Raw genomic sequence first — 126,642 nt, 5'->3', positions numbered from 1 at the left:
GCGCAGAAAGGCTCACTGATATTTTTTCTTCTTTTTATATGGAGGAACGTTGGATCGTGCGGTAACATATATAAATTTATTATCATTAAAATTCGTCAGCTTTGTAAAAAATAAAATGTCCTCTTTTGTAATATTTGTTAAGCTTAATGGGTATATTGCTCCCAAATTAATAATTGCGGGCCAGTGTTTTTTGCGGAAAAAGTAAACAGGAAAAAGTAAAAAAAACGTAATGATGACTGCCTAAAGCCTAAAAATCAAAGGTGTAAATGCCGAATATTCAAAGGTGCACGCGCAACACCGCGGTGCCTGAAATTCTCTTTGAAGCTTTTGTTAAAATTTCAAAAAAGGATAAAACAGTCAATAGGATATCGAGGCTTCTTTCTTCCACGGACATGCGCACGCTTTCTGGCCGTCCGTGCTGGTGTTTCCACATGTTCCCTTTGTGTGATAGTGTCCTTCTACGGTGCGCCACCCATGACCTTCAGAGGTGCACACCGTCTCCGTTGTTATTCGTGAGCTATATAACTAGTCATTTGTAATGTAGGTAGCGAATTGGGCGAGTTGGCATACGTTATACATGATGAAAACCGCTCAAACGACGACTACGGAGTGACGACAACAAACACGACACGACGAAGCTGTTCTCGCAACTAAAGTTTTGTTAGTGAAATTAACAGAAAGAAAACAGCGCAGCGGACACTGATTACAACAACAAACACCTACTTATCTATTAGGCAGTACACAATATTTGGACCTCAAGCGATTCACACACCGCTATTCATATTAGCTCGCAAAAAAAACAAACCTCTTTATCTGACAGAGCTCCCGACGGCGCACCCTCAGCTGTCAATAAATTGTTGCCTTTTTTGCTGGTGTACGATGTTCTGATTTTATACTTGCGCCTTCATTAATTTACAGAATGGGTGATTACTAATTTCTGAGGAATTAGTAAATATGCCCAATGAACCTCAATAATATTACAAAAACGAGGACATATTTTTAATGAAGTGACGAATGCGAATTGTGTTAAATTGCCACGTTTTACGCAGAATCAAGTTAAGCTAAAAAAATATCGGTGAGCTTTTCTCCGCATCTGCCGGTTTTACGGTGAGCTTTTCTCCGGTGAGCTTATCTCCGGTGAGCTTTTCTCCGGTGAGCTTTTCTCCGGTGAGCTTTTCTCCGCCACCCGAAAGTCTGATATCACCAGCTAAATTAGTCACACACGAAAAGAAGCGCACCGTTCGCCGCGCATTGACTGCGCTTACTCGGTGACAGAAAATGCACAAAGGTGATGATGAACGCCGTGACAATTAAATAAAACAAAATCAAAAAATCAAGTTTAACTTAAATACGAAAATTGACCATGTTGAATATACCTGAGACTGGGGTAGAAAAACATAAAAGTCGAAGAAACAGAACGGGACAGGACGACGTCTCAAGACGTCGTCCTGTCCCGTTCTGTTTCTTCGACTTTTATGTTTTTCAAAGACGTCGTCCTGTCCCGTTCTGTTTCTTCGACTTTTATGTTTTTCTACCCCAGTCTCAGGTATATTCAACATGGTTAACATCCACCAGCTCGCCTGCACCCTTACTATTGTATCTACGAAAATTGAGTTTACTCTGCTTCCGATTTCGTTTGGAAGCGTATAGCTACTAAAATCATTAAAACATTCAAAAAAAAAAAAAAAAATCCGTCTCCAGCCAGGTTGTAGACTGACACTAGCACCCCTATGTTCTGCACTGGGGAGTTTCCGGGGATGCGTTGAGTCGACCAGCAAAAAATGCTTCGCTTCAAAATGAACCCCAGCTTCGAAACATACACTGCGGGGGTTTACAATGAATGCACTGCAAGTGGTATACCGTATACAGATAGCACTATCAACATGGTTCAGTAGAACAATCAACAAGCAGGGAACAGAACTCGGTCCTCGTCATCACCAGACAGAAACAGAACAAAACACATCAACGTCTGGGAATGCAAAAGAAAGAGAGAAAAAAAAGGTTGCAGTGCTATACAGTGTTAGTGCAACAGACCCTTCATCAAAAGTTCATCGAGCAACATTGGCGGTCGCCATTTTTGGGGCCCGAAACGTGTGATTGGATCCGAGTCCTCGCCGAACGCAACGCGAATGCTGACGTAGCCCTCGTGTCCAATACGCGATCAGAGTGCGTGTCCCAACAATGGCGAACTGGGATAATTGAGTCAGCCGCTACCAGATGGCGCGCACTTTTGAAAAAGGGTCTACTGTTTAATGAATATCATGTGCACCACACATAACGAGTGAAACAGTTCCCATCGACGATAATTTTAGCCAAAGTGTAACACGGTGTAACAGGCAGTGTTGGCACATGCTTTATTCAAGCAGCAATTAGTGTTGGCACGGTTTTCATATACATATATATTTATATAATTATATCCTATCACTTGCCGCGGCTTGAGCATTCCGAAATATGGTTCCATACCACCCCCCCCCCCCAAAAAAAAAGAAACTTTATTAAAGCATTGAAATATTTCCAAAACGCAAACGCTGCAAAAAAAAACAAAAAAAAACGTGATTGGAGAAATTTGAAGCACTGTAAAGAAAATTTAGGGGGACTTTTGTGTGTCTACAGGACATAGAGCATTGCGCTTCCTTTGGCTTGGAAAACATAACATACTAAGATATTGAGGTGGGCTAGTTGGATATGCATGATGTAAAAATTAAATAGCGCAAAGGTTAGACAAAGGACAAAGGACAGAACATGTAGACAGGACAAGCGCTTGTCCTGTCTACATGTTCTGTCCTTTGTCCTTTGTCTAACCTTTGCGCTATTTAATTTTTTACATAAAACATAACATACTGCCCAAGAAGGTTCTACTGATGTAGCCGATAACAAACAATATATGAAAAAAACTCTCCCTCTCTCTCTCTCTCTCAGAAAAAAAAAAAGTTAGACATTGAGGAAATTGATGTGAAATGTTGAGAACAATCCATGATGCTGTTTAGTAAATTCACAACACCCACAGAGAAAGCAGAATTAAGGCTCAAACTCTAAACAACAAGTAATGACAGTGATGCAGCTCCTTTTGCAGTCCATGTCATCAACATCGAAGAAACTATTATCCCACGGTCTGTTGCAAAATGAAGTTGAGTAGAATTCCTGTCTTCAAAAGGCATCACTCCGCTCAATGCCCAAACCGCTTTAAAAATTGGGCGAAGTTTTGTTTTCTGGTGTACAAATAATGCGGACATTCGGTAGCAGTGTAAAGTGGGCGGTCCGGTGTATTTTCTATTTCTCTCGCGCGTCATCCCTTCTTTCTTGGCTCGAAAAAACTTTTGTCAACGTTATTAACGAGCCTTTCTCATAGGTATTACGCACATTTGACCTCAGAAATCCCGCAAAACCTTTGTTCTTGTGAAATGCAGTTGCAGGGTCACCGCATAGATGGCGCCAGCGAGTTCTCTCGTCCTAAGAAGTTTTAAGAGGTCTCGGTCGTACTCGGTTGCAAGTGTGTGAACGGGCCTTCAGGTGCCCTCGTTCAGACACCCTTCTTATTACACCGTGGTGAAGCCAACTCTCCGTGGGAATTCGGGGTGAAGTTTCTCCTGCAGTTCTTTTATTATAAATTGTTTGCCATAGAGTCCCTTTGTTAATTCATTACAAAATTTAAGGAACATATTTCTTCACTATTCTAAGTAACAACCGACAACATGAAATTGACCAAGCCGTGAACCTATGACTCGCAAATTATCTTGTATCCATCGTTTTGTGGAAACTGGGAAGTTCAATCTGTTCACAAGCAAACAAAACTTAATTGGTGAACAATATTTCAGTAGATTGAGCGAAACGGCTAGTAACTTTATAATCTGGTAAATATTAAGGGCTTGCATGATAACTTTGCGAAAGTTGAACGACTTTAGTTTACTAGCATTCTAGTTTAATAGCATAACAGAAATCATACAAGACCGTTCCCTCGTCATGTTTGTTTATTATATGTCAAATGAGTCGTCTATGCGACTTTTGCTCTGAGAAATGGTTGTGTCTACTTTCCGGCAAAGCACGGGGTCGACCAATCACAGCGATTTATGCAGCGGGTCTCAGCGAATGACGAGACAAAGGAGCTTTCCCGCGAAAACGCGATTCACCGCAGGGACAATCCGCGAATACAGCTTCATGGTCATTGTCACTGCGTAGATTGTGCTGCGCCATCCTTCACTGGAGGCGCTTCGTAAATCACAGCTGTTGATTCACTACGTGCTGTGTGAAGTAGACGTGCATTATCGATTCATTTAACAAGATTAAATAACTGATGCGATTCATTGATAAGCGTTCAGGTGCCTCTTAGATCCTGACTACCGATTACCCCTTCCAAGTTTTCTTTAATAGTGGGAAAACATTTTTGCTCTACCAATGCGCAGCGCAAGTTCGGGTCTGCTTCTTTTTCAGGGGCTGTGGTGGCGTCAGAGAGCCAAGCTCTGATTGAAGGATAGTGGATAGCCCTCAAGGCAGCTTGCTTTGAGGTCTACCCACTATTTCAGTCAGAGCCAATCAGAGTTTGGCGTTCTGACGCCACCACGACCCATGCAAAAGAAGTAGACCCGAACTTGTTCTCCCCATACGCAAATTCAATAGGGGAAAAAAGATATGTCACACACTCCAGACAGCGCCTTTTTTTCTTCCCCGCGAGAAAAATGTGCAAGTTACGAAATTAAACATTGGCTAAATCGTATTTGTGGAGCTCCCAAACAAGATATGTACTTTGCAGAGGATTACTCCACAGCTCTAACACAGCCCAATATGCAAACAAATCATTGGCCAGATCCGCCTTTACCCCCCCCCCCCCCCCCCCAAAAAAAAAGAAATAAGATTAAAAATTAATATCTTCATAGGTGCAGGAGAAAGTAGCTAACCAGCTATTAACTTTCCTCCTCACACATATTCGAACGTAGAAACGTCGTTCTATCTAGATAAACAAAATTCTTCTTATCCTTACCCGATACGCTTTGAGTCCTGAAACTAACTTTGACCAAACTAACCATACAAATAAAAAGCAAAAAAAAAAAAGCTAATTATTTTAAGATTTTTTTTATTTTATTCGTATTTGTTTTGTAAGACTGCTAAAATTTGGTTTCGAACACACAATATTTGTTCAGCGCTGCTCGATGTTTTGAAGCCCGATTTTTCGGAAACAATCGCCAGACAACAATAAGTCGTGTTTACGAATCGAAATTATGAGTTCGGACGTAAATTTAAATACTTCTCATCGATTTAGTAAGCCCTGCAAAATACCGTTCTCAGATCATAGGTATCATGACAACGAGTACTGCAAAGCCACCAATAAGTGACAACAAAAGCCAAGTTAAGAAAGTGCAATGCTTTGAAGCTTAATTTAGGAAAAGTAATAACTGATTTCACGTAAAGAATGAAGGGAGTGTCACATCTAACATGCATATGCCATGCATATACCACATGCTATGAGCAGAAGTCAACATACATTATTAAGGCAATAAGATTCAGTCATGAGAGCTAGTATTACCTTACCCATAGCTTACACCCATTTTCAACAACAAAAACTGCAATCTTGGCACACCGCAGGGACATAAAAACTCTGCTTGATCACGGAACTGGTTTTCTTGGGATAAGTGCATTAAAAACAAAATCGGTTTGAGCTCAAGTTTCACGTCTTTACTTCCGTTGACTTGCTAACTAATAAGTATGCTGGAACTGATTCTCTCTACATTGCGAAGCTATAGCTAAAAGGTATAAACACGTCAGAAACATCCTTTCATCTTCAAACAATAACTTACAATCTGATCCAACACCAGTGTTATAACATGTTGAAGAAAAAAAACCTTGAAAATTAGGTAAGTTTCTGGTAAGCAATGTGTCAAAGTTAATTTGGAGAAAATACTCTTGCAAATGAACACGAGTCATCAGAATACACACAATATATGTTTCCAACAATGTGCTGGAACCAACAACAGTAAAAGATTTTTCCTCTGACGATTAACCATGTGATGCTAACATTCTTCCCCTGAATCAAGCTTCAAAACCGTGACAGAATTCAAAATCCCTTCTAGACACACATCTGTACCACAGTTCTAAGCCATTCCAACACAGAACTCGACCACCATAATTTCAAACAGAAACCTGCTACAATGGTGTCAAACCATTCCTCAACTAACCACAACCCTGCTGCGGCACCTGCCTTTTTTGTGATTCTGCGGTCAGCCTGCCTTGAAGCCACCTCAGCAGCGTGGCAATGTTAAGTCAAGCTTACAATCTAAATTCAGCTTAACCAGCCACAGTCCATAACACCGTAAAAAGGCAGTGGCCCCTTCTACACAAAAGCCGTCATTTATGTTTTTGTACACACGTTCAGTAATTAGAAAAGCTGCCTAACCCCATTGGCAGTGATGCACTGATCATGCACAAGGTCCCCAAATGATCAGTGTAAACACCACAGAGTGACAAGTCTGTCCACTGCACAACAGCAGAAACTGGGAAGTGCTGCATCCTTGCAAGAAGTTGCATTACTATTTCCAGGGGCCCTAGAGTCGTCAAACACAAGGTTGGGGCCAAAGTTAAAGGGGAACTCTGGTCGAAAATGAAACCAAAATAAATTACTGGTATTGCTTTAGTGGCACGCAATATGATCACAGCTGAAATATTACGTCAAAGTGAAGCCACAAACTCCACTAAAACCATTTTAAAGATGTGACCAGCTGTGTTTTAGCGGGCGGCAAGTGGGCTAACCTTTAGTCAAGGAACACTGGCACAGCACCCTTGCGACGTTTCGTTGCAGTGCAACAGCAGTCGATTGGTTGTACCGTGCATCGCAGCACCCTTGTGATGTCATGTCACGGCAGTACGGCTGATGATCAGTGTTGCCATCCCTGTAGCAGGTAGTTTCTGTTTTGTTGTAGACGCCCGAAACCAAACTTTGAGCCCATGATATCTATAAAAAAACACACAATATTGAAAAAAAAAAAAATTATACCTTGTAGTTTAGGGACACTGCTTTAGCTAAAAACAGTCGTAATCCCAAATTTAAAAATATTGATGGGAGTTGCCCTTTAACGCAGCGCGCCGATTGGACTCTCGCGACATTCGCGCTGCGCTTTTGTCATCAAAGTCAAATTGGCGTGCACCACAAACCTTCGACTCTAACTTTGTGTTTGACAATTCTACCTAGAGCCCCAACAAACACAGCCACCATGCACATCATGTAAAATTCAAAGCAGAAACATCAGTACATTGAGATGTTTAGAAGAGGATAGACCCATGAGCTGACGTAAAGATGGCACCTTTCAAAAGTGACAAAATAGAAAGCAGAGAACAAAAATTTGATGGTATAACTCATGACTCGCAGGCGGCAGTCGTGGTGCCATCTTTTCTTTTGTGTGCAGACTCAGTACAAATCATTCCAGTTTGAAATAGGCAGGACTCTTGCCAAGTCATGTCAAAATAAAACCTTGTCATCTCACTTCATGCATATGCATTTGTATATGGGCTACAGATTTAAATGCAGGTGATGATTTCATTCAGCCTTGCCAGTCTACATAAGGCTGAAATGTTTCTGGATACAGAACGGCTCTGGTTCCCTAGCTCTCGAAGAGTACCGAAACTGAAGATTCAAACTAGTGGCTTCTAGGCCATATACAGTAGGATGAAGCTAATGGCTGACATTTTCATCACATACCTGGTGATTAGTCTAACTTACTGATGGATAATGATGCATTTTTGTACTGCATTGTGTTGCACACAGCATCAATAAAAATCTTCCTCAGCAATGATTCTCGAAATGTGCTTACACGTTTATGAAATCAGCAGTAATCCACCAGGAAGAGGTATGCCTTAGTCTCTTGCCATAAATGGCAGACTGAAATAAATCACAACAGACACATAATATATTGACCAAATGTTTCTAACATTGCCCTCCTATTACACCAAGGTTGTACCTTACCCACTGCTAAGTCTTTATCATCTCTTGCTACAACATGTAGCTAAATGCCCACATACAATTTAGCAACCAGCTATAAAGTCACAACACAGTTTATATGTTTTATGAGCATACCCTATAATGAATGCCACATTAAAGAGCTCATGAAAATTGCCTTACAAGCTGCTGCCCCCAACGTTCAATTGTACAAGCACTATTTATCAAGTGTTGCATTCCTGCTACACCAAGTTCATGCCATCAAAAATGCTTACAGTTTAGCCTGCTCACCTCTTAGTATACAGACACAGTTTTGAGGCCTTCAACTAGCCCTTATAAATATGCAAAAATTGACAGTGCATCAGTGTAAATGTAAAAAGTGCAATGTGTCAATGTAGGAGTGAACATCATCATGTTTCTGTGACATTACATGGTGCAAACGAGACACACTGGTCAGCCGCCATACAAGCTGTTGCAATGCTATCGCTACAGTTTCGTCGCAACGGCATTGCAACAGTCCAATTGTGACAGTACCACAACACTCTAAACACAACGGCGGTGCAGCAGTCTCACTCAACATAGCTGCAATATTTTGATGCAACATTGCCCTTTCCAGAATGCCTGCAACCACAGAGCAGGAAGTCGACACTACAGTGAACAAACGGGACAGGCAGTGTTAATTTCCCTGAAACTGTTCCGGTACTGTAGCAATTTGGCTGATGCAAAACATTGCGGAAATGCAGGTGAACAATTGTGATTACATGAAAAAGGGAAGGCATGATGAATATCGAAACCAATCAAGAGTATGGATTCCTGGTAACCTCCTCACACATGTAAACTTCAGAACCAGCCTTCTGTAAGTCATTACGTAAGAGACAGCAACCTCAGAGTGGCAAAAAGGTGTCCACTGCCACTCTTAGCCGTCAAGGTTTTTTTGTTTTTTTCCAAGTTGTCTTTTATGGGCTTTGACTACCCCTGGGATTTGTTCGGATTTCCAATACCATAAACCGTTCAATGTATTATTAGAATGTAAATGGCCAAATCCTTTTCTTTTGAGTCCCACATACCGTCGGGACGCGCACCGGATCCAAATCGGAGTCTCACGAAAGGCCCCCCAAGCAGGCAACAAACGTAAACACAAGCGCGCCCGCTTCTGTACCACACGGAAAGCACTCCACTGTTTCAATCAGCTGCTTCAAAAGATGTTCTGCACCTTCTACGACAAACATGTCGTGAACGTCTTTCTCGCAAATAGGGAGTAATCCAACTACTGACACCGCCCAGAATACCGAGAATGCACTCAAGCGCGACGTTGGGCTAACCGGCTCAGACAAGCGAACACCGTGAGAAGCGTGCACGTGAGCGACGCCGGCTCCGTCGGTGCTGGTTCATTCTGGTGGCGGGATTAGCGCGCACGTCGCTCTGGTCTGTCTCCCTTTGAGCGTTCGGGGACGATGACAGCATTGGCGACGGTGCCCTTGGTGGTGCTGCAGATGCCTTTGGTGGCGCCGATGACCTCGGCAATGCCGCAGGCACCTTCGATGATGCTGTGGGCACCTCCCGCGATGCTGCGGATGGATTTGGTGGTGCTGCAGGCTCCCTCTCGTCAACGGCGATGCTTTCGACAGTGCCTGTCGAAGTCACCACTGTGATCGTCGGAGTGAGCGCCGGACTGCCCGTAGGGCTGACCACAGTGGCGGCTGGAGGAGTGGAAACCGTGGGGACGACCTCTTGCTGATGCGTGGGACCCCCGGCAGACCGGGGTCATCAGAAGGACATCTCGGGTCGCGGGGATGAGTGGTCCTCTTCGGGGTGTGGTTCAGCATCTTGGGTGCCGATGTTAAGAATGGACACCACCTAGATGCGATTGCGGAAGAAAGAAATGCCGGTATTTAGTAGAGAGCAAAAAGTGCACACCCGCACACACTCATCCCTCGAGGCTTCTTTATAGGTACTTCAACTTAATGTGAGCTTGCAGCATGGCAACGTCACGTCTGTAAGAACCAAACCCCCTGCAGCCCGGCGTCCCGACGCAACCGATAATGTTCCTGCGCCGACGCAGAGGTAAAACATGTTCTATCTCTGCACCCACTGTGCTTGGTGCACTGTCCTGTGCTGTGATGCACTGTGCTTGACACCTACTCACCGGAGAAGCACCTAGGCCACCAAGGTGGCACGGGCACAGCTTCATAAAGTTAACAAAGGTCACAACGATTGTAGCAGAACCTCCTGCATGTACGTCTAGTGTGCGACAATGTACAGCGTGAGACGAGACAGCATAGAGAAAGGTTGAATTTCCAAGTGGCATGACGTAGACAACATCACGTGTCTGATACTGACCACCATGCGCCGGTGGGCTGAAAACGTCGACCTTGTGGGGATTGTGATCCCTCAACATTCTGTCGCGTCAGCGTTTTGGCGCGCCGTGGCGGCCGCGCTGGCGTAGCGAGAGGTGGCGCTGCTTACCACTGTGAGTGGCTTCCTCCTCTCCCCCCCTTGGGGCGATTTTCCGTAACGGACCCCCGCACAAAGGAGATCGACGTGTCGCTCCTTGATTGGCCACTTCGCCCCCGCCGTTATCTTAAAACCAGCGGACAGCAGTCTCGCTCCCCTCGTCTTCCTGGGATTCGGCGGCGGCGACAACGGGGAACCTTCCGGCGCACCGGTGAGCGTTTACCCCGTCCTTTGTACATTTGTGAACGACCGTTCGGCCGTGGGCGATCTCCACACCGACGGCGTTCACCAGCTTATAGCCGCTGTTTTGTTGTTATTTTGTTTCATTGTAAATAAACAGTTTATCACCGTTACCAACGTGACTGGTGTCTGTTTGCGCTCAACGAGCAGCATGCCACGCGAGTACGAACCCGCTTTGGGAGTACCACGTTCGCGGCGAGACGCTCTACCGCGAAGCGGGTTCGTACTCGCGTGGCATGCTGCTCGTTGAGCGCAAACAGACACCAGTCACGTTGGTAACGGTGATAAACTGTTTATTTACAATGAAACAAAATAACAACAAAACAGCGGCTATAAGCTGGTGAACGCCGTCGGTGTGGAGATCGCCCACGGCCGAACGGTCGTTCACAAATGTACAAAGTACGGGGTAAACGCTCACCGCTGCGCCGGAAGGTTCCCCGTTGTCGCCGCCACCGAATCCCAGGAAGAAGACGCAGCGAGACTCCTGTCCGCTGGTTTTAAGATCACGGCGGGGGCGAAGTGGCCAATCAAGGAGCGACACGTCGATCTCCTTTGTGCGGGAGTCCGTTACGGAAATCGCCCCAAGGGGGAGAGGAGGAAGCCGCTCACAGTAGAGTTCCTGCATAGCTACCTACGGTAGCAGAGTTGCGCATTCAGCCTCGGCGCGTGGCCGTAGCGCCGGCTTTCCCGCACGAGCTGGATGCTTTGCTCCTCACGTGACTAAATTTGGCGAATAGCGGCGCCGCGCGCGCCGCCGCGCATGGAAAACAGGAGAGGAGGAAAAGGAGGCGGAGAGCAGGGAAACATACGCCGGGCAAGAGAAACGTCGGCGGAGCGACCGTAAAGGTGGCTTTCTTGCACGCCAACGGATGCTTTGCTCCTCACGTGATGGATCTCGGCGAATAGCGGCGTGGCGGCGCGGGGAAAACAAATGCGCAACTCTGGCTCCCGTAGGGAGCCTATACAGGAACTCTAGCTCACAGTGGTAAGCAGCGCCACCTCTCGCTACGTCGGCGCGGCCGCCACGGCGCGCCAAAACGCTGACGCGACAGAATGTTGAGGGATCACAATCCCCACAACCTTTAGTGTATATTTTGACGTTTTGCCGCCACAAAATAGGCGCAGCCTCGTATTCATCTAATCTATTTTGTTTAACACATAGTACTTCCATACATAACTACTGCAATTCTGAACTTTGTCTTGCCTTTACGTAGGCTGACCGCCAGGGTTACAAGAGCGAGCTCCTCAAGTTCGATAGTGCCTTGGCTGCACAAACGCTCGTGCGGCAGCAGCCCCCCCCCCGTCAAAGCTACCCGTTCATGCTCGTCGTCTTTGCAGTTAGTCTATTTTTGGGCGAGATGAAGTATGGGATACCTCATTAAACCACAACATGAAGATATGGTCCATCCACAAAATTTAGCCATTTATATAGTTACAAATATCAAGTGCGCCTCTGGTATACGAACTGAAAAAGAGTTCTACTTGAGCACAAGTTGAAGCCGTCTTAAAAATCCAAGCTTCTTGCGCTAACACCTTACACAGCGAGCCAGAGACACTATTTCTCAGAATAAAGTTAAACCCTTTACAAAACCTATTTTGAAATTACCTGTCTGTTTACTTACCTGCTTAAACTTTGCCCTAATTTTGTGCAGTTTTTCAAACATGTCGTCGTCTGCGATGTTGACCTTGGGAAAGTTCTTCGTCATCTCCAGCAGCGCTTTTAGGGCCACCATTTTCCTGGAGAGGAGATGCAAACATCAATTTAGGTAGTTAAAAGAATAAAAGCTTAGGCTCGCACCAAACTCCTGCAAACGAAAAAATTTGTCTCTGTCAACTTTCGGGATTTAACTTAAGCCCCAACAAAAGCATTGCTTGCTTTAGTACGAAAACCCAGAGAAACACAGAAGCCTTTCCCTAAGTAGGGCGGATTTTCTTTTCTATTTAAGTTCATTGCTTCATCGATACGGCGGAAATTGCAAATAAACAGGAGAGCTAAACACCTGCACATACGAAATGCGAGAAGCACCCACCTCTGCTTTGCAATTTCTTCTCGTTCCAGCACTGTTATCCAGGCATGGACAAAGCCTTGGTAGAAGCCAAGCTGGAAGAAAGTATGCCGCACAAAAAATGTATCGAGCTTGTTGAAGACAAAAGCCCACTCCCTATCAAGAGTGGCCTCACACATGACGAATGCATACGAGTTTTCACAGAATGCCTACCACGCAAGACAGAACTGATATGTAAGCGACCGACACCCACGGTTACACGTTTCCCAGAACCTAAGCATTGCACAAATCGCTCTTCCACCTCATCTACAACTCCAGCACAGCTAACAGCTAACGGCTCCAATAACCGAGTAATCAACACGATTGAAACAACTGGCGCAGTTAGCTACGGGCACAACTGTAATTATCTTTGAGGAAAGTCATAACGAGCTGCGAGACGGGTTGGAATAAGAACTTCCACCGCACTGGTTCTCAAAACAGGTTCATGAAGACCCCCCCCCCCCTTTACCCTCGGAGACTTTCAGAGCCCCTAACATTCCTCGGCCATACATAAAAAAAATTTTCTTCCAATCCAAGTGCCATATTCGAAGATCTGAGCTCTCCACTGACGCATAACAACGTGCCGAACACTCCCCCGCCAGGATGAGAACGGCAGAGAGGTCTTTCGGTTGTCCCGCCTAATCCAGTGTGAGCTCTCTGCCTTTGACAACATCTTAGCGACTTGCGAGCCTCAGGCGTGCACGCCCAGCCAAAGCACGATAGAAGGCAATGAGCGCATGTTTGAAGCCAGGCATCCGAGAGAAAGGCCCTGCCGTCCTCATCCTGTCTGTGACCATAACGAGTATGGTATTGTTTACAAGGTCTGTAGACTTCTGCGCCACTTCATGGCATCAATGCCAGCGGCTAAAGGGGATCATTGGCTATCCATTGAAAAAGATAGGCGTTCCTCAAGACCAAAAAGCTTGAGAAACCCGGCCTTAAAGGCCGACGAACAGGCAGAAAGGGGAAAACTCTCCCTCGATTCCCCCTTTCCATTCGAGAAAGACGGAAACTGGGAACCGGTTTTCTTTCCAACAGAAGAGGATTCTGCAGGTCAGCCTTTAAGGCCAGTTCAGACGCACAGTGCGACCCAAATTAGGTGCCAATTCAACTCCGAAAACAGCTTGACCTTAGCATTGATGCATCACTTGCTAACACAGTGCCGATGTGGCAGAGGTGGGTGGTTTCAGCAGCACCATCTCATGTTTCGTACTGGAAACATTGCAAGGGTGCTTTACGGCGCTTACAATTCCAGTGACTAATTCTGGTTTAAGATCGGCATGCTTTATGACATGTGCAAAGTACACCGACGAAGCACCAGTTTTCTCCCAATACCACAAATATTGTCTTTTTCGTTAAGAAGCTACCGTGCTGCGACAACCGATGGAATTAGGCTCGTCACCAACCTGCTTCTATTGCCAGCAAGGAATCTTATAAAACTGATCTCGCTGTGACGAGCTGCCTCAAGGTATTGGAAGTCGTCGGAAGGAAACCTTAGCGGCGAGAGGAGGAAACAGCGCTAAATCGGAGTTAAATTTGGCACCAATTAAGGCACCACTTGTACAAAACCCTGCACAAGACCAAACAAGGCCGAGAGAAGACAGTACCTCGGTGGCGATCTGTGCGCCTCTCTGCAGTCCCAGCTGGTAGCCGTCCCTCCAGCCCACCTCCTCTCCGAGGCTGAAACCCCGCGTGAAGCCCATCTGTCGGTACCTGACCGGGACAAGGCACCCACACATGCAGCACACGCTTCACACACTCGGGGCTCTCAAAGCCGGATGCTAGGGCATCCAAACATATGAACCAATTAAAACTCTAACCGAAAGTCGTCCATGTGCACAATCAAGAGACATATGCACAGGTTTGCAACCACAACCCATACCGAGCTTTGGAATACTAATGTTTAACTAAGAGACAATGAAAAAAAAGTCATGCAGGGGATGAGAAATGGAGCTTTGGGAACATTTTCTCCTCCTCATTCGATGACTAATCTCTCAGTTTCACTGCAATTTTTTTTTTTCTTCTTAATGTTACATAAACATTTCATCATTCTCCATGTGTGGCGATGGGGAGGCTCTTGGTGCTAATAGACCTATTTCAAAAGTGAGCACCCTCCAGGAACTCCTTTGAGGTAGTCATATTTTGGGCCCACATTTACGCATGTGCACGAATGCGGCATCAACATTTGGCGCATACTCGAGTGCAGAGCTATTCGACACGAGTGCTGCGCCAGCGATCGGCATGAACTCGGATCCAATCACACGCTCCAAGGAAGCGATGACCGAGATGTGCTGGCCGTTAGTGTTGTGCTGCTCCATGAACTTTTGAAAAGGGACTATTATGCATGCATAAAATGTCCGGCCTCTATAATCCACATCTGTCATCACAAGATTGTTACGGCATTTTCATGGGACTTGCATGACAACGCTGAAACGTCCCAACTGTAAAGCGACAATGGGCAATGCATAGTAGAAACATTCAAAGCACAATCAGCGTGGGCACTTTGCCCACGCTGCAGCTGTCGGCGTGCATAAGACTAAGCTAATATAACTGAACCTACTCGTTACCGCGTCTTAGAGTTCAACAAATTCAAGGGCTACACAAAGTGTTTACTTCAAACAAAATTCAGAGTTTATCCCAGTAAAACGAGCTAGCATTCCGATTCATGTTGTCTTTCAGTCTCCCGGCTGTTCAATTTGTGCAGCTAGTAGCAGTGGCAACTGATGTAAATTATGACTCCATGACTAAAAGATGATCAACAGATGGCAGTGCATAACCCCATACTAAGGCAGTGTGGACTGCCTACTGTGCACGCTCCCGATTCGATTGACATTACATCTAAAAACAGAGGTAAGCGGTGCACTCCAGTCATAAAAACTATTCAGCTGCCCATTTGGAACGGAAAAAAATTTATGACCACCAAAAGAAAGGCACCAGTCTTTTTCTCGCAGCAAAACCAATCTGCATTCCTTCCACTCCAGAAAACTAAACACAACTAAGAAATTTTTCGGAACCTCAACACTCCAAACACAAAATTAAAGTCGAGGCTGTGGAGGACGGCTGCACACCAAATGGCCCCCTGCGTCGCTCAGTCTCCATGAGATGCGTAATGCAGCTTCTCATTAGGCAAAGGTGCAATACGCAGAGCGATGCATAAACACATTCAGAGACGGCCCGGCGGGGGCTGAGCAGGACGAGTGCACTGACTGACGACCCCAGTCGTACCTCTGATCTCCAGGTGCAGGTCCTTCCTCCGAGTTGCTGTGTCGGGGTTTGGGATAGACCCTAGGTCTGGGCTCAGGGTTAGGGTAAGTCAGAGGAGGGTCATGAGGATCAGGATTTGGAGTTCGAGTGAGCGCGATTTGGAGATAGGGTTAGCAGGAGTTGAAGTTAAGGTTTGTGTTTGGGGCAAGGGTTAAGGGGTTAGATTTTCAAGGTTCGAAGTTAGGGTTAGAGCCAGGATACAGGGGGGTAAATGTTGAAGGTTTGGAGTTAGGGTAAGCATACAGGGGTAAAGTTCAGGGTTTAAAGTTGGGGTTAGTGTTCAGGAGAAAGGTTACAGGGGGTAGATGTTCAGGGGTAAGAGTTAGTTTTAGCAGTCAGGGTAATGTTCAGGGTTTGAAGTTAGGGTTAGCGTTCAGGGGTAAATGTCAAGTGTTTGGAGTTGAGGATAAAAAGGTAGATGTTCAGGGTTTGGGGTTGGGGTCAGTGTTCAGGAGCAAAGATATAGGTGGCAAACATTCAGGGTTTGGTGTTAGAGTTGGTGTTCAGAGGTTAATGATCAGGATTTCAAGTCGGGATTTGTGTGTTGGGAGCAAATATACAGAGGGTAAATATTCAGGGTTTGGAGTTAGGGATTAGGAATCGAGCAGAGTTGGGCCACGTAGGGACATGAGGGCCACAGATGTTGAAGCACAACCAAAATGGTAAGGACGAGTGGAACCAAGGAAACACAGAATAAAAATAAGTGGAAACAAAGTCACAAAAAAGGCAAGGTTTGTCCGTTTTATAATAAATAAGGGGCAGTAAGATAAAAATGAAGGTAATAAAAAATCATAAACAGAAATTAGGAAAAGTAAACAATTAATATGAAAATGGGAAGTTGAGATAACCCATCAAAGGGGTTAGTGGAGAGTCAGACAACGGGACAAAAAAGTTTTAAAGTTGGGGTCAAATAAATGTGAGGTTTAACAGAGACGGTACACAAAGGATATGTTAAAAGGGATGTGATTAATAAATGCAAAGAGGATTAGTATGGTATTATTAGATGGAGGCAAAGGTTTCATTAGATGGAGGCAAAGGTTTCATTAGATGGCACAAGGTGGAGGTTCGAAGACGCAGGACCAGATGGCATCAGCAGGAGACAGGCGAGTCATGTTTCAATATTTCAATATATTTGGGATTGGAATCACGTTTTAATATATATGGGATTGGAATTGACAGATTTGGCACAGAGATAATGGTGTACAAGTGATGTGTTAGCAAAGTGGGGTTAGGGACAGTGAGAACAGGCCAGATAAATGGAGCGAATGTTGTGGAGGGTGAGGGAAGAAGGCAAAGGTTGGAAGGTGAGGTGCAGAGAGAGAAAGCGTGAAGAGAGATAGACAACTGAGTGAGAAACATGCACCAGTGTGATAGAAAGCAAAATTAAGACTATGAGGGCAGCGTAGCTGCCGCAAAACGGGTGGCAGTACAAAAATTGTACCCAAAAAAATGTCCGGCAAGCCCCAAAAAATGTGGGTGTCAAAAAGTAGTTATTAAATTTTGTTTCACCATCAAAAAAGAAAAGAATACTGGCTTAGAATACTTAATTTTGAATCAACAAGACATTACGAATAGAAGCCCATAAGGCTATATAATGGAGAGAAATTGTGTTGGAGAAAAAAAGTTGTCAGTGACGAGTCTGCCAAAAATGCAGAGGATAAGATTTTCACAAAATAACAAAAAGGAATTGTGCAGAAACATGTTCTACATACAAAAAATACACAAGCAGTGCACACACGTCTGCATGCACAGTTAGACCACCAGGCACAGCAAGGCAAAAAATGTAAGGGTATGGTGTTTTAAGAACACAGAATAGCCCTCCAAAGCTGAATTGAGTGACATATGATCAAAGTTTTTAAAACAAGCAAAATAATGTCTTTTTGTTCCATCACCCTTTATGCTACAGCTAGAACAAAGCTCTAGCGCTTTTGGGAAGTGACAGTCCAACTGCAGAGCACAGCTTAGCCTAAGTTGTGTGCCCTGTAAGACGTACAAAGTGCCAAGCAGTTCAAAGCATTGTCTTAAACACTTCCATTAGATGCGTGAAAAAAGAACAAAGCTGCACTTCCTATATTTGACCCATGAGCATGCACTCAATTGTTGGGACTTAGAACAAATGTGGAATAACTGTTTCAGCAATATGCCAAAAAGGTCCTTTTTCTTTTTTTTTTCTTTTTTAAGCAGAGGTTTTTGAATTTGTCAACTCAATGGTAGTTTAGAACTTTCAAGGGGTCAGTGATATGGTTAATAATAATTCTTATAAAACAGATGTTACTGTGGTATCTGAAAATAGTACAAGCATAAACTATGAATAAGAAACAACAGAACAGAATAAAATTAAAAATATATATATTGCATTTATTGACTTTAACCAATCTGATCTGGTAGCACATTTAATTTTCACTAGTTCATCAAATAAATGCAAAAAAAAAACTTAATGGTGAAATGAAAGAGCATAGGAAAAGCTATTTATGCAACTAAATTACCACCAAATCTACCAAAGTCACAAAGAAACAGCAACACAGAAATACACAAGCAAAAAAAAAAAAAATTGTCAAAGGTTCAAGTAATTGAACAACAAATCAAACATACACATGCATAACCCCATAGATATATTGCAAACAGAAACAGGAATAGCAATTAAAGAGCTAGATTAACAAACAAAGTGAACACGCAAATGTGCAACCCCTGCAAACTTAACATAATGTAGAAAAACAATATCAAAGCCAAACATCAAACAAAGCAAATATACAAATGTGGGACTTTTAATATAACTTCCCAATGACAACAATATCCACAAACTAAGCGCAAAGAATGTGCATATATTTCATTCTGAATAAAAAGTAAGTGCAATGTTATATTGTGAAAAAGTGAAACAAAAAAAAATATTGCTATTCTTCCTATATTATATAGTGAAATGAAAGTACAACCACTGGACATAAATGGTAAAGTACAATAAAACCAAGAGCATTACAAAGCAATGTTTGGAATGCCCCACTCAAAAGGATAAAGACCAGGGCCTAACATAGCCTTTCAAAACAACACAATCTCCCTGCAGCAGAGAAACCCGAATGACTACTTTCATAATCCAGCAATACTAGCAGACAACATGTTATGGAGCATCAGCTGCCGCTGTGACCATTATTATTCCAGCCTTTTCCATCTCGTTTCTCAATTACAAATCCAAAATTTCATCTCTAAGAAAGCTGGTTGCAAAACTAGCTTAAAATGCAGTGCAAACAACACCAAAGCTGTCACCGAAACTCTAGAAGAGAGAGTGAACACCACTGCCACATATGCTTGTGTGCTCTAGTGGAAATTCTCATTTTGTTCCAGACTCATTCACAGAAGTTTTCACGGCTCACTTTGACCAGAACATACTACCACGACAACTGCACAAGAACTGATTAAAGGTCAAACATTTCACAGGTGACCAAAAAAGTGTTCCCACCAATGCATTAACATTTGTTTTTTGTTTTTTTTAAAAGCAGGTTGGATTTAGCAATTTTTTACAGCATCCAGAGTTTTGACTGCTCTTGAGTTTCCCCAAAGCTTTCCTTTACAAATCAAAGGGGTCATGGGGTAAAAGGCTTATATTTGCGACCACAGTAGATCATGCAGGATACAGCCACAGGCAGAAATGTTTACATGCGTCAGAAACACCGTCACTATCTAGCTAGGGACGAAACGAAATGAAAGGCACGGGCGACATTCATCTGGCACGTTGGCATCCCTTCATGATTCTTAAAGTTATTATGTTTGAGTTACATTCACATATGCAATGCTGCCTGACAGCCCTTTACAAAACTAGAGTGACATCCACAAACCACATACCAAACCAAGCCACAAACCAAAACTATGTTCTCCATTGAGATGTCAAAACACCTAGACTATTGATGCACCCTCACAACTTGAATTGCAACTCAACACGGCATAGTCAGGAGTAATACTCAGTCAAACACAGCTACAGAACAAGAAGAGGCAATGCCTCTTCATAGCAGCGGCAATGCCTAAAGTCTCGAATGACAGAAAGCTTGAGGTAGTGCCAGAGTGCCAGAGGGCCAGCCAATGTGCATTTCAGTCCAATTCGTGTGCCATGGTAACATTACACGGTGCAAAACCCGACACCACGAAAGTAGCCAAGTACGGTTAGACAATTACCTGGCCTCAATGGGTGGCCCTTCCTCCGAATAGCTGTGCTTTGGTTTTGGGTGACGTGCCCTGGTTTATTGCATTCGAAGAAAAATGACAGGCTCATACACAACCCTTAGATTTATATCGGCTACTTCAATAATACTCTCACAATTTTTCCCCATTCATGTGATAGTTCACTCACGTCAAGAGGCTACCAAAAGAGCTACAAAAGCATTATAGAAGGAATCTGAGAACGTTTTGTCCATTATATTTATAAAAAAAAAAACAAAAAAAACAAGTGATATTAAGCATGAATTTTTTTTGTAGAACTGATTCGATTTTTGTGTGTGTGGGTGTTTGTTTGCTATTGTGCCCCCCCCCCCCCCCCCCCCCCAAACCCCTTTTTTTTTTCTTTGTCAATTTTCAAATTTTGTTTAACTTGATTCAATAAATCTGATTGAAGATAAATGTTACCATAAAATCCACTGCGGTTTTAGTTTCTATGCCGAGTTTTGTCGGACGCAATGCTGAGCAAATAAGATAAAATTTTCAAAAACAGTAAATTCCTCAAAAGTAAAATTCAGTAATTTTTTCCATAAAAGTATAATTAAAAAAAAAAGTCAGTTACACACACACAACACTTGCAGCTCATGGAAACTGCATTCGAAAATTGCAAGCTTAAAATTTTCTTAAGTCTTCTTTTTTCTTCTAATTATTATTTGCATGCTTGTTGAAGGGTGTCAAAAACATATAAACACTTTTCTTTTCTCTCTCTTTCTCTCTATCCGTTTGTGAGCGTTTAAGGAGGAATCAACCCACCTCGGGAATTCCATCGTATCCTGCCGATCAGACGTCTAGCACTGAAAACTTTTAGATCAGAAAAACTTTTAGGAAAACGGTCAAAAGAAAAAGAAAACGCAAAAGAAAACACCACCTTTGCAACGTATACATCAAAACACGACTCAAAGCATACAACGAACAGGGAGTGGAAGGAATGTCCCTTTTTTAATCACAATATTTTTTTGAACGAGAAATATTCGTTTTTCGTATTCGAAATTCCATGAAACTGCTCCGGTGTTCGAGCCAGCATAGCGTTTATTAATTTTCTCATTCATATTTTTGCAAGGTTCCATAATACTGTGGGCCTCCGAAATGCAAGGCGTTAGTCCAGTTTATCATTAATCAAACTACTTCGTTCATAGCACGCACTAAAACGAAATCTTCTGTCGCGGCCCAAACATACTTCCGACTGAACGAATACAAATCTGGGGTATGATTCGCGCTGGACGTGCACATATTTGAGCCCACAAAATATAAAAACGGCCTCTTAAAATGTTCAGCACTCTCCTAAAGAAGAAGCAAGAGGTCAATAACTGAGAAATACGGGGGAAAAAAAACTGTACTTACTTATTTTCCGAGAGCACAATATCATCCAACACATCGTTAAAATCCATCGCCATGTTTTTCAGTGCGAGCGTGCAATACGGAAACCGGCCATCAACACAGCAATAAAACAACAGTTACGCATTTCACCTGACTCATAAACGCAGTCATACGCTTAATAATTAAAACATAAAATTATTATACTCATTATGTAGTTTAGCTCCACTCGCATTTTTTTAACTACTGCAGCATACTACCAAAAAATATCATACGAAGTTAGTGCTTATACCGCTCATACGAACACGGCTGTAACAGTCACAGCGGGTGAATCCACATCGTTTCGTCGATGTCGGTAAGCAATTTCTCGCGTAAAACTTTCTAATCTCGATAATTTTTGGTGACGCTTTAAAGAATAATAGACCGATAATTAACGTAACCACATTGTCAAGTACAATCCACAGTCGTATCAAGCGCCAGGTAATCTCGAACACCGCACCAAACTACCTCTACTTTGAGAAACCGAAATCGGCGGCTCTTGACGTAATGCCATCTTGCGTCTACGTTGTTTCCCATCAATGCCACCTTTAAACAATCTTGTTCCCTAACTTTAAAATCGGTAGAAGATACAACTCATCCAATGTGACCAGCTAACAACTCTTCATCTCTGCTGTAATCAGTCAATGTGCTCATCAATCAAGACCCTCCTCTTGATTGATGAGCACATTTTGGGATGTCCTACAGGAGTCCCTTTGGTTTTTTGTAGGGAACGATTTTCCGCTCTCTAGGCGCGCACGCAAAGCGGATTAACGTTCGGGTGCGAGCCCTTTTTGCGTTCCTGTGGGGCGCGAAATCGTTCTCGGCAAGAGTCGTGGAGAGTCGTGTCGAGGATACGCCCCTGGCGTTATTACAACTTCAATAGAGCTCTGTGTTGAAGTTCTGTTAAGACACCGTTCTAGCCTTGTTACAGCTCCAAGAGAAATCTATGTTGAAGTTCTGCGAGGGGACACCCCTCCAGCGTTACTCCTCGTCTTAGGAGGAAAATGGGGACACCTCCTTAGCTTAGCCACAACTTCAACAAAGTGACCTGTTTGAAATCTTTTTTTTTTTCTTCCTTTCCTGAACTTTCAGTGGTTCACCCGTGGCACCCGGCCAGCATGAAATCGTCGTGCAGTCCACGGAGCAGCCTGACAGGTGTCCTCAACGCTGGATCCGTGCTCACGTTTGCGTTGCTCCTCGTCTTGGGAGGTGGCGCCGCCTTCTTCTTGCTCCTCCCCTGGCGGACTCCGAAGTTGGAGACAGAGTTTGTGCCCAGGTTGCTCGAGTCCTCCCCCCGCGTGGTGGTGCCGTCGGATAGCCCCGGGTCGGAGCCGAGGGACGAGTCGTGCACCTACTACACCTGCTTTGACGTATACCAGTGCGGCCACGAGAGCGGGCGGATCGGGGTCTATATCTACCCCATTTTCAAGTGAGTGTAACCACCCTTGCATTGTGGTCTCGTCTTCAATATCATCATCATCCGTAGCACTACCAATATATAGCTTGCAAGCGCCGCCATTGCTGGGTACTAACGGTTAGTTCTACTTACTGGGTTCTTTGAACTACAACTTCTACGGTGTGAAACTAACGCGGTGAACTGAACGCTCTCGGCGCATAAAATACTGTCATGGCCGTGAATGACGTGACATGCAAGCTATGTATACTCACTGATATAGTGAGAATGGCAGCACACTTCTTTCAGATTGTGGATACACTATCTGAAAAGGTGTGAAACAACCATTTGCAAAAGTCATAAAGGTTGCATGCAAAGCGCACAACAAATTATGGGAACTTCCTGTGTGCTCCAGCAGCGTCTGCTATGTGACACTGAAGAGTGAGAAAGTGGGAAAGAATAATGGCCAAATTTACCACACTGCATGTTGCACCACACTGCATGGTTGTAGTTGCTTTGGCGTCTCTGTAAGTGGCTGGCGAGTTAAGCATTAAAAAAGACATACTGTGCTATTGACGGCATAGTTGCTATCCTGCCCCTGTGTTGCCTCCGTCGCCTGCCACTGCATTGGTTTCAGGGGCTACAGCCAGTTCCCAGAATTTCTTTCGGCACCGTGAAGGGCACTGCACGTTTTGCAAGAGGTTCAGTTGAATCGTTTACACCGCAAGCGCAGCAATTGAACCTGGAATCTTAGGCATGCAAAATGCCTTCTGTGCTTGTCTGAGCATCAAAGTTTCCCCGCAGCTATGTGGACGAGCACGGGAAGCAGCTGGTGCGGCAGGCCTCCAGAGAGTTCATGGAGCTCTTGGAGGCGATTCAGCATTCCCCATACTACACCAAGGACGCAGCCAGGGCCTGCGTCTTTGTGCCTTCCATCGACACCCTCAACCAGCGAAACCTGAATCGCAAGGCACTCTCCCGGGTACTGCAGTCTCTGCCGCAGTGAGTGTCACCACCTGCTATGTCTGCCTAATAATAACGGACAAACCTGGTCGACAGTGAAAGGTATAAAGGTTTCTCGAAGGCACATATTTTTTATTATGGATGAAATAAGTAACTGAGTGGATAGTCGTGCAGATTGACTCCTTGCGACTTTCGTACGCTTCAGCGTTACATTGCATTGCACTGATCCTCTGGTGCCAATTCCTACATCGTTTCGTTTCGTTTCGTTGTTTCTATCTGTCTGTCTATCTGTCGTTTCGTCTTTCGACTTTCTGTCGTTTCGTTGTTTCTATCTGTCTGTCTAGTTCCATCTACTGTTTCTACCTGTCTCTTTACTGTTTCTATCTCTAGTGTTTCTATCAGTTTCTGTTTACTGTTTTCATCTGTCTATCTAGTGTTTCCAGTTATATATCCAGTGTTTCTACTGTGTATTTGGTGTTTCTATCTATCTAGTTTTTCTATCTATCCATTTAGTGTTCCTGTCCAACTAGGTATCTAGTTTTTCTCTCGATCTGTTTAGTGTTTTCATCTTTCTATTGGTGTTTCTGTCTATCGGTATAGTGTTTTCTGTGAAAAAATAGCTCCTTTTCTCGAGGCATCAGCGTCCCTTCCACAAAAGCATGAATGCATGAATGGAAGCATCTCAGCTGTAAGTTGGGGCTAGTTGGTGATCGGTGAAAAACAATGCTCAAAGGGACAGGACAGGAGGAAGCAATTCGAGACAAATGCGCTTTGTTTTTCGTTTCGGAAACATCTCATTCCGATTGATTGGCCTGTGCAGCTGGAACAACGGCTCCAACCACCTCCTGTTCAACATGCTCCCCGGGTCGCTGCCAGAGTACGCCACCTCCCTGGAGGTGAACACTGGCCGTGCCCTCGTGGCGGGGGGTGGCTTCGACTCCTGGACCTTCCGGAGGTCCCACGACCTTGGCATCCCGGTCTTCAACCCAGCAAGGCCCAGCTTGGACGAAGCGTCACAGAGAAGGTGACCTCTCGTGTCTCTTTGAGGACACCCTTGGAACTGCATTTCACTCTAGTGACATGTAGTTCCAGGGTCATCTCTTAGATAATGCCAGCATGCTCTCGTCATTAGAGATCGCAAGAGCTCGGTTGAAAGCGAACGCAATTGTGTGAACGGGCCTTCATACTCGTGGGAGTGTCGGCCACGGAATCACATGATTGTGATACTAATTACAATGTAATTATAAAGCTTAAAGTTTACCGTTTATTAATTTCAACCATTTCAAACAATATCCCGTTAGTCTGCAAGTGCACAGGAACAAGGTGGTGCCTATGCATGATCTCGTGAGCCGTATGCAGCACTGCCAATAGCTCATATGGAAGGACGTAGTAGTGTTAGGTGTCCTTATCCTCAAATATTTTTGTAGGCATGTCTCGAGAAGCAAGCTACATTTTGGAAAGTTCTGGCAACGTAAACCTCGAGTGCTGAGGAATAGCTAATGCGCATTTACTGTGTCTCGATTGGTTGAATGAGTAACCGTAGTGAGTATTCCGTTCATCACTAAGGCGACAGCGGTGAAAGCTCAGTTCTCGCCAAACCAATCACTCTCCTGCCTTTTGTTGCCCGACTCTCTCATCTATCCTTTCTCTTGCACAATAATTTGTGCAGAAAGCGCGATCGCGTAGTGCAAGACTGACGGTCGACTGGTCTAACAAGCACGTACCTTCCGCCTCCCTGTCTGCTTATCGGTGGATGGAGCATTATATAGTTCCCCTTCTGGCGTTCCAGGGTCGAGCGTCCCTGGCTGGTGGTGTCGTCCCAGACACGCATCCATTTCGAGTTCCGCTCAGAGGTGGCGTCGCTTGCGGCCGTCCACCCGGGCGTCCTGAACCTCAGCACTTGCGGGCGCCCGTGGGACGGCGAGAACACCGGGGTGCGGTGCCGCGGCGACACCTTGTACAAGTACCCCCGACATACTCGCTGTGAGTGCTTAGTTCTCTTGGCAAGTTGGCTTGCATAACGAACAGATATGCAACAGACACATCACTGTTCACACACTACTCCCAGCTGACATAAGAAACATAACCTCTGAAAACATTGTCCCATTGGCATTCATGTAAAGTGGCCTTAGGGCAGTGGTTCTCAAGTTTGTATCTGCAGATCCTCTAGAGTCCCTGAAGGCCTTCTTGGGGTCCCAAAAGCGCTAGACTGTCAATACTTTTTTTTTTTTTTTTACCGATGCTGACTGTCTCACAAGGCTAAATAGACCAAATTATGTGCCTTGAGCAAGTAGGGTTGATTATTTTCCGTTTCAGGGTTTCAAGGCCGGTTTGCCCACATTTAGCTGTCTTCATTTACCTCTTTGTCATTGTAATAATTGTCCAATTCTCCCCTCCCACCCTGTCCAGAAGGGTTCTCCGATAAGTGTTTCAGAACCACTACCTCAGGGTTTGGTTATTAGTCACGTTTACAAGTTCAATCAGTCCCACTTCTGTGCCATCGGCGTGAACTCAAACTTAATCTCGACCCAATGCATTCAGGAACCCACATGCTCCCAGAGTTGCTTTACCCATGCTGTCACGTCGCGACTTCCCCGAGTGAATGGAATCTATGCAAGATTCACAAACAAAGCATGAAGGTGGTCAGAACTGGTATCAAGAATCGGAAAAGAAACCAGGAAGCCTCGTATCGGTAGCCAACATCACCGGAAGACCTAGCTTTTCAGGTCACCAGATCATCAGTATATCATCTTGATTTGCAATACATCCATTGCTATTACCTTCGTTGCCGTCGGACGAATCGGGCTTGACGATTAGTCAATCCATGTCTTCTCGATTGGCCCAACCACCACCATAAATATTGTCTTCGGGTTGTAATTACGTACAGCTGCTGCCGCTATCGGATATATCACATACTGCCTTCTTGAATTTCCCAGGCACTAGCTCAAGCAATGTACTAGGAGCTATGTGACATGCTTGGTGAGCTTCTAACTTTGCTACTACATGCTTGCAGTTGTTGCGTAGCAGCATTAACATTATTGAAGTTATCCAATGAATGGCTTAATAAACAAATTCCAGGAAGGCAAGTTTTGCCTCGTGGTTCGAGCTGCCCGGCTCGGGCAAAGCGTGCTGTCCGACGCTCTCATGGCTGGCTGTGTTCCAGTCATCGTGGCAGACGAGTACATCCTGCCTTTCTCCGAAGTACTGGATTGGAAGCGGTAAGACAGCTTGCTACTTAGGCTTTTGTTTATGCCAGTTTACGCCCTTCGTATTGTTAAACTTTGTCTGTACATTGCGTTTCGTAATCCCCATTTGTTTTCGTTTTATGATGCGTCATACTTGCGACTCCGGTTTTTATCAGAGAGCCAGTATTACGTCTGAGTAAAAGACGTGTCAACGGCTTTAAAAATGACAGCTATCTGTGACAGAAGGCAAAATGTATCTATTGGGAGCAGAAATGAGATGCAGATACACTGCGAGACAATGCAGAAATGTTCCGACGGCATAGAAACAAAGGATGCCTGGCAACATGTTCCGATTGTCGGAGAGGAAATTTTACCTCGATTTGAACGTGTTGACAGTTAGTCTTCACTCGCCTATTGAAGAATCGTGCTGAGGACTCTAAAATTACCACGGTGCAAAGAAGAGTTGAACTTGCATTCCCCTTGTGCAGGGCTGCTATACAGATCCGCGAAGATGACCTCGAGGACTTGGTGACGGTCCTCAAGGGTGTCTCTAAGGCAAGGCTTTTTGAGATGAGGAGCCAGGCTCTTCTGCTGTGGGACCGCTACTTCCGCAGCATGGCGAAAATTGCCCTCACCACTCTGGATGTCATCAACGACCGCGTCTTCCCGCACATCGCAAAGACTTATGAGGACTGGAACGACCTGCCGCCTGGAGTGAGCTTCTTTTATAGTGTATTTCTGGAATAGTCTATGTATAAAATGCCATTTGGAGTTTTGGAAATTCGAAGCTGCATGTTGGGTGAAGTCTCCTGTGCTTCTCCTTATTGCAGCTGTGCAATGCAAAGAAAGCACTGTTCCTTGTTGGTTGTCGCTTCCCCTCCGTCCATGTTTCGTGCACCGTTTAAACCATATCACGCATAACGAATACTAACTAGCCCAGTTCTCGAGCTTAATTTACTTCTCTGCATTGCAGAGCGACAGTGCAGAGAAAACTCAATGACTCGTGAGATTCTGCCCAATATGCAGCTAATCGATTGTGAACCGTGTTTTGTGTCCTAATTAACTGCACTAATTGGGATAATTATCTGAGTATTTGTCGACGCAATTTCTGTGCCCTTCACATGTGCAGCTTTTGCCACCTGCACCCTTTGCCTTTCCCTTTGTGGCACCTCGGAGTCGGGGTTTCACCGCGGTGGTGCTTACCTACGACAGGGTCAACAGTCTGTTCAAGGTGGTCCAGCAGCTCACTCAGGTGAGACATTTCTAATCAATGTATCTCAGTCGACTAAATGTGATTTGTACATGGAGCGGTTATAATGCTTAAGGTATCTTATTTCTGGTGACTCGTGATATCTTATTTCTGGTATTTTGTATAGGTTGCTGCTACCTCGTACGACATCTTATTTCTGGTATCTTGTACGATACCTTACTTCTAGCGTCTCCTGCGATACCTCATTTTTAATATCAATTGCCTTTCTCGTATCTCGCGCGATACACGGAAATTTGGTCCGGCTTCTGTAAAGCCGTAGCAACCCTGCGCAGGTCCCCAGCTTAGTCAAGGTGGTCGTCGTCTGGAACAACCAGCGCAAGTCCCCACCGCCATGTAAGCATTTCCTTGTAACAGCACTTTGTTATTGCTTTAATTTGAAGGGTGCGTACCCATTCTTATTAATAAGGTTCTACCGCATAAACACTATTGGGTAGCTGGACCACGATGCCTGAAATGCATATTCGACTGGCGTGATTACGAGCGTCTGCCACATCCGCTTCCGCCGTCGTGCCTCTTGCCAGGATTGCAGTAGGCGGCGACGTGACACTTCTGCGAAGTCGTCGGGCAGCCATCAAAGGATCAAAGACGAGGATGCGTTAAATGCACCATTCGGGCACGTGTTCTGGGCGCCGTGGCTAGACGCATCTTTCGTAAAACGTTTATGGTCTCTCGTTGTCCCTGCGCTTTGTCACGTCCGTTGTTTCTGCGCTTTGTCACGTCACAGCGTCTGCTTGGCCCAAGCTGAACAAACCCCTCAAGGTGATCCGCACCAAGGCCAACAAGCTGAGCAATCGGTTCTACCCGTACAAGGACATCGAGACCGAGGCGGTGCTGGCAATCGACGACGACATCCTCATGCTCACGTCAGACGAGCTCGAGTTTGGGTTTGAGGTTGGTTTTGACACTGATCGTGTAAAGGCTGGTTCGCGCACTTGCGACTGCCTTATAACCTCTTATGATGAGAGAGCACGCTGGGAATTTCATGTATTTCCCGTTTTTTCTTTTTGTGCGCACCATTCTTTTTTTTTTTTTTTTTGGCAGGGAAATGTTTTTGACAATGTTATAAACAACAATTTTTTGTACATCATTGACCAAAACCCCGGGACGAGAGGGGGCCGACAAACGGAGTGTTAGTGGATGACGTTCAACCATCAACAGCTCATTTGCACCCTAACCTTCTGTTTGTTAATTTCTCATGAGTAGTAGTATACATTTGATCACGCGAATACCGCAAAACCTTTGCTCTAGTGAAACACAGTTCCGAGGTGCGTGAACAGTCCTCGACCGTATAACCTCGTTACGACAGGTCTGGTTACAGCGGATGTTTGGTTATGATATGCTGATTTGTGAAGTTTGGTTGGTCTTCCTATTTATGCCATTGATCCAACTTTGCTTATTATGAATTCCATTATAAGATACGTTAGGATATAATGGACAAATATTATGAAGTTTGTAAGTAGTTAACCTTTTCGTTAAAGCAGACTCTTCGACGGCGGCAATTATTTTGGACATTGTGCGGCTATGGTTCGGTGGCGGCGGCACCCATCTTGCGGAACCACGTCGTGCTTGGCACCTTTGGAGCCTCACACGACCCAAAATGCGCGTCATAAACGACCGTCGGTATGGCCCGAGAAAAACAATTGCTACCTTTGAAAGTTTGCAAGCTTCAGTAAACCGGTTCTTTTATTTAATATCCATTCTCATTTTGTCAGTCTCGTCGGTTAGAACAGACTTTGGTCGTAATCTACTTTAGAGTCTGTGGTAAGAGCATCCGTGCTCCGAATACTCCTTTTACGACTGACCAAAATCTTTGTCTTTATCGAGGTCTGTTATAATGGGTTTATGCTGTATATGGCTGGCTACTGTAATCGCCGACAAGGTGAGAACAGCGGGGAGGGGCTTTGGCTGTCCCGCCCCCGGTGCAGGCTTCCTACCTCTGATGACGTTTTGAAGTCTCGAGTGTACGCAGCGAAAGCACGTTGGAAGGCACGAAGCATACGCCGGGGGTCAGGCATTCGAAGGACGCGTCCTGCCATTCTCCCTTGTCGGCAACCATACCCGCTTCTCATTACGCACCACTGCGACGGACGAGAGCTCGAATGGTGCATCGGCTTCGGGCCGAAACACCTCAGTATCGGCCAAGTGCTGACACGGCGCTCGCGTCCAATCGAGCGTTTTTGTACGTACAGTGGGAAATGGCGCAGAAGGGAAGAGAACGAGAGTGTGCATCAGAGAAAAAGGGGAAGACGCAAAATAGCAGGGTCAAAGAAGTTTGGATCGCAGGTTTTGATTCTAAGAGAGAAATCGAGGGAATCAGCCATTCGTGCTAACAGCGTGTTTTTGTACATACTCCGGTTGCTTGAATGATTGAAAATATTCGTATGCATTTGCAACAATTGACGAAAGTGTAGGTAAGCATTCACTAAAGTGAATGATAACGTCAGCATACCTTCACTAAAGTTAATTAAAGCATCAGTGGACATTCACCAGAGTAAATGAAAACATGGAAACACTCTCTATAGTGATTGAAGACATTGGTTAACAATCACTAGTGTAATTGAAGACATTACCGTATTAATTAGAAAATATAGGTCAACATCTTTATGAACGATGCCTGTGCGTACGTTTTTCTGCAACGCTCGAGAAGAGCCAATCATTGCGATTTACTGAAGAGGCCCGTCGAATGACGGGGCACCAATAACGTCGGAACACAGAAATGAGTTTTGTGTGGATCACATATTTTAAAATTCCAAACGTTATCTCTGCTTGGCCATTCAATAACTGCCTTCATTAGTTTTAATGATTGGTCTCCGTGAGTTCTGCAGAAAGGTGGATACACGGGCTTGTTCATAAAAGGGTCTACTTATTTTTGAATAAATATGGTAGTTAACATTCACTAAAGTGATTGAAGACAGTTGTTAACATTCATTAGAGTGATTGAAGACATTAGTTAACATTCACTAGGATGATTTAAGATACTAGTTAACATTCATTAGAGTGATTGAGTAGATTAGGTAACATTCGCTAGACTGATTGAAGACATTAGTTATCATTCACTAGAGTGATTGAAGACATTGGTAAGCATCGTTGTTGCTAATTTGGGGGTTGGCACGCTGCAGGTATGGCGAGAGTTCCCAGACCGCATCGTTGGCTTCCCCTCCCGTGTCCACCTTTGGGACAATGGGACACAGCAATGGAAATATGAATCGGAATGGACTAATGATGTGTCTATGGTGCTCACGGGAGCGGCATTCTACCATAAGGTAGGTAAAGTTTGTAGCTCATTCCTGTTATTTTCTAAGGGTATGGATGGATGGATACAAACGACTGAAACTTTTCAATTGGGTGGCGGCTTCGGCCATCTAGCCAATGTCGGTAACGCTGGCTAGGAGGTGCAAGCTGCCTCCCAATTTAAAGGATTCAGCTGTGTGCATGTGCCATCTATTGTTACCTACTGTCAACACCGGTTATAACGAAGTCGGTTATAACGTAATAGCGGCTACAGCGAAGCGATCACTATTTCCCATTCCCTTTTGCACTTCGTTAACCCAAGTCGGTTATAACGAAATAGCGGATATAACGAAGTGATTTCCGATTCCCGTTGGCTTCGTTATAACCGGTCTCGACAGTATATGTTATTTAAATATAAACATGTTAATTAAATATCTAAAGGGCAAAAGGCAGACGACAAAAAGACAGGACAGTGATATCCATGTCCTCCCATTTATGTCCTTGTCTGCCTTTTGCACTTTCAATAGTTAGTATGTTGAACCAACTAGCCACCTTAATATTTTAGTATACAGTCGCCAAACAATTTTTCGGACTTCGGAGGGACCAAAAAAACGTCCGGAGAATAAAGCAGTCCGAAAAATCAGCAGGTTAAAAAACTTGCCTTGATCAAGTCTATGCGGGCTTAAAAAAGCAGTAAATAGTGTCTCGCTTCAGGTTACACCTGTGTGCCTTGTTTCAGGCTACGCCTCTGTTTCCGTTCGGCAACTTCCTATTAGCTTGAGAATCGCTGCATTCTTTTGTAGCGTTATGGTCGAGTACGTTCTGTGCTTCTTAGCGACACATCACGGCGGCGGAAGAGCAGATGAAGCAATGACGTCCAAGTCAGCGTAGTCTGAAAACACGATTCACCGCGACAAAATTGAAATAAGAGGCGCAAGTCCACGGCTCCAATGGTGAATGAACAAAGCAAGATTGTAACAATGATGATGATAATGACGTGCAGCTAGAGAAAAAAAAAAAGCCGTACAGTGTCACCTAGCGGTAGGACTTAGCAGTACTCGAGTAGCACTGCCAAACGAAGCCAATCCATGTGCAACCAACGTAGAATCCAAAATGGCCACTTCTTGGTGGTGTTTCCCTCTGATCGCTCGCAACAGTTCTGCCCCAAAAATTGAACTTTCGGACTTCTAGCTGTAAATATCAAACAAGTCAGAATTATTGGCGTCCAAAAAATCGGTCAGCGACTGTATATGTTTGATACGGTTCTTCTGAAACATATTATACATAAGATTTCTGGCGAGAAAACCAAAGAGTGTTTTTGACGCCGCATAAATGAACCATGCATTGTCAAAAGCTCCAACTCTGTCAGAATTTAGGCTTAGCGGATGGGACAAGAAAACACTGTTTCGGTTACCAGAGTAAAACGTTGAAAAGGTGAAAATGAGGTTTTGCTGATGAATAACATTATCGACGGTGACAACTGGTAACGAGCAGTTGTCTGCTTTTCTATTCAATTCTGCTTTCCAACAAGTTTATTTCTGCTTCCGTATTCACGTCAGCTTGCCATCATGTTTGTTTTTTGCCTTCGGCATCAAACACAAATACACCAGTGAATTGCACATTTTGCAAAGCAAGATGTAGTTTGAGAGAAGAAGAGGCGGCAAAAGCCGTCGCCATTTTAAAGGAGGCGACCGCAGCAGGAACGAGCCAAATTAAAGCAACAACGCGAACGAGATGGTTCTTGCGTGCAAAAAGGTCACGCTTCCTGCGACGTTTTCCAGCACTACAGCTACGAATATTTTGAGCGCCTGCCAACGTCCATCCGCCGCTGGGTGGACGAGCGCATGAACTGCGAGGACATTGCCATGAACTTCCTGGTCGCCAACATCACGGGCAAGGCGCCGATCAAGGTGGCTCCCCGGAAGAAATTCAAGTGTCCCGAGTGTGCACGCCTGGACAACCTGTCCAACGACCTCCAGCACATGGCCGCACGCACCGAGTGTGTCAACGTGTTTGCACGTGCCTTCGGGGGCATGCCGCTGAAGACCATAGAGTTCAGGGCCGACCCCGTGCTCTTCAAAGACAACTTTCCCGAGAAACTCAAGAGGTTTCCGAACCTCGGTAGTCTCTGAGGCGACGTCCTCTCTCCGGTCCTTGTGGGGGAGTTCCCAGATTTGGCCTTGTGGCCGACTCGAAAAACGACTTCATCGCGTGACCCTTGTGCGAATGCATATCATTACAGGGTGGTCCTGGCGGTGTGTTGGCACTTTGAGGGGACCGCGTAAATTGGTTTCTTGACGTATCTCAATTCGACCTGCTAAAAGAGGGGCCTGCACTATTATTTGAGAGTATGGAAATATGAGCTTGGCCTGATCAAAAGAAAGACGAAAATAACTTTTTTTTTTTTTACGGCGATAGCTGTTATGGGTTTTTCCCACCACTGGAATTGACGTCCATTGTAGATGTTGTAGTTGTTGATGTTGTAGCTGGCGTTGTAGGGTGTCCGTCATCGATGTTTCAAAATCCTCGAAAAAGATTGACGAAATTGAACATGGGTCGGCTGCGTGCGAAGCGGAGGAGTTTACACTGAGCTACACCACAGTATCAACAACCCGCTTTAAACTTGGGGGAGGGGGTGGGGTTTGTAGCACACAATCCCCACTGCACGCACTCTGGAAAAAGAAATAGCCAATAACAAAGTATTGTTGTAGCACTGTTAGTGCCAAAAGCTTGTGCCAAGAGACGAGCTTTCATGTACTCCGTAAAAGAAAAAAAAAAAAAAAAGAGCAGTTCTGCGTTAACTTACAGTACAGCGACAGCTGCGTACACATCACGGCAACGTCGTTGGGCATCTGCGTCATGTTCATCCACCGTGGGGCAACGTTACTTGGTCGGTCATTTGACAAGCTTCCTAAAATGCCTGGCGCCTTTTCGTAGCACGTGCGCTTGGTGGCATTCGCTACACTGCCAGCCCGCCCAATGGACAGAAGCTGGGGAACCGGTGGAACGGTGGATGCACATTACATGCGAAGGAAAAGGATACTGTTTGGGGTTTTTGTGGTAAACGTAAAGTTTCCACAAAAGTTGGTGCAAAAATGGCGTCGTTCAAAGATTCTTTTTTTTTTTTTTGTTCAGGGAGGCATTGACGTTGGTGGTGCTAGGAGCACTATCCACCCGCAGGGAGCCTAGATTGTAGAGAGGGTCCATCTGACACCATAGGGAGCGTTTGCAGTTTAATGGTGGTTGCCTGCCGTGCACATGCCAGTGCATATGCACTTGCGACCACGCGCTTGTGCATTGTCGCGTGGTGAAGAGGAAAGCGGGCAGAAAGACGGAGATGCTCGCAGGCGATCAACGTGTTTGTTGCCTCCTTGTAGCTCGCATTGCAAACGCGGTCCACGAACTACGTGACCCCAAGCGAGCAGTTCCGCTTGCACCTGCTCGCGGGCAGGAAACTGAGAACCGACTTCGAATGCCATTCTTTTGTGGAGCCTGTCAACTGATAGATCCAAGAATGTAGCCGTGAGGTACGTGAACGAAAGCGTTAAAGCGAAGTAAAGACTTTTTTTGGCGGGGGGGGGGGGCGCATTTTTAGCACAAGTTTTGGGGATTGACAGTGCTATGGCAACATTTTGTGTTTGGCTATTTCTTTGCGTTTTTCCAGAGAGCGCGTGCAGTGGGCATCACGCACTACAAAAGTTATATGTAAGACAGGCTATTAACGCTCTGGCGTGGCCCTGTGGTAAGGCCTCCGCTTCGCATGCAGCGGAACCAGGTTCGATTCTTGCGGACGGCGTTTTTCGAGGATTCGAGAAGAGCGACAATGGACGCCCTACGCCCTATTACGACGACCACAACATCAACTACAACAACATCATTAACTACATCATCGATGGATGTAATTTCCAGTAGTGGCAAGAGCCCATAATACCTATCGCTGTAGAAGACACAAAAGCGTTCGGAATAAAATAGTCAGACGTCTATTTTGTTCCGAATGGCGTGAACATGACGCCGATGCCTAATGACTTCGCAGTGACTTGTCTCGGCTGTCGCTATGACTGTACTGTGGATTACCATGGGACTGCTCACTTTTAATAAATAAATGCCAAGCTTTTTTTTTTTTGCGAATGTATTAATGAACATTGGGGGCCATTGTGGCATTTATTATGTTGAAACTAGTGGAAGGAAAAGGAAACAAAAAATGGCTTAAAATTTATCTTCTACATTTTGCCGTAATAAATGCCACTGTGGCCCTCCATATCATTTTATGGTTTCATGCGAGCTAGGCTTAGCGTGTAGGAAAAATTTTTTCTGTCGCATTTTACTCTGGTGAACTCATCCTGTCATATTTCTACTAAAAAAAGTGCATTTTATTCCACAATCTCTCAAGAAACCAGTTTATGAAGTCTCTATGAAGGCCAACACACCATTGAGTCCATGCTATGTGCCTCGTTCCACATTCAATGTACTGGAACAGACACTACGAGTTCAGGTGAAGTCACATCGCACGTTGGATCGGTTAACATGCCTCATGATGTCCGTTCCGGTACACCTCTAAAATGGAGCGGAATATAGCTCTCTCAGTGTGACTGGTCACTGAAGTGCACTAATTATGATGATATCAATGTGGCTGCTTGGTCATTGTACATAGTTATGCTGAGCTAATGTAAGATGGTGCCACTTTAATTGCACGATCATGCAAGTAATCACTGGCTTGTAAGCAGTTCCTTGCCAGGGTTTCTACCAGAAATATTGTAATCTTGATTGTACTGTACGTAGATCGCTCGACCTGAATGTTGAATGATCGCACTGATGGTTACAAAGATGCAGATATGATTATGCGGTGATCACAACTGGTCATGTTATTGCAGGAATAATGCTCTACATAATCACCGAAATTGTTAAGTTATAGGAGAAGGCCAGGAACGCTGATGTGATCGTGAAATTCTCGTAATGATGTGTGCTGATGAAACTAACGCCGATTACACTATGATGTAAAGCGATAGTGATTGCACAACTGTAAGTGTCGAATTATCGCGCAACAATGCTGATGAAATCACGGTGATAGTAAAGAGTTGTGCCCTTGAATAAGAAGCTTCATGATGTTGGTCGTGCGACGTCATGGGTCGGGCATGAACTGGCACTTTCAATAATTGCACATCAATGTGTGGCCTGTGAACAAGAATCTATTATTATAGTACAGTTGTTTTCATACTGTGAACATTCTTATCATTATTACGATAGTTGTCATCATAGGTGTTGAGTGATTTTGGCAGAGCTAAAAGATCAGCTAATGTGTTATGACCACACGCAATAGTCGTGCATATAAAGCAGTCTTTGCTGTGGCTTAGAAAAGACGCCAATCATATGCGGAGGGTCACACAGTGCAATAGAGAGTTTGTTGCTTTAGTCGTTGGTGAGAGACGGGAAACATAATCAGCATTGAAATGTAGCTAGGACGAATTTGGCTGGGTCTGTTTGGCGCTTTGCAGAAAATGCGAATCGGCATGCACGTGACTGCCAAAGTTGTGAATCTCTCAAAGTGCAACCTACTGCACAGTTTGCTATCGACTAGTAGCTCTTGATTTTGAGTCAGGTCCAACTGCTTTTTGTAAACTAAAAAAAAAAGTTGTCCAACAAAACTCTCTCTTAACTAGCCTTGGATGCCTTTTACACAGTATATATGGAGGTATGTCTTTATCAGAATATAGAAGGACTGTGCAATACTTCGAAGACAAATACAAATAAAACAATAATTTAAAATTTTTTTTTTTTGTTAAAGTAGGTATGTTTATAGTGGGGGTTCTTTGTGAATAACCATAAGTCACAACTTCTTTCTATTCTTTTGCATTTAGAGCACATGCTCAGTTGTTGGTGTTCACTGTTTTGTTGGTTAGCTAAATGTGCTTTGTGTTAAATTTTACTCATGAGAGTGCATTTTTACGCTTTCGAATGTTATGCTGAGAAATTCCCCTTTTTATCCATTCCAGGAAAAGCTTGCCTTGTCTTTTGTGCTTTGATGGAAACGCATCTTTTATATACTTTTATTGAAGTTACAAAAATGGGGCAGCTAAATAGTTCTACCTTTTTGATCCAATATTGCATTATATACTTTGGGGCAATAAGGGAGTGCTTGTTGGTACTTCTGTGCTGTTGACTAAAGTGCCCATACAGCCCTCAGTACATATCACAGGTGTAAATGCTAGTTAATGAGTTAATTGCCCCTTTCCAACTGTTCAGAGGTGAATGTTAATGGTACTATTGTACAACCAAAGATTGCATATTGTAGAAGGCGGTAAATTGTTGAGAGCCTGCCAAGACGAATAAAGTGGTTTTTTGCTAAGCACTGTTTACATTTCTGATTCTGAAGGTTTTATTGAGATCCACATTATAACTCAGTGTACTATTTTCCGAAGTGCAAAACAAATCGGTCCTGTTTTTGTTAGTTCTCTATACACCCAATATATTTCTCTAAATAATTAAAACCTGGAATCTACAAGTTAAAGGAATTAACCACAAAATCTTGGGGCAGCATTTTTTTTGCCATACACCGCAGTTTCAGCTTTACAATGTCACAAGACAAAACAGTCGGATTTAAATGTATAGCATGCACCATCTCCGTGTTTAGTACTACTAATACGCCTTACAAAGTGAGCAAATTAACAAAAAAAAAGTAAATCATACGAGCATTTCTAATCAAACGAAAGTTTACACAGAAATCTATGGTCGGAAGCATATAGTCACCTAAAGCTAAATTGCAAAAAAATGTCCTTCTGCCCCAGTCTCGGTTAATATCATCATGGTAACCTAAAACTAGTTAGAAACAAAAAAAATAGAGTATTTGAACACTTCTGTTGAAACATTGCGTAAGTTCCAAATCTATTTTGTGACGAAAATCTCGAGACTAAGCTAATGTCATCTGCTCATAAATAAAGGCAATAGAACATAGTTAACAGCACAAAGAAAGAAAAAGACCAACCATATACAAATTCTTTGGAATTTACTGACAGCACCTGAAAGCAGAATGCAATAGGTACCAGTGGAATTGTGTGGTACTTGCTCTAGTGCCGTCCACACTGACTTCTTTCGCATCTCGGTACAAGAGTCGCAATGAAAAAATGTGACTTGCACCATGTTGGTACTACAACTGCATCAAAACATCTCTTTGGTGCAAAGGACATAATGCCATTCTCTGCATACCTACTGCTAGTTTTCATATTGGTCCTAACTGCATTGTAGGAAAATGCAGTATAGTAGGCAATACTGTATATACTTAATACTTTACACAAAAATATACTAGCATCAAATGGTCATTAGCAGTAAGGCATTCAAACATCAAAGGACATCTTTCCAACATTGAGGAAAAACAGCAATGGAATTCTTACAAAAAAAAAGTGTTTGGTCATATAGCATTTGGCAAGACAACAAAAACAAAGCAAGTATATTTAAATAAAATCTGATTTCATTCATTTTTAACACTGATTGCCAGCTAGCTTTGACTGAAACTGCCCCAAAACTTGACACTTCCGTTATGAACTGCATCATGTGAATAGTCAAGGGCAACCAACAATCTCAGTATAGTATACAGACAGTTTTTACCACAACATAGTCCATGAGCATTTTCTCTCTGGCAAAATATGACACATCACATTGATGGAAATGTTGCTGAAGAAATGGCCTGCTATCTTAAGACTGCCAGGGTATTATACAAAATATTTATACAAAAAATCTTAACATAAGCGTCTGAACGGCAAGCTGGAATGTCACCAGCTCGACTAGCTCCCTAAAATTAAGTACATGCTGCTTACTCAAAAAAATTAGAGCACATATCATAAAGCAAACTAGGCGAAAATCAGGGCTGCAATGAAAAAGTATGCAGCTCTTAAGCACTGGAAACAACCCAGCAAATTCAACAACCACAACTCATAAATAGTAGTGTGCCTTGCTGTACCACTTCCCCGCGGTGCACTGCTACATTGAGGAGAAGCTGTTTTGCAGGGCAGTATAAGTGCCAATGTCCATTGGCTCTGCTAAGGTAGTTGCAAGTTTGTTACAGGTAGAAAGCTGTGCACATCACTACACAAAGTATACTATATAGCACTTATGTAAAAATTCTATAATGTATTTCCACCAGATGGGTCTCTCACTTCGGTGACTGCTTTTAGGAACATACGTCACGATGGAGCATTTAGAACAAAAATACAGCATTCCGTTTAACATACAAGCATGTTATTATCATGTACACTTATTAATGGTCATATTTAACATAATCTTGAACATGCGGTATAAATTCCTTTTCTTTTCAGTATCCCTTTGAGAAAACTTTATGCTTTTACCGTTTCATTGTCTCCGCTGCTTTGTGCGTGGCCTCGTCGGTATAAACCGGCCGACACCCATACGTGTATCTTAAAAATTGCCGTATGTACAGTTGGCACCCAAGTACCAAATTCCAAAATAAGTCTTGTACTCAAATGCCAAAGGTACCATTCGGCTCCTTGTACCAAGGGGTACCAGCAGGCATTGTCTGTACCAAGCACTATCACACAAACCAGAAAGCACCAAACATACCGGCGGGTGTCACGTGTATCAAGGTTTAACACAAGTGCCAGTCAGTATCACATGTCCTTGCATGTACCAGATGCAGCAATGTACCTACAACCCCTCCACAATCAGCAAAGCAGTGTTATGTTTCCGTTGTCAGCACCAAGTAGTAGCAGCCTGTTAAGTGGAAGTACCGCCATTGAAGCAAGGACGCCGCGGAATGCGTCTGAGCGGAGCTTGGTGCTCGTGATGGAGGCCTGTCGAGACAGAAACACCAAAGCCGCGGCTTAGACTTTGGCGGGGCTCGCTCGTAATAAACCCCAAACGGCTGGATGTCGACCGCGTGCCGCTCAAAAAGATTGTTCCGCAAAACGAAGAGATTGCCGAGACGAAAAGTTTCAGCACAAAGTTTTCTCCGAGGCAGTGTTCAAGAAAGGGCTCGTAACATTTGATCTTACCCATAGATAGTGTAATATCCTAAGAGAGCCCCGCCCTCGAAAGAAAACCCACCAAAATTTTTGGCATGATGTGCTTTTTTTAATTGCAGGACTGTGACAAATGGTGAAACAAAATAATTTGTTGACCTAGTTGGTTAAATAACACAAAAATATAAAGCACGAAAGACTAGGACAAGTGAAAGACTACACACGACAAGCACTTAATCCAAACACACGTTTTAATTCGGAGGAGGACCAAGACGCTTTTAACATTTGGGTTTTATGTCTTTGTCTTTGTCCTCCTCTGAATTAAAACGTCGGTTGAGGGTAAGTGCTTGTCGTGTGCAGTCTTCCACTTGTCCTTGTCTTTCACGCTTTACACTTTTGCCAATGCTGAACTCGGCAGAATTGGTGTTACGTAGCCACGGCGGGAGATAAGCAAACATGGCCGATTATGAACGACAGTCAAATTTGGTTCATCAATCCTACCTGCGATCACAAGTTTCAAAATTTCACCAAACCTAAAACTAGCACTTTTCAATTTTCCGATTTTATGTGGGCTATCTCTCTTGATACTACAGTATATTCATTACATTGGCACTAAGGCACACTTTACTTTAGTGAGAGTTTATCACACTAGGTCAAAGCATTAGGTTTCCTTCAATTTCATAATTTTAAATTCATTAAGAACCTAGACTAAGCAACCGCCTAAAGGCAGATTTTGTCACGGCTTGTTCTGCTTTTGGTTGGTACTTATCCAGATGTTTATGGTAACCCCTACCGAAGATCACACATAAAATCGAAGCTCGCTCTCAGTTGACAAAACCACTTCCGAAGTGCTGTTTCACAAAGTTTTACCTTGTCAACAAGTTCCCCCTTATATGGAAGTTCAGGGTGCCATTTATATCAAAATTCCACCTAAACAGGCTTGACTATATCTGTTCACACAAACGTTACGAGCGAGCATCCTCTTACCTTGGGATCGATAGACGAGTGAACGTTCACTTTGCTCGCGGACGTCCCAGATATCACTTCGCCCTGGTACAGGTTAAGGCAGGTGACCGGCTCCGCTGAACCTGACGGAACAATCCACAGTCACAGGCACTTAGTTTGGTGTAACCAGCCGAAATGGCTATTGAAAGACAATGTTGCACGTTGTGACGGTGTCGCGTGAATGCTGGAAGAAAAGGAAAGGAAGAGGACGTTCGAGCTGGAAAAGAAAAAGAATGTCACCACGCCTCAACGGAGCCGAACATTAAAAGAGATATTTCGACGACCAATCGAGCTTCGTCGCACTTGGCGCCCGAACGGGGACTTGTTCTGTACAAAAATCATAAAGATACTGCAGAAAAAGGCTGGTACAAAGAAACAGCAGAAGAGAGCAAGTAAACAATTCGTGCTTTTTCATGATGTATTGTACAAAAGGGATGCAGGACCAACGCATGAACGATTTGTTTTATGCTTGCCGGCGACGAAGCTCGATTGGTCGTCGAAATATCTCTTTTAATGTTCGGCTCCGTTGAGGCGTGGTGACATTCTTTTTCTTTTCCAGCTCGATCGTCCTCTTCCTTTCCTTTTCTTCCAGCGTTCACGCGACACCGTCACATGCCGCCGCCTCAAAAAGGCGTCGACCCGACGCGCACAACACGCAAAGAAACCGGTGTTATGAAGACACTTAAAGCACACACAAAACACGCGATAGTTGCAAGTGCTGTACAAGTATAAAACAGTATTCAAGTCCACGCAAAACACAATCGTCCGAAGCGGTAATTGCAAGTCCTGTACACATATAATACAACATTCAAGTACAGACACGACACAATCGTCCCACGTGGTAATTGCAACTCCTGTACAAGTATAAAACGGTCTTCTATTGAACAGTTTTAGGAGAGTGAAAATTCTGCAACAGGCTCTAGATACGGTTTCAGTTTTTCTACGTGCACAATGTCCCGCCCTGAACCATCACCGAACTCTATTTCATAATTCACCGGCGATAGCTTGGCCACAACTCGATGAGGCCCAGTGTACATTGTCCGTTTTTTAAGCCCCACTGGCGGGGCCCTCAACAGCACCAACTGGTCTCGTTCTAACGTTATGTCAGTTCGGTGTTCGTCAAATAGTCTCTTCTGCTTCTCCTGAGCCAACTTGATGTGTCGTGCGGCCAATCTACGCGCTTCGTTCAAGCGCTCACGCACGAGCACCGCATATTCGGAGCTTGCTTGCAGTTCTTGCAGCTCTTTCCTGTTATAAGCCACATCCAAGGGGAAAACAGGGTCACGTCCATACAGAAGGAAAAAAGGAGAAGTACGAACTGTGTCCTGATATCCTGTGTTATAGCAGAACACTATATAGGGCAAAACATCAGCCCACTTCTCTCCAGATGAGGTGGTGATTCGCATCATCTGTTTGAGCGTTTTGTTGGCTCGTTCGACGAGGCCGTTGGCAGCTGGGTGATAAGCTGTAGTCGTTGCGTGACGTATACCACGGTACTTGAGGTAATCGGAAGTTGATCTGGCAGTCATCTGTGTGCCCCTGTCCGTAACTAGTACTGTGGGGCATCCGTGCTTGAGGATAATTCTCCTCTCGATGAACTTCTGCACCGTGGAAGCCTCAATGTTACGAACAGCTTTCGCCTCAACAAACTTGGTTAGGTAGTCTATGGCAACTATGACAAACTTGTACCTTCGTGAAGCCTGGAAGGGCCCAATTATGTCGAGTCCAACTGTATGAAATGGCACATCGACTTCAACTGGCTGCAGCAGTCCGTAAGGGCATGTCGTAGTCATCTTCATCCGTTGACAGAGGTCACAGCTTTTCACGAACCGTTGGACATCCAGATACTGTCGAGGCCAGAAATATTTACTGTGGATTTTCTCGTATGTGCGACGGATTCCCATGTGTGCTCCGAATCGACTTCCATGAAATTCGTGAAGTACTTCCGCTCGCTTCGTCGCCGGCAAGCATAAAACAAATCGTTCATGCGTTGGTCCTGCATCCCTTTTGTACAATACATCATGAAAAAGCACGAATTGTTTACTTGCTCTCTTCTGCTGTTTCTTTGTACCAGCCTTTTTCTGCAGTATCTTTATGATTTTTGTACAGAACGGGTCCTCCTTCTGCTCGGAGGTTAAGGGGGGACACTGGCTAGAGGTAAAATTTTTAAACTACTCAACTGATCGAAATGAAATTTGCAGGGGAGATTTTGCTTCAAATGTAGGTGTACTGTGCAAACTTTCAGCTCTCTAGGACAAATTTGCATACCTGCATAAGATGATGTGTCACTTTTCATTAAGAAATCTATGATATGCAAATCAAGCTATTAAGCACCATTTTGACTGCTTGAATATAAAGTGGGGAATATGGAACCTCGGGCTATCTAGTTTTAATAACTTAAATGTAAATATTTCAGGAAGAGTTATTACCTCAAACTATGAGATGCATATCTGTCATCTGTCAATATTTGAAAACTTAATTTTTTCTCACTGAGGACTTCAACTTAAAACAAAATAAAGTAGATAGCCCGATTCCTGAGTAAATTTCAGTTCAGAAACATCTTGATTGTGGTAACAGAATACTTTCACCTTCAAACAAAAGATTCCTTCGTGTGAAATTTGCAGCAAAAAGTGGAACTGAGAAAAATGCATTCAAACATTGAACTCCTTTACTTTGTTACTGCCTCACAATGAGTTGAAAATATTTCATATCAACGTAACTATTTGGCGTAAGGTCATCAAATTTGGTGTAAGGGTGTATAATTAGTTTCTAAAACTGAAAACCTCAAAATTAAAAAATGAATTTTTTCAAAAAAATTTAAAATTTAGGCCCATGTCCCCCCTTAAGTTGGGCTCTTTGACCTCAAACACATCGCAAGTGCGGGTCCTCCCAGTCTCTCCCGAGCCGTTGGTACTCGAAGGTTCCCCTGAGCAGAAGCGGCTTGGAATACGGGACAGACAATCGGGGGCAGTGTGACATGCGCCAGACTTGTACACAACTTCAAAGTCGAATTCTTGGAGCAGGAGAGACCACCTGAGCAGGCGTTGGTTTCCCTCCTTGTAACGAAGAACCCAGCAGAGCGCATGGTGATCTGTAACAACATGAAACTTTCTGCCCATTAGGTAGGGACGTAGCTGTTCCAGGGACCACTTAACTGCAAGGGCCTCAAGTTCAGTGGATGTGTAGTTCTTTTCAGCTCCGTGAAGAGAACGGCTGAGGTATACAACAGGCCTGTAATCCCCAGTTTCATCTTCCTGGAGGAGGATGGCGCCGAGGCCGGTTCTGGAAGCATCAGTGTGGACCTGGAGGCCGTATTTAGAGTCTTCTGAAAAGTGCTTCAAGACGGGAGGTCCACATAAGGCAGATTTCAGTTCATGGAAAGCGTGTTCTTGTGGAGCACCCCATGTGAAGGCTTCTTCTTTTTTCAGGAGCTTTCTCAAGGGGGCTGCGATGGCACTATGGTTCCAAATGAACTTTCGGAAATAGGACGTCAGTCCCAAGAACGATTGAACTTCAGCCGCAGTTCTAGGAACGGGGAATCGCGTTACGGCATCGACTTTCTCTGGATCAGGTGCAATACCTTTCTGGGATACAATATGTCCAAGGTAAGTCACTCTGGTGCAAAAAAAATGGCACTTCTGCGGTTTGAACTTGAGATTTGCGGCCTCAAAACGCGCGAAAATATTTCCCAGTTGTCGAAGGTGATCTTGGAACGTTGTGCTATAAACAATGCAGTCGTCCATGTAGACCAGTGCGTTGCGATACTTTAGATCACCGATAATGGCATCTACAGTTCGCTGACACGTTGCCGGTGCCCCTTTTAACCCGAACGGCATTCTCAGAAATTCATACAGCCCCCACTGCGTAACAAAAGCTGTCTTAGCGGTGTCGCCAGGTTCCACCTCTATTTGGTAGAATCCTGAAAGGAGGTCCAATGTTGAGAAATACTTGCTCCCACTCAATGCCGCCAGAGCATCATCGATTCGTGGTAGTGGATAGACAACGTTTTCAGTTACAGCATTTAGCTTCCTGTAGTCTACACACATCCTTGTTGACTTGTCCTTTTTTTGGACTAGAACCAGTGGTGATGCCCAGGAGCTTTTGGAGGGCTGGATAATTTTTGCATCCATTAGGTCTTTTATCATTGCCTTCACCAAATCTCTTTGAGCCGGTGAAATTCGCCTTGGGTATTGTGCAATCGGTTTTGCACCACCAGTAGAAATGGAATGTTTCTCTATCGTACAAGATCCCAGGTGTGCAGTGTCGGTTGCAAAACTAGAACGATATTTCATCAAGAGTTGTTTTACTGCCTCCAGCTCTTCGGAGTTCAGCGAAGCTCCCACGTTGAAGCTCAACTCATCAATTATTATCTTTGCGGACTTTCGGCACATCTTCCTGGTTCTCAAGATCAGAAAAACTGGAACATTGCAGGACTGATTCCCATTCGATGGGAGACAAGTCAACCGCTTCAACAGCTTCTACCTTTTCTGCTGATCCTAAAGATGCCCTCGCAGGTATTTTGGATGGCCTCAAGGAAAAGTTTGTAGCCAAAAGTTTGAAAGTCTTTGTCCCTGCATCGATGACTGTCGGTTGCAGTTCCAACAGGTACCGTTCAATAGCTGATTGAGAACCTGTTACGTATAAGATATCGCGACTTGTCTCGCCGTCTGGGACATCCAAAACGACTTCGATGACTTTCCGGGAAAGAGGCGGTACTACTTGGGTGGTCGTTGCATAAACCTTGAGTGGTTTTTCGGCTTGGATCGAAAACGTGTTTGTACCCCAGTCGATAAATGCTTTTGAAGAGCGTAGAAAGTAATCTCCAAGTAAGACTAAGTCTTCCTTTAAATGTGGGACAACCACAAAAGTCTGTCGGAATGACCTACCGTCCACCGTAATGTCGACACTCACTTCTCCATTATTTTCAAGTGGCAGCCCATTTGCTCCCACAAGTTTCAGGGAAGATTTTGAAGGTGTCATCTGAAGTCTCTGGCAAACAGCTTCATTCACAAGGCTTCTGGTGGAACCAGAATCCAAAACTGCACTGAGTTCAAGGGATCCCATAAAGACTGGGACCCGTTTGACGCCCACAGAAGATTCACAGCTAACGCGCTGCACTACTGGTGTCTCCCCGCAGGCCCCGAAGACACCAGGTCGGAGTTTTCCAGGTCAGTCGGAACGTTAGGCTCCGCTTGAAATGCGCGCTGCCATTCAAGAAATTCTTGCGTGAGAGGCTGGGGGCACCATGTAACAAAGTGGCCTTCCTGTTTGCAATTTAGGCAAAGCTTGAGTACTTTCCGACGGGATCCTTGAGCCTTGGTCTGGGCTGCATTGTTCTGGCGACGGAATTCCCTTTGGTAGGTCAGGCTTGGTCGTGGTTTGTCATTCGCACTGCTCGCTGCATCGTATTCCTGACGTTTTTCCCCAGGCTGCTGTTGCCGATCAAGTTTGACGAAACTGCACAGCTCATCGGCCCCTCCTTCGTGGAAGTTTGAAACTTTTAATGACTTCTCTTCGGGCTTCTTGGATTTTCCGCTTGCCCGATCAAACTTCATAAAAGAGTCGAGCAAGTCATCAAGGGATGTGAAGCTTCTGTCGAAGTAGATCCGCTTTGTCTTGTCGTTCAGCGATTCAAGAAGCAATTCGCACTTCTCGGCTTCGCTTCCTGTGAAGACACATTCTTCTATCAGTTGCAGCTTCCGAATAGCGTACTCCATGCACGTTTCTGTGGAGGTCTGTCTTCGAGCGAACATTGCTCTTTGATTTTCCACAGGGCTTTCTAAATTGTAGAGCCGCCGAAACGCGGACTTCACGTCATTCCAAGTGCTCATCTTCTTGGAGTTAAGCTCGAAGCACATCCAAGCAAAATCTTTGGAAGGTAGCTTTGATATGAGCAGCGGCAGTGCGATATCTTCCGGCAGCCCGTAAATTTTCAGCCAAAATTCGACCTGATGGAACCAACCAATTACGTCAGTGGCAAGGAGGGGAGCTGCACTTACGGCCGCGGTGGATGGCTGAACTCGATGGTTGATGGTATCTCCCAGTCCTCTCCCCTGGCTTTGCTGGTTCGAGCCCTTGTCTCTGCTTTGAGATGTGCTGCCTGAGTTTGGAACGCTCTCTTGTAGTGCGGTATCCAGCGACCGCTGCCGCCGTTTCTTTTTCTTGGATATTTTATTCGGTTGCCCTTGGTGCTTGGAGCCCTCGTCGCTGCTTTCAGAGTTACTTCTCGAGCTCGCGGCCTCCAAGCAGTTGAGTCTCTCGATTACTGGGGACAGTAATCCGCACACCAGGGTCTCCATGGCTTTCAGAGAAGCGCTATCCCCAGCAGCACTTGCAGAATAGGCAGGCGTCGGTGCAGGTACAGTCTGTTGTCGGCTAAGAAGCTCTGCGATGCGTTGCCTCAATTCAGCGATTTCTTCGTCCCTCCTCGAAAGGATCTGCTGAAGTTCTTCGCTCCGTGCAACTGCCGCCTCAACTTTAGCTTGCAACGACGCGTCACTGCCGCTTTTTGCGCCGTCTTCATCCATCGTTGCTGACGTTGTAGTTAAGCCTTCTCGTTGATGCGAAGAGCTCAATGGGCAATTTGATACTGACCGCCGTCCCCACATAAATTTACCTCATTACGGAGTCCCCGTTCGGGCGCCAAGTGCGACGAAACTCGATTGGTCGTCGAAATATCTCTTTTAATGTTCGGCTCCGTTGAGGCGTGGTGACATTCTTTTTCTTTTCCTGGCGCCCAACGTGGGGCGTTGGGCGCCAGGAAGGTGAGAGTTTAGTTGTTAATGTATGCATTGACTTCACTAAGTGGAATCAATGTATGTAGGCACCCAGGCAACAAATCTGATACTATTCTGACTGGCAAAGATGAGGTTCTCACGCTTAAGAAGAGACACTACCCAAAGGGTCAACTTTGGAACCTTCTGCTTAATGTGAATGAAATTTACAGTATGTACTGGCAGTTACGAGGCAGAATGCAGTGCAAAGTTTCATTTGTATACATGAATTGTAAAAGAAATTGTAGTCGTTTTCATCAGGAACACCCTGACTTTGTTTGGGAAAACTATTGTTAGAAAACTAATATCCAACGTTTTTCTTCACTAGATACGCAGCAGAATGCCTGGAGAGTGCAACTGTGAAAACAAAATTTCCAAAAATAATTTATTTTATGTTAACACCTTTCATAAAAGACAGCCACAAGATTGCCCATTAAACTCCAGTGTAACAGAAAAATGTGTTCACGAAGTGCTCCACGCTCTACCTTTTCGTTAGCATCAGTGGACCGAAAATAATTTATAAAAAAATAACTATGCAGTGTAAACAAATGAAACTCTCTGGGAATACTCTCTAGATGTTGGTGGATGTAAATAGTGTGGCATTTTTCAAAATTAACTTTTTTTTCTAGGTAGTGTCCCCCCTCATCTTTTTCCTGACCATTCCCTATAGACCGTTTTACTGAAAGAGGGCGAGCGAGAAAAGGGGAAAGGGCTACCGGCGCTTTCCCCCTTTCTGATTGTGTAGAAAGAGTGAAAGTCCCGGATGAGAGGCTTGGCCGGTGTTGGGTGTCTGCTGTGCCCCAACTTCGTTCGCGCTTTCTTTTCTGTTTTGAACTCGCAAACTTAATTAGAGTAACGGGCTTCGATGGCAACAGTTCCCCGGTCATCGGGACACCATTGCTCGGTCATAGGGTGCACGAATAACGACAGAAAGCGTCGAATACTGCCCGAGGACCTATGTAGCTTGCAATGAATCCGGCAAGGCGAGAGCGGCTGCAATGTCTTTAAGCTCCATCGCTTTCCACATGACCCCGGTCTTGGCGGCAGTGGGTTGCGTTCGTAAACCGAAAAGACATATCCTCAACACCATCTTCTCGACTGTGCTCGGAACAGCTTGTGAATGGAGCGCGCACCGAACGCTGTATCGCCGATGAACATGGGGTACGCTCGCAATGTGCGTGCGAGTTTTCTCATGATAATTGCTGTTTCAGCTTGTAAAATTTTGTAACTGAATTTATCTTAATATTCATAATTTGCAGTGGTGACTGACTCGATTTCATCATTTACAACACTTAGTTGAAGGCTTATTTCCGCCGCCGGGTGAGGCTAGAAATTGTTGAAAAGGTAGTTCTATCGGTTTTTCTGAATAGCGATCCCCTGTGCGATGCCAGAGAGCCGGCAAAAGCGCTCCTTGGCGTGCCGCTGGTGGTTTTGTTGGGGTTGTTTCCGTTGATTGGGCGCTTTGAAGCGCTGGATTGTCACTCCAGGGTACGACTCGCGTGTTGCGATCTGCGTCTTCGAGCCCAGTGTGTACGTTTCTTTGTTCGAGTCATGGCATCCGACAGTGCGGCAACGGGGGGAACAGCGGCAGCCAACGTGTCAGTGATAGAAATTGGAGGTTAGTACTCAAAATGTTGCATCAAATAGTAAAATAATTCGTGGCTGCTTAGACGCTTTCTGTGGTTCGATATAAGCACATCTAGAACGTCTTCGTCGTTCATCCACAATGAAATATGAGAACACGGACATGCAAGATAAAAGCAGCGCAGCAAAACGATCTGTAGCAGCTCCGGGTGTTTACAAAAGTTAATTGAAGTTCCCGTTTCGTGTATCGCTTGTTGATTACTAAAAACGGCAGCGTTGAAATGGGTCTATTGCAAGCAAAAATTTCTGAATGGTTAATCATTTCCAGTCCCGCGGAAAGCGGTGGAGCTTCAAAACATTGCAGCCGCACGTGCCTTGCCGAATTCCATGCAAGCTACGAAGTCCTTGGGCGGTATTCGACGCTTTCTGTCGTTATTCGTGCACCCTATGACCGAGCAATGGTGTCCCGATGACCGGGGGACTGTTGCCATCGAAGCCCGCGGCTCTAATTAAGTTTGCGAGTCTAAAACAGAAAAGAAAACGCGAAAGAAGTTGGGGCACAGCAGACACCCAACACCGGCCAAGCCTCTCATCCGGGACTTTTACTCTTTCTACACAATCAGAAAGGGGGAAAGCGCCGGTAGCCCTTTCCCCTTTTCTCTCTCGCTCTCAAAATGGCGCTACCCACGATAAAACGGTCTATAGGCCATCGATCACCGGTGATCGATGGTTTACGAGCGCCGTCAAGGAATTTAGTGAGAAGATTTTTGTTCTACAATTTCGAGGATAGCCGAAGAACTCTAGTTTCAATATCAACGTAGGTTTGAGCTTTATCAGAAGCTAGTGGGCTGTCAAAAATAGTCCTGGGAACGATGGTTGCACCTGTCTAACAAAGTTAACTGCTTGCATCAGTCTTCGTAACAAAGATGGCATTATTTACATAATTCAACTGTATTGAGGCATATTTTTAGAGCTCTGGCAACACTTTAAATGATTTTTTTTTTTTAAGCTTGAAGCTTGAAGTCTTTATTTCTTTCGGATCAACCGAAAGGGGAACAGAGACTAAAGGCAGAAAATGCCTGACGAAGGTCTCTGTCCCCTTTGCAGTTCGTACATACGGTACACAGTATAGTAAACACTCATGCAGTTGTAGAACAATCAGCAATTCAAATAATGTCATAGCTTTATAATACATCATCATGAGGATCGCAACTAGTAATATAGATTGTGAAAGAAACTTTTTCACAAGTTCAAAAAATAAGAACCATCAAATTGTACATGTATAAAAATGGCTATAAAACAGTGTCCCTGCCCACCAAGAGTGTCCTCAGCTCTTTTTTAAATTTAGAAAAGGAGTTATTAAAATCCACGAAGGTCCCAATTGAATTTAATGATTTGTTCACCTGATAATCTTTAGTTTGCTTTCCGTAATTTGTTCGAATCTGTGGGGGTCGTCTTAAAGAGTGCCGAAAGGTGTATCTGTGCTCTACATCACTTGTATTTTTATCATAAAGTTTCTCAGTTTTGATACGTTGCATTAACTTGAAATCATAAATTTGGTTAGCCTTGAGTATACCATGTTTTTTAAAAAGTGGCTCAGTTGGAAGGTCTTGCATATTTCCCGTGTAACTTTCAAATAACCGCAAAATTTTCTTCTGTAATTTAAGAATCTTATTGTAGTTTGTGAGCGTGGTGGTGCCCCATACTAAAATACAGTAGCATAACTTTGAGTAAAAAAGAGAGTAATAAATTTGTTTTTTTAACCATGTAGGAATCAGGTTTCTTATTTTATACAAACATCCAAGTGCCTGAGAAAGCTCAGCAGTCAACTTATTTACATGTGCATTCCAGCTAAGCTCCTGGTTAAACCAAACGCCTAAAAGTTTTTGTTCGGGGACTTACTCTATAATCGTGTTTTCGAAATACAGAGTTATTGGAGTATTATCATGTTTGTTTATTGGAGCAAAAATTATATACTTGGTTTTCTTAGAATTTAGTTGCAGTTTATTTTTATTGAGCCACACTGCTAATTCAGCGAGAATTAGCGTCGTTTAACAGATGGCTATTGGTAAGCATCACTACAATTTCTAACGCTGTCCTGAGCCAGCGTGCACTTTTTATGTATCCAACAAGGTGGACAAACATGCCAAATATGAAGGAACTGCCATCATGGCTATGACAAAACCAAGGTAGAACACAAAGGAAGCATTCCGCTGGGGGTGTGAGGTTGTACTATTTGTGATCCACCGATATAAGCATTTCTTTGTTGAAAAGCACATGTGTTACGGGGGCTAACTCTCCGACAGACCGAAAATAGACAACTTCAGATAGATTAATTACACTAACTTTCAGATGTAATAGCCATGCGTGAGGGGCACATTTTGTATATTCTGAATTATTTTATTTGTCATTTATTTTGACATAGCTGTAGAAGTTTCGGCATTTATATGCCTAACGCACATATATTATATTTTCAAGAAACTAAATGTTCATATATTCCCCTCCCCCCCTCCCCCCCCCCCCCCATTATACGAGCCTGTGTTTCTTTTTAAACAAACTAAATGGCCACATTTTGATGTGTCGTACTGCTCCATACGGAAATTAGCTCGGGAAATAAAAGCGGATGCACGAATCTCTTGAAAATTGCTACTTTTCCCGTGGTCAGGAAAGAGTTAAAGCGCTTGCAGTGGTAAAACATTTTTTTCGGGGATCAAAAACGCACGAGTTTGATGCAAAAAGAACCTACTATATTGAGCGTTGAAAATTCATGTCAAACACTACCATGAATGAACAAGACACACAGAGAACAGAGTTTGTAAATTTGGCAAAGATATGACTGATACGGATGGAACAATCTGCGTGAAAGGGTACCTTTCAGGTGACAGTGCAATTTGGCCTCCTCGGCATTCCAAACGGACACAGCATGATCCAGGGACGAGGAGACGAAGTAGGTGTCATTGAACGCCTTGAGCTACGTGACATGAAATTGTTATCACAAACGTGGTTAGGAAGGGCAATAGCTTTGTATGAAATAAAATACAAGCTATATCAACGTAAAAAGCTAGACACCAAGTAATTTTGTTTTCTAAATGTAACTTCCTGCATGCCGGCAGATATGATGAACGACACATAATAGGTAGTCTGAACAACTAAAAGGTTCTCCATTCACTCTATACGTTATTAGCATGCCGCAGTGATTGCACATACTTCTTCTAAGTAATGCCCTCGGATCATTATTAATTATTACCAAGTTATTTATAATATTAAAATGACTAAATAAATTACCATTAATTCATCGTAATTACAACAATTTTTCAGTAATGGTAAGTAATTATGATGATAATTAATAATGAATTATTACTAGTTATGATTAAATCATATGCTAACGTGTTAATAATTATACCTATCACTTATTTGTTATGACAATTATTCATTAAAAATCATACGAAGTAGCCGGCAATTCAGAAACAGTGCCAAAACACATAGAGACACCAAATTATTAAATGACTTAATTATGATGATTATTGATGATTAATTATGATAATTATTAATTACACATGCACATAATTAATAACCACAGTGCATCATTACCGAGGCATCAGCTGTTCAAGGGAACATAAATTAAACAAATTAATGATAATTATAATAATTGATTATGATTAATTATATTAGTTTTCTATCAACTGGTACAACATCTATTTATTAAGGATCATTAACCAATTAATTTATGCCAACAAAATAGCACATGTGACTCTTTCGTGATGTTAGGCTCAACTCATGGGTAACACATTCTGCATCGAAAGGGCAACAAGGCATAGGGGGGGCGCATGGACACTGACCTGGAGGATCTCTCCATCATGAGCCACCCAGGAGCCGAGCATGAAGCCCGTGCGAACGTCCAGCACGGAGAGCACGCCCGAGGAGTGGCCCACGGCCAGCCAGTTGCCGCTGGGCCCCACTGCCAGGCAGCGCACGACGCCCGCCGACCCCGTGGACACCCGCACCTCGTGGGTGTACCGCATTGTGCGGGTGTCCAGGAACCTGGGAAATGGGCGAGATGAGAGGTGCATCACGGGGCAAGGACCAATCACCGCGAGATCTAATCTACCTCTTGCAGGGCGAGTTGAGACGTTGTCTGCGGGTGATTCGCCCGCTACGCGGAGGGAAAGGGGTCCGCTTCTCGCGCAGCAGTTGCGGTGACGTCGGAGGGATGCCGAGCTCCGATTGGCTTTGATTGAAAGGATAGTGGGTAGACCTCTATGTTAGATGCCACGAGGTCTACCCACTATTTTTTTCAATCGGGCGTCGTCGCAACCCCTGTGCAAGAAGCAGACAAAATTGCGCTCCGGATAGTTGCCAACAAGGTGGAAACGGCGGGGAAGAGCTTTGGTTGTCCTGCCTCCAGCGCGAGCTTTCCACCTTCAGCATCTAGTGGAGTGTCGAGTAAGGCACGAAACATGGGCTGGAGGCCGGGTGTTAGAAGGACGCGCTCTGGCATTCTTGTTTCGTCGGCGACGATGAAGCAACCGAGGAAGGGCGTTTGACTCCAGCCACCCCAGGCTGACGGTGCAGTGGAAGCTACAAGCTCGTTGGACCAGCCATACGTCTGTCTTTCACCACGCGATTACGCTCCCGCTTGTACCGACGTGCAAAGAGCGGGGTCGGGGGACGAAAGAGAAGTGGCCGATCGGTCCGGCAAGCGCGTAGCTCCCACGGCACTGTCAGCTTGGGGTATACAAAGTATACCCCAAGCCGACAGTGCCGACAGTACAAAGCAACACTTGCGGACGAAAATGGAACCAGAAAATGCCTTCGTGTCAACTGCAGGAACGGCTACCGGCGAGGAGATCGAACGATGGGGGGCGTTTTGTCCAGCTTGTTTTTCAAAGAGCTCAGTTTTTACCCGACATGAGCAAGGCTCGTGGACTGGATTCTTTGTCTCAATGGAGTGCGGGGCACAGATTCGGCAAGAGTTGCGTCAGTGTTCGCTGAGGCTCGTGCGAAAGATGTGAAAGAATGCAGATTCGCGTTTGACGGTGTGATAAACATAAGAAACTGCAACAAACTCGCGTATCATAGAAACCAATATCGTTCGCGCAAATCGCGGAGAAAATAAAAATTAAACGACACGGGAACGAGCCGCAAACTTGCACGTCATGGTAACAGATACCGTGAATTGCAGACGTAGCAGATTCACGTGTCACAGTGCGCTGAACACGAGAAAACCTGCGGAAAACACGGTCGTCACGTGTACCCACACCGCAGATCGTACGATTGATGCGAATCCTCGTGGGACATGGCACAATCGATACCCGGCAAGAATTGGGGGGGGGGTAGGCGATGTTCCGGAATTTTCGTTACGGATGTTCGGTACAAAAAACAGAATGGGCGATCTCTCGGGGGGCAAGCCTTCGTACAGGACTTTACAGCTGTTCACCGATTGAACTTGAGCCTCAGCTGAATGCTGACACGGCGTTCAGCTACTTCGACCGAGCGCCGAGTCGGAAACGCGAACAAATATTTTGTGTTGCTGTCGTCCCGAAGGGTTTGGTTCTTGGCTCAGTCACTTGGGGCGCCACGATTCAATCTCCTCCCCAACGGTAGTTGGCATTGTTTCTTGTTTTTGTTTACCTGACCGTGGAGTTTGACGTGGCAGCCAGGAAGGTGGTGCTGGGAGATGGCATGGCAAGCAGGGCCGTGACGGGATGCGTTTTGCTGGAGTCAAACTGCTTCAAGCATGAGCCCATAAAGGGATCCCAGATCTGGAAATAAGTTGGCCTTTACTATTCTTTCTGCAACATACTTCTTGGATCGAGCGTAACATTATACCCAACTCCCCCCCCCCCCCCTCCCCACGTTACTCTCCAAAACCTTACGCACAGAGAATGGAGGAAGTGAGAAGTGTATAGAATAGAGTAAGCGTGGTATTAAATTGGAATTCACCATGACATATAGAGGGTGCGTTTGTGCAGGTAAGTTATACAGCCAGGAGGACATAATGTAGGGGCAGATTGTTGCGTTAAGTCGAATAATTAAACAAAATTTGTCACTTAACTTCTTAGTTAATAAAAAAATGACACATGGTTTCAATTAAAAGCTTGTTGAGCATCATCAAAAACGACTAAATCAATAAATGTTGGAAAGACTGAGCGTGTGGGAAGTGCAGTAGCAAACTAAAGTTACCACTCATGTAACGGGCACGACAAGAAATGGAAAAATTGCACGGGTGCTTTATCGCGTCGGTGGCCTCATTTCTGCTGGACGAGCGGAAACTCTAGCACTCCACCGTGCTTCCCACATTTTTCTAATATTGATTTATTTAGTGGTTTTCGACGACACTTAGCAACGCAAGTGACAAAAGGGGCACCCGCTCAGTGGTGGGTGCCCCCCCGTATTTATCATGAATTTCTTTAGGAAGTTTCGCTTCCTTATCTTCAAAGATGGCCCACCTCATGTTTTTTTAACATTTATCTCTTCCTTTCGGGTGGGCACCATTACGGGATTTTACGGGAAATCTGAACTTTGCTACCATTAACCCCTTAACCTTTTTGGACCAGCCTAGCTTGTCAACGTGAAGCCATCCCCAAGGCGTTCAGGACGAGTGTAGCTTTTCTGATTTCTTCGTTTCATGCACTTAACAGTTTTGGACGGACCAGGCTTGCTCATGGTTTGGTTTGAGGCTCTGCCAACAAAGGGCAGCACTCAATTTTTTTCAAATGTTGCTCCCATTTTGTTTGTGGCTATAAACGTAATGTTGAAGGCAACAAATGAAATTTTGAAGACAACAATTCAACAGTTGAGGGTCAGATATTTCCCAAAACTAAAAAAGTTAAAGCCGTTTACAACTCCCTGTAATGCCGAATTGGAGCGCAGCTCTTGAGGAGGAGGAGGGAAGGGTACTGAGGGGAGGGCACTGAGGGGAACGGTACCGAGGGGTCACATGACCTGGGGGGTCACGTGATCGGGGGGGGGGGGGGGGGGGTCACATGCACTGGGAGGTCATTTGACCTGGGGGGTCACGTGACCTGGGGGGGGTCACATGACCTTACGGTTACGCCGACGGCAACGACACTCAAGCCGGAAACGGGCGCTTAAGAGCTGCGCTCTAAAACGGCCAAGGGGTTATGTATTCTGCAACGAGAATGAATACAACAAAACGCCCGGCTGACAGCAAAAGTCGTCCCGATGACCCCTTACGTGCACGGCGTAATCGCTGGAGCCGACCAGGCGCAGGGAGGGCAGGAAGGCTACGGACACGACCGCCTTCCGGTGGTGCGGGTAGGTCCACTGGGGCGCCACGACAGCCGAACCGTCGCCCGAGCTTCGCAGGGACCACAGCTTGACCGTGCGGTCCTTGCTGCCGGACAGGAATGAGTTTTCGTTGTCCAGCACCTCGAGCGACCGCACGCCCCCCGTGTGGCCCGAGAACGACTGCAGCTTGATCTGCTTGAAGTTGAAGTGGGCGTCCTTGTCGCTGCGCCCGATCTCGTGCTCCCAGTACGCCAGCCAATTGCCCTTCAGATGGCGCTGGCTGTTGGTCATTTTCCTGCGCGGGCGGAAGAGGAGGCCACAGGTAAAGGGCCGTCCGCACGGTCCCATTTTCTCACGTTGTAGTACGAATGTTTCATACTTCTGGTTAACCCTTTATCTGTTTTGGACGAGCCTAGCTCACCAACGTGGAGCCGTCCCCAAACCGTTCGGGACAAGTATAGCTTGTTTACTATCTTGGTTCATGCACTCAACCGTTTTGGACGAACCAGTCTAGCTCGTGGCTTTGTTTGCGGCTGCGCCAACAGATGGTAGTGTTGAATTTTTTTTTAGAGCGCAGCTCTTAGGCGCCCGTTTCCGGCTTGAGCGGCGTCGGCGTAACCGCGAGGTCACGTGACCCCCCCAAGGTCACCCCAAGGTCACGTGACCCACCAAGGTAACCCCTCCTCCAGGGTCACATGACCCCCCAAGGTCATGTGACTCCCCAAGTCATGTGACCCCCCCCCCCCAAAGGTCACGTGACCCCCCCCCCCCCCCCCCGAGGTCACGTGACCCCCTCCCCCCGAGGTCAGGTGACCCCCCCGGAGCATATTCAAGAATGAGGGGAGGAGGAGGAGGAGGGGTCTACCCTCCCCTCCTCCTCCTCAAAAGCTGCGCTCCAATTCGGCGTTACAGGGAGTTGTAAACGGCTTTCACTTTTTTAATTTTGCTCTTATTTCTTTTGTGCCTAGAAATTTGATTTTGAGGGCAACAAATGTATTTTTAAAGACAATAATTAAGTGGTTGAGGGTAAGAAATTCTCAAAAACTATAAACAATTAAAGGGTTACATTTAAGGAATATCAAAATTTTGGTTGTCACCTTATGTTTTTTATGTATTTATGGGCCACCTAATTTGAACGGTGTTTTCGCCATTCAAATTTTTTTCAGTTTTCATACTTTTTGTCCCACGGCCCCTTTGAGCGTGCTTCTTGCCAAGCATCGGTGCACCGTGGAGAAGCGACATCCGCAGAGCTCGCTTCCACGATGTTGCTTCTCCGCAGTGCACCGGTGGTCAATAAGAGGCGCACTCAACGAGTCAGTCCACCATAGACAACATTTTTGAGGGATGAATAGACTTATCTCATATCTTTCACTAATGCTTCACGTGTGACATACCTGTCAATGATTTTAGGCCGGTGTAGAGGAAATCATCAAATATCTGCTTTGAATGTGTAGTCACACATATAAAAAATCATTATTTTATCCTGCATCACATTTGCTGAATTTCTGATAATTCAAACTTCTGATAATTCAAACCACAAACCTTGTGGTTACACCACAAGTGAACGGGACATCCGTGCTTCGTATGAAGTGTGGTAACCAATGCAAGAAGTCTATTAGCACGCACCATTCTTCGATTAGCACGCACCATGCCAAACACAGACTTCCCTGTGACTCGTAAGTAAATGGTCCTGTGTGAATAAGTCCTTCAAGTTTGTTTCGTCATAGGTTCGAGCGGGGCCAAAAACTAGTTGCAATGGAAACAAAAGCAGACAGACTAAAAAAGCAACGACTCGATGCACCCTTCACGCTTGATTGAATCAACTGGCAGTAACACGTGAATAGAAACACGATACTGTGCACTTTGTGTGACTGGCACTTTTCGGTACTAGTCAGTAGAAAGTGCTGAATGGGAAAAGTCACTCGACAGTAACTAGCACTTTCTGAGAGACTTATTTGGCTCCCGGTAGCTTGTAGTGTTGGTACCGCTCGAACATGAGGTAGCAACTTCACTTGTCTTTCCAACTTCGCATGACCAGAGGATGGAAGCGCTACCTTGTGTTGATTGCCATTATCTCATTCCAACCGAACCAAACCTAGAATAGTATTCACACACGGACGATATGCCACTGGGAGGGATGCCAGCACTGGCAGTCGAAATGAAGTTCTTGACAGCACAGAGGATGAATGTAGCAGTTTCTGTACTCTGCACTAAAATTTTTGACGACAATATTGTTACAAGCAAGCTGATCCCCAGCAAAACTGGGAATGTTTGTACTGCCCAAGCGACCCACCGCGGCGAAGCAGATGTCACGACGTCGTGAGAAAGACCATAACAGCCAACAATCTATACTCAAAACAAGCAGGTATGACTTGTTAGGTGCTCTTCCCAGAGCAAAGTGAACGCCGTTTCATCCCCGCAATCGCCGTAGCAAAAGTAGATCCTGCAAGTGTCGCCAGGTATTTCAGTTGCGCCTTAAGATGTTGACCGTCGTAACGCACCACCGACCATTACTACTTGTCAATAATCACATTGCCAATCATTCCTGCAGTGACGCGTGACCTGTTTGTTTCACACGTTACCTTTTTCTTTTATTACCATCGAGTTCTTACGAATTTACTGACTATTTTGACAACCCCTAGTTTTTCTGTGCCAGGGGTGAATGTGTCAGAACCAAAGGACCCCGACTTGTCACCTCATCAACAAGTTGATGTCGTATTTTGGCGCAGTGTCTGGAAGTTCACCGGCGGCCACAAGATGGCTTTCTTCTCCGAGCTGTACGTCAATCCGGTTTCCCACCATGGCCACGTTCTTGCCAAACTCCCCGCTCACAATGGCCTCGTCTTGGCCTGCGGAAAGCCGTCGCAAAGAGGGCTGTCGGCTTCAAGCATTTACAAAGATAATGTCAACGAACAAGAGCCAAGTATTATTTTTACAAATAGATGGTAACAGGTCTTGAATAAGAAATGCTGGTATTACATTGCCTTCACTCTTGCGCACAAATTTAGATAGGCTGGCATGCCTCGTCAATTGAAAACATTGAAACCATTTTTTGTTTTGCTTTTGTCGAGAAAAATGGTTGTTACGAAAATATGCCAATTGCTTTACCAAATTCCCTGAGCACCAAGAAGAATGATGGAAACGTAGCTGCACATGTTGAACGTACTCGCCTTATTTGTATAAAAAATTCGAAGTGCTAAAATAAGGTATTGATGAACACACATGCAAAATGCCATAGGTTTTAGACATTTGCTTTGAGAAAACTATCCTCACACATGGCAGCACACGCAGCGCATGCAACTACGCTCGCAGCATGCTCCTTGGTGCTTCAGTGATTTAGCAAAGGTTCATACGAACATGTCCTCTTTCAGCTGCAATGTGACTGATATGCACATAAGGATAACCTGTGCCAGCATAAGCAATGACGCAAAATTATTTTAGTGAAGTCTGTTATATAGTAATAGTAGAGAGCTAAATATACTAAACACAAGAGCTGCAATGTGCCGCAGGACACCTAAGCACTTGCATAGCGTTAGGCCTAACGTCAGGGCAGCGCCCCCGTCACGTTAAACAGCTACCGGTACCGGTTGACGACGTTAGACCTCAAAGCATAATGTTAGGCTTAAAGGGACACTGACAGGGTATTTATGCTCGCCGAGGTTTTTAGTTGTACGTGTCATATGAGAGCTCAACTACCCAGAACAGAATTTGCGGCTCCAAATTCGGTTTCTTTCCGCCCGAAAACCGCCGATCAAGAACTGGCCGGTTCGAGTCTCGCTCACTCTCTTTTTCGAGGTCACAGGCCGTTTTCTAAGGTATCGATGCGACCGCCAAATTTAATCAAAGTCGTGGGTCACTGAAGGCACACACTCAATATTAAAAATAGAAAAAAATATGAAACCCATTTTTTGTGGCTTCTAAAAAGCTCTAAATACGTTGATTGAAAAAAAAAAAAGTTCCACAGACAACCGGAAGCATTCTGTGCGTTCGTCGTTTCGCGTATCGTGGGACTCGCGGGGACGGCGATGGCAGCGGACGACGGGCGTGGGACCTCTAGTTCAGAACTGTCGTTCGCGGTATCGGCAAATTCTGTCTACCTTTAAAAGAGAAATTTGGGACTGATCAAAAGAATTGGTATTCATCCCGTACGACACGCCCGGCCACCAAGCCGATTTGCACGAAGACGTCGCCGAGCCGTCGCTCCCTTCTCGTGGCTGAAGACATCGCTCGCGCAAACGTCAAGCACGACGTGTCTACTTCGAGTTGAATATGCACGCGTACGATTTCTTTACTAGGTGCGAATGTCCCCAAAGCGAGGTGCTTCCCGACTTCGACTCGGGAGTGCTTTTGCTAGAGAAAAATCGACAGCAAACTTTCCAACTTAGTTTACCGGCTGAATTATTACAAAGGAAAGAGATCCACCAGAAAAGAGATCCTCCAGTAGCGCAGTGGGAAAGACGTCCGGTTCACACGCGGTAGAACCGGGTTCGATCCCCCGTGAAACTTTATTTTTTTTAAAACATTTCCCGATGTTTACATATCTTTTTTCTTTTTTTTACAATCATCACTGAAGAAACAAACAAAAAATAACAAACAAATGTTACAGACGATACTTCGCTGAATTAAATGGTATGTGATTTCCTTTTTGACACCTGCGAACTCAATGTAATCACTTTCCACAAAATGCAAGGAGCATATAAATCGGGTAGCGTCCGCTTTCCGAGGTGCCCGTATATGTTCTACAGGAATTGCAGCCAGCCAATGGTCCTGATCCCGTTGATCTTTCGGAAACTCTGTCGCACAATGCCACTTTTTTTCGGACGCAGGACATGTGAGCCAGCTCTTCATGCAACATCTTGGGTGTATTCTTTTCGGAGCCGATCATGGAAATTCACCACGGGCACTCCCTACTCATCTCCGACTCCTCAATGTACAAAACAACTCATCTTGGAGTACAGAAAAACGAGCGGAATAAACATAACTGCAAAAGAATCGCCCGGCGAGCAGTTCCCGCACGCCGCATCACGCGCCGCATGTCGTGTCGTCTGCTACGAAAAAGAGAAAGAAAAAAAAACGCACGGTCGGGTGTAGCCACGTGACTTCCGCCACTCACTCTCTTCTCTCCACTTCTCCGACCTCCGTCGGGTTTCGGTTTCGAGCAGTTGCGTCTTTCGGCTTTATTAAAAAAATACGCTACTCTGTTGCAAAATATTAATTGGGTAGTCCTCCGACACCATAATAAAGCCCCTGGCAAAAAATGAAAAAAACATTTTGGGGGGTGTCAGTGTCCCTTTAACGTCAGGCCAGCGCATACCCGGTTCCCCCTCCCGCTGCGCCGCCAGCAGTTCGGCGGGCTCCTTAGCAACGTTGACGCCATTGCTATGGAGTCACATGATGCGTGGTAGCCAATGGGAATTTAGGTGCCTTTTCGCTCAGCCAATGGGAATTCAGGTGCCGTTTAATGCTCTCGCATTAAAAATATACCGATGAAATGAAGGCCTGTCAAAAAGTGATCCTGCTATGGAGAAGTCAAAACTGACCCTTATTATGTCTACAATACCTCCAATCAATAGGCGATCAATAGCTCCAGCTGTTAGAAATTCACCGATTGTCTGTCGCTTGAACGACTCCGAAGGCATGAGCTCGCAGCTCGAGCTGTTGGTAAGTTCACCTATCGGCTGTGTCACTAGAATGACTGGTGTTAACCAACAGCAGCCGCAGAAGCCCACTGAGGACACAGCTATAATGAACAGTTGGTGAGCAGACAGCACGCACCGGCAGAAGGAAGGCGGTAGTGAGTCTTCTTGAAACCTCCCCCTCCACCCGGAGCATCGCCACCAGAGTCACCAGAAGTGAGACGAGCGTCGTGAGCGGCACACAGTTCGAGGATGAGGTCGTTGTTGGTCAGTGTCTCCTCCATGTAAATCCTGCAAAAGATTTTACAGTGTTGGCTGTATTGGGCTTCTTATCATGGGCGAGTGTCGTGTTTGTGAAAACAAACGGAGCACGCACGTGTTGATTGCAGGTGGCTTTGGCGCCGAGTGCAACAGTGATGCCCTTGCACTTTTACTGATAATAGTTGCAGTTGAGGCACAGCGTGTTTGGCTAATCGCGATTGCGCTAGGAGTTGTGTGATCGCCCTCGCCACTTGTTCTTTCTCACCTCAGGACGCCCGATCCCTCGGCGTTCTAAGCCTTTGCGCGCAAGAATGGGGCGGCCAAAGCATGCGCCAAAGTAAGCAGCGACTGCTCGACGGCATAAACACGCCCGTGAGAGAGAACATCGTTGATGAGTGGGCGCCGATGGTCTCACCCCAGCTGTTAGGATGGGACATATTCAGCTTCAAGATCATTGTGTGCATCAATGTGCAGCAGCGCAAAGAGAATGTGACCGAGCAAAGCATGGACGTGCTTGTGCGACCAAGCAATTTGGACAGTGTGTCCGCAAGGACCTGTTTGGTGCTAGCTGTTCTGTGTGTGATCGGTTGTGATTTACGTGAGAACCGGTGTCTTTGCCAGCAGCTTGCCATAAGGTTATTCAATCGTCCTACCCAGACACGACCTGACCACCTTTAAGGTGTGTGCTACATGCCTACGAACTGTTTGTGCGTAGGCACGTAGCACACATGTAACAATCAATGTGCGACACGAAAAAAAACTGAAATGCCACATTATAGCACGACGCAACATCACCGAAATTTCTGCTCAATTGGAAGAGAAGGGGGGGGGCAGTGCGAGTGAGGAGAAGGGAAACACAAAGGGGTTTATACAAACGATGATCATGATAACGAGCGCTGCCCGGCACCAGTGTCGCCCCGATTTCTGGCTTGCCATGTCTTGCATGCTAAAGTGACTAAAGCCTCTCAGAAACAACGCTATAGCCAATGCAGCATTGCTTCGTGCGATTTGTGCTTCGCAGCGAGACGCGCATTGCTGGGCGTGCATTGGATATCCGTTAAAACTTTTAGCTGAACGGTCTGGACCTAATACGGGACACATAGCTTTCCCGACAGGGACGATGCGAGACTCGGGACGCTTAATGAAAAGTCGGGACGGTTGGTAACCCTAATCAAGTGTGCACTAAAATTATGATGATCTTGAAAAACTAGGGCATGAGCGCTTGTCAGGAAGGCGTACAAAGTAGGGAAGGGCGGGCTTTGCCGATTTGCACAGGTGTGCTCGGAGAAACAGCTAACACAGAAGAGCGTCTCAGTCAGCTAAGTGGGCTAAGTCTGGGGTGAACACTTGGTACGTCATTTGCTTATTTTAATCTAAAACATCCTTTGGCAAGGTGTTTGGCATTTCGTGAAAGCCAGATAAAAGCGTGGCTGCGAGGCTCGACACTGATTGGTTGAGGGGTGAGAGAGGAGGAGTGAAGTGCTTGATGCTGATTGGTTAACGGGTAGGTCATGTGACCAGAGGGGTAAGCGAGGAAGAGGGGTTTAGGCGAGAAAGACTTTGAAAACCTGTGCACACTGAGGCAGAGGAGCTTGCGACTGTGAAAGGCTCTGGAAGATCGCCAAGTTCATCAGCCCGATTAGCGGTAGTACTGCTTCATTCTAGGAACAACTCAAGTGCACACATGGTATGCGTTAAAGTATCTAATGAAGAGCACCGTGAATGGAGGCGTCTGGCGTCTGGAAACTCGGAGTATCGCTAAACCTTTGTGATGCTAGAAATTTCATGCATGCAACACAATTGGCTAGCAATTTTCCATATCTTGTTTTCAGAAGTATCAGAAGCAGGTAAGCGGTTATTATGGCATGGTATACATCAGGGGTCTCAAACACGCGACCCGCGGGCCGCATGCGGCCCGCGACTCGCTGAGAAGCGGCCCGCAGGCAACCGGCTGCGAGTCCCAGTTTCCATGTCTGGAGCGCTAGAAATGACATATGCCGTAGTGATCACATCTCGTTGATTCATTTTCGCCCGGAAAGAAGCTCCGCTCTTTTCACCTCTTCACATAGTTTATACTTATATGTGTTCATTTGCCCTTTGTTTCGCTTTATTCCTTGCTGCCAAGCTTTTTTGTAATGCACAACAATTCCACTACTTGTCTGCAACCTCGAGCTATTCGTTGAAGGATACATCTCGGCTGCGCAAACTCTCACTTAACAGGAGCGAGTGCCAAAGATATATTATGAGCTCGGCATTTTCACCTTCAAAAAAATATCACAATTAAAAGACGAGTATTTGTTCAGAGTGTTATAATAAAAATTGTTAGGAATTCAAGAACTGCCAGATTAAATTATTGTTTTTAAAGACATGTTGAGCTGGGAACGATAGATTAGGTACTTGCTCTTTTGTTCTTCTGAAAATGCCAGAAGTTGGCGGGGCAGTGCAATCTTAATTTTTGTTATCCCATCAGGTCAGGGCCCAAAGTTGTCATATAAACAAATCAAATTTAAAAATTTCACTGGCGAAACTGCGAGTTTACGAGGTCTGTTCTCACTAAAATCTTCAACCCCCCCCACCCGTCTTACGTTGGCCCTCAAACTTTCCGGTATTGGCTATCTGGCCCCCACACTCAAATGAGTTTAAGACCACTGGTATGCATGGTCGCTACTTTATGGTAGTTTCTTATGGTCACTCGTTTCAAGGTATTGATTCCTAAACGTTACAAAGATGGTGTACATTCATAGATACTACATCATTCTACCATCTGTAAATGCAGACAACATTTAAGAGACGAGCAAAGCTGAGCTTACCCTCCAGCCAACTTGCACAGGGGAACGTAAGTCGTGAAGGCTAGCTCCGCAGTAAACACCTGCTTGATCTCTTTGAGAGCTCGCTCATAAATTCTGTTGGGGTCTGTTGGAACCAAACAGAAAGCGGGATGAACTACCAGCAAAACAATGTCTTTGTAGAACACTATCCAACATTTGAGGAACATGGTTAAAAATAGCAAAGTTTACTAGTAAATTTGATTAGTCGTATCTAGGTCTGCTTCGGGTACCTACCGTAAAATCCCGTAAGGGCGCCCTCCCCCGAGAGATCGCCCATCCCGTTTACCTGGCTAAACATCTGTAACATAAAAATTCCGAAACATCGCCCACCCTCCGATTTCCGGTGGACGTCAAGCGATGTCCGACGGGAATCGCGCATCAAAGGCGCGATCGGCGGTACCGGTGTGTCGACAAGCGAGTTCATAGCTGGTTCCCGCGTTTTTGTCCGCGATCTGCGCGCGATATCGGCTCGCGTAACACGCTAGTTGTTGCCGCGTGTATATTGCATCGTGAAATGCGAATCTGCTGCGCTTACGATTTGCGGTATCCGTTCCCGAGTTCGTAGCGGATTCCCGTGTTTTCGTCCGCGATCTGCGCGCGCGATATCGATTCTAAGCAGTAACACGCGCGAGTTGTTCCTGCGTGTATATTGCATCGTGAAATGCGATTCTGTTGCGTCCGCGATCTGCGCTATTTGTTTCAGTGACATGCGAGTTCGTAGCGTATTCCCGTGCTTTTGTCCGCGATCTGCGCGCGCGATATCGGTTTCCGTGACAGGCAAGATTGTAGCGGGTTCCCGCGTCTTTATTGCATCATGAAACTTGAATCTGCTGCGTATGCGATCTGCGGTATCCCTTCCCGTAAGATGCGAGTTCTCGGCGGGTTCCCGCGACTCCTCCGCACCGTGAAACGCGAATCTGCTGCGTCGGCCACTTGCGGTATCCTTTCCCGTGACACAGGAGTTTGTAGCGAACTCCCGCGTGTTTATCGCATTGTGAAACGCGAATTTGCCATGTCCGCGATTTGCGGTATCAGTCCCCGCGTCACTTGGTTTGTAGCGGGTGCCCCGGCGCTTATCATTAATTTTTGATACAGTTTTGCTGTGGCATCCGTAAAGATAGCCCACCCCATGTTTTTCACCATTTATCTCTTCATTTTGGGTGGGCGTTTTTACGGGATTTTACGGTAGATAGGCCAGCATCCACTTCAGATCAATGGAAATCTTATTATGCAAATAAAAAAACACAAAAAGAAAATGGTTACTGGAATCACAACTCTGCAATATGGGCTGCATAAATCTGAACTTCTCGACAAAAAGAAACTCTTCTTGACAATAAAATTTTGATTGTGGAACGATGTCTACTTGGCGTTGCGGGTTTTTTTTAAGTCCAAAAAAAATATGGTACAGCACAACATCCCTACCTTATGCCACAGAATAAGTCATTCCTGGACACTTCTGTCAAATTATTGAGCAAGAAAACCACACATTACAAGGTTTTCCAGCAAAATCCAGCAAAAAAATACAGTCCAACCAAAGTCTGCATGACCAACGAAGTTCATCCAAACCAAATAAATCAATCAGCCGACCCAAACTGACCATTCAATTGACCTGATGCATATTCAACCGATTAATCTTGCTCGTCGATTGAATAAGCGATTATGTAACCATTACTGACTCGCACTTAAACCGACCAGGCTGTCGGATGAGTCAATTCAACCGACGATAGTCACAGAGAGACAGGGAGAAAGACAGGCCCTGTTGTTGCCACTCTGTCATGTCTATAATCATGTATAGCTATAGACATAATCATGTCTATATCATGTATAGCTATAATCATGTATATTTATAGGACACAAAGTCGAAGGAAGCCGCGCCACTAAGATGCTTACCCTTGTTCTCGAGAGGAGGGGAACACGGGTAAGGGGGAGAGCCTTGCAGGGGCAAAACTGAGGACATCTTGACCGGCGTCCCAATCTTGTACTCCTGGCTCGCGCTGTCTTTCTTGATGCACAAGTAGTCGTCCATGGACTGCTGCATGGCCTCGGCTGCATATGGCAACAAAATGGCGGAACGTCTAGAAACAATGTTTTCTAGATATGTAGAAAGTAGGCCTTCTATATGTCTAGAAAATTTGCCTTTTATACATCTAGAAAAGACATTTTATAAATGTCTCGTGTGACCCAAGACATCTACAGCTCATTTCAGCTGTGTCAAGACCACGGTGCAAGATATACATAGGCGTGCGTGCACACGCGCCTATGTAAGATATGGACATAGGTACGCGTGCGTCGCAGCTGCCAGAAAAACTCTTCTCCCCGCCTAGGTTGAAAGCAGCACCAACAAAAACTGTTCGATAAGCGGCTAGTAGTAGCCTCTCGCGGGCTCGGTTTCCCACACTTTCTTGTGGGAGACCTGCTTAGTTTTAAAGTTGTTTTCTGAGTGTATCGCATCATGTAGAACTTGGCACTTACACAGCACATGTTGCTTAGACGCAGCTTCATCACTGACTCTAGTTTTGTGCCCCAACGGCAACAAGAACAATTTTATGAACGCGTTGAAGCGGGGAGATCTCTGGCACGGTGTTCAAGCCAGTTTTCGTCGAAGTCAGAGAAGATGTGTTGAGCGGAAAGCGTGAGCGTTCGGGTGCCATGGGAATGAGACACTTCTTTGTTTTACTGCAATAGCTGTTATGGATTCTTCCCACTACTGGAAATGACGTCTGTTGTCACTGCAGTTGTAGTTGTTGATGATGATGTTGTAGTTGTCATACTAGGACCTGTAAAAAAATGAACTGTTGGGCTAGTTGGCCACCTTAAATTTGCAATTCTTTAAAAAAAAACAAAAAAACTTCTTGTTTCATTTTTATTTATTGTGGTTCAACAACCAACAGTAAACACTCCTGCGAATTTTCACTGCAATATCTGAAATATTTATGGAGAAATAAAACATTTTTGGTAAGCCGACGCTGCAAAATCGTATGTTTTGGAAATGTGAAACTTCTATGTTTCCTATTTTCTAACAGCTGTAGCTCCGCACCGGTACACTCCAGAATGATCATCATACTCTCGTTGGAAAGAGCATTTTTTCACAGTTTCAGTACCTTAAACATATATGTTCGAGAGTAAACACTATTCGGGCTAGAACGCCATAAGAGTCCAGCTTCCCATGGAAGAGGCTATGCGCATGCCAAAGTTCGAAAAGCCCACCCTGATTGAACAGAAAACTAACTAAAACCAACATTCGTTTATAGAAAGTCACATGGGTTTGTCCGCTTTGTAGTATTTCGATGGTGCTTGCCCCGCCCATAATTGCTGATGGTGGTTCGTGTATTGCGAGCATATCCAATTCCTCAGTCGTTTCATAATCATGTCGCAACAAAATGACACTAGAAGAAAGCGTTTTAAGCTCGGACTCACTCAGCAAGGCCATGCAGGAGATCGGGCGTAAGCAGAAAGCACCACCTATGCTCTTGGTGCCTTTTAGTTGCCACCAGTACCAGTAAAATCAAATGTAGTGGTGTGGAAACTTCCAATGGGTTTTTCTCGGTTTCACTTTTTTGCTGTGGATGTTTCTGAACTAAATTTTAACGAGGAACGTGGCTAGATATTTATCTTTCTATTTAAATGAAGTTCTCATTGCCAAAAAGAAGGGGTTTTGATGAGGAGAAAATGCCCCATTATGTGGAATGCATTTCAAATTGTCATTTTGCACAAAAAATTAATTAAAGCACAGATTTCAGGGTAAAAATTAGATAGCTGCACCGCCCATATGTTCTAGTTACAGCTGAAGCTTAGAAATGGTCAATATTTTGCAGCAATTTTTAAGTTATAGTTTTCCTTGCCAAGTGAGGCGACTTACATTAATAACTGTATACGTCCCCATGTAGCCTATTGGGAAATTGTCCCACAGAGATGAAAGGTCAGAGAGTGCATTTAGGCAACGAGATGAATAGACCCTTTGAATTTCATCAATATTGAGCGACTGGTTCAAAAGTTGACAGTTGAAGGTTGTGTCACCTTTTAAACATTATGGACACAAACAGCGCTAAGGATGAGGAGTAGCAGAAGTGGACAGGACGGATGCTGTCCACTTGAAAATGAGAAGAGGGCAGCATCCGTCCTGTCCCCTTCTTCAATTAGTCCTCATCCTTAGCGCTGTTTGTGTCCATAAAGTCATAGTAAAACAAAGGGCGTCCGTCCTCATATTGCTAACTGCTTGAAAAAAGGCTCGAGGTACACCTAAGCACTTCTTATGAGTTGTGAATGCGAAAGCATGCACGCCGCTCTTCCACTCCCTTCTTCCGTCTGCGGAGTACTTGCGTCGACGGTCGAGCGCACAGGCTGCTCTCGGCGCGCTGACCTTGGACGTGGAGCGGTGGAGCCGCTGCCTCGCGGACACGCAGTGCCGTGGGGTGGCAGTCATTGAAACTTACACGTGGCGGCCAATGGGATTAAAGCCAGAATCCATCAGTTTTACTCCGCTTCTTTGGGATCAGGGAAACTAGGTGCCGTTTGGCTAGGCTTTTCGCGTGATTTCATAGCTGGGAGCTGGCTTCACTTGGAGAAAAGATTTAAGGTGCCATTTGGTGCGGCTTCAAAGCTGATGACGTCGGCTCGCTCCATGGGACCAGTTAATGCTTTCGCATTAAAAGATTGTCCGCCGCTTTCGAGATTTGATCCCAGATCCGCTGCATGTGAAGTGGGTGTGTGACCTCCGAGCTACGGCACAGGTTTGACCATCCTTTTCCCATATGGTATTTACGGCAGAAGCACGCGCATACGAGTTTCGTGCAGTGCCCACTAGATGGCCCAGTTGCTGCGATATTGCGATAGGAAATTTTCTGTCATTCCTTATATAATCTCAAATTTAATCGGAGCTAATTGTCGAAATTAAAAGCTTCGGCTGGGTGGCATGAGCCGCCGCCCCATCAAAAGGGTTCAGCCATATCCATTTGTCTGATACCACCTAGAGGACAGGCCTCCACATTACGTCGTCATTAGTGGATACCTGAGCCGCCCCAGGCGGCAAATGCGCTAAAATGCGACGAGAGTATGGCGCAAAGCGACAGACGCGGGTGTCTCGACATCGCTGCGTGCTAGCGTCGCGCTTCTCGCGAGGCGCCAAAAGACGCGCTGGTGGCAACGCTGAAGTGTCTTGCCGTCCGGCGCAGGGAGAACTGCGAGGTGCGTGCGAGTGAGAACGAAGCCTATGGAGACCTGGCCGTCAAGACCCCATGGTGCGTGAACGCGACACCGATGCCCAACGACTTCACCGTGACGTGTCGGAGCCATCGCTGTGACTGTGAATTTGGTTTGTTTCTCTTTTTCTCAATTGCACCGTCTGGGTGTGCGCCGACGGAACCTCACCTGGTCGATCGCGTCACAACGTTTGCCATATGTGCCGCGTGTCTTTGCCTAAATAGCATCTCACACCGTGGTTTAGAAATCCACGAAATTCAGCGGGCCCTCCCCACCTTTGTCCACGTGAATGACAAGGGGCGTCAGGTGCTCCACCTGGCTGAGGGGCCCCGTGTGGAAGGCTCGATCGAAGGAGGCGAAGAAGCGCCGGAGCAGGTCCGACAGGTGGCGCCGCGACATCTGGAAGCCGATGCGCAGCCCCACCAGGTACAGCGTGTCGGCGATCTTGCGGGTGAGCACGGCCCGGCTGGTGGTGCCGCCCGGGAAGCAGTGGTGCAGGGAAGACGAGAGCTGGACCAGCGGGTACAGGATGTTCTTCAGAACCACTTCCTGCGAGAACCGTCGTGCACCTTGAAGGACGCCTTTTAACCTAGGATACGTTGCAAGTGGGATTCCGTGTTTTCGGAGTTTATTTCTCGTGAAATTTGGAAGGTGTTTTTCGGGGTTTCTTTTTTGCGAACAAACTCGGGGTTTATCGAGGTTTATTTTTGTTAGATTCCCAGTTTTCTGAAATTCTGAGTTTATTTTACCGTGTTCCCAATTTTTTTTAAATTCAAAAGCAAATTAGGTTAAATTTGGGTACCATAACCCATTGTTTCGAAGGAGCCTTGACGAGCTAAGAGGCAAACCTCTTTTGTTAGTACGAGATTTCGAAGCAAACTTAAGTGGCCTTTTTTTGGGACCACTGGCCCTGTGATTTAATTAAGTTTATTTGTAAAACACCATCTGTTTTGTTTTTTATTTTGTCATTCTGACCTCGAAATTCTTAGTTTTTCGGATAAATCTGAATTGACGGAAAATTTACCGGCGAGTGTCTTTTCGATTTGTTTTTAACGATTTATCCGAAAACACGAAACCATAATTATAGGTAGATCATAGACTTTCTGGTTTTGACTGAAACGCACCGATAAACATTTGTCAGTCGCAGAAGTACAGAATCAATTTTAAAGGGATACCGTAAAGTTCCAAAAGAACGCCCAACCAAAATAGAGATAAATGGTGAAAAACATGTGGCTGCCACAACAAAACTATCAGAAATTAATAATAAAAACTTTCAGCCTTTCCACTTTGGTGAAGAAGGAAGAGCAGCGGAGCTGTAGCTTCTGTTCTCGGCGGTAGCTTTCCAGGCGAGCGACCTGCTCTTCTTTCGCAAGGGAATCTGAAGCACTCGACGCAACAGAACTCTAGGCGACAGCAACCTTGCAGTGATTGCGAAACCAATCGCGCTGCTGCGCACATCGCCGCTCGTTCCAAACCGCTCTTCTTCCTCCGAAGAAAGGTTGCCGCCATCTATGAGCGACGGCAGCAACCAGTTCGCTGGTTGCCGCAGTCGCTCATAAATGGCAGTAGCTGTCCAGAGTTCGGCGTCACAATTTCTTTGCTGGTAGGCGTGATCCTGGGGATCCTAGCCCTTAAAGGGGTACGGAAACATAAATTGAAATATTCAGATTTCGTTCGGAAATAAGTCAAGCATGAGGGATAATAACCGTAAATGATAATCGCACGTTTGTATTTTGAACGATTGGCTATATTTTTCGTTCCAAACGGTGCACTCGAGCAAGCGCTTGAAGAGAAGCGAACGGAGAGCGCGATGCGTCATGGGATATCCGGTGCAAACAAAAACAGAAAGAAAAGATTCCCCGCATTCGTGGCGTAGCAAGGCTGGTGAGGTTATGAGCTTTGCCCCTGGTGCTGTTGTCAGCGTTGGGGTGGTGTGAATAGCGTCAGCGCATTACAACCGAGCCGTTCAAAGTACCCGTGGGGTGACGAGTGTGTGGCTGGCCCAAGGAGCACGTAGCTTCCACAACACCGTCAGCTCAGGGCTAAACAGAGTGGGGAAAGCAACTTGTGTTCAAGTTTCGAGCAGCAAGCTAATCTTCTAGGGGGAGAATGACTGTGTCCGGTTGCACGAACGAGGGTCCGAGAAAGAGGGGAGTCCTTCCTTTCAGTCTTCTTGGAACGTCTGCTACAATGTGCGATTTGTGAGTTGAGCTAGGAGGAAAGCTAAGAAGGGAAGTGTTGAAATTCCAAAAAGCGGCGCTGCTTCGAAAAAATCTGCTACGTCATGACTACGTAACAGGTTCCTCCGTTGCTAGATTACGTCCCATATAGGCTCCGCATGCATCCACCAGGTGCACATTGAAAAATCGTTTGTTTAGCTTTAAAATTAGTTTTCTTGTGCCTTTCAACGGAAGACTGGTGTTTTTGAGATTAGGGTGCAACATGCAACACGTTCAAGCTAGAAAATGAGCGCTGGAATTTCGTTTCCCTACCCCTTTAACAGCTCCGCTGCAATATTGAGAGCCCTTCCACCCCATGAACAGGGAAGTTCAGCGAAGCTGGCGCTCTGGTAGAGACAATTAAGTTTTATTATAGCGCAGCTACGCCAATCACAGCGCAGGCTCTAGTGCGCCACAAAGGTGGCCGCTAGAGAGTGCGCGGCATTGCGCAATGTCAGGGGGGAGAGAGACGCTGCGCGTGGCGAGGAGTATACACAACTCGGGAAAGAGGCGGCGGCGGTGGAGAGGAGTATAAAGCGCGGCATACATCGTTGCGTTTGAAAATTGTTAGTCTAAGCTCAGTTTGTCGCCGGACACAATCTGCCAGAACTTAGCCATAGACAGCTTCACTGTAAGACACCCTGGCACTGGCTACAAACCACGTGACATGGGAACTGATACCGCAGGTCGCGGACACCGCAAATTAGTGTTTCACAATGCAATAAACACACGGGAATTCGCTACGAACCCCTGTGTCACGGTAAAGGACACCGCAAGTTGTAGACGCAGCAGATTCGCATTTTAGTGTGAAGAACCCGCGAAAACCCACTGAGAACTCGTATCTCATGGGAACGGATACCGCAGATTGCGGATGCAGCAGATTCGCATTGCACGGTGCAACATACATGCGGGAGCAACTCGCGTGTTACTGGAGACTATACACCGACACGCGGGCTTGACGTCACGGCGCTGCGGCGGCGCTGCGATCGCGCCGGAGCCGGGAAGGTGTGGGCAAAAGAGCGCACGTTTCGCATGGGCGTCATAGCATTTCAGCATGCCGCGAGGCTGTGTTGCCGTTAATCTCACCGAAATGTACAAGAAAAGTAGCGGAGTGAGCTTCTACAAGCTCCCGGCAGACTCTGAAAGGCATAGAAGGTGGATAATATCCGTGGATCAAAAATTATTCTCGCTTCGCGCGTTTGTGCGGCAAGCACTTTTTTGAAGGCAAGTGCGGCTTCCATTTCTATCTCCATCCCGAGGCTTGGTTATGTGCAGGGAAACCGTCGTCTGATCGAGACCACCCGGATTTTGTTCTCAGGGTGTTCGCGCACAAAGCACCGGCCAAGCGCTCGTCGGAGGCTCGCTACGCCCGTGCTGCCCAGCAGAAGGGGATCGGCGACAGAACGGCAGTGTTGTAGGCGTTACCGAAAAAATGTACCGAAGTACGTTACTCGTTACTTGCAAATCAAAGGTACGCGTTACTGAGCTACGTTGCCTAAAATAAAAGAAACGCGTTACCGCCACCGATAAAAAGTAACGCACGTTACTTCTGCGTTACTTTTTAAATTATGATTTAACACGTTTTACGGTTTTGACGATACAGGTATGCATAGCTCATATGTATATCAAGAAACATTATGTTCACGCAGAAACTGAACATAATTACTTTATCTCTTTTTACGGCTTCACCTAAATACTCACGAGAAAAAACGCAAAGAAAAACATGGCTTGACGCCTAAAAACACAGAAAAAATTGAAGTGTAATTGTAGTAACGAGCAACGAAACTACGTTACTTGAAATAGTAACGTAAGTACGTTACCCGTCACTGTGTCGAAAAGTGACGAGTAGGTTGCTACGTTACCGAAAAAAAGTAACGCGTTTCTGGTAACGCCCTTGTAACGTGGGGAGGCATTCGCTTGATCGAATGACGTTTTAGCGAACGCCCACGTTTCATCGAACGACACTTTAGCGAATAGTAGGACGCCGCGAAGCGGCGTTTTCGGGTGGGCCAAGTGAGTTCATATTTTTGTAATGAGTTGCCGCAGACTGTCGCTGCGAAGCGGCGTAAAGTGCAGCGCGACGGATGGGTTAACGCGCGCCCCCGTTATTCGCTAAAACGACCATTCGCTCAAATGTCGCCGTTCGCTAAAATGTCATTCGCTCTTGTGATATGGACCCTGTAACGTGTTACCACCAAGACTGCAGAACGGACAAAGCGTTACTGCTTGTCATGCCTTGTGGTCATGAGAGTAGGAAAAATAGCATACCTTGACTTGAAGACGCTGTGTATATTTTTAAATTAATAAATACACTTCCGCAGACCCACATTCTGCTAATCCCGCCGGCGGTGCGGAAACGAAATCGAAGTAATCGTTGGCCTCGAGAGATTTGTACGCCTGCTCTGTGTCGGCCGTGAACTGGCTGGGCGAAAAAACTAAATAAACGACGACGTGAGCCGTCGACTTCGGTGGCAGCAACTTCACGTTGGAAGTTCAGCAGGCCTTGTTTACGGCGTACGGATCCTCGTAGGCAACGCCGTCCACGCACAGTTTGTTCCGATACCGCCGCCATTAAGGCTCGGGTAGCGAGCTCAGGCATAGCATACGACATACGTTGCCAGGAAACACGACGCACAAATAAAGCTAGAAGCGTCCCTACAACGTCAACAACGAGCGCACGCCACACAACGCAATGGCGAAAACACGGAGAGCCGGGTTGGCCGGGGCGCTTTTGCCCACATAGCTACCGCGCGTGCGCGGCCTTCCGGCCGTGTTGGTAAACAGAGCCGCTCCGCGTGTCGGTCTATATCACGAGCACAGATCGCAGACAAAAATGCGGGATTCCTCTATGACCTCGCTTGTCAGATGTGCCGGTACAGCAAATTGCCCGGTTGATGCGACTCCCGTCGGACATCGCATGACGTCTGACGGGAATCGGGGGGTGGGCGATGTTTCGGAATGTTTATGTTACAGACATTTAGCCAAAAAAATGGGATGGGCGGTCTCTCTGGGGGCGGGCCGCGTTGCGGTGACGTCAGAACGACAAGTTCTTATTGGCTCCGATTGGGGAGATAGTGGGTAGACCTCGATGCTAGCTGCATGGTTAGCTGCCATAAGGGTTACCCACTATCCTTCCAACCAGAGCCAATTAGAGCTCAGCGTTCTGACATCACCACAACCTCTACGAAAAAAGCAGACAAACTTGCACTCTATCTAAGTTTCAGCCGTTTATAGCCATTGCTAATGTAGACATTTGGTAAAAGACGGTTGACCTTGGAATTGGATGCCATTTACAAGTTACATTACACAAACAGCATTATGTTAAAGCAGAAGAGAGTGAAGGCAAAATGAAACCTAAAGAACCATGCAACAAACCTGCAAATGGCTCATGAGTGTTGTGTCTGACAAAAAAGGCAGCACGTGCTTGACAAGCGTAACAGCTCCAATCAGTCCTGCTTCCAGAGTGTCTGTTAGGTGTTTCTTGCACAGTCGTAACTGAAAAAAAAAAAAATATATATATACTATTGCTAACCATTACACCAATAAGAAATGCAACTTAAATTTTTTTTTGCTTCTACCAAGGAACCTGACTGCAGTGAAGTCAATTTGCAAAACAAAATACATAGACTTTACTACATCCACAGCTTTAGTACATCAGTGTCTCAGTTGCCTGTAATCAAATGCCTTCTACCATTGAACCCGTTGACAGTGAAGTGGATTTGCAAAACGAAATTAACTTTACTACATCCACAACCTTAGTACATCAGTGCCTCAGATGTTTGCAATAGGACAGTACAAGCCTAATGGTACCATCCCGTTCCTTTACTGTAAAGAAAAATTGTGGTATGCTTGCAAAGCTAATATAGTAGGCCTTTTAGATGCTGACATAGTGAAAATACTAATGTAGTAATAAGTTTTAGTTTTTCAGGTTGATTCCATTATTGTCTTATGATGAAGTTTGCTCATGTTTGAAAATAAATGTCCCTATCATTGACACTTACAGATGAATAGAAACACACTGCTATGAGTGAAAAGACGGTGAGAGTGCAGGCGAGCTGGTGGTAGCTAATCCAGACACAGAGAATGTGAGACGTTCTCTGTGTCTGGAACAGGCGAGCTGGTGGCAGCAGACACAGAGAACGTCTCACGTTCTCTGTGTCTGTTCCTTCTACTGAAAGTTCTTCCGATTTCTTCCACCGCAGTCTCAGGTGTAATACGACATGTACCGCTATGGTTACTTTATAGGTTCCTTGAAATGGTCAGTGCTCTACTTTTTGTAGCTGTGGTACTGCCAGAGCCTTAAGACGATTGTATAAATCAGCAAGCATTTTCGAAAAATACCAGATCAGCAGCTGTGAATCTACCGTAAATGCATTACTCACGTAAAAATACTGTTTTCGAACACAAGCCGAGGAGAATTTGGGCAGCAACATAGTACTGGAAACATGTTACTAATAAAACAAAATTTTTATAATCATCCCAAACAACATTGCCAAAACTGACTGTTGCCATCAGAAACATGATGAAGGGAACTCGACAATGACAACAATCAATGCAGAGCATGTAACTTCTCACAAGTGACATGCGGTGGAATTTATTTATTTATATAAAAGGCAACTCAGCTCAATTCCAAATATTTCAGGGTAGTGCGTCTTCACACTCAAAAGCGCTAAGAAAACACACTACGTCATTTGCCTCGCAAAAAATCTGATATATATTGTTAAACCTTATTTTAAACACGAGCAGAAATCAAAACAGGACCTTGAGCTACCTCTGGCAACATTGACCTCAGGCCGCTAAGACGTGGCTATCACGTGGTACAAAATGTCACGTGATCCTCTACGCAATGATGGGCGGGATCGGGGCAGAGGTGTACCAGGTGCAAGTGTCATTTGCACCGCACTTTTCACCACGTTTTGGTGTCCACATTTGACGACGTCTGCACAACTGCGGCATATGTCTGCGCAGGTAGTGTTCGTAGCATGAACGAAACTCCGAGAGACAATAATCACAAACGGTGAGATGACGACGACAGCAGTTGTGATGCGGGAGACGGTGGTAATGGCGGGACGGCCGAACGGGCCGGATGGCTCCCAAGAACTGCGCAGGTGCGTTATGCCAATCTCATGGACACCGTTGAGCGCCGAGAAGAAAGGTGGCTGACGTCACCCTTTACGCTTGCCCGGAGAAGTAAAAACAAGCAAAAAGGGGCAATGGTGATGACGTTTAGCTCAATGTTGGCTACGCCTACGCCGTAGCCTTGTCTACGCTGTTGGTTGCACCTCAATTCGCCCACTCGAGTCAGCCAATTTCGGCAACTTGGCGAGTTGCAAAGTTTGCTGGACAGTTTATGAAATATTTGCATAGAACTAGGTCGTAATATTTGACGTGCGGTCTTTCTAGGCAATACTGAAGAGGACTGCATTTTTTTTTTTTTTTTTTCAAGAACAAGAATGAGGCGGAGTTGCCCTTTAGATAGTACCCTCGGGGCTATGGGCATTACAGGGGGAAGCGGGAACAACTCCACAGTGGTGTTCCAGGAAACTGAGCTGATCTCATAGAGTTGGCAATCACTCACCAAGTCTGCAACATGAGGAAGGTACTGGAGGGTGATGAAGCTCTCTCCGTAAAGCATGGCCAGGTTGGACAAGCTGTCGAGGACTCTGGCTGCTGTCTGGTCTCCCACGACCCAGTGCTCAAATAGGCTCACGTCTGAAGCAAGGGGGACACGGTCTTAGGTCCCCTGGAAAACTGGCCGTCCAGCCTTGCATGTGCATGAGACAAACACAGTGATAGAAGCGGCATTTGACCTTTTGTAGCAGGCAAACTGCTGGCCTGGAGCAGCCACTGACGCTTTTGGAGCAGGTGCCAACTGTTACCAGGTCACTTGAAAATTAAAATTCATTTGAATTGCTCAATGAGTTGGTATTTGATAATGATGAAGGGTTCCTCTTTGATACTGAAGCATATTACTTCTTATCTTCTGCAGAAAGAATGACTAGGACGAAAAATGAGCACACAGCCGTCTTTTTTAAAAATAAGGCTGAGCTAAGAGTAGGTTCTATTTAAAATTTATATTTAAAAATTGTTGAAAATGAAGCTGAAGCATAGCGCAACACTTCACTTGCCATAAAGCCCCTCTCCCTTCCCCTTTCACAGTAGATAGCTAATTTAGCTTGTAAATATAATTTTTCTAATGTCAGCAAACATATCCACTAAAGTCCATCAATAAAAGGTCTACCAAGTTTTATGAAAGTTGAACTGAAGATAATATCATAGATGGCGAAAACAACCTCCCACAAATATTATGAAAACCTACTCATAGATTTGTGCTTTGAAAGTGACACTGCGCTTAAGCTGCGTCCGAACCAGAGTTGAGTCAATGTTCACTGCCCTCACGATTGACTGCTGCACGGGGACTACCTTGACTACCAGATTTACCTTTTTCTCCTTTCTCGGCAGAGCTTTTTAAAATTAGAGGTCGGCCTATAGTCAAGACCAATAAAGGTCCACCTTTAATAGCACTGAGCATAATTTCTTCTGAGCCAATCGCGCTAATTTGTGTGCTCCTCCAGGACGGCCGCTGCTCCTAGCACTCCGACGGAATGAGGTGAAGCTCGGTGAGCGCGCGCTGGCGTGAGGCGTGAAGGTTGACACCAGCCGCCCAAGTGCCACGGCCACGGCATGCAGCAGATATATTATCGGGAGTAAAAGATTCTGCTTCTGTCTGATTACAGCAGCTGCCATCCCACTATTTTTCAAATTATTCTCGTAACGTTTAACTTTTGAAATCGCCAACATCCTCTGGAAATCCAGACGAGGATGAGGCCAGCATAGTTGACGAGCGATCTCTACACTTAGTTTCGTCGTAATTCAAAGCACAGGCAACGCTACCAGCCAACGGGACCAGTCGAACAGCGTCAAAAGCGCGACATCACGGCATTCGTCGTCTATCTGAACATTATCTTTTATCGGCTAAACCTATCAAGCGCAGAGAACATCCCTAGGCTTACACTTTACGCTTTTATTAAGTGTGTTCCTGATTGTATGTGTTTCAGTCTTCGATTGTGCTTTGACATATGAACAAACTATACAGTGAAAAGAGATGCTGTGAAATATATATTTGTACTATTTTCGTTTTCTTCTACTTCTCTAAATATTAAAATCATACAATAATAAAATATTTTTACTACTGCTTCGTTTGGGCCCACCTCGGCACAGGTGTGGCACAATTCTTAGCAAGAAAGATGCTTTGGCACAGGATGTAGCAGACTTTTGTTCATGACGCTGTTTGGCACAACTGGTGCAGCACTTCCATCACCACAAACATAACCTTCATACCTCACTTCAACGTCTCTCTCAAGGAAGCAGCCACATTACAGTACCTCCCAGAAATGCTCAGAGTTAAGCTACAAAAGATACTCACCGAGCACCCAGCCAGAATTTAGAGATAATGTTGAAAACAAAGAGGGGATGTGCATTTGCAAGGTTTAAGAGCAAAAATGCAGGAAGGGTGCACAGTAGGGTGGACTTCACCCTTTTACATCGGCACACTCCAAGAAGTGGCTGACGCGGAGAAGCATCTCATTAGCTGGGTAGGCTCAGAAGTCTGGGGTGGGTGCTTCACTTATTGTTCAAACCTCTCAAATGTAGCGGGTGGCCGCTTATTACGACGTGGATGCACGCTCTATATATTACGGCGATCACCCCGGTCGTCTTATAACACCGGAAATACTTGAGGGTGAGCTAGACACCCTGCAACAAATTCCCACCGCTCTCGATGCTATCCTTTAACCTGCACGTCTGACAGAGGAAGCAAGAGAGCAAGATCGACTCTAGATCTAGGTTGCCACATTCCCATCGTAATAGTTAACTATATTTCCCATTGTAACATAGGTGTAAACAAACATATCAATACAGATAATCAAATTGTGTCGTGTGTACGCTTATACTGCGGGAAGTGAGTCAGCCCCGATGGGCGTCTGGTATCCCCGTCGTGGACGAGAGGTTTACCCATTTCAGAACCACCACCAGCCTGGAGTCTTTAACGTGCATTGCACAGTGGGGATACACGACTGCGCACCGGTACGATGCTCATCCATATTAAAATGGGCACAAGTGGAGATTGAACCCAAGGGATCCTGGGTTCTGCAGCGAGAGCTTTCGCCTTGTGGGCTCCAAGCTGCAGAGCGTTACAACGCTCGGCCCCCGATCCTCCTAGAAGAAATCGGCAGCGCCTTTGACACGAAGCAGGCGAACCAGGCATATTCAACCAGACCTGATCCAGCTCGGCCCGGCCCATCCTACCCAGCCACCAAACTCACCCTGCCCGATTTGACACAACACAACCGGACTTCGTCCTGTTCTACTGAACTTAATCCAACCCAGGGATGGGCAAAATACATGCAAATATGTATCGAAATACAAATATAAAATACTTCATCAAAAATGTATTTAATTACAAATCTAATTACATTTCCAAAAAAGCATTTAAATACAAGATACAAATACAACCAAACGTATTTGGTCTCCTCCGAATACTTTTCCAAATACATTCCTCAAAATTTGCGTCAGCGACTTCAGGGCACCTGCAATGGGTTTCTGGGTATCTCATTTTAATTTTGCATCGCACTCTCGGGAGTTAGTGTGCGAGGCTCTAGTAACGTAATAGAAATATAATAAAAAAATGTAATCAGCTTGGACGTAATAGATGAAAAAAGTACAGAGCTTCAAGCAGCTTTTTTTGTCGATTACATTTTGGTATAGACCACCAAAGAACCGAGACGACCAAGACGCACAGCACTAGCTAGAGATTTTTTTGTTGTTGCAACTCGCACCAGTTACGAACATCTGGACGACCTGCACATTTAGAATGTTCCAGGCAAAAATATGGATGGAAATCAGGCTGGAAAGCATGACAAGTTGTTACAGGCACTTATTTAGCCAGCCTGCCAGTGAACGACGATTTCGTCACTATTCTTGCCATGGACCAGCACCGTAATCACAAAGTCACTAAACGCTTGTGCTTGATTGAGAGACATCGCATCCGGTGCAGAAAGTAGTTTTGTCCCTGCTCTGGACAGAGACAATAAATTTGAGGGATGTATTTTCGCCCACAAAATTGTATTTAATTACAATTGTATTTGAAATACCCACGTTTTAGTATTTAAATACACACGTCAAATACAATACCCAATTTGTAAATAAATACAAATGCAAAATACACAAAGTATTTGAAATACGTATTTCAAATACTTGTATTTGAAATACTGCCCATCCCTGATCCAACCTAATCGAATCGAATCCTCACCGCCGTCGGCTGGCGGTCCCTTGACCCTGCAGAGTTGCTGTGGTCCCAGGTAGCACAGTGTGAGCATGCGGAGCAGGTTGCGGCTCAGGTGCTTGGCTGTCAACACCGGTCCCAGCCGATGCGCGAGCCACACCACGCTTTCGGCCGCCACGTCGCTCAAGCTGCAGTTTCCGCTCACGGAATCTTCCGATGACGTGGCCTCGCTGGCTGGCTGCAACCATACAAAACTTTGCGATCAAATCCATCGCCGACAAAACTCGTTTTTTGTTCGACAAACAAGTCGAACAAAAGATGAGCTTAAGGTGCCCTAGGGCTCTTTATGTAGGCCCTATAGGTACTTTAAGCACTGCAAATGAACACTGGACTTTTTTTAATGCGTCAGCATTAGTGCCCTGGTCCATGCACTGACCTTGGACTGGTTTGGATCACACATATATAAAGTTTCCAACGTTGCCACAGGATGGCACCACAGCCCCACTGGCTGTGGAAACTGTGGCGATAGGACGCATAGCAACGAAGGCCGCACTGGACTGACTGGGTATAGGGAGCGACACCGTGACGTTACACGTAGTATCCGAAGATGGCCGGCGACGCCCCCTTCGCGAATTTCGGCGCCGCGTAGTGGGGGACGGCGGGAGTATGACCGGGGCACGTGTCAACCCACCCCAGCCTCCTTGTTCACGCCACTTCGCGGCGGCAGTCTGCGGATAACTTATTGCAAAATATTAACCCACCTTGGGCCACTCGTACACACCACCTCGCAGCGCCATGCCGACGGCCAAAGTACGTCCTAGCCCCGCTGTCCCCCACGGCACCTTGGTTGCTAGGTGTTACGTCACGCCGTCGCTCTATATCCAGCTAATCCTGTGCAGCCGCCGTCCTTCATATACACCCGATCTGGATGCGCCAGAGAAAAGGGTTTCGGGAATGTTCACCCTGTGGAAAAGTGCCAAGAGCTGCATTCACCAGGCTTTGTTGTATATAACCGCTGTCCAAAATGCTAATGCATTTCATTGAGAATCAGTGTGGCAACAGCAGAAATTTCAGCCCCCCCCCCCCCTTTTTTATTCTTATTTTGGTGTTGTCACGCACGAAATGATGCAGAACTTTGTCTTCTTTTTTTCTGTGTTTTACAGCGATAGCTGTTATGGGCTCTGCCTACCACTGGAATGTCCACCGTCGGTGTTGCCATATCCTTGAAAAAGATTGCCCACCACCCGCGGGAATCGAACCTGGGTCCGCTGCGCGTGAAGCGGAGGAGTTACCATTGAGCTACGCCACGGCATTAACAACTGGATCTCTACTTAGGGTTTTAGTAGTACCCGACACCCACTGCCATGCACTCTCTAGAAAAAAGAATATTCAATAACAAAATGCCATTGTAGCACCGTCAATGCCAAGAGCTCGTACCAAAAGACGCGCTTTCACGCGCTCCGGAAAAAAAACAAGAAAAAAAAATTGTTGAGAACCAAATGATTGGATGTCTATTTTGCTCCGACCGCTTTTGTTCGCACACCCCAGCGTACGTGAACGCAACACCGATGCCCAACGACTTCACCGTAACTTGTATCTGCTATTGCTGCGACTGCACTGGGGATTTAACACGGGACTGCTCAATCTTATTTTATTTTCGGATTGCTGTTTTTTTGTCAACCAACGTTAGGGCTGCCATGTTCATTAATTATTTTCTGTGCCCTACCTGGCTTTTTGGTTTTGTAATTTTTGTTCGCAAGACTCCGGGATATTCCAGGTCCGTCCCGAAAACCTTTCGAGATCAGCTGTGATTATATGCATTGTGCCTCTGGAAGTTTACTCCACGACCAGAAAATCTGATGTACACTTCTTCGACATAGCCAAGTTTGAGTTAACACGGGATTACTGTATACAACATTCTGGACGATAGATATGGGCAATTTACCTCGACGTTTGCCGGAAGAGCAGACGACATAGAAGGGGTGCTGGTGATCGGTGCTTCTGCATGTCCCTGAGAACTTTCAGCCAGACCTCGGTTGGGCTCTCCTTCCTGCCTTGGGGGCCATCTTGGCATCCTCATGAAGCCCATTGAACTTTTTGGCTGGGAAAAACACTTATGGAGTTATTTATTCGTTCACAAAACTGTATGTCCGTTCAGAGCGTTTAGCATGGTCAAGAGCAGTGCGAGGCGATTGGTTAGAAAATGGTACAATCCCTCAGTCACCAGAAAAGGCAGAACAGCGTGAAAAGAATGAAGGCAGAGATTGAAAAGCTAGACTGGGCAGGTGCTGGCCTAAACCGGACAAGCGGCGTCCTGCTAGTTCTCTGTTCTGCTGTCTTCATTCTTTGCAGGCTTTTTTGCCTTTCTGACGATAAACCAACTTGCCGAAATTGCCACACTGACCCTAGACTACATCTTACTCCACCCAAGATAATGCACCCTCACAAAACACGTCCCACAACAGTAAAAGTTGGAGGCTTTAGTCACTGACAAAACAAACAATGGGCATGGCTCGTCAGGCATCCTTATTGGCTGATGCTGCATCCTCACTGGCTACGGAGTGATAACACGATGCTCGGGAGGAAATTAATGAGCCAGCGATCAATGTCCAAACTGTGCTACAAACTGCAAATTTCAAAAATCAAAACGAAAAAACTTTTTTTTTGCCAACTTACGGAAATTTTGGCCCACTAAAACACACCTTTCCACTATTGGAAGGTGTGTTTTACCCTTCCCTCCTCCTCCTCAAGAGCTGTGCTCTAACTCTGTGTTTCAGAGCTTTGTAAACGTCTCATATTCTTAGGTAATTCATTATGACGAGAGATGAGGATGCTGTTGTCCGGATCAAAGAAAAGAGCAACCGGCAAGTTGGTGTTCTTTCTGTTCTATGTCCGAGGCGTGCGAGTGTCACGCGCCACCAGCACATCAACTTTTTATTTCTTTAGTAGGCTAGCGCTTGGTTCTTGTGGAATCTGGTCACTACGTTGTATATGAGAAGATTCTATGCACGGACTAGGCATGGACGCAATATCTATGAAAGAACTTTTTTTTTTTTTTCAGCCAAATTTTGCTCCTGCGGACTATACTCGAGGTGCGGATTACAGTTGGAAAAATATGGAACACAGCAGACAGAATAAAAAACAGCACACTACTAAACAAGGAAAGAAAGGAACACAGCAGCGCTTGCTTGTCGAGCAGATTTAGTTGCGCGCAGTTAGATGTCGCATTTTCAAGCAGGCGTCGCTATGCGGCGACTCACCTCGTCGTCGTCGGCGAAGGGCGGCGATTCCGTGTCGGCTTCGAGCTGGAACATCTCGGGCTCGCCGGCCGGAACCGGTTCCGGGGAGTTTGAGAGGTCGTTGGAATCTTCGTCGGTGTAGCACGCCTGGTCCAGCCGAGACGGAGACGGATCCCGCGACCTCAGGCTCGGCTCCATGAGGGGCTCGTAGTCGGAGGAACTCAGGTGAGAGCTCTTGCGCGGAATGGTGGGATGTTGGGTGTCCCTGAACCGCGACCAAGCGGGATTTATTTAAAACACTGCCACAGCAAACAGTGCCCCCATGGCATTCAAGGCCCCAACCGTGACTTTAATAATGTTTTCCGAAAGAATGAGGGTGCCAAGGAATCAACAGCATGCAAGGGATCCTGCAACTTCGAGGTTGGCTCCGTATGGTGCTCGAAGTCGGAGCTACTTGGGTGCGATCTCTTTTATGGCACCGCGAGATGAAACGAAACTAGGACATAAGAAAAAAACTAGTGCACGGACAACTCACGGATTTTGAGAGGCGGTGTCGCGGTACCCTCCGACGGCTTCGACGAGAAGAGTTGTGAAGTACTGAAGAAAGGTCTTTAAGCCCAATCGTACCTGCAGCAAATTAAGAAGCTATTCTTACTGCTGGTAACAGAAGTTCAATAGTCACGGCAATACGATGCTCAGGAATTGCCATGCCCCGTGTTTGTTAAGTTGTTGTTAAACCGTTAAGTTGTTGCTAAGTTGTTAAAAGAAAAGCCACGCCCCGCATTTGCCTCTTCGACCGATATAGAATATTCAGCCCCCTGGCCTCGTTCTTTGGGAGGCATTGCACGGCCACGCTCAAAATGGCGTCGTCTGCCGGGAAGAGAAAGAGGGAAGGGGTCTTTTTCCCCTGGAGAGGAGGAATTGGCACGTTGAAAGAAATTTCGCATCACTTTTCCATACAAGGCAGCTTCACGTGGCATGCTTCCGACTTGAAGTCTTGCCGGATGCCATGTTGATGAACACTTTCCGGATGTCTTCTCATGTGTGGAGGCACTGTTTTCCAGCTCAGTCAAGCTCTTTTGCGTCACGATCGATGGCTTCCGCCGAAGCAGTCGGCGACACAAAGGGGCATCGCCTGGTACTCGATTTTTAAGCATACCGGTCTTTGCACGGACTTAAAGGGTTACTGAAATAAAATTCTAGCGCCTGCTTTATTGTCTAAATGTCAACCGCGTTCTGGTCACAGCACAGAGACACTAATTTTTTGTTTGAAAATACACCGAAACATCTTTTTGAATGAATAAACCGATTACCAGACTGCACCTGATGCATGTTCTCAAAGCCAATACGAATGTCGTTATGTCCTCCTTCCCATAAAAGCAGCGCCGCTCCACGGAAACGTGGCGGCAAGCTGCACGAGCGCGATCCCTGTCGAACTAGGTTGAACCGGATTAAAGTTCTCTCTCACACCTACTTAAATCCTGCACGGAGTGGTGAAAGGAAAGTTTGAAACAGAGGCGAGTAACTTTTTTTTTTTTCCCCTCCACTGACCAGTTGTTGGGCGTTTCAAACAGCCATGTTGAAAAGCGTCGATGCCGCCAGATGGCAAAGCTCGCAACCACCCCAGTCTACCCGTAGCCTCGCCCGCGAAAGTAAACTTGACGTCACGGACGTGCCAGATCTCCCGAGGCGCATCGCGCTCTCCGACGGCTACTCTTCGATCGCTCGCACCAAATCGGCCATTGGGAACGAAAACTACAGCCATCCGTTCAAAGTATAAACATGCGATTGTCACTAGCAGATTTCGTTGAACAAGTTTAACTTTTTTCTGAACATGCAAGGTAGGGTATATCTAAATTTTCATTTCAGTATTCTTTTATTCTGGCAATCGGGAAGTCGACCCATCGGTAGCCATAAAGACCCCGGTAGATGCCGCCTGGGTACCTCCGAAAGGAAAAAATTCGGAATAAACTCTAATTTATGCTACCCAAATATATCCCCAATCGCACTCACCAAGTCCCGCCGTCAATGAAGCCATTTGCCGTGCGTCCGCGTTTCACCAACACCAAAAACAAAGGCAATAACTAAGCTTTGCGTGTAAGGAAACAGCGCGAGTGGCAGACTCCGTCGATCGACGTGGCAGAACGTGGCTTTCCAAAAGGGGGAAAGCCTTAGTTTCAGCCATCATAGTTTCAGTTCCTCACCTGAAGCTTAAGAAGGAAAGACCGGTGAAAGAGCCTCAGGTGGCGCGTGGTTGGCTGGTCAGTTGACATCAGGGCAACCAGCACCCCGAGGAGGCGTTCAGCCAGCGCGCGGGGCCCCAGGGCGGTGCCCACGAGGTCGAAGAGCTGCCAGACCGCCAGCAGCGAGGACTCCCTCTGGGAGAACAGGTCGCTCAGGTGTCCCATCACCAGGTCCAGGTCCTGCCGACTCAGCCTGGTGAGCAGGTTGGGCAGCGTCCGGGAAACGTGATTCACCTAACATACAAAACGTAAGTGCATGAATGAGCCGGCGCTGATTCAACGTAATTACTTAGGCACCTGGAATATGTCTCCGCCTGGTGTGTTAAGCGTCCTATTCCGCCTAGAGCCACTATAGGAGCTACGCTTACAGTATCAGCACTTTGTTCCCCAATATTGTTGTGGGTGCCACCATCTTGGTTTGTATGCAGAGCAGACGCAACTGCCGATCGTTGTGGTTCAAAAGTGCGACCTCCTCAGCATTATAGTTATAGTTATAGATGATAGGAAGCTCATGTAATATTACTTTGCTCTGTCGCGAACTGTTTAAACATTTCTGGAGGGTGGAAAAGTGTTTCCTGTGATTTCACATAAAGCTTCAGATAACTGGCAACCATGATTTTAAGCCACAATATGGGCAAATGTTGTTACTCTGAAGCGTAGCTTATTTAGTGGCACCAAACAAGGTCATACGCGACTCCGGGGGTCCAATTTTGGTCAAAGTGAAGGCAAGAGCGTTCCAAGCTGTGGATTGGATGCGGTGCACACCATGCACGTAATCAACCAATGAGGCATTTTCGACCCATTTACGAGTTTGCAGTCTGGCAATATGTCGGCGACGTTTCACCGACGTTCGCAGCCTCCGATGCGCTTGTCCTTAGTGCCCCTTCGTCCGTCGGTCAATGTCGACTCGTGTGCGGCAACAGAACAACCGACCGAAAAAGAAAAGATCCTTCTTTTGGTTTTTTTCTCCAAACTTGAACAGACAATGAAACCGGGGGAGGATGAGGAGAAACCCCAAAATGCAAGCTCCAGGTCAAACTTGAAGAAACCTTTTTGTTTCACGGCCCAATCCTAAGAAAGGCTTGTTCGTAGCATTTTAATATTTAGTAAGTATAAGGACGGATTTCTTTCTGACGTTGAGGCACTACCGAACGCGCACAAAAACCCACCTTGTCGGAGGCGCTCGTCAAGGCATCCAGCGTGGACAGGAACTCGTAGAGCGCGGGGTAGTGCGTCGGAAACGGGATCGTCGACAGGAGCGGCTGTAGCAGCTGATGGGCGGATGGCGGCGGCAGCCCTCCCTCGCACACACAGGGGTAACGCCACTCTGGCTGCGCACCCCCCGACGCCGAACTGCCCCCCAGCAAGGACAAGTGGGTGGGAGGCTTCTCTGTCTGGAGCAGCACCCTCACTGCATTCTGCAGGCACCTAGAAAGTCGAGGCAGAGGTTAAGGCAGGGGCCTACAAACGGTTCGGTCTTCAGCAAATCCTAGACACCATAGAGGAAAACTAAAGGCCCAATCACACACGCAGTGCAGTGGCGAGATATTGCATAGTCAATGCTGCGTCAGCATCAGCGCTAGTGTCTGCGCTAAATCGGCAACGATTTGACGCTGCACATGTGCGTAAGCGGGAGAGGGAGGGGTTACGTGCGGCGGAGCATTGATACACTGCCGATGTAATACAAAGTAGGCGCTGCATTTGTGCACCGAATCAGCGGTGCACTGTACACATGTGACCTGTGATGCTCGTGAAATTAAATGTACACTCACTCTTTTATTTTAAATTTGTTTTTCTGTGTTTTATACACGAGAGGCCAGTTTGAAAATCTAGTGTGTTAGTGCACAACAGCCACGAAAGCTCTTTTTTTTTCTTTAATCTTCACTCCTACTGGTTTTGCCATGGACAAGCATAAGAGTGTAAATAGTAAAACCTCTACATAAAAAAATAAAGAAATTATGTGAGCTTGACTATGCTGACAAAGACTGGATGTGTAACAGGCCTTCCAGGGAAGAGAAGAAGGGTGTTTGACGGCACCACCCACCGAACATTTGCAGCCATTTTCGACGCACGCCGCAAGAAGGAGCTGCACAACAGGAAAGGCTGTGAAGCGCGTGACTGCACCTTCGTGAGCTGCACCAATTAGTTTGCTTTTGTGTGCTCCTACCACCATCCCCGGATAGCTCAATTGGCAAAGCACTGGACTCTCACTCTCAAGGGGGTGAGTTCAAATCCTGTCAAAGGATGAAGTCCTTTTATATGGATCCCTATTGGCGTAACGCATTTCGGTGTCGGATTTTCGTTACAGCTGGCTGTTACAGTCAGACATTACAGAACTCCAAGGAAATCAACTGATAATACACATTGTGTTAAAATCGCCCGGCTTGGACGTTCCGTCAAGATCGAAGGTGTGATGGCACTGATTTGCCGTGCCTACCCTACCAAGCAGTGAAGTGGAGAGAGGGGAGCTCTAGCGCACCCTCACAGCACAACGCTGTTGATCATGCTCACCACGACGTCAACCAGCACCTGCACATCACCACTCTCCGAAGGCCCCGCTACGGTGCAACCGACACCAACGTGAGCAAAAAATGCCTGGCCTGTTTAAGGTTCCTATATACAGCCGTCGCTTTGTGACTCCGAAGTTCTAAAGCGAATTCGGACGCCATGTTTTTACGCCACAAAATGAGCCAACGTTTGAACGTTAAAAGCTAGGGCAACGATACGCAGATTAAAATACTTGTAGTCCTTCCTTTGTGGCAAATTTAAGCTTAAAGCTGATACTTATATCACATTCTCCTCTACTTGATCGTCCAGAAGCAATCATACCAAATATATCCAGCCATAAAAATTTAAACGCAATGTTACAAGATATTCATTTTTTCTTCGGGCAATGCAAGGGTGAAATTTGCTAGATAATGATGTAGTAACACTTTCTTCAATTGACAAACTTACTGATGTCATTAACAACATTTTTTATTAAATCACTTTTGTGTGCATTTTTTGTTTTGCATATTTATTTAGACCGCTCTTGTGTGCATGTCTTTTTTTTATGTATATTTCGTCACTGCACATTACTCCTGCCCGAGGAATAGCCCACCTGAAATCGAAAGCAAATTGGGTGAAAAGGAAGAGTGAGTTAACTTTCGGCATGCAATAAAAAAAGCAGAAAACTGCTAGTTTCAAATTCTGTGAACTGCTAAACTTGTAATCGCAGGGAGGAACGACAAACCGAATTCGACTGCCATTCCCAGTCAGCAATGTTTGCTTATCTCTCGCCATGGCTAAGTAGCACCATTTCTGCCGACGTCCCCATCGGCCACGGCCCCAGAATAGACCCTTTCCCAAATTCAGCCAGGCCACTTTGATCACTATTATCCTCTGAAAAATGGCACATGTGCTATACTAATGGCCGCCTTCTGTTCACTGATGAAGGAAGAAGTTGAAGATACTTTTGAGCAGATGATTCGAGGCTTCTACATTCGAGACGTCAGCACGATGCGAAGCAGGAATGGGATGCAAGAGCTGCGTAAGCATTCATTTCTGATTCGAGCCCAGTCAATCTGTTAGTAGCGCACATTCCACTCCAAAGTCCCTTGATTTACCAAGGCGTGTATGTGGATTGGCACTTCGTTCTGACTGGTTGCATTTTTTTTTGCCATCGACACTGACAGAGATTGGGAAAGAACTGTACAGTGAAGCGCACATTCTCGTTTGCCGGACTTGCGAAAGAGATGGAGCCCAGTAAAATACTGCAGACTACAGATTCATTGCTGCCGTTAGTACGGTAAAAGTTAAACTGCCATTTGAGCCACGCTGAATTCCGGAAAGGGTCTATTACTAAAAGAGAGCTATCTCTCTGTGTTTTTGAAAAAAATATAGCAAATCGTGCCAAAAATATGGACAGGCCATCTTTTGGGGGTGGGGCATCTTTTGGAATAGTTTTACAATAAGTAAAAAAAATATTATTACCGTATTTACTCGCACAATGAACGCACTCGCGTAATGAACGCACTCGCGTAATGAAGGCACCCCTTAAGTCGGCTCTCAAAATTTCGACTTTTTTTTTCACTCGCGTAATAAACGCACCGGACGTCAACGTCAAACGCGCGCGAAATGAACGCCCTTTTTTAGCCTGGTGCAGCGAGGTCGCAAATGCATGGGCAGCGTGGGCGAACAAAACGCCTTGCAAAAGGCGTTAAAAAAAATTCGCCAAGATCCAGCCGAAGCAAGAAAAAAAAACATGGAGGAGCTTTTTTTTTTTTGCACAGCGCAGTCTGGACTTTGGGTTCGCGCGCCGCCACGCGCAAGGAGGTAAAAAAGAGAAGCGGAGAAGCGCACTAAGCGAACGAAACAGCAGCTTGCGAAAGGCGGCAAAAAGAAAATAAAAAAACACAGAACTAAGAAAAAATAAAACAAACAAAAGCTTTTTTTTTCTTTTTTTTTTTGCACAGCGCAGTTTGGTTACGGGGCGTCGCGCGCAAGGAGGTAAGAAAGAGGAGCGGAGAAGCCCTCTAAGCAAACGAAACAGCTTGCGAAAGGCGGAACTGAGAAAAAAACAAGAAAAAGAGGAGCTTTTTTTTTTTTTTTTTTTTTTTACACAGCGCAGTTTGGTTACGGGGGGTCGTGGGTCGCGCGCAAGGAGATAAGAAAGATAAACGGAGAGCCTTCGCCTAAGCAACGCCTAAGCAAACAAAACAGCTTGCGAAAAAGACAAGGAACTAAGAGAAAAAGAAAACAAGAGTTTTTTTTTTTGTTTGCAGTCTAGTTTGGTTACGGGGTCGGGCGCCGCGCGCAAAGAGATAAGAAGTTACTTGGATTTTTCAGGATAAAAGGTCGGTTCATTATGCGAGTAAATACGGACACAAAATTTTTACTTCGCGTAATGAACGCCCCCTAACTTTGCATCGATTTTTCGGAAAAAAAGTGTGTTCATTCTGCGAGTAAATACGGTACTAATTAAATAATAACAAAGCTAGTAGACATAGCATCACTATAGCCTGTTGCAGGTTAAGGAAAGCGAGACAATCTCCACCCACAAAGCCCTCCACTCTCTACTTCAGCAGAGGAAATGCTGGAGAGGAGGCAAGCCAAGAGGAGAAAAGCACCAATTGTGACGAGTAGAGGCCTCTTTTGGGAAGAGCTTTTCCGCTCTTCTAAATTTGCGAAGGACCATAGCCAACTGCCCATTCACGGCAAAGACGTCGGATGCCACTCGAAGGCCGACCAATCTCCCACCACCCACGCGTCCGCGTGACGAATGCGGCCTTCGTCACGGCGGGACTCACTTGGGCAACTTCATGGGGTACAGCTTCTGCACCTGCAGGGCGTGCACATAGCGCTCGGCAAGCTTCCTTGAGGCATGCGGCGAAGCGGCCGAGAAGACTGACATCTCCACCAGAAGGCAGCCCAGCAGGTACATGTCGGCAGCGTGCGACGTCGGACTACGGTGTCGTCCGGCGGAACTCTCGCTTTCTGCGTCTGCGCAAGCCTTAAGAAAAAAAAAGAGAAAGAAGAACTTCTTAAGAAGGAGGCTTGGGTGAGTTGGCTATTCATGACTTAAAGGTAGCAGTGCAAAGGTAGCCAAGCAAATATTTATGTTTTACACATACCATGTGTACACACGATTTACCGCAAACCAGGCTGATAAACCTGGCGATCTTCCAGAGCCTTCCACAGTCACGAGCTCTTCTCCGTCAGCGCGTACAGGTGGTAGAGTTCCTTCTCTTCTACAGCTCTGGTCACATGACAACCCCTTTAACCAATCAGCGTTGAGCACTTCACTCCTCCTCCCCCCACCTGTCAACCAATCAGTGTCGAGCCTCGCAGCCGTGTTGTAACCAGGCTTCAATTTTAAATGGGCTTTACGAAATGCCATACACTTAACCAAATGCTTCACATTAATAAATAAATAAATCTACAGCATGACTGCTCAAAGGAGCATTGATCTGTGGCACGACGGTTCTTGGTTCCCATCAAAGCCCCTAGACAGATCTAGGAACCCAAAACTGACAGAGCCCCAACAGAAATAATATCAGACCTGATTCGATTCTGTCGCAACAATAGAGGGTGGCAAGTGATGCGGAGGGTGATGTAGGCAGAATGCACAAAGAGACTCCACTTGCTGCAGCTTCATGAGTGGACTGTAGTCTTTCGGCAGCACTATGACTTGGGTTTCCGCCGGCACTGGCGCAGGACCTGCACTCAGTTGTTGTCCCACTGACCTCGACCTAGAGTGAGCATTGCAGAAAACTGGTTGCCGGGGAAATGTGGGGCAAGCTTATTTCGTCTTCAACAGACACTCATCAAAAAAGAAGATGCATCTGAAGTTTGCAAACTCACTTTACAATGTTTGTGGACTTCCGGCGTGTCTGGAACACTTCTAGGATCCCTTCGTCCTCGTTATCTTTGGTGTCCTGTTGCAAGAATCGAGGATCATAAAGTATTTATTGAGATTTAAAAATGTCTCTTCCAAGAGCACCAACCCAACTGGAACACCCACTTTTTCTCGAGTCAAGAATTGACCACGACTGCTGCAGCGCATTCTTGCCAAGGGGAAAGCACACTCAAAAGGGCTAAACAAGGTTTTTGCTAATGTCACTTTGCCGCAGTGCACAGGTGCCAAGCGGGAAGCGCACTTAATGGTCAAACCAGATTTTGCACTAGTGCTGCTTTGCCACAGTTCGCTTGTGCAAAGGAGAAAATGCACTTAACGAAGCCAAACCACATTTTCCCCAGTGCTGCTTTGCCACAGTGCACTTGTGCAAAGGAGAAAGCACCCTCAATGGAGCTAAACCAAATTTTCGCTAGTGTCACTTTGCCGCAGTGCACTTTAGTGAAAGGATAAGTGCACTCAATGGAACTAGCAAAGTTCTGAAAATATTCTCATTTACAAAAACTATATCCAAACTTTAAAACTTTTACAATGCTGGAATTCTAATTGAAGGCCATATAGAATATTTCAGTATTCAAACCAATACTTGAAAGCTTGGAATATTCACACACACAGCCAAGTAAACATACAAACCTCCATTTCTGGATATGTTTTTGATGCACAAATTGCAATGCTTTCTCATGCAAAGGCAAGGCTCCGAATTGCAAATGAAAAATTTGTCACCTCCCGAGAATTCGTAAACAGAAGTGTAATGACAACCTTCTCCGAAAATGTCAAGATCTAAAAATTAGGCTTACGACACACACCTCTTTCTCAGAGCCATCTTGGCGTCCCTTCCTTCGAGAAGATGTGCTTGATGTACTTGAATGTTGCTGTGAGTACAGTGCAGAAAGGTTTGGGTGGAAAGATCTCTAACAAAATGCTGCTAGACTTTTTTCTTATTTGCTGCAAGCTGATGAAAGATGTTCCAAGGCATGTGAGCCCCTTCTGCACATGCAAGCACATTGCATTCCTTTGCACACAATTACAACAATGCCAATTTTAAAAGAATGTTTAGCACACTAGCAGAACATCCAATGAAGATACAAACTTTGGTGGCAAGTCTTAATCTTTCTACAAACAAGTGACTTCTGAGAGAAGCAGAAAAAATGTACTTATATATCTATTTCTTGGTGGAATATTTAAGGCAGGTTTCAGTGAGGAGAAGAGCCTTGGTGCTTTGAGAATCTGTAGCAACACTAGAGTTTACCTTGATGAAATGGCAGTTCTATCCATTATATTTATTAAAAACAAAACTTCACACAAAAACAAAATCCAATTAGTTGAAAAGGACATTGAGACAGCATAGTCAGTACGCTTGGCCTCAGCCAAATTGGATGAGCATCACACTGGCATGCGCTTCCGTAATCACTAATGTGTGATAGACATTAAGGTCCCCTAAATAACAATCATACTACGCTACTACAGCGTGAACCAGTGTCGTCACACCTCAAGGGCAGACTGACTTCACACTTTTTTTTTTTAATGTTAGTCCACTTTGCATCGTCAGAATTTCTATCCCTGCTTGGAGAGTCAATTTAGGCCATGCACTGTACATAGGGCATTCCGCCAGTGACTAGAAACACACTGGTACAACACTGGCCCATCTAAAAAGAACCAGGATTGAGAATCGAACCCACAACATCCAAGTCTGCACTGCAAGCTTTCGCCCTGCAAGTTGCCAAACTGCAGCCAAGACGTATCGAGCCAACGATGAGAATTCTTACCCGGAGTAGAGGGGATCCAGACGAGGACGAAGTATGCTGCAGACGAAACGTCTTGGGTGGCGAGAATCGGGAGTGGTACAGGCTGGGTGCCGCCCTGTGCGGATGGGGAACAGTGAAGAGCTGCACCACGCCACAGCTGTGCAATGAGGTGTGGCCGTCCACCAGGGGTAAGCAGACATTCTTGCTTTTCACTGCTGCAGCTCCAGTCAGCTGAACATAAAAAAAAAAAATTCACGCCACCTTGGTTTTTTAGAATAAATTGCCTAACTTGGACATTCCCTTGAATACAATGAAGGGGCAGTAGTACTTTACAGTGTTTTTACTGAGCAATGCTTTGTGGTCGGATTGATGTGCATCCCGGCATGTGGTGAAGGAATTGCAAATGTACAAAGGATATTGTTCCTTTTTCATCCATACACATCTTCTTTGGGGACGTTGCACCATTGCTTCTCAAATGCCGCCATGCAAGCAATATGACCGTGAAATGCCTTCGCACCAACTAGATTATTTTGCTAACACGCAGTTCCCGTTTCTATGTGCCAAAGGGGTAGGCTCCGACATTAAACCATGAGAGAGAGTGTCAGCCACGGGAGTGTCGGGCCACGAAATAGAGAGAGTGTCAATAATTCAGATAAACTCAGTTTCTGATGCTCTCCCTCAATGCCTTGCTTGCTACAATCAGAACAGCGTGAGCAAGGAAAGTTCACAGAGGGCTCCCATTGAAAGCCTTTCAAGATTCTCTCATTGTAAAAGATCATAAGAACACGGTCGTAAGCAAACATAAGTGTGTGAACTGGCCTTTACCACGACACTAAGTTGTCCCCAGGGTAACCTCACCTTGTATCCGAAGGTGATGTCGATCCAGTGGTGAAGGTGTTCGGACACTCTCTCGCTCTCGAGAGCCCCCATGTGTCGCCGAACAAAGTCCTCGGGGCTCGAACACCATGGCGGAACTTCAAGGTCCGGAAGATCCTCGTGGATGGACTTGAAGACCGTCGGATCCGTGAAGAACTCTGGGATGCACTCGTTCGGGGACCATTCCTGCGTGTGATCCGCAAACCTGATCCAAACTAACACTAGTCTGCATTTTAACGTCCTGGCAACTGGCTTCTTTGTGCCAGCAAAAAGAAGCTACCTTGAAAGCCTTAGAAATCCATTCAGTTGAGTATAGAAAAGCCGACCCCTATGTTCAACCACTACAGCTAACAAGTTCCAATTTCACGGAGGATTGAAAGTAGCAGACATGTCAAAGTCATTGTACAGAACTACAACCAAAACGACCCTCCTCCAAGTTTTTGGTGATCAATATAATGAGAAAAGGTTTGGAAAAAAAATGGTAACATTTATTTCTACGAGCAAAGAGCAAGAGAATAGTACTGCTTTGTTCATGTATGAATGCTGTGAATGCAGTCTTATCAAGGGCTCATCTAAAAAGAGTATGTTTCTTTTTATTATTTCTCGCATTATGTACTACCGTAATATCCCGAGTCATCGCCCACCCCCCAACCGCCTGAATTTCGTTAAAAAAGTGGGGTGGGCCATTTCTCGGTGGGTGAGCACTATTTTATGGATGCTGCTTGTAACAATGTAGTGCAATTCTTGCTTTTGTGTTTCATCTGCAGGAACGTCCTTGAGATCAATTACCGTATTTTCCAGTGTATAAAACGCACCAATTTAATTTCTCCACGACTTCAATATAGGTGCAGCAATTGAGGAGTCGAAATTAGATAATATATTAAGGGAAATTTAGAAAACATATTTCTTTTTAAATATAAGGCAGACCTTAGAAAATCGAAAGGCACAACAAAATGCCGCAGTTGGGCCATCCGCGGTTCCCTGCATCTCCAGATCGCACAACTGCACTCAGCACGATTCCCGGGAGGGCAGGCAAAGGATATAAGACATATGATATCAATGTATTCCAGTCCTTGGAATTTTTGTCTTGATTGAAGTCTTTCGGTTTTTGTTTTGTTTCTGTTGTAACACAACTAACATTTACTGACATTTATAGTACTACCTTTAACCGAATGAATGTGCTGCTTTCATTTTTTGCTTTGATTTGATTCCTAGGATTGTTCTGTAATGCTTTGCGGAATTGTCCTTACCATGTAACTATCTCGATTCACTGGACTTGAGGGGGCAGAGGCTTTGTCAGGCACCATGCCTTTACCTCTGCCCCCTATACAATGAACCCGCAAAACAGAACAAAAACAATAAAACAGTGTCGTCGACTGGCCTCACCTGAAGACGCTGTACCGAAGCGGGATACTCGGCAGGCACCCACTTGTGACGAACGTGCTCGCACAGCACGCTCCGCGGCAGCCGCCTCGACAGGTACACGTAGTAGGTGATGTCCGACAGGGCTTCGGAGACGTGGTGGGGAACCTGGGACACAAGACGGCCGCCCCCTTCGATGCACGAGCTTTCCCACGATGCGACAAAACCTATAATTCGTCCGCCTTCGTACATTTTCGACCGTAAAATCTCAAGTCAATTCCCAAGTGAAGTCGTTCTCACACTGTACTTCGTTTCATTTTTTAAGTTCGACTGCAGTCAACGATATAATCCGAAGAGGCCGACCGAGCGACGCCAAAAGTGTGTCGTCTAATGCTCGTTGTCTTCGTAAGTTTGCCATCACTGGCTAAACCAATCACACGCAAAGAGAACGAACGGGTTCTTTCTTTTTGTGCCCACAGTATGTCACCCACAGCACAAAAAGTGCACAGAAAAGTGCAGTGGGTGGCGAGAAAACACACTTTTTGCGCTGCTTGACTGGCTCTCTGGGACCATGGCCGTCACCTGCGGTCAGCGTTGAGGGAGGACACTACCCAAAAAGGGTAAACTTTTGAACCTTTGGCTTAATATGAATGAAATTTACAGTAGATGGCGGTAGTTCCGCGGCAGAATGCAGTGCAAAGTTTTATATCTGTGCATGAATTGTGAAAGTCGTTTTTATCACAAACACACTGGCATTGTTTAGGAAAACTATCAATAAAAAACTAACGTGATACCCAACATTTTTCTTCACTAGATACGCAGCAGAATGCTTGGAAAGTGCAACTGTGAAAACAGAATTTCCAAAAAGTAATTTATTTTATGCTAACATCGCGCTGCAAAATCTAATACATTCTTTGCCTTTCATCTAGTCGCCAAAATCTTAACATTTTTTATAAAAGACATCCACAAAGAAAAAACGTTCAGCCTTTCCACTCTCGTGAAGAAGGAAGACCAGCGGAGCTGTACTCGATACACTGTGTGCTTCTTCGTCGTCGTCGTCTGTTTTTTGCGCTGTTTCCTACGATGAATTCCCACCAATGCGCCCAACTATCCATTCTTCTGTTATAGCTGGACAGGTTGCCGCCGTCTACGAGCGACGGCGGAAACCATACTGGTTGTGTAATGTCGCTTATAGATGGCAGTAGCTGTCCAGGTGGGTTTGTGTTGACATAAACGGACACAATCCTGGGAAACCTAGCCCTTAACAGCTCTGCTGTAAAAAAAAAAACAATGCCACAGTTGCATCGCCCATCAAATTCCAGTTAGAAAAAAGAATGAGTGTGCCTTTCGTTTCATCCCGTTACTGAACGATAGTTTTCCCAAAGTGAAATATATGCAAAAAGGTGGAACGGAGAAAAATGTGCTCAGGGTACTTGAACCTTCTCTTTAATATTAATAGACTGAAATTATTATTTTTTTTTTTTTTTAATAACTATGCAGTGTAAACAAATATAACTTTCTGGGAATGTACCCTCTAGGTCTAGATGTCGGTGGATGTAAATATAGCATTTTTCAAGATTGACTTTTTTTGCAGAAATCTTGATTACTGGGTTAAAGTGAAAAAGGGTAAAATTCTATAGGCCCTGTAATAGATATAGGGCCTACAACTAGTGGTGCAAAACTATCGATAGTACTATCGATAATATCGATAGTCGCCAGAAATCTGACTATCGATAGTGAAAAAAACTATCGATAGTACTATCGATAGTCGACTATCGAAAAACTATCGATAGTACTATCGATAGTCGACTATCGAAAGACTATCGATAGTACTGATAGTTGACTATCGAAAAACTCTCGAAAAACTATCGATAGTCGACTATCAGAAAACTATCGTTAATCTACTATCGGAAAACTATCGATAGTCGACTATCGTAAACCTATCAATAGTACTGTCGACAGTCTACTATGGATAGTTTTGCGACACTAGTAGTTTGCGTCGCTCCCTCTGTCTATTTATCGCTTTAATTTTTTTTTTTCAAACGGGGCACCAACTAGTTCAGCCACTTACCATCCCAACTTTGGTTCAGCTTTCAGTGATGACGAAGATGGGGGTTTGGGCGAAAAAAGAAGGGGGAGGCAAGCAGTACGGCGAGGGCAAGACGGGCCGGGGAGGAGGAAGCAGACGAACCGCTGGAGAAGAGAGGGGGAAACCTCCTTCTCTCTTTAGCGTTCCGTCTGCTTCCTCCTCCCCGGTCCATCTTACCCTCGACCTACCTTCTTGAGTTGTAACGGACTATAGTGGTGCAAGACTATCGATAGCACTAGCGATAGTATCGTTAGTCGCCAGTATAGCAAAAAACCATCGATAGTCGACTATCGAAAAACTATCGATAGTACTATCGATAGTCGACTATCGAAAAACTATCGATAGTCAACTATCGAAAAACTACCGAAAAACTATCGATAGTACTATCGATAGTCGACTATCGATAGTTTTGGGACACTATCGATAGTTTTGTAAAAACTATCGATAGTATCGATAGTCAATTCATCGATAGTTTTGCATCACTACCTACAACGCCCAATGCGTGAGGCTTTCCTCCACGTGCTCCAGTGTGCAATGAGCCAATGCTTTCGACAGCTTCTTCATCCCCGTGTAGACTAGCTTAAAATGTGGGGATAATGAAGCCACAACGCTCACTCCCCTTTTTGTTGAAAGCTCGGTGCTAGCTTTGCACATAGCTCGACATTACGGGTGGTTAAAATGAGCAAACCAAACATGCTTTCCACCAGTCATTCAAACAATCATAATCTTTCTTATTAAATTAGTACACGAGACTATGGTGCCAGGAACGTGTCTCCGAGTGGTTCGTTCACGCACACGTCCCACACATTGAAATTGGCTCCACAGTGTCAACAAAACACACCGCAGAAGACGGTATGTCATGCTATCAGATTACGCGATCCTGGCAGTTTGTTGTAGATGTTCTGGCAAAAAAAAAAGACGAGCGCAAGCAGGCGTCACTTCGTCCTAACTCGTGACTGTCGTCGCTTCTGTGAAGTGTCGAGATGGAGAGCTATCCGCCGCATTCATCTTTACTGCTGTGGCACCGTGCAAGATCAGTGGTCAAATGTGTTAGTGAGCTCGGAGCACGTGGAGCGAAAGCTCGCGCTGCAGAACCTAAGGTTCCTGGGCTCAATCCTCACCCCTGCCCGTTCCAATCTGGATGGGCATTGTACTGCAGTGCAGACATGTATCACTACTGCGCAATGCACAATAAAGACCCCAGGCTCGCGGCGGTACTGCGCCGGCAAACTTTCTCGTCTACAGCAGAGACACCGGACGCCCATTGGGGCCAACTAACTTCCCACTGTCTAAACAAACACACAACACAATTACTTTTCATGCCACTGCCACGCAATGTCTAAACAAACACAGAACAGAGTGGAACTTTTTCGGGTAACGAGCGCCATCCGAGGGGTTGTTTGCAAACTACAAATGCGGGGCAGGCCAACGTGCCTCCACCTGCCGAAATACGATAGTTTCGTGCCATTGTATAGGTTTTCATTGCTATACATGCCCCACACTACCCATGGTCGAGAAAAGAATCATACAAAAATATTAAATATGCGCAAAGATGGGTGCCGACCACCTCGGTTGTGCTGGACGGTGCCCTCCGAAAACGGCAACAGCTAAAAGCAAGGGCAGGGAGAAGGTGTACACATACGCAGAGGCTCACCGCAAAAAGGTCTATTGCTTTGCGATTGCGGCAGGTGATAATACGATGCGATCGCGACGTCGAGAAAACATCGAGACCAAAACAAGGTCGCGGTATGTGCACTGGTCAGAGACATCTTCCGGGCACCCTGGCGAATGCTCTGACCTGAACCGCCCGGTCGAGAGGGTTGTGGCCCGGTGGCTGTGAAGCTTGTGACATGGAGGCCGACTCGTAGGTGACATCCAGCTGCCGGTCCCCCCTCGTGAGCCGCATCTTGGACCGGCCCAGGTCCCTCCAGCCACCCTCAGACTGGTTTAAGTCCCGCACCCAGGGGAGGACCGGGTGGTGGCGGGGGTTGCCTCCCCGACGGCCGCACAGCTAATGTGTGGAAAAAATATAGGTCTGTCTCAGTCTTCCCCTTGATCCAGCTGCGCTGGGTCAGGGTGATGCGGACATGGTGTCAAGTGACGCAGTGTCACGTGAAATCATTATGTGACATGATGTCTCGGTGTCACGTCACGGTGTTGTACGACGACTGTTACGCCGATGACGGTACGCAATGGCATTCGATTAAATTTAGCGAGATTTAACGGCCGACCCAACTGAGCGGGACATCAGTGTGGTAAATTTCACAGGCATACGGCAGTTTCACATGACAGTTTTTCATGGAGTCACGTCACACCTTCTTCGGGCATCCCAACCCTCAGACACATTCTGGGTTAAAAAAGAAAATTGTTTCTTTGGAATACTGTGTCTTCACAAGAGCCCTGGTCTGCTGATGAAAAAATACAAATTTATAGTAAAGTCGGTGGATCACAGATAGCAGCACGCAAACCTCATCTGGAGCTGTCATGACACGGGGTAAAAAGTTAAATGCGGCTGTTTTGATGAGAACTTGGGGTGGATCATTGGCCAATCCCAAGGAAGATAAGGTAACAAGGCAAGCAAGGTGGTAAAGGTTCATATAAAATATGCGAGACCATGGAAATCGAAAAGAATGTACTAACACTTTTAGGCCTATCCCTGTAGATTTTATCGATCACAAAGATTTCATCATGAACCTGAGAAAGAGCCAAGACTGACAACCAGGATGCTAAAAACTGTGTCAAGCTTTTGAAACAGTATATTTGCTTTGTCATCGATTGGTGTTTGAGAATCAAGTAGCTTGATATGAAGGACTTGATAAATAAAGTGGGTTATCTAAAACTGAAGTTTTACAACAAGCCTTTAATGCTTTCCCTGCCTGAGAGAAGTCCTTCTCTTTCATACACAGATGCACTGCAGGAAAGAAGCTTGATGAAAACCTGCATACAATGCAGTAACTTGCCAAACTGTCTACTGAAATCAGCGACAGGCTAAGAATTCAGGGGAAACCCCCCCCCACCTTTTTTCACTCCAGCAGAGCTATAGTGAGTCAAAACATGTGCACGCACAGCTCTTTGACCAGTGCCTGGCAGCCAATGTGCAAGGTAAATTAATAGTACTCAGTTTTTTTTCACACACTGATTCTAGTTCTTGTCACTGTAAATTTGGTTCTGCCACCTTTGAAAAAAGTGTGCAAGTTGCAAAGAGTCCAGTGCATGTTTCCAATTGTAAAGAGTGCTGATGACAACACAACACATTGCCAAACAAGACTAACAAGGCTCCATATGCGGCTACACATGCCTTCTGTTCAGACACAGTTTGTTTCATGCATGTAACTACACGCCAAGAATTGAAAAATATTGCATCAATATGTAAAATTCGCAGACACCTGTGCGATCAGGGAGGGTAAGAAGTGGCCCATACCTTATTCAGTGCCATGAGGTACTCGAAATTGCTCATGCGCCCTCGAACCCATTCATCCACAAGCACATTCAGAGGTGGTAGTGATGAACCACCTCTGCCCTTCGTGCTAGAGGCTGCGGAAGAGACACCTTATTTGTCATCTTTGAAGGCAAAGTGGTAGTAGACTATGCCCACATACCCCAATCACATCAGGCCACTTTGTTACAACACTTATATATATTAAAAAGATGTACAGTCAGGGATAAAATTTTCCGGACCACGAGAGCGGTGGTTGATATACGCTGCTGTGCCCTCCGATGGTTCGGTACCCCCTGTAAAGCTCGGAGCATCCGCGTCTTTCCATACCCGCAGGGATGCCGATTCTTTCATTTCCAGCAGTCGCGCTGAAATTCTGGATAATTCGCCGCATGGCACCGCTTCGGAAGCATGCGTGCAAAGCTGCACACGTAATGTGAGCTAAGAAGCCATGCTGGCCGGCTGGCCTGAGTGGCCGCGCCTGTGAATCAGCAGAAGAGAAACATTCGTCGATCTCCCAAGCTTATACAGCAGTGCGCGCCGTGCTTGTGGTGACTTCCATCGCCAGATAACGAACGATATGACGACCGATTATCTACAATAGTTTTGACCCCTGCGGGAATGTTACCATGAGGTACACTTGAAAATAGAAGACTCACGACTAGTTTGGCCCTTGTCAGAATGTTACCATGAGGTGCACTTGAAAATAGAAGACTCAAGAGTATTAAATTCTACTCATGCTGATCATATTATGGAATATTAAAAAATGCAAGGAACCAAGTAAATCAAGCTTTCTGATGCGAAATAATTGTTTACTTTGACTTTTGCGAAAGAGCAAGAGTTGGATATTAGAATTATGAAAGACAAAGTGGTGTGCCGGTAGTTGAAAGCCACGCTTGAGCACGAAAGGCCGGTAGCAGGGCCGATGCTCCCTGGGTGGCAATAATGCCTCATTCACTTTGGTGGTTGAACCGCATTCGCAAGGCGGTTCAGGCGCATTTGATAACAAAAACGCTTTGTGCACAACCTGAGCTAGTGGCGTCCCTCTACGAGCTTCTGCTGCAACACGTGACGCAAGTCATTGGGGTGAACAGCAATTTCACCCGTCATTAGGCAGTTCACTTGCAGTGGTCAGCTAGTGGGAGCATATGCTCTATGTATTTTTTATGTGAATAAAGAAATTACTGTCTTGGGGTCGGACGAGGAGGGTTGCCGCAAAAGCGGTGCGCACTGCCGTGTAAGCTTGCAAGGTTGGCGAATCCTACTCTCTAGCTGATTCCCAGGCATGGCCAGCTGGCCAGCTGGCCATGCCTCTGAATCAGCCTCCTTCGAGCGCCGGTCTCGACATCAGGTGCCGTGCCATCAGAAGGTGCAGCAATGCATATCAGCCACCGCTCCCGTGGTACGGAAATGTTAGTCCCGACTGTACACACCCACACTCAAAGATGCGATTAACATGTATTTGATTCAGCATAAAAGCCAACTTGCTACATGAGGCGAGAAGCCATTTGCGCGCACCCAAACTTTCGTACGAGCACTCGAACATGAGATGCGTTTTGGAACCAGTGAGGTTCTTACTTGGCACTAAATTAATTTTTTTTTTTTTTTTTGCAATTAGAAATACTGAGGTTCCTACTTAGCAATTAACTATATTTGTTCTTAATATGAGAATGTCATTTCTTTTATGCTATGTTCCTCACTGTTCAATAATTTAAGTAAATTACGAAAGGTTGCTCTCTAGGTTTCTATCAGGGTTGTAAAGTACCTAGGTACAAGTAACTGTAAATCGGTATCTAGGTAATTTTGTTGTACCTGAGGTACAAACCTAGGTACTTTCATTTCTCAGTATCTGTATCTGTATCTTAGGTACATTTTCCAATAACTTGTAACTAAGTGAAGTTACTTTTTAGAGGTACTTTTGTATTCACTTCGTCAAAATCATAGAAATACAATATGACATGTAACTGAAAATAAATTATAATTACAGTCGTAAAGCAAGTTAACATCACATAGTTTATCCATGCAATAAATCGAACTCAAATTTTGCACTTTACAAAAGTGAAAATGTTTGTGAAGAAAAAAAAAAAAACTGGGAGGACGATTAATCTTTGCCTTTAAGAGTTGAACGCGATAGAGTTATCGGGCCCCGTTCGCATGGCCTTCTCAATCGCTTCTCATGCTCTTGAGTCACACAACGACCTAATTCTTATGATACAACACTCCCGGTGCGATCGAGGAGCTTTTGCCAGTGCTTTGGTGCCAATTTACCCCGCAAGGTATATTTATGTCTTTGCTCGGCACGCGCAGACAACACTCGATGCCATAATGCCTTTATTCTGACACAGCCAGACATCGAGGCACTCCAATGACGGCAGGATCGCAGTGCCATTCCCAAGCCCTCCGTTGCCTAGTTGGTAGCATGTCTGGCTCGCAACCGAAGGGTCGTGGGTGCGATCCTGCGTAAATTCTTAAAATTTTTCTTTAAGGCAAATGAATTAGTTTATGAAGTGGGATCATTTGGAACATGCGGCGATCATTAATTCGTGTGTCTTTAACCACCTTCATTCCACGCGTGACGTCACGTTTCACATGAGCGTTGTGGGTTGTTTGAAATTCCCGCGCGAAGTCAAGTGGCTGTGACGTCACAACCCTATCGACCATTCAGGAATTTTCCGTCACGCCACCGACGCCACCGACATCCGACGGATTTTCTGTGACACGAGCCCTTAAACGCGCTTGCATTAAAATATTATCTTCCTTCCTTAAAACATTGACATCAATAAAGCACGTTTATCAAACTTTTTTTTGTGTACATCCCAGCATACAAAGGGTTTACTTCCAATAATAATGTGACAAATTTGAGAAAAATACTTGACTTGAAAATAAAAAGTATCTTTGAAGTAACTGTACCTGTACCTAGGTACATTTTTAAGCGAGTAGCTAGATACGCACCTAGGTACATTTTCGTATGAGTAACTGTAACTGTATCTTAGGTACATTTTTTAAGTAACTTTTACAACCCTGGTTTCTATCAAGTATAAAATATGTGTGTATATACCACCACTTTTCCTGTTTGTTGTTTTGTCTGCTTTTTTTCGAGCACAGCACGTTTTTGAAATATGCTGCCCTTTACTCATTGCTATCCAGACCTTATGTAGTACAAATGTGTTGTGCGAATATTCGTAACTTCGAATAGTAGTTTCGAATAATACAGTATTCAATATTCGCTTTGAGATGAACTGAGTTATTCATATTTTTCCAAGTGTTGATCGCGGCGGGTTAGCCCCAATGAGTGCTCTCCTTACCAAGCACGAGTGCACTGCAGAGAAGCAACACCCGTGGAAGCGAGCTGCACAAATGTTGCTTCTCTGCAGTGCTTGGGTGCACGGTAAGAAGCGCACTCAACGGGATTACCCGCCGCGTTTGTTGCTTGGAAAAGCATGAATATTGCAATTACGTGCTTGAGAAAAATACTTTCAAAGCGATCACTGCACGAGCGTGCCTGGTGTATTTAAAAAGAAATGGAAACTTTGTGAATGTTGTTATCTACATTGCAGGAAAAATTTTCAAAATTTCAAAATGTTATGCAAGATTATCTGTCAGGCAAGGTGCCCCGACAACCTGCATTTGTCATTCGTGATACTTTTGTTTGTTTGTTTAAATTACATTATGAAGACGGAATATTCGCAAATAGCAAGGACTGTAAATCCACTCAATTAGGTACAGCTGGGAATCGCTCTAGGTTTCACTTCATGTCAAATTCGTCGTTTAGTTGCCATCGCAAGGCATCGGAGTTTCTGAGGTCACAGTCTACAGATATCATTTGATTAAAATTAGCTTACAAAATAGACAAGTAGAAGCTCAGTGACAACCTTCACGAGTTTAGCTGGGTTTTCGTTTAAGCATGGTGCAACAGTTTTGAAATACTTGGAGAAACTATTCGATATGCAGTTAAAAAATATTCGGCCGAAAACACAATTCACTTTGGACTTAAAACCCACTACTATTAGCACATGACTAAATTTAAACAAACTAATCGGCTCTTAGCAAAGCAGTCAAGTCGAAACCCAGTATTCTGTCGTGCTAGCAGCCATCATGTCTCCAAAGGGAAAATAAAATTTTCAATTCAATGAAGCAGCCACTAAGAGTTGTTCAATGCTATCCATATATACCTTCAAAAAAGTTAAAATCTCTTCTTAGTGTAGGTTTCAGAACTAGCGCAGTCTAAAGCGTGAAACACACGTGAGCAAAGATTATGTCGCTTCATGCCGCTGAGCGGCATAACCATGGCAACTGCCGCCATGGCAACAACTGCAATGGTTGCATTGGTCAGTGGTGTGATACGGTGTGATTTCTGCTCGCATAGGAGAGGAATGTAGCATACTAAATCCTTATAAATCTTTTGACAAATTTTAGAACCAACAAATTATGAAACACATATCTGTAGGCTTTCTGGAAAAAATGCTGGCTAACTTTAGACCTGCACACTGTGAACAGAGGGTAAGATGTTTCGATTAATCGTTAAAAAATTTCTCCAAAAATATTTGAAACTAGAATGTGTAGGTGAAGGAACGACTCAAGCGAAGTTTTATTCTAGTCACGGACCAGAAAGGTGTGGCTCGTAAATTTCTGCGGATTTACAATAGGCTAGAAAAGACACTGACCTTCAGGACAAACTGCTGTCTTAGCTAATGGTTCCTCAGCAACAAAGGTCTCCTCCCATGAATCTTGCTGGAGGGCTAGCCACCAAGGTGGTGTCGCCTGAAGCCAGAACCGATGATCCAGGCTCAGATCTCTGATTAAAGCAGTAGGAAGCTTGTTAGTGGCCTTGGTTTACATGATTTCAAAAGCATTTAGACAGAAAACTGCAATGCTCACACAACTTGTACAGAACAAGCAAACTACAGTAGAACCTTGTTGATATGTTTTTCAGGCGACCGCGAAAAAAAAAAGTACCATACGGGAAAACATAACGACCGATATCGCACTTCGGGGGGTTCTACATGAGATAGAAAGCAGCTCTTATACATTGGTTTATTTTATGTGTACATACAGAACTGTTGAGGACTCAGACATGTTCACAAAAGCGCGTAATATCCGCCTGCCACTTCGAGCTTTCGCCTCGACCTCCTTTCGTTTGGCGACGATGCTGTTCAAAGTTGACGGCGCGAGTCCGAGGTCTCTTGCGATGTCAGATCTCTTCGGGCTGGGGTTGCGATCCACCGTCTGAAGTGTATCAAACTTCTCTTTAAAAGAGAGTGCCTTCCTTTTTCACGATGCCATGACCGTCGTGAATGGGCGCCAAAGCGCACGTACGTACTCCAAAACACCACGGCTCAAGCAATCGAGTGGAACAGAAACTAGAAGTGCGGCATGCATGCGGGTGCAGCTAGTGCCAGATAAAGAGGACAGATGAAAGAGAGAGCAAGAAAGAATGAGCGTTTGCCGCCTCGCCAGCCTCGCTCCCCGTCCGAGCAGTGCTCCAAGGTCACACCTGGGCAAGATAGGAAGCTGTGGCAGAGCTCAGCAATGCCCAGTAAGGAGACAGAGAGACGAAAAGGAGGGGGAAAGGAGTAAAGGGAAGACGGGCATCTGCGTGCCCACGAATGTCGTGCAAACCACATTGCATGGTTCTGCTTTGCTTCGCTTCGAAACCAGCGTGAAAGCCAGGCACCCGGCGCACTGCGATGTCGACACTTTTGGACGTAACAACCGGGAAAGCAAATGTAACAGGCAGGAAACTAATACATGTATCTTTACGGAAGTAAAACGGGACCGGCATTTTTTAACGCAACAGCCGGAAAAACGTATCAACCGAGAATGTATCAACAAGGTTCTATATGTCTTTTCTTGTGGAAGTGCTATCCTGGCAACAGCCAAACAATAGATCTGCGACTTTGCGCTCAATAGAGCAGCCAGAAGCACTACGTGATGAAGTCACTATTTGGCTGCTGCAGGATAGTACTTGCATAAAAGAAATACCCTTTTCATTATACTTCAAAAAACATTTTTACAGTTTCATCGATTGACAGCTTACGAAGCGTACATAACAGACAACGAGTACATAGCAAACAAAGGGTCCATAACATACGAAGAGTACATAGCAGGTAAAGAGTACTTAGTAGGCAAAGAGTACACAGCAGATGAATGTAGAGTAGCAGAAGAGTACATAGCAGAAAAAGAATACAGAGCAAAAAAAAAACCCACAGCAGACGTGGAGCTTGAAGCAGAAAGAGAGTTCATAGCAGAAGAGTATGTAACAGATGAAGGGCTCATAGCAGAAGAAAGGTATATAGCAGACAAAACGTACAAAGCAGACAAACAAAGAATTTATAGTGGAAGAATGGTACATAGCAGACAAAGAGCAGACAGCAAACAGAGAGCAGGTGAGGGGTACAGAGCAAACGAAGAACTGCATCTGCCTCAACTTACCCCAGCGTTACGGGCCCCAATGGCAAGCCCAGGTCATGGAGGTAACGGAGCAGACGTAGCAACTGGTACACCACAAAGAGCAGACGAGAGCCCACCAGCACGGCAGCACTAAACATGGCGCAGTGTTCCGCGGTGTGTTCCCTAAAGTCCAGGAACAGCAGGAACTCTGAGGCAGTCTCTATAGCACAGTGGGCCGGAACCAGGTTCGGATGTGGGGTCCCCGGTTCAGCACCTGCTCACAAATTTTACAAATTTACATTTTGGTAAATTTTTACAATTTTTGCATTTTGTAAGACCTTACTAACTTTCTGTTTTTCAGTTGTTAAAATTTGTATGTTTTTGTATTTTGCAAAATTTACTATCTTATATTTCGAAAATTTACAAAATTCTAGATTTAGTATTTTAGTTTTGTGAATTTTGACAATTCTGAAGATTTATAAAACTTACAGGCACCTTTTTTTTTGGCACGAAGGAATATTTTTTTAGGGAAGAAGTTACCCAAGCCAAGCACCATCTGTCTGAATTATTGAACATAAATCTATGGTTCCAATAGTTTGCACTATAGTAGACAGATAGATAGATAGCAACTTTATTCAAACATGATGGTGGGGCGCACCAGCCGCCTTGGTCAAGGCAGCTGCTGTGTACATGTATATGTGTATGTATGTATATGTATGTATATGTAGCAGGGAAAGGGGGAGTTGTGTGCCATGCTCTTCGAGAGCTGCCACGTACGGTCGAGTGATAGCCCGATTTATTTCCAGAACTCTCTATCTAGAAAAATAAGTAAAAATGACATGAATCCCACAAAACGAATTGTGATCATAAGGACAACAAACAAATTTGACGAAATTCTGAAAGTGGAGACACATTTTGTCGTTTGATTTTTCTTGTGCTTTTCAATTCTTTCCAGAAACAAGTCATGATGCTTGTGAACAAAGTCTGCCCATATTTAAGAGTCAGAAAGAGATCTCACCCTCCGTAGGATCATTATCTCCGCTCCGTTGTATGACAGGGCACACATACAGCCTGGACAAGATCTCTCGAATTGCAGTGTTGTACTCCTGTAACGAAAAGAGAAATTTCACCCATAATAAAGTTTATTTATAACTTTTACTATACAAGCAATCTTGATGGACGCACGGACATAGCCATTTTTTTTTTGTTAGTACACGGCACGACACAGTTAGTGCAAACAAGCACTTGCTGTTTTTTATAATTGTTTTCTCTTACAATTGAAAGGATGCCATCAGACTTACTATTCTGGTATAGAGGTCTTATTCGAGGAAGTTACATAAATAATAAAATTCGGTGACCGCCATTACCCCAATATAGAAATGTGTAAATGCGTCGCCACCGTGTCCGCGCTAAGGGTGTACATTAAGGGGGCAACGCACTGATTTTAACATTGAAAGAATTTGCAGCTTGTAATTTTTACATACTATATCTAAAAAAAACAAAAAAAAAACATTTTTTTTATTACTATTGAGATTTGGTTGCACATTATTAAAGCAAAAATCTAGAATATTTTGAGATTTGCAGCTGCAAGTGGAAGCCATGGGAACTACAGTGCGACGTCAAGCCAGGTGCCTCGTAATAAGCGGTCAAGATGTGTCTTTGCCTGGTTAATATCAGGCTATGTTTCATCAATTTAGCAGTTTCCACATGAATAAATACATCAAAAGCCTCGTATCTTCAACACAATTTTATTATATCGATTTAGTAGCGCCATCTGCACATAAAACCATTCCTTCTGCTCTGCCAATCTCCGCTACCATAGTGAGAGGGCTAGAGCAGGATGTGCGGGCTGCCCGCGCGTCATCGTGGGATTGCTCTCCACATCGACGTTGCAAATTCCGCAACCGAGTCACTGCCACCGGCGCCACTGTTCGAAGTTTTCGTTTCAAACATGCCGACCCCAAGCGTTTTCCACCGCTGTGGTGCCCAAAGTTGCTCGCAGAAAGCGGACGTGCACAACGAGTTTCCGTGGCTTTCGATAGCCAGTTTAATGCCTTATATGTCGTATCTATTTTTTATTTTATTTTATTAAAAAAAGCTAGGTATATTGCAACTTCCATAATTATCTGAACAAAGTCCGAAAGTTGTTGCATGGCCCCTTCGACAACGTTATGTGCGAAACCACTTGCCTTGACGGGCTTGAGCTTGATAGAGCCCCTATCCTGGGAACCCCGCGGCTTGGAGCTCGCACTGTTGGCTTCTTTCCAGATGTTGCGATAGTTGGTCTCCGAGACATACCGCACGAGCTCCAGGTAGCCGAGGTCGTGCGATCGACTCCATGGCTCCTTCAACCGCAGTGACACGAATCTATGACGGCAAGCTTTTGGGATTAGCAGACATGTCCAGATGCCGTGGGAGAATGGAAACACTCTAGTCTCAGAGAAACTGCTAAAGGGCTGTTCAAACAGGTCACTTCAAGAACACGTGAAGCGACACTTGTTCGCCAAATAAAGCGCGACGCTCCTCTATCGTCCGTTCTTTTTTTGCTGGGGGAGAAAGCTTGTTTTTTACCAAAGTCCGCTTAGGTACTTCACGCAGGCCTAGAACACGCTCATCACGTGGTTCTGACATCACACGCCCGGCTGGCCGTGTGATGTCCATCAGTCGCTTGAGCCTTCCGCCATTCTCCGAGTCCCAAAAAAACGGGAAAGGGAGAGAAACGTGGGTGCGGCAGAACAGATGGGCACGCAAACGGCACGCCATTGGCAGGTGGCATGTGACCTCGAGTCTGACGAGCACCGAGGTTTCTCAGAAAAGGGGAGGAGGTTAGGAGGAAAGCCGTGATGTTTGCCCGGTGAACGTCGAAACAGAAAACGGACTACCCAACAACTTTCACTTCGTATGACGGAAAAGTGTCGCCTCGTGCATTCTAAAGTATCACGTTTGGACACCCCTTAAATTGTTGCTTTCACGATCGCACTTAAATACGAGCCAATAAGCTTGAATTCAAAGTTAAACTTGGGGTTTTTATGTGCCAAACCAATGAAGGTCATTTGGCACGCCCCAATGAAGGGCCGAGGATTAATTTGGACCACAGGGGGACTTCTGACGTGCAACCGAAATCTCGGCTACAAACGAGCCTCCGTCAGATAGCGAGCACCTCGGCCGGGATTCAAACCCGCCACCTGGGGACCCGTAGGTTGGCACTTTGCCTCTGAGCCGCCGTCCACCGCGTTAAATCAGCTGTGGCGGGCCAGCACCACGAGCTCACCTGTTTGTGAGCTTGGGAATCCGGACGACCGTGACAAAGCAGAAATCCTGAGAGAGCGCAGAGGGAGGCTGGTGAATGAGCACGCTGCACTCCGTGTCTGTTAAGTGGTCCTGGTGTCGAAACGACGCCGGTACCTTCCTTCCCGACACAAGCTGCTGCAGCCACTCTTTGTGCACCTGGGAGACGAAAGGAGGACAAGTAGTGGGCCGTTGTCACAACAATGTGCGACCCCTCGAAAAAGGTGGTTCACACACTTGCGACTGCTGACGACCATGTATCTTAAACCCCCTTAACATCTCTTACAACGAGTAGGGAGGCTGTAGTGAGGGTGGGCGCAACTCAAAACCTGGAGAGCGTTTGCAATTTAATGGCGGCGCCTGAGGGAGAGGATTCGAGAAAGGATATGCGCCAGTGTTGCCTGCACGAGAGCAGGCGCCCGCTCTGTTGCAACTCGGTTGCTCCATGCGCCTTTCCTCCTCTCGCCTCCCATTGCAAGCAACGAGCGCCTTGGCGCAGCCTCTCTCGCTTCCTTCTCGCTCCGAGAATTGCAAACGTCGAGCGGAGAAAGCAAAGTTGCCAGACAAGCAGCAACGTCCAAGATGGCGGAATTTACGATTTTTCGCGTTAAAAAAATACTTAACCTATCGGAACAAAACTGGTGGCTATGGCAAAGTAATCATTTATACCTCGTGTAAAATATTCAAGCACCTTAATGGGCTTCTATGACCCGAGTTAGGAAAGAAAAGGAACCTTTGCCCCATAGACTCCCAGCAAAATTTAGCAATTAAATGGCGTCCATGTCCCGTGATCGCCGATCTAGCAGTTGCACCCACCCTCACTTGAGCCTCCCTAACAACGAGCGAATACGTTGGCTCCACCTATCGAGTAGCGGTGGAACTCTTCCGATCTGCGTATAACTAGACCAATGGTTGTGCGGCATCAGCAAGGTCAAATCTATGCACTATCTACGAGAAATTGCCACTTATTGTCAGAATTATTTGAACCACACAATGAATGAAGCGTAATATATGTACGGAGGAGGAAGGCAGTCAACGGTTACTAAGTAGGTGGCACCAGTGCATTCTCTCATAGTAAGTGCTCACAACTGGTTGCAACACAGTCGATCAGACTCAGACGCAAATGCTTTAACTGTTCGAAGAAGCAACGAAGCCCGCTTCTTGCATGCGCGGGTGTAGTAGTGTATTCAATACCTTTGACGTTTGGCAGGGAGTGTGTAGGCCAGACAGGAAGGTTTGTTAATAATAGATTCGACGCATTTAAAGCTGCTGGAATAGCAGCCTTAAATGTGTCGAACCAACTTTAACAGTTGAAATTTTGTGTAAGAGCATCAAAAGGCAGAAGAGCAAGGCTCTTCCACCAGGGATGCAGAGTGTTCAAAAAATGCCCCAGTTGAATTTGTGGCTTACAGCTTGGTCCTACTTGGGCTTTCATTGGAAAGGAATCTCCTGGAAGCTTTAAAGAGAAATTGATGCCATTTAAAATAAAAGCTGAGCTGGCAGCAGCTTGCCATGGAATTTTGTCTCCCAAATTAGGTTACGACGCCAAAATTGGGCAGGAGTCGGCATAAACAGCATATTTTTCAAAAGGGAACGGAAAATCAGCGATTACGTTGTTGCTACTAATAACATTCCCAGATTTTCAGAGCTTTTCAAATTATAAAACCGCATCGGCTCCCCTTTGAAGGGGTAGGTAAACGAAACTCCAGGGCTCATTTTTTAGATTTAATGTGTTGCATGTTGTGACATAACCTCAAAAATACCGGTCTTTCGTTGAAAGACACAAGCAAACTAATTTTAAAGCTAATTAAACAATCTTTCAATGTGCACCTGGTGGATGCATGTGGAGCCTATTTGGGAGGTAATCTAGCAACGTTGGGGAACTTGCTACGTAGCCATGACGCAGCAAATTCCTTCAGAGCAGCGCCGCTCTTTGGAATCTCAACATTTGCCTTTTTAGCTTTCCTCCTCAACTCACAAATCGCGTATTGTACCAAACAGTCCAAGAAGACGGAAAGGAGGGAATCCCCTCTTTCTCCGACCCTCGTTTGTGTACTGAGAAAGTCATTCTACCCCAAGAAGATTAGCCCGTCGCTCAAAACTCGGACAAAAGTTGCTTTTCCCACCCCATTCAGCCCTAAGCTGACAGTGTTATGAAAGCTACGTGCTCTTTGGGCCAGCCACACACTCGTCACCCCACGGGTACTTTGAACGGCTCGGTTGTAACGCGTTGACGCTATTGACACCACCACAATGCTGACAACGCCATTAACGGTAAAGCTCATAACCACGCCAGTATTGCTACGTCACGAATGCGGGAAATCTCTTCTTTCTGAGAAGAATGGTTGTTTGGGCGAGTTGGTTTGACATCTTGTTTTTGTTTGCGCCAGATATCCTATGAGGCATCGCCCTCTCCGTTCGCTGCTCTTCGAGCGCTTGATCGAGTGCACTCTTTGGAACGAAAAATACAGCCAGTCGTTCAAAATATAAATGTGCAATTATCATTTATGGTTATTATCCGTCATGCTTGACTCATTTTCGAATGAAATTTGAATATTCTAATTTTTGTTCCCGTACCCCTTTAAGGGTGGCCGCCACAATGGTTTGCTAAGAGATGCAACCTCTTCAAAGTCCTGAAAAAGCGAGATGCTGCATGCCACAAGATTCCAGGATGCTCTTTTTCAAGCTCTTGCACCAGCTCCCACAGCTTCCACTGTACTTTGTTTCATCTCACAATGGATCGCAGAGGATGCTACGGATCGCAGAGGATGCTACGGATACCGGCATAATACATTCACAGCACTGGATGCAATGGATGGCTCATAGTGAAGTGGAATGTTTTGGACGAATTTGCGATTCGTGCAGAACTTGTGTCTGTCGGCTTTTGAAAAGCTAGCTGCAGCTGGTAAAGTGAGGTGAGCACATGAAATGAGTGCTCCAAACAGCAAAAAAGGTAGATGTTCTTCTGCTGGCACCTTGCTAGTTTCTTCAACACTGACACACAATACCAGATCTACAATGAAGCCATCCTGCGGCATTTTCATTAGTTCTTGCTCGAACATGTTAAGAAAGCTGCTTGAAGTGTAACTGTTAACCTCAGTCAACGCCAAGTCTTTCTTTCTTTTTTTTTTTTTTTTTTTTAAGTAAGCAGAAGACTTGAGGGAAAACAAACTCTCTACAGCATGTGATTGTCAGTGGCACTCACTGTGGCGAAGTTAAAAAAGAGCACATATCCCGAGGCTGTAGGCTGCCTGGTGCGCGTACGATTCATCACAGAAAACTATCACATCGAGTCTCTCTGCATTTTTACGACCCGGGAAACCAAACACACATTCGGGTTTGAACTCTGAAGCAGACTCAAAACCGCCATCAAATTTACCAGAAAGGTAGCATTCTGGTTGTGTTTCCAATAAACAAACCTTAATTACTACTTCCGAAAATTTATCCGCAAACACTTACCACGCACACGGCACTGTCGGGGCTCGTAGTTTTAACATGACTGGCCCGAACGCCAATGGTATCATGCAGGAGAGAATTCATATCCATGATACTGGATGGAGCCCAGGGCCCAGCGGCTACTTTAACTGTGGCCATTCATTTTGAGTCACGGCGGATAGCGTTTGTTGACATTTCGACTTCACACATTTTGGGAACATGGCCGGCTTGGATCTTCGCTGGCATCGCGACGAGGGCACAGTTAGTTCCGGGTTTGACAGAGCGTTAAATAAAGTACGTGCGCGAATTTGTGAAACATTACAGGTGCACTTTTCGTGTGGAAACACCGGAAACGCCAACGGTGAAAGAGAGGAAAAATCAATCATATGTTTGTGTACCTCCCCCACTACCTCCCTTCAATCAATGTGGCTAGCTCAACTGGAAGTGTTCATTTTCGACGCTGTTTATGGCAGGGCGATCAAATGATTTTATGAAAAGTAATATCAAAGTTACACATATATAAAAATGGTATAACATAATTAACAAATTCAAAGTGATGGGTATTTAAAATTGCCCAAAGCATTATTTACTTAACTTGCGCTGTTTCGGTTTCTTTTTGAGATATGCGGGGCGCAAGTTTGTCTGCTTCTTTTGCTGGGGTTGGGTGTACGTCAGAACGCCGAGCCCTGATTGGCACTAATTCAAGGATAGTGGGTTGTCTTCAAGGCAGTTTGCGTTGAGGTCTACCCACTATCTTTCAATTGGATCCAATTAGAGCTCTGCGTTCTGACGGCGTCAAGACCACTGAAAAAGGAGCAGACGAATTTGCGCTCCGCGTTAGACGCGAGTGACGCAGACTAAGAATACATGTTTCATTAGATAACAAAGAATTTTAGAAGCAATCAGAAAATCCTTACGGTCTGCATTCAGTGAATACGAGCCTGGCCGGTACCATTTTTATGCCCAGCTGGCTAGAAACATCTACGGCTGAGATTACAAAGTACCTAAAACTTTTTTTTAACAGTTTGGTTGGGACACGCGTTTCAAAAAATTTATTTCATGCACAAAAAAAAAAAAAAAATTGTAGAGAAGAAGAGTTAGGACGCGCGACCGTTTCAAACTACAGCATGTAGGGCGTCCCAGAAAAAAAAAATATTACAAAAATAAACTACGCATCATTATAATGCAATTAAATGCGAAGGTGCAAGCGAGCTGGACAAGAATGACGAAAGTAATCCCTGGAGAAGGGGAACAAGAGGGACAAAGGACAAACATATGTTTGTCCTTTGTCCCTCTTGTTCCCCTTCTTGACACGTGCTGACGGCAGCGCTTCGAACCAATGAGAGAATCGCACGCGTCACCCTCTCCCCCTCCCTCTCTCCCGGGCGCTGACGAACGAAAGACACCGCCAGGTTTTCGTGAAAACGAGCGCATTAACGTTTCGCCTCCCATGCGGGAGTCATCTTCAGTAAGTTACACTAGCAATGCAAGGGTCTATCTCGACACAGCTCTATTTATATCGGAAAGTTCCGTATCAGCTTCAACACTTCGGGGATAGTGCAGCGATTTTTGTTGCACAATGACGATGAACAACGATTCTAGCAGTTTTCGGTTACCCCACCTCTTCTCTATCCGTAGGGTCACCGAAAACTGCTAGAATCGTGGTTCTGCTTTGGCGGAGCTTTCACATAATCTCAGCAAAGTCTGAAACCGGTCGCGCGCAAGGAGTACGCCGCGATCCTATGCTTCGGTCTGTGCGCGATTGGTCTAGCCGGTGCACAAAGACGACGAGCGCCGTGACGGTGCACTTTTGGTGGTGCTTGATTGGCTCCTTCGGATCCTTGCGTCGGCGTGCTCTCCAAGGCTCGTGGATGGCTCGTGAATCGCTTGTGCTGGAGACGCCCCAACCGAAATTTTCGCCTGCTCTTTTAATCCTTGTAAAAAGATCTCTTACTGAACTTGGACACGAAGAAAGGGCAGGAAGCTGATCTTTTCACAAGTATGTACCAACAGAAGCTCAACTTGAATTTAGCTTTTTCTTATCAGCCACCATAAACATTGCATATTAAATGTGATTTTGTTTTGTTTTTTGTACAACTGGTTCATTCTTTCCTGCATTGACAGAGAGGTTCGCAATATTGGAGATAAAATAAATAATCTAAAAAAAAGCACGTTTGACACCCAAAACGTTGGCTACAACCCGTTCGCCCGTTGATCCACTGCGATCGACCTAGATACGGCTCCCTCAAACTTCGCCTTTGTCCCTACCGTGGGTTATCTTCAGCCTTGAAGTTTATACAACGGAACCGTCTTCCCCCTTTGCTTGGCCAGAAAGAATTAAGAGGCGGGAGGTAAACCAAATCCATTTACTCTCGAATCTATATTTCTGCAAAAGCTCCACAGCAAAAGAAAAAAGAACTCGGAGCCATATAGACCTTTCCGGAAAATCCCAGGAGACCTTGCAACGAGGTGAATTGTGGAGCTGATTGGATGTACACTCGGGGGTGCTAGCTCAAACACTTTGTAGATCCTGGTAGTGCAACGCGATTCATTATTTTTTATCATTAGGAGCTTGGAACACACAAAAACATTAAGTTAACAGAAAAGAAGGTCAATACTCTGTTTTGTTTTCCTTTTTCTGCATTCTGAAATCACAAACTGCTAATCCAACGTCAACTTCGTATTCGCTTCTTGAATAATTTCGCGTGCCGTACATCTGTATGTCACAATAAAACAGACGCTGGGGGCATCACATATTCCTGGAAAGGTCTATTGGTTCTCCGTGCTAGAAGCGTCAAGTTATGTACCAGGAAGGTATTCGTTCAAGCTTGGTAAGGCTTAGTAGTTCCCAATTCCTGCAGGGTCGCTCGAACACTGAATGACGAGAGAAAGAGTGGGAAGGGGGACTAACATAGGAAGTTTGGGCTAGCTGGTATTTCATGATTAAAAATTAAAACAGCACAAGGACGAGAACAAGAAGGTAGACGAACAAGGCGCTGGGAAGGGGTAGGGGGGAGTTAAAAGAGGGACATATAGGATAAAGATTAGACAAAACATATTTCCATCTTCGTCTTATATGTTCCTTTCATTCCTGTAACTTACCAGCGCACTCCAATTCGTGGAGTACAGTAGAAGCGTAGAAATCTGGGCGAGTTGGTGATGCATCGGAATGAGAAAACAGCGCAAACAAAATGACGGACCAGTAGAAGAGTATACACACAGACAAGGTGCTGTCTGTGTGTATACACTTCTACAGGTCCGTGGTTTTGTTTGCGCTGTTTTCTCATTCCGTGGAGTACAGAGAGGCTGAACGTTTAATTGACACCCAAAATTATGCCCTGGGTCTTGTCTCGGCACTCCTCACCCAGCACAACCTTGACATGCTAAACCAGGAGCGGCTAAAGGATTGCTTTGATCCCAGCAGGGGGAATGGCCCTCTTCCCAGTTCCCGGACTCTTGCGTGTCTGGAAGGGTTTGCAGTGTTGTTTGAGCATGACTGCTACCTTGGGGCTGTTCCAAAGCTGATAGGCATTAGTGGGCTATTAGGGAGGCACTGGCCGTACTGACTGCAGGTACTGCATCGTGGAGTGACTACAGCTAACCGACCTTCAGTTTTTGCTAATTCTAATTCTGTTTACCACAAAATCCCGGAAGGGCGCCCACACCCGATTGATGGCCCGCCCTTTGTCACCCAAATATCTATTTCAGTCATTCTGCCCGATACATCGCCCACCCTCTAGAATAGCAAGTCCCAAAAATCAAAAACGCACAAAAAGGCTTTTTTTTTTTTTTTTTTTGAAAGCCCTTCCCCTTCCCTTTTTTTTTGCAAAGGGAAAAGGTCACATTTTTGAGGACTAGAGTGGTAAGGGGGCAAAACCCGACAAAGGTTCAAGGTTACTCTTTCGGTGCCCCCGCATCCGACCATCCAAATTGATAACCGGAAAGGAAAACTAAATCGTACTGACCTGGCCATTTCATTCCTTGATCTGCCAGTGAACTGTGAAGATGTTTCTCTTGCGGTCCCAGTATGAGACCCAGCTACACCATCCAGAAGGTGGAAATCGTTGACTGGCACCGCAAGAACGGAACCAACGTGAGCAAGACTGCACGCCACTTCGAGGTCAACAGAAAGCGTGTACGGGAATGGAACACGAAATACCAAGTGCTCTTGCAGCAGTGCCATGGAAAGACCAAGCTAAAGAGAACGATGGGTACTGGACGAACCGTTTTCAGTGAAGAAACTGAAGACACAGTGATGAACTTCCTGGAGACAGAGATCAGTCGGTTGGGTCGTCAGCAACTGGCTTCTCAAAGAGCACGTGCGACAGCTAGCTACACAGATGGGTCTGGGCAACTTTTAAGCATCGGGCCAGTACATCGCTCGCTGGAAAAAGCGCTACGATGTGTCCACACAGGTTTGGACAAACGAAAGTCAAAAGCTGCCTGCCGACTACGCTGAAGCGAAGCGAAGAAGTTACTCCGAAGCACTTAAGTTTGTTTTTCGCCTTCCAGCTTCCGGCTTCTGGTTGGCCTCATTCGAATTTTTTAAGACGCCTGGAACACGCCCAGCCTGCTTTCGGCCAATGGCGCCTCCTGATTTGTCTCCTATACTTCCCAATGAATGGCCAAACTCTCTACATATATGGCTCAGAGTTAGGCCACATTTATTCACCGGTTGTGTTTGAGGCCTGTCGCCTTTGTGCTTTCTCAAGGCATGCACCTTCCTAAGTCAGTCAGTTCGAAGTTGTCAATTAATTTTGTATTTGTATTCTTTTCAGAAATTGTGCGGGTCACATCGTTTATAAAAAGGTGGATGACCTCCCCCTTCCTCCAAGAGTGGATACACAGGGTCTGGGGACCGAACGTCGACGACATGAGAAGGCTCCTCATGCTGGACCAGGTGCCGATTCATAAAACTGAGGCTGCTTGAGAAACTCTATATGCCAGGAACACAGACATAACCTTGATTGATACCAGGCGGCAGCACATCAATAGTGCTTCCCGCCGATGTGTCGTGGATGAAACTGCTCAAGGATGCATTGTGCGAGCATTGGGCCATGTTTGGGAAGGCAAGCGAGCTGACTCTCAAGAGGAATCCAAAGAGGTGGTCAAGGCAGTTCATCGTTGACTTTGTGGTGAAGGCGTGGGCCTCCCTCTCCGAGGACAAAGTGCAGCGGTCCTTCAAGAGGTGCGACATTTCAACGAGCCTCGATGGAACGGAGGACAGCAAACTTAAAGGAGCGATGCAACAATTTTTGTACTTTGAGCAAATACCGCTTAAAACGGATCCCTAACGTTAATGACCTATGAAACACGCGTTCGTTTTTCACCCTACGCAATAGAAGTCCAGAAAAAAAATTAAAGAAAAACGAGCAGCGTTCACCCCCTCAACTCGCAGCCAGAACAAGCGGCCACGTGATCTGGAGCCGATTATATGCCGCCAGTGTTGATCATAGCCGCGCGCTGGGGTTGGCAAAGCGCAGGACACGCGCTGAGTTCCAGAAATTGTTATGGCTCGGCTGTTGTCGTCGTTGCAGCGATTGGACACGGGTCACTGCCCAAATGCTTCTCGAGCTAGCAATTATCACGAGCCCAAGTCGAGTGCCCACGCAATGCTCGGGTCCAATCTATGAACCGCATTCAAATATCGTCACTTGGGTGTACTGCGATCCCTACGTTACGTCATCAAATTTTGCAAAGGAGAGATTGAATGAAAATGATCGCTTTTGACCTTGAAATCACACCGCAACAAAGGAGTTTCTTGGCCAGTGGCATTGCATACGAGTATCCTTGAGTCCCAGGTGTGCCAGTAAGCTCGTGTAAAGATAAAAACATTCCAATTGAATATCGTTGCACCGCTCCTTTAAGTGACAGTCTACCGTCGGTGGACGATGCAGCAGAGGCGGGACCTATGGAAACACGAGAGCCTAGTGGACCAGGCCCTAGATTTGATTTTTGACAGTGGCAGCGATGTTTCCTTCAACGGATTTAGCGACAAGGATTAGCGAGAACAAACGCACAAAGAAATCTGCCATTTCTCGTATTTTTCATGGCTTTTGAAGCTGACTACCGAAACATGGCCCACCCCACTTTTTGCTACAATTATCTCTGGCAAAATGGGGGGTGCCCTTTCAGGATTTTATGGTACTTCACTTCATCATGATCATAGCTAGCCAGGTTATTGCCATTTTAAATCCTACTGTGTCCTTCCCAGCATTGGCCTCTGTGGAGGCTCGCTAGTGCCCGTTTCAGTGGCTCGGTTAGACAAGAGAAGGTCAGCAACGGCGGATGTAATCTGGCACGTGTGCAAAGCGTCCATAGTGCTCATAGTGTTCTGTCATTTGGAAGCTCCTTTCGTAAAGCTTTCTCCCCTTTCCACTTAGGAGAGCTAGCAAATGCCAGAGAGGAGAAAAAGAGGAAGGATTCCCCTCCTCCATGGCATTCTCTTTGCCAAGTGGAAAGGGTGAAGGGTTTCACTAGAAAAGCTGGGCCTGCTCCCCCCAAGTATGCGTCTTGTGCACTATGGTAGCATCTTCTCTCTCTAATATGCAAGGGCTGTTCATTAAAGTATTGCTTTCTCGGAGCTCTTTCGAGTTCCTCTCCGTTTGTGCCTAGAGGTGATATGAATGTAGGGGTCATAGGATGTTGGTAGTGTAATAGATCATTGTGAGATGGTGCCACATACCCTGCGATAGGGTTGCGCCGTCCTTCCCTTCTTTTGCATTTCCCCCTTTTAACATAATAAACAAGATGGCAGCTTGGCAGCTGCGTGTCGTTTCTTGGCTCACGCCCATTCACTTAATCTGCATTCGCAGAAAGGTGGTCACTCTGCATACTTCACAAAAACCAACATAGAATTGGGGCCCTGGGATGGGGGTGCCCGGATTGGAGTTTCCACGGCCGAGTGCCCCGGCATCCCTTTTACAGTTACCGTGGCGTTGGGATGTTTGGTCACGGTGTCCGTTAGCACAATGTGGGAGGACTGGGTGTAAAGTTGTGTATGGCTCTCTCATCGTCTGTTCTAACTGCAATGTCTCCATTGGCCATACGGTCCGTGGCCTCTGCTATGGCTAGGGTTTTTAGACTAGTGACAAATGGCGCGTCTTTGTGGCTGTATGTTCTTTCTGTTCCTGGACCCAGCATAGCGGTCGTGCCAGTCTTGTTTCCAGGCGTCGTAGCTGGCATCCGTGAAGTAATGGGTTTTGCGTTCTTGCTCTCCGAGGATTCGCCATCCAATTTGGGTTCCATGTTTTTGGTCTTTGTTGGGATTCATGTTCTTGGGAATGGGATTATATTTCTAATGAGCGAGTTGGTAAAGTATACTAGACAACAGAAAGAATAAAACATGGAGAGGACGAAACACCAGCTAAGTACATTCTTTCAACTCGCAGCAAAGTTTATTCCATGGAGCACGACCGCCTGGTCCCTGAGCATGCTTAGGAAAAGGGGGAAAAGAGCAGAGGCAAAGGGGGGAATTCAGGAGGGAGGGACCAGTGGTGGGGGTGGAAAGGTGAGTCGACCACTTGAAGACGAGCTGCTCACCGAGGCCGTCTAGTCACTCCTCAGTGATGGAAGCGGCATTTTCACCTTTAGTAGCAGGTGCTGCGACAGGTAAAATATTGGTTTGGAGCAGCCACTGATGCTTTTGGAGCAGACGGCAACATCTGTTAGCAGATCACTTGAAAATAAAAAAGTGATTGCATCTCTGGATAAATCTATGGTATAATTGAGGGTTCCTCTTTAGTACTGGAGCATACCAGCATATCCGCCAACACGTTTATCAATAAGAACTCGTCCCCCAAGTTTTATGAACCTACCAAACTTAAGATTAATATCCTATAAATTGCAAAAACCCCCACCCGCAAATATTTTGAAAGACTTGATCTTTAAGAGGACACTGACAGGGTATTTATGCTCGCCAAGGTTTTTATGTAAACGTGACCTAAAAGAGACAAACTACCCAGAAGATAACTTGCAGCTCGAAATTTGCTTTCTTTCTGCCCAAAAACAGCCGGTCGAGAATTGGTCAGTTTCAGTCTCTTTTTTTCTATGGTCACGTGGTGTTTAAAATTATGTGTACCAAATATATTCAAAGTCGAGGGTCATCTAAGGCACATATTCAATATAAAAAATAGAAAAGAGTATGAACCCCATTTTTGATGCCTCCAAAAAACTGCCAACACAATGATTGAAAAAAAAAAAAAAAAAAAAAAAAAAGCTTGAGGTACACTTAAGCATTTTTTACGAGTTGTGAATGCGAAAGCATGCAAGCCGCCTGTCCGCTCCCTTTTTTGTCTGCTGCATACTCTTCGTCACCGGTCAGCGCTCGTGCTCCCCTGGCGCGCCATTAACACTTCGTGTTAATGGCGCGCTGATGGACACGCAGCACCATGGGGTGAGCGGTCGTGGAAACTGACTAGCGCAGCGGCCAACAAGAGCCCCGTCGACGTGCGCCAGCCAATGAAACAGAAGGCGATCGTGGAAACTAGGCGCCGTTTTCGCGCTTCAAACTGATGACGTAAGCTTGCTCCATGGGACAGTTAATGTTTTCGGATTGAAAAAAAAAATGTTGCACAGATCACGGGAAGTACATCTACAGATCATTCTCAATAGGGCGACGTACCGCGGGCTGGAAGATGCAATGGCGGCGCATGATGGACCAACATCACGACGGACAATGGGCCGCTACTTCGAAACTGTCGTTAGTGGTACCAACCAATCAATCTTCAACCGCAGAACATCGAGTGGAAGGAGTGTAAGTGCAAAACAATCGCATGACAAACTGTGCATGCAACTTCATTGTCTGCTTCACACGCCAGAGAAGTGGAGGAAAAAAAATGTGGTTGGGTGTAACCATAAGAGTTCTGGCCATGAGCCTCCGTGCTCGTGTTTCGGTTTCGAGCAGGAGTTTTTTGGCTTCATTAGAAATAGGATTCTGCAGCAAAATATTGAATGGGTAGTCTCCTGCCACAATATTAAATTGCCTGGCAAAAAATAAAAAAATAAACATTTTTTGGGGAGTGTCAGTGTCCTTTTAAAGGGGTACGGAAACAAAAATTTAAATATTCAAATTTCGTTCGGAAATGAGCCACGCACGACGGATAATAACCGTAAATGATAATCGCATGTTTGTATTTCGAACGACTGGCTATATTTTTCGTTCCAAACGGTGCACTTGAGCAAGTGCTCAAAGAGAAGCGAATGGAGAGCGCGATATGTCATGGGATATCCGGCCCAAACAAAAACAAAGAAAAGATTCCCCACAATCGAGACGTACCAAGGCAGGCGTGGTTATGAGCTTTGCCCTTGGTGGTGTTGTCAGCATTGTGGTGATGTCAATAGCGTCAGCGCGTTACCACCGAGCCGTTCGAAGTACCCGTGGGCCGTGGGGTGAAGAGCGTGTGGCTGGCCCGAGGAGCACATAGCTTCCACAACACTGTCAGCTTAGGGCTGAACGGGGTGGGGAAAGCAACTTTTGTTCGAGTTTTGAGCGACGGGCTAATCTTCTAGGGGGAGAGTGGCTGTGTCACAGTACACAAACGAGGATCCGAGAAAGAGGAGGGTCCTTCCTTTCAGTCTTCTTGGACCGTTTGGTACAATGCGCGACTTGCAAGTTGAGGA

General features: G+C 45.5%; 3 protein-coding genes across 4 annotated transcripts; 1 reads left to right on the top strand and 2 right to left on the bottom strand.

The window, feature by feature from the left end:
• Nucleotides 1–5,060: 5,060 nt before the first annotated feature.
• Nucleotides 5,061–21,546, bottom strand: LOC8053528 (protein LTO1 homolog). 2 transcript variants are annotated; one of them, XM_002433349.4, is made up of 5 exons: nucleotides 21,466–21,546; nucleotides 14,268–14,373; nucleotides 12,646–12,716; nucleotides 12,238–12,352; nucleotides 5,061–9,778 (listed from the first exon to the last, which is right to left on the bottom strand). In XM_002433349.4, the coding sequence occupies exons 1-5, from the start codon at nucleotides 21,516–21,518 to the stop codon at nucleotides 9,689–9,691; spliced, it is 435 nt and encodes a 144-aa protein (XP_002433394.2). In that variant the 5' UTR covers nucleotides 21,519–21,546; the 3' UTR covers nucleotides 5,061–9,688. The 2 variants fall into 2 exon arrangements, with proteins under 2 accessions (XP_002433394.2, XP_029839222.1); XM_029983362.3 differs by having other exon boundaries at nucleotides 14,268–14,340; nucleotides 21,466–21,519.
• A 209-nt stretch (nucleotides 21,547–21,755) lies between these two features.
• Nucleotides 21,756–37,281, top strand: LOC8053529 (exostosin-2). The gene is given in 13 exon segments (XM_029983364.4): nucleotides 21,756–21,793; nucleotides 22,570–22,906; nucleotides 23,675–23,872; nucleotides 24,654–24,857; nucleotides 25,623–25,800; nucleotides 25,802–25,816; nucleotides 26,912–27,051; nucleotides 27,507–27,732; nucleotides 28,148–28,270; nucleotides 28,561–28,621; nucleotides 29,013–29,179; nucleotides 31,408–31,551; nucleotides 33,301–37,281. Coding segments are annotated over 12 exon segments (2,118 nt in total). The 5' UTR covers nucleotides 21,756–21,793; nucleotides 22,570–22,595; the 3' UTR covers nucleotides 33,652–37,281.
• Nucleotides 37,282–38,185: 904 nt separating this feature from the next.
• Nucleotides 38,186–117,448, bottom strand: LOC8053530 (WD repeat-containing protein 81). The gene is made up of 34 exons (XM_040215607.3): nucleotides 117,046–117,448; nucleotides 113,570–113,745; nucleotides 112,488–112,665; nucleotides 111,317–111,404; nucleotides 110,341–110,572; nucleotides 108,573–108,703; nucleotides 103,894–104,006; nucleotides 102,271–102,483; nucleotides 98,408–98,551; nucleotides 97,004–97,207; nucleotides 96,167–96,376; nucleotides 95,207–95,272; nucleotides 94,349–94,422; nucleotides 94,047–94,236; nucleotides 93,295–93,497; nucleotides 89,176–89,434; nucleotides 87,968–88,240; nucleotides 86,299–86,390; nucleotides 85,785–86,028; nucleotides 84,470–84,625; nucleotides 82,552–82,762; nucleotides 78,820–78,953; nucleotides 76,617–76,736; nucleotides 71,298–71,571; nucleotides 67,714–67,869; nucleotides 65,806–65,908; nucleotides 62,874–63,025; nucleotides 59,794–59,947; nucleotides 57,045–57,393; nucleotides 55,479–55,609; nucleotides 53,687–53,888; nucleotides 52,719–52,818; nucleotides 41,473–41,573; nucleotides 38,186–40,317 (listed from the first exon to the last, which is right to left on the bottom strand). Exons 1-34 carry the CDS (start codon nucleotides 117,178–117,180, stop codon nucleotides 40,189–40,191), a joined length of 5,697 nt encoding a protein of 1,898 aa, XP_040071541.2. The 5' UTR covers nucleotides 117,181–117,448; the 3' UTR covers nucleotides 38,186–40,188.
• Between the last annotated feature and the right edge of the window lie 9,194 nt (nucleotides 117,449–126,642).

This window comes from Ixodes scapularis, unplaced genomic scaffold (genome assembly GCF_016920785.2).
Source record: "Ixodes scapularis isolate PalLabHiFi unplaced genomic scaffold, ASM1692078v2 PGA_scaffold4__175_contigs__length_147842914, whole genome shotgun sequence".
NCBI classification, from domain to species: Eukaryota; Metazoa; Arthropoda; class Arachnida; order Ixodida; family Ixodidae; genus Ixodes; species Ixodes scapularis.
This window is presented reverse-complemented; position numbering and strand designations above follow the sequence as displayed.

Coding starts and splice junctions, on each gene's coding strand:
- LOC8053528 (XM_002433349.4), bottom strand. CDS start 21,518: ATGGCGATGGATTTTAACGATGTGTTGGATGATATTGTGCTCTCGGAA. Junction 12,353..12,645: donor GAAGAAATTGCAAAGCAGAG/GTGGGTGCTTCT, acceptor TCTCCTCTCCAG/GAAAATGGTGGCCCTAAAAG. Junction 9,779..12,237: donor TTAGGGCAAAGTTTAAGCAG/GTAAGTAAACAG, acceptor AATCGCATCTAG/GTGGTGTCCATTCTTAACAT.
- LOC8053530 (XM_040215607.3), bottom strand. CDS start 117,180: ATGGCCACAGTTAAAGTAGCCGCTGGGCCCTGGGCTCCATCCAGTATC. Junction 113,746..117,045: donor CCGACAGTGCCGTGTGCGTG/GTAAGTGTTTGC, acceptor TTCGTCTCCCAG/GTGCACAAAGAGTGGCTGCA. Junction 76,737..78,819: donor TTCCTCATGTTGCAGACTTG/GTGAGTGATTGC, acceptor TTTTTTTTTCAG/TTACGACTGTGCAAGAAACA.